The sequence below is a fragment of the Pinus tabuliformis genome, chromosome 4_2, assembly GCF_031772625.1.
Source record: "Pinus tabuliformis cultivar Carrire ecotype Pingquan chromosome 4_2, CPIR1, whole genome shotgun sequence".
NCBI classification, from domain to species: Eukaryota; Viridiplantae; Streptophyta; class Pinopsida; order Pinales; family Pinaceae; genus Pinus; species Pinus tabuliformis.
The window spans coordinates 918,673,752-918,817,930 of NC_142304.1; the positions used below are offsets into that span (position 1 = coordinate 918,673,752).

The following is a 144,179-nucleotide window of genomic DNA, read 5'->3' on the forward strand; positions in this document are numbered from 1 at the left end:
CACACGATTATGGTAGTAAAAGTCTTGTTGATGGATCGAAAGAAGCAGAATCTTCTCAGTCAAATCCATCAACCTCAGCTCCCGGTTCCGATCCACTACAGATTGAGAAACCTAACCCTGACTTGGTAATTAAACCGCCCGCCAAGGGTGTACTTCAAAGGTCTGCTTTAAATCCACATGCGAGAGCGGCCCAGAATTACAACATTGTTGAGGATTTAGCTATTTCACCCTCAGCAATGTCGGCTTTGGAAGTGCTACAATCATGTCCAGCACAACGAAAATTACTTTTGTCGGCTATAGGAGCTGTTGATGTTCAGGACCCGAACCTGATAATCTTTGATCTAGAAAATAGTACACCGTGTTTACCTCATCAGATGGCTTTCCAGATTCCAGTGATAGTCAAAAACAGGCCTATTCATCGGACTGTAATTGATGAGGGAGCTTCCACGTGTATTATGTCGATTCAGTGTTGGAGATCGCTTGGTTCTCGCTCACTTAACCAATCCCCGACAATTCATAAGGCCTTTGATGGCCGTGGGTTCCATCCGTTTGGCATTCTACAGGATTTGCCTATAGGGGTTGAAGGAAAAACCGTTAGTCTGGATGTGGAGGTGGTTGATGCCCCTCTAGACTACAACCTTCTCTTGGGTCGAAGTTGGTCTTACGCTATGACAGCGGTCGTCTCATCGGTCTTCAGAGTAATAAAATTTCCACATAATGGCAAGATTGTGACCATAGACCAGCTGGCTTATTTTTCATCCGACCCAACCTCTTCAGAGACTATCCAGCATGTCGGTAAAACGACTATCCCTTATAAGGATGTTGGTGTAGGATTAGTTAAAGATGCCGGTTTACTGGGAACTTTTCCTTTTCCTCCAATCAACGTCGTGTCTTCGTTCGCATCCATTCATATGATTACTTCAGATACCATTGTTTATGACGATCCTTGGATCATTCCTTCCGAATCTGAAATAGACTCATTTGGTGATGCTATGCCTTTGAGTCCGTATGAAATTGCTTACGAAGCCGTGCAGTCTTTTACCGACTCGCGTTCAACCAAAATCGACCAAATGAATGTGGTCCGTGAGGAATCACTTTTCACTTCAACCTCGGAGTTAATAGCGTTTCCCGAAGTTGTGTCATCTGACGAACAACTTTGTGAAGTTCTGTGTGTAGACAATTTACCATGGGAAGATCTCCATCATAGATCTTCGTTTTTACCTGAGGATGATCGCTTTGAAAATGATTTCTCATCAATTTTTACAGCTGAATATGTCAAAGACGCTCAGAGTCCAATGAAACATCCTGATTCAGAGCTGAATTTAGGAAACATCTCTCGCACTGTTCCCATTGACATTTCAGTCAAGCCCGGAATCATTGAAAACATTCATATAGGTGCCTCGTGTTCAGATGACGAGATTCAAACCTACAAGGCCCTATTTCAAGAATTCCGCGACGTGTTTTCCTGGTCCTATGAGGAAATGCCAGGAATTGATCCCGCAATTGTTGTCCATGAGATTAAGACTTACCCGGACGCTAAACCCGTTCGGCAACGTTTGCATCAGATTCACCCTCGAAAAGCGGCTGCAATTAAAGCAGAAGTCGAGAAGCTGTTGAAAGCAGGTTTCATTTATCCGATCCCCTTAACGGATTGGGTATCGAATATTGTTCTGGTTAACAAAAAACAAGGAACAATAAGAATATGTATCGACTATAGGGATATTAATCGTGCTTGTCCCAAAGACAACTATCCAACACCCTATATTAATCAAATAATTGATGATTGTGCCGGCAGTGAAATATTTTCCTTTATGGACGGTTTTTCCGGTTACAATCAAATCAATATTCTACCTGCTAATCAACCAAAAACGGATTTCATTTGTCCATGGGGGACATTTGCTTATTGCAAATTACCTTTTGGGCTTAAGAATGCCAGAGCCACTTTTCAAAGGGCGATGTCTTATGCATTTCATGACATCAAACACATTGTGCAACCGTACCTCGATGATTTGCCTGCTCATTCATTACATCGAGCTGATCACCTTGTCCATCTACGAGCAATTTTCATGAGGTGTAGGCATTATCGTATACGTTTGAACCCACACAAATGTGTCTTCTGTATAGAAGTGGGACGATTTCTGGGATTCGTAGTTTCAAAAGCCGGCATTCGCGTCGATCCCTCGAAGGTAGAAGCTATCATCAAATTGCCTCCCCCTTCGAGTCTTCGCCAACTCCAAAGTTTGCAAGGGAAAGCAAACTTTCTACGCCGATTCATTCCTAACTATGCCGAGATTACAAAAGGTTTTACACGGTTGTTGAAACAGAACGCTCAATTCTCTTGGGATGAGATAGCTCAGCAATCTTTTGATGCACTTAAACACGCGTTGACCCATGCACCGTTGTTGCATCCTCCCAACTACAACCAAGACTACTTTTTGTACCTCGCTGCCTCTCATTCCACGATTGGGATGGTATTAGTTCAGGAAGACGAATTCGCAACGGAACATGTGATATATTATCTTAGTAGGACGTTAAATCCCACTGAGCTAAAATATTCGCATGTGGAGAAACTGGCCCTGGCAGCCGTTCAGGCTGTCCAACGTTTTCGTCATTACATTCTTCTCCGTAAAACTATAGCTATTTCAGATTGCAACCCTATGATCTACATTTTAACTAAACAATTGCTAGGGGGCAAGTACTCTAAATGGATCGTTATCCTGCAAGAGTTCGACTTAGAGTTTGAAAAGTCTAAGTCTAAGAAATCTTTAGTCTTTGCAGAGTTGATGTGTGACTTCCCGCGTGCTGACACGGAAACTGTGGCAGAAGAGCCCATTGCGGACGAATCTTTGTTTCTCATCAGCACTTTAGATCCGTGGTACGGGGATATAATCATCTATCTCCAAACCCAATCCTTTCGGCCCGAAGCTTCTAAGACAGAACGTCGGAAAATTCGATTCTAGTCCCAACAGTACAAAATTATTGGAGATACTCTTTATCGCCGTGGGGCGGACTTGGTTTTTCGACGTTGCTTAACTCACGAAGAGGCAGAAAGGGTTTTGAATGACTGTCACTCTGGGGCATGTGGCGGTCATATGTCTGGGTATGCCACAGCTCAGAAGGTGTTGCGTGTTGGCTATTTCTGGCCGTCCATGTTTAAATATTGTATCATTGCGGTTCGAAAATGCCACAACTGTCAAGTGTTTGATCGCAAGATGCGCGCACCACCAGCTCCTCTCCACCCTATAATTGCCGTTGGTCCTTTTGCCAAATGGGGTATCGACTCTATTACATGTAACACTCACTCGGCCGGGGGGCATGCGTATATCATCCTTGCGGTTGATTATTTTACTAAGTGGGCCGAGGCGATGCCTACATTCGAGGCAGACGGCAAGACCGCTGCAATTTTCGTATTCAATCACATTATTGCTAGGTTTGGTGTCCCACAAGCGATAATCACTGACCATGGGCGCCATTTTCGAAACATTATGATGACATAACTTACAGGCCAGCTTGGTTTGCGCCACAATAGCTCAACTCCTTATTATCCACAAGCCAACGGTCTGGTTGAGTCCATCAACAAAGTTTTGGTCATCATGATCCGACGAATCATTGGCATTCATCGGTCGAATTGGCACAACATGTTATTTTCCGCGCTTTGGGCATATCGAACTTCGGTGAAAACATCAACAAGGTTCACTCCTTTCCAACTAGTTTATGGTTTGGAAGCCGTGCTACCCATTGAATGCGAAATCCCATCACTTCAAATGGCTGTCGAATTACTTCCAGCTACTTCCGAAGAGGAGAAGCGTTTATTATACTTAGCTCAATTAGATGAAACTCGACGCGATGCTGCATTAGCAATCGAGACTCATGCAAAACGAATGAAAGCTCAGTATGATCGAAATGTGACCCCTCGAAATTTTTCGGAAGGAGACCTAGTGCTATTGTATGATCAAGCTAACGATAAATTAGGTGCTGGAAAATTCGTTCCTATGTGGCATGGACCCTACATTGTTAAGCGAAAGCTAGCAAAAGGGGCCTATGAGCTGGTTGACTTTGATGGGGACTCTTTGGGTAAACCCAGAAATGGACTTTACCTAAAGAGGTACTATGCTTAAATGGTGGGTGTGAAGATTTTCGTTAGGATAGTTAGGTTAATTTTCTCTTTCTAGCTAGTGTGTTTGTTAGAATAGATAGTGTGCTTAGTTTAGAAAGTGTGTTTTTCGTCGTTATTCTGCTTATCTTGGTTTTACCCTTGATGTTTGCAGATGTCGATGCCTCTCCAAACGTACATTGGATTTGCTGATGGTGCTTGTCATAGTACACGGAATATCTCTTCCGCAGCTTGGGTTATCTATTCGCCCTCTGACGAGTTAGTTTCTATGCATGGGGTGAGCCTCAGTCAAACAACAAACAACATTGCAGAATACAGTGCAGTGATTGAATTATTATCTGAATCCATTTCATTTGGGATTCGGAGTTTGATAGTGAGGTTAGATTCTGAACTCGTTGTATTACAGCTTAATAGAGTTTATGCCATTAGAAATCCAGTGTTATTAAGGTTATTTTTGAGAGTGCGTCTTTTGGAACGTGAATTTGATTACATCGAATATCAACATATTCCAAGGTATTTTAATACATTAGCAGATGCAATTGCTTCTCGAATGTTAGACAGACATTTGCGATAATCATACATGTAAATTTAAAAAACATTAACATTTAATCATACATGTTTAACAAGATAAGTCGGTAATAATGATATATATAAATAGGAGTGTGTCAAAAATACATCGTCTTCGATCATAGGTTGCAAAACACCTTATGATCGGCAAAAATGATAAGTACAAAAAGCCAAAATGTCACATGTGTCTACAAAAGTGACCATCCAATCACTGGTGGTGCTCCCTATACGACACCACTGCACGGGCTACCCTACATAAAAACCTCCTAAAAGGTCATGGGACTGCGACTACATAGCGCTGAAGTCTGATAGGAATATCATCTATAGTAGTCTCTGGTATATCCGCCGTCAGACGCTCTAAATCCTGCTCCAACTCAGCTAAGGTCTCTGCAGCCACATCTTGTGGGACCGGTGCCGGTGCAACTGGTTGTCTCCTCTCAAAAGGCTGGAGATTGGCTGGACGCCGTGGACCCACATCTGCATTTTGAAAATTTTTACTGTCAGTTTTAAGACGATATATAAAAACAAAAAACAAAAATAGATAATTTAAAAACTTGTGAAAAATGAAGTACCTCTGTCGTCCCATTGTTCTCCCTGTGGAAGAACCATGTCCGGATCACCGCGAAACTCTACTCCGGCATAAGGAAAATCCTGGATCGCAAAGACCTGGTCCTCCAACCAGTGAAAGTAACCCGCAGGAAATCGGACAACTCCCGCTCCCTCATCAAGATGCCGGGCCATCACCGCAACCCATCGCATCAACTTTGGCTCCCGAGGTGGCCCAACCGCAACAGTGAGATGCTGAGGGATAAGCATCGGAACTCTCTCTAGGGCAAAGCTCACAACTAAAGGCCCATACCCAAAGGTCTTTAATTGCCCGTTCTTTGCCCTAGTCAGTTGGCCCTTCATATTGGCCAACACAGCATCGCACCAGTTGAAAATGGTGCCTCGGAAGCAATCAATCGCCATCCGCATTTGGGACCCGGTGGCAATGTGCAAAGCGGTTGCGCCGCAGAGTCTGGTAACTGTAAAGGCAATTACCATAAGTTCAGGTCGGGATATGTATTTGATTTCTATCCCCTTCTCCTAGTTTTGATTGTTGCACCACTCTAGCCGGAGACTAGCAAGGGATTGGCCACCCGGCCTAGTCCCGAACAGAGACAGTTGCTCGCCCCTATTAGGCAAACCAGTGAGAAAATATATGTCTGAGGGCTCTATCTCGAGCTGGTGCCCTCCGATGTAAAAACATTGTTCCTAGACATTCCACCTTTCAACTAGCCACTCTAAGAATGGCACCTGGGCCCTCATGCCAGGTATGGCCCAGTATTTGTAGAGACCGCATGCCTTCAAAGCATCAATGGAAGGTTGATGATCTATTGCGGCCAAATCGACATCTTCGTGTTCTCTTTCGCGCCAATCAAGCATGGTGGGCAATCTACACACCAGAAAACACCCATTAGAATTCATTAAATCAAAAAATAATGGTTTAGTTTTGAGATTTGGGGTTTTGAAATTGCTTTGCGTGGAGTACGCACCCCGCGTTCAGAAACAGAGCGGCGGTACGCAGCTGTTCTGAAGGTAGGCTGCGTACTCCTGCCATTTTCCCATTAACGAAAATGTCGGGGTACGCAGGTCGCCCATGGGGCACCTGCGTACCCTGAAAGGCGTATCTTAAAACCCCAAAGCCCCCAAAAAATCAAACTAGGGCTTAAAATGAAATTCTAAACGGATGAAAACAAAGAGGAGGATGTTGTGGAATACCTGAAAGAGACGGTGCTCGATTCCGACGGTCGGATTCTCCGCAAAGTCCACGAGAAGTTTCTTGCCAAAAGCCCTTTTCTCTCCCTCAACAGTAAAATGGTAAAAATGACATGGTAAAAAGTCTTTTTATAGGTTTTTTGGATAAATGAATGCTAGGTTTGTTTATTTTTCACCATGGAGAGATATTTTTCAATGTATTTTTGCCTATCTTAAACAGGTATGAGTAATGTGTTGTTTTTGTGCAGGACAAAAGGACTTTCAGAGAAAATTATCATTTTTCACGAACCAAAACATCAGAGTCATCTTTTAAGCCCTTTTCTGACTCCTAAAACATGAAAAGATTGCCGAGCGTTTCTTTTACACTCGTTAAAACGGAATTAAAAGACGGTCCCCTTATAGCCCTTTTCTGACCGTAAAAACAGGAAAAGATTGTCGGGTTTTTGTCGTTTCAAACTCGATACTGGAAATAAAATGACGTGTCCTTGATCGCTTTTTACTTTTCAGGTCAGAGGCACTAATCATGAAAGTACTCCTTGGTCGCAAGATCAAGCGGTTCTCTCAAGTATTATTTTATACTTTTTCGGGCTTGAGAGACACAAATTTACGAAAAAGTTCAACCCTGGAGTCTTCTTTAGTTTTTTCAGACTCTCTAAAATTGAAAAACGCCGAGTTTCTCCTATACTGGACTCATTAAAATTTCACAGTAAAGGACTTGTTCGATTACAAACAGGAACGAACCACTCCTTCTTAGGGTTCGGATCTAAACTAAGTTGGACTCATCTGAAGGATGAGCTTATAATCAAGCATATGTTATCCTCCTCAAGCTTGTAAAAAATAAAGAGGTACTTGCCAGAAATGGTGGGGGAAAAGAGAGAAGAATGAACCTATTTGTTATCCTTTGTCACAGAAGAACCTTACTACCACTCTTGAACACGACACTTTTCATTCACCTGGGTTGGGAAATCCTTTGTCTTAAAGTTGATTAAACCACTTTGAAAGCCTTCAACCGTTTCTGGGTATTAACTTTGGGTCAATCGTCGCCAAGCCATCTGTCGTGTCGTTATGTGTTCAAGAGGTCTCTGCAAATAAACCATTCATATGCAAAATACTTGTCATCCATCTTTGACCATCCCTGAGTCAGTCCTTACAGCAACATTTCTTCAACTTGAACTATGATTTCGTGTTGTGGGCTTGCCTGCAACGGGTCACTTTCTATCGACATCAGCACATTATCTAGAGAGATGACTTAGAAATCGTCAGCACCTTGAAATCTGCATGCATCAATGGCAGGTTTCTCGCCTTTGACGACAGTTTACATCATTGACTTTCGATCGAAGGATTCCATGACGTGTTCGACATCAACTCATTCATTCACATCTCATGGATTGTACTGGGTACTTTGAGAACCATTGACATCACTGGTGGTCTCTCTCACACTTGTTAACAGTTTACATCATTGACTGGTAATCAAGTGGTTTCTACCATGTTCGACATCAACTCATTTATTCGCATGGATAGAATCGTACCAATTCGGGAAGTAGAAATCAAGACCCTGGATCTAGTTTCCACCATCCAGGATGCGAGGAGTTTTGTATTCATTATATAAATAGACTAATCACAAACAGATGGCTGCGTCCATACTGTGTCTACATGTGTCTATGGTTGTGATGTACTGCAAAATCATTCCTGTATCAGAGCAGTAGTTAGATTGTTAGTTAAAGTTTTCAATCTGAGTATGGGAATGCCTACCTCAACGATGATATCATCTTATATATGTATTTTGTGTTGAATATTTGCAGGTTCTGACCAGGCTCTCCACAAGATAATCCTTGAAATGATAAAGTACTTCACCCTTCCTAGATGATTTGAAACCCTAAATCTACTTCAGGCTTCGCACTTTAGGGGGCAATCTGTTACACTAAAAAATGTCACCATGACTATTTGCAGTTAGTATGGCTCCATCAACTGTCATACTATCCTCCTTGGCAAGTCTCATGCCTCTGCTTTCCATGTCAAACTCCAAGAAAGAGAGAAAAGTCATTTAAAGTCAATTATCTCTGGTACGTAGTTTCTCTCAGCCTTACCTGCGTGTACGCAACCCAAGTTCACAATACCTGCGTACTTGTACGCTCTGTCTGTAAAGCAATGGGTGCGTACTCCTGTAAAGGTCAAAAGGCGCAAGTTTCACTCCAAAAAAGTTACTTGTGGTTATTTCTAGAGTATTCTAGAAGCTTGTTTGACGTGTATGGAGCGCCTCCAGATGGTTCATGTATCCCTATGGAAGAGGAACTTATCCCATCAAGAGGGGGGCTAACCCACCCAAAGAGGGGCTTATCCCATTGATGGTGGACCTGATTAACTTCCTCTACAACACTATAAACACATGCATTGGGCCAGAGGGAGAGGAGGTTGAAAGCTAAACATTCCTAAGGGTAGATGCTGCTGAGATTAGGACTTCCTTGTAGAAGCTTGTGAGGAGAGATTGTCATCCTTTCTTGTTTCATTTGGAAGTGGGTGAGCTGGTCAAAGTAAAGGAAAACTCTTGCTGGACCCTGGGAGGAACTTGCACAACACCAAGGCTCAGGTTGTAATGGTTTCTTTTGTTTCCTATTAATACAAATAAGTCCATTCTTCTCAACAATTTGTTATTTATGAGTTGTTTCATATACTCCTTGGTCTGTATGTTAAATATGTTTTATTTTATGAGATATTCAGGTGCTATTTAATCGTTTGATTGTTAGTGAATGCAGGTTTCGAAGAGAAGGAGGAGCTCATCCGGATCGACGAGGCTGGACTACTACAACAGCGTTGGACTACAGGTAGGATCTAAACACTTGATTTCTTATATGGTAAATGCATATTTAGAGAAGGATTGTTCTTAATTGTCTTGTTTGTCACTAGAAAGCCTTAAGCTTCTAGGGAGGTTGGTTTTGTCCGCAAAAATGACTCTTTCCGCATGACAATAGCACCTAAACCAGGTTGGGCTCAGGTAGCTCTGTGGAGAAAATATTTTAGAGGCACGAGGCTCAGATGCCTGGAACAGCCAAAAAACAATCTCAGAACTCCTCTCAGTTTATTCATTAACAGAATAGTCCCACTGATAAGAAACTATGCATATTGGATCCCAGGCAATGGCAAACGAATTCAATTGTGGACGGATAGCATCCTGAGCAGACCTCCGTTGGCTGAGCTGAGAGGCACATCTGAACTGATGCGTTGGACATCTGAGCATAATATTAACACTCTCTGGTACGTGTCAAAATGGAAAGACGATGCCTGGGCGGGCTGGAAGCGACTTCCTGTTCCTCCCGCGCTGACTTCTGAGTTGGGCACGCTCTACTTGAACTTGCATGGGTTGGCTCCCACACACGCGCGTAGGCAGGACGTGAGAGGATGGGGCTCAATGCGTGCAGGATACACAGTAGCTCAGGGGTATATCAAGTGTCTGGAACATCCCCATGTGCCCCCCAATCCTGCCCCCTGGGTTGGTATTTGGAAAATCCCTTCAATTCCAAAAATTGATCACTTCTGTTAGATCCTTTGCCATCAAAAAATCCTCACAGAAGACAGGCTCCAGAAAAGAGGCATCCATGGCCCCTCTAGATGCATGATGTGCAAAGAAAACTCAGAAACCGCCCTCCACCTCATTATCAAGTGCAAGTATGCAACCTCCATCTGGCAGGATCTCCTTGAGGCCTGGAACTACAAGTTCGATTTCCCCACCTCGATTTTGGATCTGTTTGCAGGTTGGATGACCAGATACCCAGGTTCACCCCCAAGAAATAAAACAATCAAAATAGTGTGGAGTGCTCTTCCTAAATTTATCAGTTGGCAAGTTTGGTTGGAAAGAAACAGAAGAATTTTTTAGAGCAAGGAACAGGACTACAGATTAGTTGTCAACTTAGTGAAAAGCCAACTAGCTGAGTGGTTGGTAGACAAAGGGGATGATCTAAATCTAAATCAGCAGGACAGAGATTTAGGATCTGCCCTCAACTTCAAGTTCCAAAAATTGAGCAGCTCCCCTCCATCCATCAAAGAATGGCAAATCAGGAAAAACGAAGAAGACTTCCAGCACTGGCTATCCAACCAACCTCTTCCCTCTCTCTTCTTCGATGGGGCAGCAAAAAGGAACCCATGAATTATTGGCGCGGGAGGGTTCATCATCAATCTAGAAGGTTCTCCACCACACAGATTTGCTTGGGGATTAGGCCATTCCTCAAGTATACAAGCTGAGGGGATGGCCCTCTTTCAAGGTGTCAAACTCCTCAAAGAACTGGTATTTGAGGAGGCAAACGTATTTGGAGACTCCCAGGTTATCATAAGTACAATGGTGAATAATTCCAAGCCAGCTGATCTGCAACTTGCAAGGATTATTGCAAGAATCAAAAGCATGACCAAGTCTCTAAAATTGAATTACTTCCATATATTAAGAATCAACAACAAAGAAGCGAATAGTGAGGCAAACAAGGTTGTTCTCTTAGACGCCGGCACAATTCTCAGAGACCAGGAAATCTGTTGGGACCCAATCCCTTAAAGAGTCATGTTTTATTGCCTTTTATTATAGCAGTTTGTTTGTATCTTTCAGCTCGGGAAAATAGCAGCTAAAGCACACTATTTCAATTGTAATAAAAGGAAGCTAAAAAGAGTAGGAAAACTCTTCCTACTGTTGGACAGTCATGCAGAATTTTGTTCTTCCCCTTGTAACTGAATTCGAGGTTGTTCGCCATCCAGTTAATAAAATCTCATGACCGTTCTTGTAACTAACAAACAAACAACTAAACAAATAAAATTTTAACATTATATCAAATAAAATTTATTAAATGATAACATAAGACTAAATAAATAAAATTTTACCCTTATGTCATATAAAATTATTAAGTTCTCATTATTACACAAATGCAAGTATATTTTTTATACTCACCTTGTGTTATATAAAATTATTAAATTCTCATTATTACACAAATATAAGTATATTTTTTATACTTGAGACTGAAAGAATATTTAAACTTGAATAACTTATAAATCCAATAATAAATCAAGAAAAGGAAACTTCTTGTAAATTGGATGAAGAGTCTTAGTTATTTCTACTTCAAGTTGAGTGGTAAATTTGAGTTGAGTTGAGAAAAATCTTTAGAAATTAAAGTTTATAATGACCCTTTTTTATTTAAATTATATGTTTACATTTTATTTTTTAATCTATAATTTAATTAAATAAAATTATATTATAATAATTTATTTATAAAAGAAAATTATATATATATATAAAGAGAGTAAGAATGTGTTGAAATAAAAAGTAATATTATGTGAAAATATAATAAATTATTTTTAATATAAAATTATAGAGTGTTTGGCGTACAACCACATTAGATTTTAGTTTCAAAATCATTAGTTTTAGTTTCAAAATTTTTGTTGCAATACTAATCTTCTTAGCCTTTTACAATGAGCTTTGGAGACTTGTCTCCAAACTTTTTGAGCATGAGAATAAATCTTAAATCAAACTAAATAATTTGTTTTTTTAAGTCCGATAGACCAAAATTTGGTCTTAATAGACATTAACCATTATCATCATCATCATAATTAAAAAGTAATATTAATATAATAAAAAAATGACTAAATAATATTTTTAATATAATTTATATTAATATATATATATATATATATATATATATATAATTTATTTGAATATAGAAAATATGAATAATTGAAAAATAAATATATTTTTTATAAAAAAATTACATTTCCAATGTTATGTATTATCTTATATTAGGTTAGTTTGAATATGCATGCCTGTAATGTACTGTCAATTCTAAATATAATTATTTTATTTATAATACTATTAAAAATAATTATTTACTATTTATTAATATAACAAATAAGTGTTTTTATTTCAATTAATATGAATTTAAGTATAAAGGACGGTCACTTATTTTAAAATATAATTGTTTTTTTTACATTGATTTCAATAATATAACTCTTCAATTTTTTCTTAATTGTGGTCAGAGTCTATATATTGTATTAGTTATGAAAGTGTTGAGAATCAGTGTATAACTTTAGTGTTGAGAATCATTGTTATTAGATTTCTGTTTCACAATCTTTGTTACAATACTGACCTTCCTAGCCTTTTACAACGTCAAAATTATAGTGAGCTAGGAAGGCTTCTCTCCAAGCTTTTTGAGTATAGAAATAAAATCTTAATAAATTGTTTCTTTAGGTCTGATAGACCAATGTTTGGTCTCAACGGACGTCCACCACCACCACCACCACCACCATCATCATCATCATCATCATATATTTTTAAATGATCGGAAGAGTTCAAAATATTTTTAATGGTTGGAAGAGTTCAAAATTAGTGTGTATTGTATTAGTTATGAAAGTGTGAAGAATCAATGTATTTATTTATGTTTTATGATTATAATAATAATAAGAGGTGTTTTATAGGATGGGGAATTTGTTGTCTAATTTTTTCACCACATTATATTTTAAAATAATATTTATATTAATAAATTAAAAATTATTATTGAAAATATAATAAAAATAGAAATATTTCAGTCTCCATTAATCATAAATAAAATATTTCTATTTTAATTTTAAATCAATATAATATTTATATTAATAAATTAAAAATTATTATTGAAAATATAATAAAATTAGAAATATTTCAATCTCCATTAATCATAAATAAAATATTTCTATTTTAATTTTAAATCAATTTTATATAGTGAAATAAAGTAATTGAACTTAGAAAATTTATAATTTTATTTATATTTGCTTTTACTTTTTTATTATGAGGGAGATGTGTAATTCCTTCATTAGTCAAATATGGAATTGACACTTGACATTTAAAAATAATATTGATATTAAAATTTAGTGAGAAGGAAATGTGTCATTCATTTCAATGTCAATAACAAAAAATTATATTAAAAATAATTATATAGAGATGAAGTAATTGAAATTTACATATATATTGAAGGAGATGTGTGATATTTAAAAATACCAGTAACAAAAATAATTTCATTGTCGATGGAGTAAAAATTCTCTCTCTCTCTCTCTCTCTCTCTCTATATAAGAGAGAAAGAATGAGAGATTTCTTATTCTATTGATGTGCATTGTAATTCAAAGTACTAGGGAGATTTGTAATTCCTTCAATGTTTAATATGGACTTGACATGTAATTTTTTTTTAAATATCAATAACAAAAAAAAGGTCAATGTAAATATTTATCTATTTATAGATATAGAAAGAGAGACTAAGTATACATTATATAAATTAATAATAATTTATTTGTATGTTGCTCAAAATGAAATATATATATATATATATATAACGAGCATAAATTCATATTAACTCTAGATTTATCAAGAATTAAAATATATAATATATTTTGTGATCAAATTAGTTCATTACTATATGGAAAAAAATATTATGAGAAAAAACTTAAAAGTCATAAAAGTGTAAATTTCAACACAAACATTAAAATTCTCACACTTGTCTACTTTAATAAACCACATTAAAAGTGTAAAATTCAACACCACTATTAAAATTCTCCCACTAACCACATTCTTAGGGCATGAACCAAATGGTCACCAATTTAAACTCTAAATATAACAATATACATATACTGACATGTTGTGACTAGATAAAGTGATATAAAATACAAATAATAGCAATAATGGAAAGAATCCATAGTTTATATTGAATAAAGGGTTTTTACATAGGTTCCACATGTAGGTGGTGACAAAAGCTATTCAAATATTTTTATGTTGAGGCTATTTTTGGTTCATTTTTCTTAATTTTTTTTTACATCTTCATGGTATGGATAGCCATCAAAGTTAATGTAAGTTTCTAGTTGAATTCACATTGATCATGAAGGGAAATGCTCATTTGTGTTGTGTAAGTTGTTCTAATATGCCTATGGTTGTTGCTTGATTTATGTCTATTGGGTTGGTATTGTGTTGGAGTAATTGTAGTTTAGTTTCAATTTTTTTAATTATCAGAAGATTTTTATTAGTAAAAAAAGGATCATTAAAACATAAACTTTATCTAGGTGTACCCTATAATTTCATGGAGACATAAGTTCGTTGATATATTTACTGACATGAGTATATTTGACAAACAATGTAAAAGAGTTTGTATTTTAACAACCATGTATCCATTTTACAAAAAAAACTAGAATCAATGTAGTCCACATACAACTAGAAACTATGTCAATTTGAAACAAGAAAACAAAGACCTTGATCAAAAAATTTCCATAACCAGCGATAGTTGTCACCACAAGCAATCACTAGGGATCATCTGACAAGAAGGGAGAGCTACAATAAAGGTATCCGTTTCAGTCAGAGATAATGATAGGAGATGGGGGTGAGGAGTTCCACTAAGGAGAGACAATTGGAGGAGATACGTTGAATGGTATAGCATTGATAACTACAGGAGTTTCATTATGAACCTCTGATTTAGTGTTGGAATCTGAGACAACATATTTATCAACTCTTGAGAACCGAGGGAAAATATCATCCAGACTATAGCAGATGTTCCCTAGGATCCATTTGATGTTCGCTAACCCTGCAAACAACTTGTAGTTGTCTACCTGTTTGTCCCTAAATACCATCTGCGTAAAGTTTTCCATTAGTTGGTGCATTGTGATAGAATGAAGGAAGTGAAGCTTGCGCTTCTGAAACCTTCTCGGATCTGGAACCCACTTTAGAGATTCACATACAATTTATGAACTTGAGAAGTAAGCTTGATCTCCAAACTCCTTCGACTCAAGAAGGAGGATTTCCTTCCTAAACTCAGGAGGGACTGTATCAAATAAATTGGCCATTGATTCCCAACAAAAGAGTCGGTGGCAATGGGAAGAGAAACTAGTTTCACCACCTCAACGACTCAACATTCATTGTCGAGGATCCATAAAGACCAACGAAAACAGAATTGGTTAGCAACAAGAGTGGACCTGGAACGTTTGTGCACTAAACATATGTGTTAATTGTAACCAAAGATGGGAACGAGTGTGTGGAACTACTAATGAAGAACCTGAGCAAGATTGTGTATCGAACCATCTAACCAAAGGCGTTGTGGCTAGAGCACTTTTAGAATGGAAAGTGTTTAACACCACATCATCGTACCAAACCCATGTTGGAATTTGAAAGAAAAGACTAGACAAAAGGGATAGGGCAGAAAATTATAGAACCAAGGGTACTTGAGCACAAAGGGCTCAATTTTGAGTAAGGGCAGAGGGAATTGATAGTTACCCAACTGGATAGACCAAATCCATGCGATCTGATAAAAGCATTTCCAAAGAAAGGATAAAAAAACCAATTGAATGCTTTCAAAACCAAATAGAAAAAGTGCCTGGGAACCACACCCCACATACCAAAACTGGACAACTAAAAGAAATCCCCGACGGGTGAAGCCTTGAAGCGACGCAGTGGAAAGCACTGCCACGAGCTCAAAATCAAGCTCGTTTCCCATGTGGTGAAGGAACAAAACAAAAAACATGGACCCTTGTTTGATGGACCTATTTTGTGGAAACACAACTAGTTTTCTATGGACAAACACAAAGACGAAACATAAAATAGAAAGTATCCCAACACTAAGAAGGAACATAAAAATATCCCTCGACGAAGATGGAATATACCTAGTACAGAGGCCAAGAGTCAGCGTATAGCAAAAAAGGTTGAATTCCACCCAACATAGAGTTGAGAGACCACCACCCTGCTATAACATTCATGTAATTGCAGTGGGGGAATTACCACCCTATATTAGAATTTAAACGATCAATTCCACTGCATGTATGGTTAGGACATAGACCGGTGTAATGTGTGACTCCTCGATTGAAGCCCACATTCCCTCCCTGGTACAAACGACCATAAATGAGCTCACAAAAATTTTCGTCAGACTCTATTCCTTGGATAACCAATCCCTCCATCACCAACCAATGCTTCTGAGCACTTACCGATTGTCGTATGAATCCCATAATACGATCGCGGGTGGGATTTTATCATGAGAGGACTAGGTATGGTATACCCGAGTCATCAGTGATCTAGGTAAGCACCTCGCACGGTCCGAAGATGGACAGTTGTGAGGAGTGGCACACCCCCCAACAGGTGTCACCTCTCCTGCCATTATTTCCTCTGCATGGTAATAATGTGGTAGTCAATCCTTGCACTAACTTTTAATATGGAGACTATATCTACCTCCACCCATCTATATATAATATGGAAAACTTTTTTGCCTCTAAGGCACTCATCCAATCTTCATCCAAGGCATAGTTTGACTCATGACAGCCCCAATTTTCCAGCACATATTGGTGGGCTCCAGTATTGTAGCAATAATGCTACAACTCCTGGAGCTCCCTATCTCTAATTTTATCAACCCGGTAGTTCGTACAAACTTGGAAGTGACGGTGCTGTATGCACAAGTACTAGCTCTTGTCGCAGCTGTCACTTGGTTAGCTGGCACAAGTCCGCTAGGGCTCAAGCCAACTTCTATAGGCTCATAGAAGAAGCTTTATGAATGATGGACGAAAGCTAACTCAAAGGAGACTAGTCTATTTGCAAAAAGAAACTGAAAGCCAACGAAGCATGAAAACCCTAGTAAACCCTAATTTGACTAGCTAGACCCCAACTATGCAAAACTGTGAATGAAACTACTACCACTAATGCCATTACTTGTAGTGAGCTGAAATATATGCATCTAAGCTACTTGCATCTAAAAAGACATGTTTTTGTATTTTTTCATTAAGTGGTTGGATTTATTGTGATGATGCTTTTGCTTAGGGTTTGGTTGTGCAGGAGCAGTTGGAATGGAAGGAAAGCATGGGCAAGGTCAGGATGGCTAGGGGAGGTCCCAGAGGGTCTCTAGCATCGATCCCCAGAAGTCTACCACGTTCGGATGCTCAGCAACCGAGTTTGCAGACTCCTACAGGAAGTCTGCAGGGGATCCTACAGGAAACTCAGAGGTTTCTACAGGAAGGCTGTGAAATTCTACAGGATGTTTGGTTGTGGAAGTTTTGGGAGATGGTGAAGTGATGGAGTGGTGTGGGAGGATAGGTGAGATGGAGATGGACCTGGTGATGGCTCAGGAGCAGAGAAGTCGGATGGAGAAAGAGTGCATGCAGTGGGTTGATGGTTGGAAGGATGGGATCAACGAAAGTTTAAGTAGATGGAGCTAAGTGAATAATGGATGAGTTGGAGGGTAAATGAGCTGGACAGAGGCCGAATGGGTGACTCGAGGAGAGATCAAGAAGAAGAAGAAGAAAGTGGAATGATATGGAGCAGCGTAAATGAAACAAATGACTTATACACCAAAACGAGGATTCATTAACCTATGATAACTGTGCCATGAAACCTATGAACAGCAATGGAAAACCAAGAAATGAAACTCGTGCATGGAAGTGAAATGTAGAAGTATGGTTCTATGTCAAAAGTACATGGATGGATCTTCAACGAAAATGTCTATGTTGCAGCTTGCATGGAAGTGAGAAGAACTGCGTTTCTTTTTGGTGGTTGGTTATGGACTGCACCCCAATCCCTAACAGAGATGGTAGTGAGCCTTTACAACCTTTTTCTGGAGCTCCAATAGATTATATCTATCCTCTTCTAACCTAAGCAACTGGAAACAAATTCACCATAAACTAATCCTATCTAAGCTCATGAAAAAGACTAAATTAACAAACTGTAAATCTGAATTGCATGGTAAAGCAAAAAACTCAAAGTGTTGGAACGAAATGCAACGACATTACAACACCGAGGAGATCTATTGCTCTCAGGTTGGGCCCTAACCTAAGAGCTATAGCTCCCTTAAAAAACTCAGAATGAGATCAAAATCTGCCTTCTTTATTCATAATCTGATGTCATGCCAAAACTAGCTTACAAAAGGAACAAACACTGAGCTGTAGCTCGTACTTCCCAATTACAAGAGCAATACAAAAGTTCAAAAAGCTTCTATCCAAGGCTACGGCCTCAGTATTTATGCAAAATGATCATCCAACAGGTGTCCTTGATTTGAGGAGCTCGGCTGTCCAACTGAAGTTTAAACTGCTGATCCTGTAGGACAGTCATAACTGTTGTTCCTGTAGAACAGTTATAACTGTTGTTCCTGTAGAACAGTTGGCTGCCTCTAAGCTCGGTGGGGAGATGGATTGGAGCTCGGAGCTATGGTGGGAATCACGAGGAAGGTCCCCAAGACTGTGGACATCCTCTCCTAAAAACCAGCAGTGCCACCTCATTGTCTCCTTGTCTCCTTTTTCATGATCTTTGCTCCCTTTTAATGCCAAAAACCTGAAATTATCATGTATTAGTCACGTAGATAGAATGTCTACCCTTTTTCCTACAAACAACACGAATAAACTAAGAAATGAATGCATAAGCAATAAAAAATGAATGGTTTGAGCAAAGCAAGTAGGCCAAATGAGCCCAAACTATACCAAAAATTGGGGCTCATCATCACCCCCCAGCTAAACTATTTGCTCATCCTTGAGCAACTTTGCCCTGGCTCCTCGTCTTTGGCCGAGAACTAGAGCCCAGAGCATGCTTTTCCTTCCCTGTTTTTGGTGGTCCTGCCTTTTCTGCCGAGGGTGGCGCTGCTTCCTTTCCTATTTTTGGCGGCCCTGCCTTTGCTGCCCCTGGTGGTGACGAAGGTGGTGCTTCTTCCCCCTTCCCTATTTCCTTGAGTCGGGCTTCGGAAGGCGATTGGCCTATTTTTCGTGTCCAGGAAGTTATTTTTGGGCTCCCCTTCTCGGGGGTGGCTGATGTTTTAGAGGGGGTTCTTGGACTGGGTGAAGTAGGGACATCCCCTAAAGTGGTTTGGCTGTCGGGTGGAGGCTGTGGCTTGCCCGTGGTTATCCGCTTGCTTCTCCTGGCCTCAGATGGTAGAGGGGTCTCCCTCTCTCTCTTTTCCTTCGGCTTTGGAGGTGTACTGAGGGCGGCCAGTGCCGCTGCTGCCTCCTTTTCTAGAATACCAGCCTTCTCTTTCTTGCGTTTTGCTCTCTCAGAGCTCCTTGTAGAGGGCCCCTCCTTTTCATATTTCGGGCTTCCTGTAGAAGACCCTGCTTTGCCCACTTCCGGGCCTCCTATAGAGGATTCTTTCTTTCCCGCTTTTGGGCTTCCTGTAGAAGATCCGGCTTTAGCCACTCCCGGGCTTCCTGTAGAAGGCCCTCTCTCTGTCTTCAGGCTTCCTGTAGGAGGCTATTTCTCAATGACTTTCGGGCTTCTTGTAGAAGCCCCTTTTTCCAATTTCGGGCTTCCTGTAGAAGCCTTTGTCTCCGTTTTTGGGCTTCCTGTAGAAGCCTGCTTCTCAATGATCTTCGGGCTTCCTATAGAAGCCTTCGTTTTTGTTTTTGGGCTTCCTGTAGAAGCCTGTTTTTGCTTTCCTGTAGACACAGGTGTCTCCACCTCTGCTTGCTTGCCTGCCTGAGTTTTGCTTTTTGTTTTGGTTGCAGGTGTTGTTGAGGTACTTGGGCTGACATGGACTACCTCAGCTTTGTCCATTCTGCTCTTCATCCTCTTTTCCCTTGCTGACAGGATAGGTGTGCCACCTTTTTCTTTGTCCTCCTTTTCCTCATGCTTCTTCCTTTGTTCTTTCGTCTGTGCTGTTGTCGGGGTCTCTTGGTCTTCTTCCCTCTGTTCCTCGGCCACTGCTTCGTGTTCCTCACTGCTGGAGGAACCCGTTTCTTCGATCAACATCTTAATGTCCCCATCTTTGGTCAAATTACGAAAGGATTCCCATGAGAGGGGAACCTTATAAGAATGCAGCGCATCCTCCACAAGAAGCTTGATTAACCCATGGTGGGCTATCTGATCTGGTATTCCCTCTTTCAGCTTTGTAGCACACTCCATTAGAGACTGCAGGAGGTAATAAGGGATGCTCAGTTTTTGTTCTACAGGAAGGTCAATTCGGTGCCTCAATTCAGTGAGCAGCCGAAAGTGATATGCGTACACGATGCTGAAACAGCCTTCACAAGTAATATATTTCATGATTTGCAACCTGACTTCATTCCAAGGTGGCAATAGACTCGTTCTTCTCACCCCGTTTTTGTCCTCCGAGAATTCTTCCTCAGGTGGAAAGAATTCCTTCTTTGCTTGCTGGCTCAGCTTTCTTTCGTCCTTATCCCATGGCAAACCCATAGGAAGTTCTGTGATCCGACTGATATGTTATGGGGTGAGCTTGAGGCTTAGACCTCTGAAGTTCACTGTGGCCAGTGTCTGGGATTTAGGCTTCAGAGCCTGCAAGAATTCTTCGGCCACTTCATCATCGTATCCCTGCAGCTTATCACAAAAAGGCATCCATTGTGCTCTGGTGAAGAGCTCTACCACTGCCGGGTTTTCCCTTAATTTAGTTGAATCAGTGGGTTCTCGTCTTATAAACCCACCCGGCATGATGAACACGGTCGTTTTAATTAAAGGTGGCAAATGCAAAAGAGATTTGGTCTATTAAGACAGAGCATGCACATAATCCACAAAATTCAACACAGTCTACTTATACCGACATCCTGTAGAACGACAGCATAGGCACAACAAACAACAATTCCACCAATATCTTTATGACCCGACTGTGGATGATGGTCTTGCCACTTTTACTAACCAGTTGCATGAAGAGTTCAGGGTTACCTCTTTAATTGGCCACCTTTTTTCGTGAGGCGCCCGCTTCCCTGTAGATGACTGTGTTCCTGTAGACTGCGTTCCTGTAGAACTGTGTTCCTGTAGAAGCAGTGCGCAATTCTCGGGGAGGACTGTAGTTGGCCCGCGCTCGAGGTGTGCTTGACCAGCGTTCTGGTAGCCAACAGCTCGGCGTATCAAAGTGCAGAGGAGATCATAATAGCCACCCGAGTTTGAAGTGTTGGATGATAAATGCATGCGCATGATCTAGCCGATTAGATTTTAAATCGGCGCAATCCGTGGCGCGGGGGATGAGCTGTCCCCGCCGGACCGTTGGGCGACGTCATCCATCATCCGCCTGCGTATTCACTTGCTGCCGCATCCATTTCCACAGATTTGCCGCCGCCTTTTCCTGTTAAACTCATGCTTCTGACGAGAGTGTTCTCACGTGCGTGCCGTTCATTCTCTTTGTCGTGGCCGCCACCCAAACATCCAATTACATTTTAACTAGCCGACGTGGCCAGTCGACTGGCCATACGGCCGCTCAACCATTCAATTTTATGCTTTGCAAACAATTTCAAAGTAAGATTCATGCGATTTGAGGGAAGGAAGGGTTGAGACACTTACCTGCGTGGCTGCACACGATTTTTCCAGTTCTTGGATGATGGTGAGTGGATCTACCTGCTGCATGCGACTTACACAGACCCGGAGGCTCGTGGTTACAGGCTGCCAACGATGGAGTGCATGTTTTGCTTGCATGCGCCCGCGTTTCATTTCAGATGGCGGTGCTGTGAATGGTATCCACTCGAGCAGGTTGAACTGTTACAGGATTCCCGCGAGGTGTCTCGTAATAGTCCTTTCTCCTTGGGTGCATGCTGCACGACGGAGGTTCTGGCCTTTCAATCACGTTCCCGGAGCTCTTGATGCCTGCGGTATGAGATCCCAGCATTTGTTTAACTTTGAAAATGGATTTTCCCGCGAGAACTCATCGATCTTCTTTGTTGGTGCAGGGAACTTGGTCGCATGGCGACAAGGATGGTGGAGCAAGGTGACAGCAATGTGCAAGGGTGCCAACAGAGGCTTGCATGCATCCAACCCAATCCATAGTCGCTAAATCTCCCTTTACAATAAATTCTGGGCCGTCCAAAACCTCTACAGGAAGTTTCCTGTAGAACACAGGGCTTCCTGTAGGAAGTCTGCACTTTCCTGTAGGAAATCCGCGTCTTCCTGTAGAAAGACTGCATCATCCTGTAGAAGATTCAAACCATGATAAAATTGCACATACCTTGGAAAAAACATGGATATCCTTGGAGGAGGTGCTGGTGAGGTCCCTTGACAGCATGATACGGACCTTTGGCTTTGAGTTGGAGGGTTTCCTCTCCTCCATAGAGCATCTTCAACCCTTCTACAGGAAGTTTCCTGTAGAACACAGAGCTTCCCGTAGAAAGTCTGCATGCAATTTTACCATATTTTGCTTATTGTTTTTTTCTTTTCTTTTTTCTCTTTTTTTGAAAGATAACAGGGGCGCCTCAAAGAGGTTTTCACCCATGCCATCTGCCCTGAGCGCCTCAGAAAGGTTTTCACTCAAGGATCTTTTTCAAACCTTTTTTTCTTTTTTCTTTTTTTTTCTTTTTTTTGAAAGACAATAGGGGCGCCTCAATGAGGTTTTCACCCCTACTACCTGCCTTGGGCGCCTCAGAGAGGTTTTCACCCAAGGATCTTTATTATTTTTTTTCTTTTTTCTTTTTTCTTTTTTTTTTTTTCCTTTTTTTTTTATGTCCTTCAGGGTATGCCAAAAGCAGAGGCAGAACCCTTCTCTATGACCAATACAGATTTCTCCATAGTCTTGATGAACTCTTGTCTTGAGAGAGGTCTCCTGTAGATCTTCAACCGATGCCCATTGACAAGCATGGGAATGGATTCCTCATCAATGGTTCGAATAAGGACAGATCCATTGTCATGGCATCTTTCCACTGCATATGGCCCTAGCCATCTGGTTCTCAGCTTCCCCTTGAAATCTTTGTATCTGGAGTCATACAACAAAGCCCAATCTCCCGGCTGAAATTGCTTGTCATGGAGATGTTGGTCATGCCACACCTTTCTCTGAAGTTGCACCACTTCTGAGTGCAGGAGGGCCTGCATTCGGTGCTCATCCAGGCCATTCAACTGTAATAGCCTTTCTTGTTGTGCATGGCTGAGATCTAGGTCCAGCTGAGCTGCCATCCTCAAGGTATTGTATTCAAACTCAATGGACAGCAAAGCTTTCTTCCCATAGACCAGCTCATATGGTGTGAAGCCGGTGGTGGTCTTCCAAGTGGTGTTGTAAATCCATGTAGCTTCAACCAGGCGATCTACCCAGTCCTTTCTGCTGCTGCTCACCACCTTAGTCAAGATCCCTTCTAATGCTCTATTGGTGACTTCCACCTGCCCATTTGCTTGAGGGTGATAAGGGGTGGAAGTCCTATGCTTGATCTTGTGATGAGCTAGTAGATCTTCAACCAGGTTGGAGGTGAACTGGCTCCCTTGATCGGTGACCAGCTCTCTTGGATAGCCAAACTTATAGAAGATGTTCTCTCTTAGGAACTCGGCCACCTTTTCTTCTGTTGCTGCTTTGATTGCTTTGGTCTCTGCCCACTTTGTCAAATAGTCAGTACACACAATGATGTAAGACCTTTGCCTCGAAGAGGGGTTGATTGGGCCCACAAAGTCCATGCCCCACTTCTCAAATGGCTCAAGAGTCACTTGAGGTTGGAGAGGCATCTCATCCCTTTGGGTCGGTTTCCCCATTCTTTGGCATTGGTCACACTGACTGACATATCTTCTGACATCTTGATGGAGTGTGGGCCAATAGTAGCCTGCCTGCAGGATTTTGAAGGCAGTTCTCTTTGCTGCAAAATGTCCTCCACAAGGCCCATCATGACAAGTGAGGAGGATATCAAAGACTTCCTCCTCCCTTACACAACGCCTTAAGATCTGATCGGGGCCAAGCTTGAACAGATTGCCCCCGATCCAAGTGAATGAGGCACTTTTTCTGATGATTCTGCTCTTCTCTCTGGAAGATAGGTGTGGAGGGAACTATGCTGAAATAAGATAGTTTGCTATATCAGCAAACCATGGAGAGAGTACTGAAATAGCAAACAGATGTTCATCAGGCATCTGGTCGTCCACTGTTCCATCCTCATCTGCAGACAAATCCAATCTAGATAAAAAGTCAGCAACTACATTTTCTCTACCTGGTTTGTCAACAATGGTCAAATCAAACTGCTGCAATAAAAGTAACCATCTAATAATGCGAGCATTCACATCTGGTTTATTCATTAAATATCTAAATGCAGCATGGTCAGTATGTACAAAGGTCTGGTAACCAGTAATATAATGTTAGAACTTGTTCAGTGCATGGACCACAGCCAAGAATTCTTTCTCGGTTACAGTGTAATTCAGCTCAGCTTTGGACAAGTTTTTGCTAACAAAGTAAATGGCATATGGAAGTTTTTGCTCAACTTGTCCTAAAGCTGCACCTATGGCTTTTTTCGAGGCATCAGTGTGGATGTGGAAAGGTAGGGCCCAGTTTGGACCTCTCAGGATTGGGGCTGACACCAACTTGTCCTTCAATTCATTTAAAGCCCTCTGACAATCGTCAGTCCACTTAAACTCCACATCTTTTGCCAACAGACCAAACAATGGCGAGGCTAGCTTGCTGAAATCTTTAATGAATCTCCAGTAGTATCCTGCTAATCCCAAGAAACTTCGGACATCCCTGACCTTTTGAGGAGGTGGAACCCTCTTGATGAGAGCAATTTTGTTAGGATCCACCTGCAACCCTTGGCAAGAAATGGTATGGCCTAGCACGGTCCCTTAAGTCATTAGGAATTCACATTTTTCAGGACTAAGGGACAAGTTCATCTCGGTGCATTTGGTTAGGACTTTTCCCAAGTTGGACAATGCTTCCTGGAAGTTGGCCCCATAAGGAGTAAAGTCATCCATATAGATTTCTACTGCATCATGGACCAGCTCCGAGAAGATGCTCAAGACAGCTCTCTGAAAGGTAGCAGGAGCATTGCATAGCCCAAAGGGAAGGACTCGATAGGCAAAGGTACCCCAAGGACAAGTGAAGGTGGTCTTATCTTGGTCTTCCGGGCTGATTTGTATTTGGTTGTACCCGCTAAACCCATGCAAGAAAGAGAAGAACTTCTTTCCTGCCAGTCCATCCAACACTTGATCTATGAAAGGTAGAGGGAAATGGTCCTTCTTGGTAGCTTTGTTCAGTTCTCGGTAGTCCACACAGATTCTCCATTTCCCATTTTTCTTGGGAACCAACACTAGAGGGGACACCCATTCACTATCTGAGATGGGGTAGATGAATCCGGCATCCAACAGTTTTTGCAATTCTTCCTTGACAATGTCCTTAAGGGCTGGATTCATTCTCCTCTGAGGTTGCCTAACCAGTTTACAATCCTCTTTGATGTATATATGATGGGTACAGACCGAAGGATGGACTCCTTTCATTTCCTTATAGCTCCAAGCAAAAGCATCTAGGTGGTTGGCCAACAGACTACACAGCTCCTTTTCCTGGGAAGGAGATAGGGAGGAGCTGATCTTCAATACTTTCTCAGGGCCGAACTCCACAGTCTTGATTCTGGGAGTAACAGGGTTGGTTATACAAAGATCCACTAAGGTGCTAGCTTGGGCGTCCTCCACCAATTTCTCTAAGGGTAGTGCACTGGTAGGTGGATTCTGGATCAAGGTCTCGATCAAGTCATCCTCGGTTGGGGGGTCTCTTCTAGTGGTATCTAAGGTGCACAGAGGTGCTGAGTACACCTCGTCTTCTTCTCCTTCTTCCAACCAGAGTGGTAAATCATGCTCTAAGGAGGGTTGGGCAGGAGGGTATAGGACTAGTTGCTTGGACATGGGACCATTTTTGATGGTCATGTTTCCTACACGACAACTTATGTAAGCATCTGCAGTAGCTAACCAAGGCCTTCCCAAAATGAGAGGATATCCAGTAAGCTTTGCCTTTGGTTGCAGAACCAGGAAGTCTGCAGGGTATTCCCAAGAATCAATAGAGACCATGACATCCTCCACAATCCCTTCGGGAGTCACGGTGGAGCGATCTGCTAATTGCAGTACTGTCGAGGTCTTCCTCAAGGAACCCTGAAGATTGAGTTTAAGCATGGTATCCCTGGTCATCACATTAATGGCAGCCCCCAGATCAATCAAGGTGTGAGGTATAATGGTGCCATTGATGTGGACATCTACTACAGGACTTCCAGGATCTAGGTACTTTGGGCAAATGACTTGTCCTAGCATAAGGTCAGACAGTTGTCCTATGACATTGATAGTTGAAGCATCTTTCTTCCGTCTGCTTGGATGTTTGAAACACTTCTCCTTAACCAGTTTGTTGTATATTGGCACATCCTTGATGGCTTGGAGAAGTGTTATTTTTACACACAACTGCTTGAGCTCACCCAGAAGCTCATCTTCCTCTGGGTTAGGTTGTGTGCTGGCTGTTAGTCTCTCAGGAAAGGGTGGAATAGCCTTTGGTTCACTTTCCTGTTTATCTTCCTCATCCTCTAGGGGAGGAGGTTGGCGATCTGGTAGTCTTTCCAGATCGAAGATTGATCTCCTGGATCTCCACAGCATAGGTAGGGCATGAGGTTTCCCCAGTGTATACCTGCTGGGCCTGTCTATTGTTGGGGTTCGGGTTCGGTTGAGCAGGCATTTGAGGTTGCCTTGGAGGAGCAGGAGGTAATGGTTGAGGTTGAACTGGTGGTGGAGGCAAAATGGCAGGAGGAGTGTTGTATTGGGGCCTCCACCCCGACTGAGGTGCATTCCATTGAGGCTGTGGCTGGGCATGTGAGTGATATGAATGAGAAGTAGGTTGAGTGGGGTACTGAGGTGGGTAAGACCATGGAGGAGGCATGGACCATGAAGGATGAGCAGGGGGACCCCAGGAAGGCATAGGAGTCGACTGGTTGGGGTTGTAATAAGCTTGAGATGCCCCTTGCATCCCCTGCTGATAAGGCCTAGATCCTTGTGGCCTCCTTTGGTTGAGGTAATAGAGAGGTTCGGTGGGAGCTTCTGTCCCTTGGTACATGGCTTTAAACCCAGGTAAGGTTGGACACTGATTTGTGGGATGGTCCTCCTCACAAACAAAACACACTTCAACAGAATGCAATGGACATTCGTTCTTAGGGTGTCTCCTTGTGCACCTAGGGCAGAAGACCGCCAAGGCTCTCTCAGCTTCTTCTTTCTTTTGCTGAATCCTGAATGCGTCAAGTTGCATGGCAATGGTCTGTCTCACCTCACTCTTAAGATCTTCTAATTGATTTGCAAGCTCATGTTTGGAGAAAGGGATACTAGTTGAGAGGAGGTTTCCTCTACCACGTTTCCGAGCTGCCCTGGAGTGGTTTCTAAACACAGTCTTGATGTCCTCATAAGGCAGTTGGTAAATGTCCCCCCCAGCTAACATGTGAAGGGTATCTAAGAGGTCTTCAGGGACTCCTCGGAGTAGGACCAACTTGAGGGATTCAGGGTCAAGTGTGCACCTGGCCCGCTTATAGCTTAGTTGGAACCCCTCCTCATAATCCTCTAAGGACTCATCATTTCCCATGGACATCCGAAAGATTTCCCCCTTTGTTTCCTTGGACCTACAGTAATCCCGGTACTTGGTGTTGAAAGCTTGCTGCATCTGAGCCCAAGTGGTGATACTATTCCTAGGTAAGCCCATGAACCAGCGTAGTGCTGCATCCTTAAGAGTGGAAGGGAAAAGTTTCAACTTTTGCTCATCTTCAGTATAGTCATAGGTTCTACAAAGGACAGCAAACTCAAACAGGAAGGTATCTGGATCTTCAGTGGTCAGCCCATGGAAGTGAGGTAAGGCGGAGGGGCTAATGTTCTTCATTTTCATCTCTCCATTGGTCTCTCGGATGGGGAAGGCACCTTCTATTCTCTCATCTTCTCTTCTATTATCAGCCATAGCTTCAAATGGAGTGGTCTCTAACTCTTCTTCTACTATAGGATCTTTGGATATCTCAGGATGTTCACCTATAGGTTCTTCTGGGTCACTGTCACCAAAGAAGAGAGAAGGGTGACTCAGTGATGTGGTGGGGGTGTTTGGTAGGAATTTGCCTGATCTATCTCGGTTCCTACGAGGCATGAAATGGAAAAGACCTTCTTTTTCTTTTGATTGCTTTTGCTTTTTTCTTTGGTACCTGCAAAACTGAAACAGACTGATATACAACTAACTATGAAAGATGCAGAATTAGACTGAAAGCAGGAAAGAACTAATCTACTTTGCTCAACTGAAATTGCAAGAATGGAAATGCTAGTCTACGCTTGCAGAAAGGAAATGCTATTCTATGAAAGCAGGAAATGCTAATCTATGAAAGCAGGAAATGCTAATCTACTTTTGCATAAATGAAATTGCATAATGGAAATGAAATAAACTACTTAGCAGAAGGTAAGAGTAAGAAAGTAGAAGAAAAGCAACAATTACTAATACTATGACGCTTCCCCGGCAACGGCGCCAAAAAGATGGTGGGCTCCAGTATTGTAGCAATAATGCTACAACTCCTGGAGCTCCCTATCTCTAATTTTATCAACCTGGTAGTTCGTACAAACTTGGAAGCGACGGTGTTGTATGCACAAGTACTAGCTCTTGTCGCAGCTGTCACTTGGTCAGCTGGCACAAGTCCGCTAGGGCTCAAGCCAACTTCTATAGACTCACAGAAGAAGCTTTATGAATGATGGACGAAAGCTAACTCAAAGGAGACTAGTCTATTTGCAAAAAGAAACTGAAAGCCAACGAAGCATGAAAACCCTAGTAAACCCTAATTTGACTAGCTAGACCCCAACTATGCAAAATTGTGAATGAAACTACTACCACTAATGCCATTACTTGTAGTGAGCTGAAATATATGCATCTAAGCTACTTGCATCTGAAAAGACATGTTTTTGTATTTTTTCATTAAGTGGTTGGATTTATTGTGATGATGCTTTTGATTAGGGTTTGGTTGTGCAGGAGCGGTTGGAATGGAAGGAAAGCATGGGCAAGGTCAGGATGGCTAGGGGAGGTCCCAGAGGGTCTCTAGCATCGATCCCCAGAAGTCTACCACGTTCGGATGCTCAGCAACCGAGTTTGCAGACTCCTACAGGAAGTCTGTAGGGGATCCTACAGGAAACTCAGAGGTTTCTACAGGAAGGCTGTGAAATTCTACAGGATGTTTGGTTGTGGAAGTTTTGGGAGATGGTGAAGTGATGGAGTGGTGTGGGAGGATAGGTGAGATGGAGATGGACCTGGTGATGGCTCAGGAGCAGAGAAGTCGGATGGAGAAAGAGTGCATGCGTGGGTTGATGGTTGGAAGGATGGGATCAACGAAAGTTTAAGTAGATGGAGCTAAGTGAATAATGGATGATTTGGAGGGTAAATGAGCTGGACAAAGGCCGAATGGGTGACTCGAGGAGAGATCAAGAAGAAGAAGAAGAAAGTGGAATGATATGGAGCAGCGTAAATGAAACAAATGACTTATACACCAAAACGAGGATTCATTAACCTATGATAACTGTGCCATGAAACCTATGAACAGCAATGGAAAACCAAGAAATGAAACTCGTGCATGGAAGTGAAATGTAGAAGTATGGTTCTATGTCAAAAGTGCATGGATGGATCTTCAACGAAAATGTCTATGTTGCAGCTTGCATGGAAGTGAGAAGAACTGCGTTTCTTTTTGGTGGTTGGTTATGGACTACACCCCAATCCCTAACAGAGATGGCAATGAGCCTTTACAACCTTTTTCTGGAGCTCCAATAGATTATATCTATCCTCTTCTAACCTAAGCAACTGGAAACAAATTCACCATAAACTAATCCTATCTAAACTCATGAAAAAGACTAAATTAACAAACTGTAAATCCGAATTGCATGGTAAAGCAAAAAACTCAAAGTGCTGGAACGAAATGCAACGACATTACAACACCGAGGAGATCTATTGCTCTCAGGTTGGGCCCTAACCTGAGAGCTATAGCTCCCTTAAAAAACTCAGAATGAGATCAAAATCTGCCTTCTTTATTCATAATCTGATGTCATGCCAAAACTGGCTTACAAAAGGAACAAACACCGAGCTGTAGCTCGTACTTCCCAATTACAAGAGCAATACAAAAGTTCAAAAAGCTTCTATCCAAGGCTACGGCCTCAGTATTTATGCAAAATGATCATCCAACAGGTGTCCTTGATTTGAGGAGCTCGGCTGTCCAACTGAAGTTTAAACTGCTGATCCTGTAGGACAGTCATAACTGTTGTTCCTGTAGAACAGTTATAACTGTTGTTCCTGTAGAACAATTGGCTGCCTCTAAGCTCGGTGGGGAGATGGATTGGAGCTCGGAGCTATGGTGGGAATCACGAGGAAGGTCCCCAAGACTGTGGACATCCTCTCCTAAAAACCAGCAGTGCCACCTCATTGTCTCCTTGTCTCCTTTTTCGTGATCTTTGCTCCCTTTTAATGCCAAAAACCTGAAATTATCATGTATTAGTCACGTAGATAGAATGTCTACCCTTCTTCCTACAAACAACACGAATAAACTAAAAAATGAATGCATAAGCAATAAAAAATGAATGGTTTGAGCAAAGCAAGTAGGCCAAATGAGCCCAAATTATACCAAAAATTGGGGCTCATCACATATGCCACCCGATTTCCATCCTGATGTGTGTGATGAACTACAATATAATCAAACTTAGGTAATACGTGATCCGAATAGAAAATGGCATCAACCCATGGTATTGTAAGTGGCACCCACCCATGGTATTGTAAGTGGAATCCACCCATGGTATTTTCTCATGGTATTGTGACATCCACCCATGGTATTCATTCACCCATGGAATTTACATGTGGTATTGTAACCGAAAAAGGCTATAAGTAACGAGTCGCATTTTGTAAAAGGGTAGTTTGTCCACCACAATGTAGATTTTATAGTGATTCTGTGTTTTAATAAAAAAAATCTTTGTTGTTTTGTTTATTGGGTATTCTCCTCTTTTTATTCCTGGCATTTCAATTTTTTAGATCTTTGGGGCCTCTCCCCCAAAATCTATTTCAATCTTTTAGATATTGGGGGCCTCCCCCCAAGATCTGGATCAGTGGTATTAGAGCAAGTTATGATTCCATGAGAATGAGGGTTTGATGCATATTTCAATTTCAAATTTTGCGGCAATATTCAACAAACTTCAGGCATGTGCTATGTCCTCCACAGAGCATTTTCTTGGGCCAAGCGGGAAGAATTTTTCTTTTTTCATTTTTTTGCAGGAATGTTTTTGGGCGGTGAGTGTGCAGATAAGATCTGAAATTTTTCGTGCAAATTTTACAAAAACAAATAACAAATCTGGATTCCTTGCAAAAAAATACCCAAATTATAAAGAATTAGTCAAAACAAAAAAAAATCGGTCGAATCGGAGTCCATATGAGGGAGATATCATCATTGATTTAAAATCAGCTATGTTGTAGAAATTTTTCTTACAACAATTTGTGGACGGCGAATCTCCTATATTTTTTTGCAATTTTGGTGCAGAATTTCAGAAGAGTGATTGTAGATTTGAGCTCCTCTCGAAAAATCACTCAATTTCAAAAAAAATGGGTCGAATCAAAGTTCGAATGTGGGAGATATCGTTGATTTAAAAATTAAAAAAAAAAATAAAAATTCACAACTTCTGTGACGGTAGAAAAGTTCCAGTGCAAATCTGAGATTCTAAAGTCCAGATAAGGATTTCCAACGCATGGGAAGATGCAAAATGTTCCTTTTATTTCCAAAAACATGCTACAATAAATATTCTTAGTTATATTGACCGAGTTATGTCCATTTTAATTCAGGGGCAGCATTCAGAGCATGTTCCCTTTGGAGACGTGCCCTCCCACCCCAAGCTATGTAGGCACCTTCTATTTCATCAACAATCAACATCACGGTCATGGTTCAACTGCACAAAATCCTTGTCATCAAAGTCCATTTTCTAGGTCGCACACTGTTATTATCACAGTTAGTCATGAGCATTATAGGGTATGTCTATCCTCGGATCTTCATTTGTCATGGTTATGGTTCATCCATAGACCCACACTTCATCGAAGTCCATTTTCTAGGTTGCACAATGTCAGCATCACAATTGGTCACAAGCATTACAGGGTATCTCTATTCTTAGATGTACGTTCATCATGGTTATGGATCATCCACAAACCCAAACTTCATCGAAGTCCATTTTCTAGACCGCACACTATCAGTATCACAGTTGGTCACAAACATTACGGGGTATCTCTATCCTCGGATCTTCGTTCATCATGGTTATGGGTTAACCACATAAAACCATTCTCTTCAGTGGCTCTTCATATTCAACAAAGGCTTAGTAAGAGGGAACTTCACGCAATGGGGACCACTGCTTCTTAAGGAGAGAGGAATGATCCGAATAAAAAATGGCATCAACCCATGGTATTCATCTACCTATGGAATTTACCCATGGTATTGTAAGTGGCACCCACCCATGGTATTGTGACATCCACCCATGGTATTCATTCACCCATGGAATTTACCCATGGTATTGTAACCGAGAAAGGCTATAAGTAACGAGTCGCATTTTGTAAAAGGACATTTTCTCCGCCACAATGTAGCTTTTATAGTGATTCTTCGTTTTAATAAAAAAAATCTTTGTGGCTTTGTTTATTGGGCATTCTCCTCTTTTTTTCTGGCATTTCAATTTCTCAGATCTTGGGGGCCTTTCCCCCAAAATCCATTTCAATATTTTAGATCTTGGGGGCATCCCCCCAAGATCTGGATCAATAAGTGTTGAATATTGGAAACCACCTCCAAAGGATGCCAATTGTGTGCCACTTTATGAGCAGGTTTGCCATCTAACGACTTATGAACACAACTTATCACAACCTGTGAATCAGCATGAACTTGAAGGAGTTTGAAATAACTACAATCTGAAGACCTCTTTTGAGCGCTAGAAACATTTCCAAGTTGTTTGTAACCATGCCACATGAACAAGCATAAATTCGCAAGGGTATGGAATTGAAATCACGGAAAATCCATCCACCTCCAGCGACACCAGGGTTCCCTTTAGAGGCATTGTCAAAACTTAATTAGAGAAAGGAAGGAGGCGGCGGAATATACAATTCCTCTAAAGAGTGACTTTATCTAGGAGGCTGGAGTTGATAAGTTATACAAGTTAACAAATTTAAATTGAGGTTCCTCATAATGGAATGCTCATATTCTTCTATTAGCTGATCATCCTTGGACCAGGGTAGAGATAGAATAGTTTCCAGAATATTCAACAAGATCGCATCTTTTAAAATTGGGGCAGATCTACTCTACATACAAAAAAGTCTGAGATTGCACTCCTTCGATAAGTTCCAGAGGAAGAAGCCTAATGTCAGCTTCCATGCCCGAGAAACAATTGTGTTTGTAAACTTACAATAAAGCCATCACTCCAGTAATGTTTTCAATTCCCCTGAAAAGGGAGATGGAGACCAAAGAGATGAGGTAGGAGGTCCCAAGTGTCACTTGCAAAAATGGTGGGAGAGAAGGATATTATTTATCGACTCTTCCTCTTGGTGACATAGATAACATATTGAGGGTCCCACGATTCCCTTTTGCCAGATACGATCCCATGTTAGCAGGCAACCCCATGTTATTAAGCACGGAAATGTAGAGAGCTTTGGACACCATGTTTTGTCCCGAATCTTGCTCCATAACTTTAGCTTTTCAAGTACTAGGGAGCTAGCAATGAGGGAGTAGGCTTCTTGTAGAGAAAATTTATTTGTTTATTGGGGACCCCACCGAAGGATGTCTTCTTTTTGAGAAATTTCGATATGTCTGTCTGCCATTGTTTTATGAAAATATTCCCAAGGGAGTGAGCCTTCTAAAGTAGGCCAATCATCTTTCCCCTTCCATTGCCTCCAAAGGTGGTAATCTTCATATGGTTTCCAAAAGTGAGAAACCTTAACAGCACCCTGTTACCACTCAGAAATTTCCCTAGCTTTGGAAGGAAATAACCAAGGTAACCTCAAACCTCTTTTAGGTTGAAAATGGCCCTTCAACCCGAAGAGGGGTCTCTCTGTAAAACTCAACTACTCTATGGTCACTGTAGTAGAAGGTTTTGTGCAATTGAGTTCAGGTGGCCAGATTTAGATCTATGGATAAATTAGTTGGGTGATCTTCAAAACCGTTGGGGATGGAGCCCATCTATTAAACAAATGAGATCACAACTCCAATGAGCAGGTTGTGCAAAGCATGAAGGTCACAAGTCCTTTGACTATTTGGGAGATTTGGAAGAAAGGAGGACTAGAAGAAAACAGAGTTTATAGATGACCAGAATAACAAATATTAATGACTTATAATTTAAGATAGGAGCATCAATGAAATCCAATCTCATAAACTAACATTCTCATACATGGAAGAAGACAATTATATAACATAGAAACACTAACAAGGAGAAGCAACACATGGATTTGCTACTAACTGCTCTTTAAACACTGTGAATACATTCAAGATTGCTCAAATATATTTGGACTACAAGTGTTTCTCAAATAAAATCCAACCCTGTTTACATATTCATAAATTTTTTATATAGTGCTTTACATAACAATTTTACAAAATAATAGTCCTCACATAATTATAGAAACAAAGATATTTTAAATATCTCTCAAGTTCATGTATGCAAAAGATAAACTTAAAAATATCTTGTATGTCCTAGAATAACTATAGGAAAATATGCTTGCATTCAGGCAAAAGAAATATCTGTCAACTGCCTCCCTTGAAAGTAGAATAGGTCCCAAAACTGTAGTTTTAGCTTTTCTGCTAACATAACAGGTCCCTCTACAAAAATCCATCAAAATTGCTTCTTCGTTCTTCTTCAACTCTAGTAGGAAATCTTTAGCCTTTAATAAAAGGCTAAAGATTTATTTATTAATGTTGGTCTTCTGCCTTTTAAATCTGGAGTGGTTGTAGTTGTTTTCGCACAAGCTTTTTGACTGTCCATTCCAAACTGCCATTCCTCTTTTCATGTGAGTCAATAGATTCCGACTCATGCGCCTTCAATTCTCTATACTATCTTATTGGAGAAGTCTTCGCTTTATTGTTTCACCAATATTCCTCATCCCCTTGTGCTTTTCTCCTTGCATCTGTCGACCCATTCATCTTCTTACCTTCTACGTTCCACAATCAAAGCTTTACTTGTTGGGACTTTTTAATTAAAAGACGTTACAAAACAGCAAGCTCCAATGTTCCCTTGGCCCCCTTTTGTTTATCGCTTTCTCGCATTTTCTTTGTCATAAGACCGAGGGTTGTGACCATATTTCCCAGCGTTGAAGTGCTAAGGCTTTTATTCGCTGTCGGGGGTTGTTTTCCATTGTAAACCGCTTTAGCCCTTGAGTTATTTAAGTCTTAATGACCGTGTGCCAGCCCCTCTATCGGAACTTTTCAATCAAAGCTTTTTTAAAGTGGAAAGTGTTACAAAACGTTGATATCCCTCAACCTCTAATTTGCGACTTCCGACTATGACATCATCGCTGCTACATGGCACCTCATGAGTGATGACATGACTCACCCTGATTTTCCCCCTTATGACCCCTCAAACTACCAAAATTGCCTCCAATATGTCCCTCTGTATCGCCACGTCAAATGCCACATCTCTTTATCGTAACCAATCATATCCCGCCACATGTCCCGCTAAAAGAGAGAGAAAAGGGCCCGTCCTACCTTGGTTTTGCGATGAATTTCTTTGTAAATTTGTTTCAGCGTTCCCCCGTAATTTAACACTATCGGCACTTTTTCCCAGCAGTTTAACACTATCGACGCTTTATATCGCAACTTATTAAATCACAACATTGCATATTGCAATATTTGCATGTTGCAAAAAATTTTGATATGCGATCGTCGATTCGTCGATCGCAAAGCGTCGATATACTATGTGCCATGGATATGCGATCTTCGATCGCAGAGCATCGATATACTATGTGCCATGGATATGTGATCGTCAATGTGCGATGTGCCCTAGTCCTCGTCGATGGATGATTGTCGATTATACAGGACCCGTTGATTCGTCGATTACCAATTTGCTATGGAAGTCCGATATGTGATATGCGATATCCCCTGGACCTACGGTATGCTCTTTTTCCTTCCTTTCAAAGGCTTCAAACCCTTAAACATCAACAGGCCATATCTTTTGATCCAGGAGTCCATTTTTGGACTTCTACTTATTGTTGGAAAGATTGTTCAGAGCACTTTCCAATGGAGAGGGTCCGATGTAGGCTTTGAGTCCTAATGCTTGGAAAATGATTGCAAACTTCTTTGCTTATTTACTCAAATTTCCAAAAAATGTTTATAGCCCTGCTATCAAGAAATTTTCCATGTTTATTACAAATTTAAATACTGACACTACCACTGCTAGCATTTTCCAAAAAAGATTTAAAAATGCGAAAATTTTATTGTGATAACACACCCAAAGATTGTGATTAGGTTTTAATCGGAAGGAGGTTCTCTTTTTCTATTAGACAAGGGAGTTGATGCCATGCATCTTCCCGAAAAGATGTTGTGGCCCCTCTTCATATTTCCTAGAAAGTGTGTTTACGCACCTCTTGTTTAAAATCATGAGCCTAATTCCATATACGGGAGCCTTGGATATCCTCCTTCATCCCCAATCGGTCCTCTTGAGTGCTTGAGGGTGCATATTTTCTCACCCAAATGTCTATCTAGAGCCCTAGTCCTCCCTTAGTCCATTGTCACAATAGTTTCATACCATACATTGTGTTGAGCAGGCGCAGAGCCAACCCGCCTGCAGATTTTGGTCGAATGAGTTTTTCCAACCTATTAAATGCGACCTTCGCTCTTTAGTTGACCCTCTCCAAAGGAATTCAATCCACAAAGAACAAGGACGACTGCGAACCATTTTTGGAATAGGCATCACCATCATTTGTTAATTATGAATTGTATGTAGAATCGGTTTAGTGAGGACTAATCAACCTGCAAAGTTTAGAGCCCAAAAAGACCAACTGATGATCCTTTGTCACACTCTTTCCACAAGATCTTCCCAATTTGAGGAATATTTATAGTTTAAAACAAGAGGAACCCCGACGTATCTAAACGAAATTTGAGCTTGATGAAAACCCAAATCACATATTAGGTGTGCCTAAATTTCTTCCTCGCAATTAAAGAAGAAGATATATGTTTTATTAGTATTTATTATAGTTCCTGAAGCCTCCATAAAACTTTGCAATATGCGTCTGAAACCTTCCACTTCTTTTGTTGTGGGTGGCCCAAAGAGAAGCACATTATCTACAAATTGTTGGTGAGTGACTGGAAGGTCTTGACCAAACAAATGTAACCCTAAAATATGACCCAACAAACAAGAATTCTTGTACATTCTGCGAAGCCCTTCCATAGACAAAATTAATAGGAATGGAGAGAGAGGATCACCTTGTCTAATACCTCTAGAAGGGATGAAGGTGGAAGAAGGTGACACATTGATGAGTATTGAAAAGAATGTCATTGAGATAAGGGATTCTATCAAAGCAATCCACTTTGTAGAAAATATGAATGCCTCTAAGATCTGTAACAAATAAGCCCAGCTAATTCGATCATATGCTTTAGCTAAATCCCAATTGATTAGCATACCTGGTCGTTTCCTTGCTCGTAAAGTGTGAATTATTCCTTGAGCTGCAATTATACCATATGTGGTGTGGCGACCCTCTACAAAACATGCTTGTTCCGGTGAAATCAATCCTGGGAGTAAGGTCTTCAATCGATTCACCATCACCAAGGAAATGATCTTATATATCACATTGCACAAGGCAATAGGACAAAACCCTAAAGGATTCTCCAAGTTTCCACTTTTTGGAATAAGGGTAAGAAATGTGGCATTTAGGCTAGCATAAATTTATTGAGTCTTTCTAAATTCTTCTACCAACTCAAATATCTTGGCCTAAAAAGGTCCAAGATGCCTTAAAGAAGTCGGAGGTGAACCCACCAAGGCCAGGCGATTTGTTTGTAGACATATCAATTACTACCCTCTTTACTCCCTGATATGAAATCAGTGTCATGAGAGCGAAATTTTGTTCTTTGGTAATAAGTCTAGGATATGATGGATGACAGTATTAATAGTTGGTTGTCTGGAAGATGGAGACTCTGACATAATATAATGAAAATACCTTACCAGTTCATGTTCAATGTCTTGATGATGGATTTTCCTTTCCTCGTCCGCTCCCATAATTGAGAAAATCTTCTTGTTATGATGGTGTTGTAAAATAGAATTATGAAAGAATTTGGAATTCCTTTCTCCTTCCTTAAGCCACTAAACCCTAGATTTTTTTCGCCAAAGTATTTCTTCCTGTTTGTGTTGTTGTTCCAATTGGCCGAGCGTGATCCCTTCCTGGACTATCATTTGAGGGGATCTGCCTTCCAAAAGCATACATTGTTGGATCTCTTTCATTTTGTCTTCCATCTTTGCTTTCTCTTGTCAGATATTACCAAAAACTTGTGTGTTCTGAAGTTTCACCCGCTACTTCAATGTTTTAAGCTTAAAATGGAACGCCTGCGTTTAGTGGTACCATATACATCAATCTCTAACCACCATTTGTTTAGGATATCAAGGAATCCAGGATGAAACCAAAATGTTTCAAACCTAAACGGTCAGTTGCGTGGGGCTTCCTTTAGATCCAACTCAAGCCTCGCCGACTAGTGCTCTGATCTGAGGCAAGGCAAAATAGTCGCTTCCACAAAAATATCTTTGTGCATCACCTCCTCAGAGAGAAAGAAGCAGTCTAATCGACTTGCTATTTGATGTTTCCCACCTCGACGATTATTCCAAGTGTACAAACCATTAATAGTTGATATGTCCACCAACTTGAGATGTTCTATATAGGTGTCAAAGGAAGCAACTTTTGTATCCAATCTTCAAACTCCACCTTTCTTCTCCTTAAGTGACATAATTAAGTTAAAGTCCCCACCTACAATCCATAACGAGTTTCCCACCATCTTCTTCATGGCTACGATCTACTCCAGAAAGAGACGCTTCTCCGCCACTGTTGTGGGTTCGTATACCACTGTTAGATAGACTTCCTCTGGCGTTCCTATACACTGAAACTTCCCTGTCAGGGTTCTGGGACTAGTAAACCAGTCTTGGAATACCACCTGAAGAGCGTTCCACAAAATCGCCAGACCACCCACACTGCTCTTTGCATCAAGCGCCATGCTATGATAGCCTTTCCAACAGCGATCAGAAATGGGGGTTAATTTTCCCCCAAAAGTTTGGTTTCTTGTAAAATTACTATTGTATCCTATCTCTAAGATATGTATGTTCCCCCTTGCTATTTAGTCCTCTTATATTCCATGTTAATATCCTCATCTTCAAGGTAGTTGTAGAGACGGAAATACATCTGGTAAGACATTTCCTTGTCCTAAATTGACAAGATTTTCGCTTGTAGTTTGTAACGAATCCTTCTTATTCTTCTTACCTTTCTTTTTTATGTCCTTTGATAAATATGTATCTCTTTCCCTTTCTCCTATAGAGCTTGAAGAGATCGAGCCCCTTTCCCTTCTTTATAGGATAATCTCCACTTTGTTTTCCAATTAAGATAAGCCACTGCATATTGCTCTCATTGTTCTTTTGTTAATTCTCCAATATCTTGATGGGCTCAGTGATTCACCATACCTGCCAAAAGAGTTTCCTCCTCTATGTACACGTTTGAATCTTGTTTCATTAAAAGAGCTACTTCCTCAAACCCTGGTAAACCAAAGAAATCAAAGTCACTCCCCAAGGAGTGTTAGCATCCATCTTCCTTTTCTAGGGTTGATTTTCTTAGAGTTTTGATACATCTTCCTTTTCTGGGGTTGCTTTTCTTAGAGTTTTGATACATCTTCCTTTTTTGGGGTTGCTTTTCTTAGTTTTGATACATTTGTGTCTAACATTAATTGATCAACAGGCGTAAGTTGATCCTTTTCCATCGTTTCCATAAGCCAAAAAATAGTTTCTTTCCTCTGAAAGGTGAATTGTGGGAAGGGGTCGCCCTTGCAAATTTCATTGCTTAGATGTAACGTTGGCGAACCCATCATTTTCCTAATTTCCTCCATTGTTTTACCCCTTCCTTTTCTGTGGGAAATCCCTAAATAAATGGCCATTGTCGTGGCAAAGACGGAATCAAAAAGGTATATGTTTATAATCAATTGTTTGATTCCATATTTCTCCTTGATAGTCCAACTCTATCAATTCCAACAAGGGTTGCAATATACTATTATAAACACATAATCGAGCATAGGACATGTTCTTACCTCATTTCGTAACCTCTAAAATCTTGACAAATCACCCTAGGGCTTGTCCAATGCCCTCCAAAATTTTTGGAACCCAAAAATCAACTAGAAGAGTATAAACAGACCCAAACTAGAGCTGCAAAAAAATCTTCTTTGTTCGAATTGAAACATGTTTTCCAATGCCTAATATAAAGTCTCGCATTATTGCAGAAGTAAGGCCCTCCTTCGGAGATTCTTGCTTTATCTTCCAGATTAGAGAAAATAATAGTAAAAAATCCTTTAAGCCCCAATCTTAAATCAACTTCTTCTCAAGGTTGCCATGTGAGTTGAATCCACCTCTCCAATTCTCTCTATGGGCCACCCTCCAATAAATTTGCAAATAAAAGCATGATCTCTCATATGCTTTCTATGATCATCGAAACATTTGGATGGGATGACAAACCTGGGGTTCTTAACAACTTTTGGGATACACTGGCCTTTCAGACATGCTTGCCATCGATCTCCAAGAATAGGTGACTACTTGTACCCTAAGGTGCCTCCCATAAGTGTTTATCGCCTAATTAAGTAGTTTTGTTAATGAGAATGTTACGGAAGGAGGGGGTTCTCCTCCCCCTCCCTTCGCCCCCCACGTTAACACTAATCCTTGTGTCCCTCTCATGTGTAAGAAAAAGAAACAGAGAACCGAGATGGGCATGGCTAATTCTGTTGCCTACAAACTCGAGCATGCCTAGGTATCCCGTTGTGAGAGTTCCACCACCTCAATGTTCCTTCACCGACTTAGTTGCAAAGCTAAGTTCCTTCGTTGACCGACATGTAAGGTGCATTAAATTTACATTATAATGATAAAACAAGTGAATGTCTGGTTTAGCTTCATTGAGTGACCCCTTTAGTGATCATTATGTCTAACCTATACATAAATAATATGGTGTACTTAATGGTTTCTTATTCATATGGTGGTAAGGGATTGACCTTTTGTTAATATGGTTGTCAAAATGTGTTGTATTAGTCCTAATTTAATGCATTAGTTATACCAAAGCTAATCACTATATTATAAGGTACACATGCAAACATAAAGCAATATTTAAAGTAGATTTTTCAAATACGACGAATGTTTTTTGCAATATAGATCACATGTCATTTTTTTGTGTTATGGTTTGTAATATATGATGGGCCTTTGTCTTCTATGTTTCTAACAAAGTAACCAACTATCTTCCAATTTCGTGATTCCTAATGATTGTCGCTCAAGCTCACTTCGAAGTATCAGAAGAAATGCATCAACAATCTAAGTTTATTCCAGCATTTTTTGAATTTTTCTCGTTTCTAATCTTTGATGTGGCTATTAACCTATGTCCCTAAATTACATTTACATGATTCAATTTTATTTTGATGTGGCTATTAACGTATGTCCCTAATTACATTACATGATTCAATTTTATTGTGCATGATTTGCACATACAAACATGTTTGTCAAATTCAAACTTTATATAGCTAGGTCCTGCTTATGATTTGTCAAATTCAAACTTTATATAGCTAGGTCCTGCTTATGATTCTCAACTTTGTAACTAGAACTGCTAATTTTTAATCTTGGCACAACTCAATAACGATGTTGTTGTGGTAGCCTTTCTTACCCTATTTGATTACTCCAACAACTCAATACTGATATTGTGGTAGCCCTTTTTACCTTATTTGATTACTCCAATAGCTAATGTGGCCTTCTCAACAATCTTTACTGTTTTTCTTCAAACAATATGCCTCCTCGTTTTGGCACCATTCTTTAAGCAAGTTGAAAAAATAACTCTCATCATATTTAGCCCATTTCAACCTAAATCATTTTTAGGTTGATTGTGCACCCTATGATCTACGTAAGAGTCAACGAACTTTTAACATTGAATATAAAGGTAAAATTTTTATTAAGTTTTGTTATAAGTATGATATTTACTTCCTTTCTTAGAGGCAGGACTTTTTTCCCTGATGTTAAAAATTGAAAAAAAATACTTTATTTTCATTAGGTATAGATAATGAACCTTTGATTCAAGGAAACATTCAAAATATAACAAATTTATGATGGTCTATGCAGAAGTGCCAGTGAAAAACTCTATTTCATTTGATATAGATCATGAAACCTTGACTCAAGGAGACTCGGGTATATATTCAAATTATAGCAAATTTATGGCTGACTATGAAGAAGTGTGAAAGTAACAGTACCTTCTAAAAATACTTATTAATGTCTCTACATGCAAAACATCTTCTATGCAAAAGAGTGCAAAAGAAGTCGTATTGTTTGTAGCAAATTTGTGGTTGTCTATATGAGCCATATTGATGCTGCCTTCTACAAACTCGTCACATTTATAACTGATTGTTGCTCTACCACTAGTTTTAATCTTGTTGCCCTACCACACATCAAATGCTATTAATTTTTTAAAATAACATGAGTCCTAATCTAATGATAATATTCAAGAGATTCCAAACTTGTTTACAGATTGTAATAAATGTTAATGTAATTTAATCTTTCATTTTGACCTGCATAACTTTTCTTTAGATTTCTCAATGAATTATTACCTTTTACATTGATCTTAACCTACAATCACAGCAGTTGCCGTTATTCTTAATTACTACACATATAAATATTGATTTAATTATTACCTCCGACAGCGGTTACACTAATCAGAAATTCTGTATAAAGAGATTTCCAGCACAATCAGATTACTATGGCTTATTAAGAAACAGAGATAAACTCAAGGTTGCCACAGCATATACAGAAGGTGAACGTACTTCACCCTAAACCAGACATGTTAACCCCTCTAAAATCAACAGACATACAAAGCAATGGCAGCATCGCATCTTCCTTGGGACAAAATATTATTTAGAGTAATTTCCATGGATGATAAAAAGAGATGCAAAGCATTTCGCTGACATTACAAATTTCTAGCTCTCTTTCAATAAATTACAAAATTGCATTCAGGTTACAAGATAAATGTACGTTTCTCATCGGTGCTAAAAAAAATTATAAAGATTGGTTTTGGTCTGTCCAACAAGGGCATTACGCATTATCTACAAACTGAACAAATTTAGTGATTCTGGTTTAGAATCCAAGCAAAACCTCTGGAAGGTGCATGCAGAAAATATATACACCAAAAATAATAATAAACTTTTCTCTCGTAGCTACTGTGCAAATCCACACAATAGAACATGGACCCATGCCAATCCAGCCCCAATTCGGCGTATTTCAGATGGCCAAGTCATAATAGATATTTATCTTTCTGCGAAATCTGCATTGACTTTAATACAGTTTTATCCTGGTTGTGATATCACTGCGACATATAGGGCATGTAACAATGTTCTGTCCGCAGTCATAACAGGTCTGTCACCAGAAACGAGTTAGTAAAACAGTAAGAAAATAATATAAATTTAAAGGACTCCAACTAAAGGCAAAACCAGATAATATTCATCTAATTTACCTGATGACCGCATCCAAAAGCAAGATCTTTAGCATTCATCAGGCAGATTGGACACAGCTGCAAAAAGGCAGGCAATTTCAGAAATCGAGGAAGTACTTTAAATCGATATTAAAAATTATTACACAACAATTAGCGCTGTGTCCAACATAAAGATAATTGCAGTAAATGTGGTGGGAGAAAGATTGGCCAGTTCCTTCTTCCCCAAATAATAAAAGATTTTGCATTTGTCCTTTTTCTACTTCATTTCAGGGGATTGCAGTAAGTAAAAAGCCTGACTTCGTGGCAACTGAGGTCTGGATTTCTTCTGCTTATTCCATTTTCATGAATTTATGATCATAAAGTCGAATTTAAGGAAGATAAAGAGGGAAGCTTTCAGAGCTTTCCCTTGAATTAGGCATGTAAGAAGACAATATAAGGACCAACTGAAGGCCTACGAAGAGGACCTGGATTGGATTCGGGGAGGCAAAATAAGGATGGTACAAAATGAGGATGGTAAGACACATAGGGCTGTTATAAGGGCCAGTGCAGTGATTAGCAAAATGATGGAATGCTTCACACGACAGCAGTTGGACCTTGAGTAAGAGTTGACCCTCTGAATGAACCTGCAGATTCAAGGTTTGTATCCCTCAGTGTCAGGGAGACCAAAATCTGATTACAGCTGAGTCACCCTCCAAATTCAAGGTTACATCAGAGTCTTAGGGAGACCAAGATCTGATTACAGCTTAAAAGTCCATGAAAAAATAGCTAATTGATGTATGGTACTTGGATTAGGGATTGTTACTTGTGTATAATTGCTGTTTTTGGGTCTGATTTTGTATATATATTACAGTGAGCCTAAGAGAGTACCCTAATATAGACACACACACACACATATATATATATAATTTTTATATGACAAGAAAACTAATTAGCAAGAGAAGCTCAGCCATATCAAATAAATTTGCATTGAACAATTCCTTACTTGAGCATCCTGTGTATCCTTGGCTTCTGGAGGAGCAGATCCTGCAAAGGAATCAACACAACGATTTCGGGAGCTATTTGTTTGGAAACTGTCTGCACGCTGATATTGTTGCCTTGCAGCATAATTATCATTGCCAAGTGCTGGCGGAAGAGGAGACCTATCAGGCATCTTGCCTCTGCGGCGACTGCAGCACATCAACAAATCAAAGATATGTACCTATTATTTATCAACCACAATGAATGAAAATACCACTCTTCGTGTGATCAACAGAATCTATTTTCCTTAGCAAAGCTTTTTAATATATGAAGAGGAATATACATAATTGAGGTATCTTTTCCTATACAAATTACTTCCATCATAATTTGTGAAAAAACTTGCTTAAGGTAATTAAATTTCCCACTGAAATGTAATTAATGGCAAAGCATTTCAAATAAAATTACTTATTACAGTTTTGATATTCAAAAATTTCAAGATAGCCACAACTCATATAAGTAAGCAATCGCCCATAATAGATTCCTCAATGAAAGAGAAAATGGTCAGTGCCAATAACGCAGAATTGTAAAGATTACTGAAGATGCAAAAATAGAATGTTTCCTTGTATATATTTCTAAAGGCTATTGCAAAACAAGAACAACCTGATGTGATATTCAGATAAAAAAGACAACTTATATCACCTGCCCTACTTAAGTTTGCAGGAAAGTAAGCTTTCAAAGTGGATTCCAGCTGACTGGAGGAAAGATCTAGACAAGTGGAATATGTGATCAAGACTGTACAGCATACAATCAGTGACAATTTCACGGATTTAACCAAACACATCTGAGAAACACTGAGTAATGTTGTAAACATTGAAAAGCTAAAAGTCTAGGGTGTTTAGCAGTCATTAATGAGGCCGACCTGAAAGGAATAATTTTTAGGATTAGATCACAGTTGCAAGCATAGAAATTTGAGTCACTTAGTTTGAGGAAGGGACCAGAACCATGAAGGCAGTGATCCTGGAAAACTGTGACAAAGGACTTTGCAAAGATAACCCTGTGGATCATACCCTATAGCTTTTAGGACAATGAATTGAGGTGCCTGTGTTGGAAATATACGTTTGCTGAAGGATGATTGGACTTAAAGAAGAATGGGATCTTTGCAAAGAAGAGATAAGGTAGCAGAGGTATGTAAAATTGTTGTGTGCATTTCATAATGTGGCAAGTTCTTTAGCTCATGATGGTCATTTGAAAGATAAAGGGTTTGCATGGATATAGATCAGAGACTGACATATAATTGTTGAAATGGTAGCACTCCAAGTATTTAGTTGAATGTGAAGATTAGATCTTGAGATCAAGAAATGAAATGCATTAGGGTTTCTGCTGCATACTTGTAGAAGCTTTGCATGGTAGATCTTGATGACTGAAAAGGATATAGGGCTTGTAGATCTTACAGTTCATAACATCTTGAATATTTTTGGTATCTAGGATTCATAAACCCTAGACGAGACTTGGATTGGAAGACCCTAGAAAAAGAAACCCTAACAAATTGCTTCTGCTGCAAAAAGAATCTAGTTTTTGAGTTTGACAGATATGATATCATGACGATATGGAGACAAGATTGGTGAACAAGTCCAAGATCATGAGGAAGCTAAACCTCTTCAAAAAGGATAAGTACTCTACATTTTGGTTATTACTATAGATATTTCATCCTTGTACTTTGCCCTTTTGTTCTTTCTGTTGGAAATACTAAGGGGGGGGGTGAATCAGTATTCCTTTTCAATTGTTACTTATACCAGTTAAATCAATTATATTTAGAACACAAAATAAGCAATAGGAATAAATGCTTTTATTAATATAATCTTTATAATGAATCAAGTACAATATATAGGGCTCCAACCCTTGATGAAGACACTGATCTTCAATTCCCCAGGCTCCAACCTGTTGCCAAGCACCAACTTGGTCTTTTGTGAGGCTCCAACCTCTAGGGCTCCGACCCTATCTTGTCAAGGCACCAACCTTGGATTTAGGAGCATCAACTCCAAGGACACCAATCCTTCCAATTTTGAGGCACCAACCCCAAGGGCTCCAACCCTATCTTGTCAAGGTAGGAGCACCAACTCCAAGGACAATGATCCTTCCAATATTGAGGCACCAACCCCATGGGCTCCAACCCTCTGCTATATATTGTCTATATATGTTTGGTAGTAATTCTCTGCTCCCAAAATCTTCTTCACTGAATTTTGTCTATCTACAACTTCACTGCTACATCAATGACAACCTGTCTTCATATGAAGGAGTCTTTCCAACAAGATATCTACGCTAAGCCTCAATGTATGCACAAAAGCAATTCTCTGTTTTCAAGCCTCTATTCTTATTGTCGCAATAACTGCTTTAGGAGTGATTGTCGCAGTATCTTACTTCCAAGGAACAAACTCACAAATACTTCAACGCTGGTGTTGTCTACTGCTCCCTTCAACTGATGACTAATGAAATCTTACTTGGTTGGTTCGAGGTCAAACAGATCTTCACAAAAAGATTGTTCTTCAGGTTGAGGTCTGTACTTCTTCTAATTCATCATAGGTCCGAGCCTTTCAAAGATTAACCCAATCAACAAAATTTCTCGACCTTTGGCTTCCTTCTTTCCTGCTGGACCTTCGGCTTCCTTCCCGCTCGACCTTCGGCTTTCTCTGTTTCTTCAAGTTCACGAGTTGTGAACTGTTACTTCTTCTCTGTGTTAGATGCACGAAATCCGTTTCCTGAAGTGAAGCATTTCAACTTGTATATATATGAGTTTTGCCAATAACCAAAAGACACATTCATTGGGAGGAGAGGTCGACTTATGAGTTTGCACATTAAAAGATTTTATTGGAGAGGCCCTTTTTTAATATTCATCCAAGGCTATACCCACATGGAGGTCCCACATTAATCGCAACCACAACATTATCACATTAATCGCAATCGCAACATTCATGAAAATCAGAGTTATTCCTTTAATCCCACAATTGCAATTTTCGGAGGTTTGCACATAACATAGCGATTCCCCTACTACCGACGGAGCGGATGCGATATGATCTTAAGCAGTTGTTAATAAATCCGTCGGGTCCACAACCTTATCACAATCGGCGGTTTGACATCCCTTAGAAACTAGCGATACTGCTATGCGATATTGTATAAAGTCATGTTATAGTGGTGCAGTGGGTCCGCAATATTATATTGCAATCAGAGGTTTTACCGTGACCTTTATGACCTGCAATATGAAAGTTCATACGGCGGATGCGATATAGTATTAAGGTGTATTATAATGGAACCATCAAGTCCGCAGTACATATCGCAATCGGCATTTTACTGTGACATTCCGTTAAGACTTGTGATATGAAAGTTCCGATGAGGCGGACACGATATAACATAACAGTGTATTCTAATGGAGCAGTCGGGTCCGCATATAAAATCGCAATCGGGGGCTTTGTGCGGTGGCATACGATAGAACCCGCCGATATGATATGTTAACTCCTCCGGTTTATGCACTGTGAACTTTTAAAAGGTTTCCACGATTTATTCCTTCCTCCAATATTGCTCTTACTCTTGGCATATGCAATAGATTTGCTTTGTCTTGGCTTGTCGCTCTTGTGGCTTCTCTTCACTCCTATGACTTTTGATACACTGCTCCGATAGCTCTTCTATGATGGATTCCAATATCTTTCCTCCTCAGTTCCACTGTTTCTATTACGTCTGTATTCAATCCTTGGATCCTCCATGAGCAGTATCATGATCAATGGGCATCAATGGGCAACCTCACATGTCAGAAGGAAATTTGCCATCACAAACACTACCATATTGACATCAATGACAACCTAGATTAACACTTTCATTAAGATTGCAAGTCAAGTCTGACTAGCAAAAAGAAGTAAAAGAACATGGCAAAGCATGAAGATGAAGAAGAAGAGGATCCATGGAATCAAGCATGATCAGAAGACCGAAAAAATGTTGAGGGAAGTATACTCCAAATATCACTCAAGGATCTACTAAGGGTATTGATTAATGGTCACTATTTGATAAGGGTTTTCATGTTTCTTACTTTGCAGTTTTCTAATTCACCACATATTCGAGCTCTAGATCTGGCCTTGTTAAAGATCTATTGTATGTCTGATGGAGGGTTTCATATCCAAAGAGATCCTCATAGTAAGGCTAAATCAGACACTGATTCGTGAAACCTATTCTTCTCCGAAGTTAACAATCATGGAGATCGAGGCTCAGCTTACAAGATTTTGATACTTACTGACCAAAATCTAAGGTTAGAAAACATTAGTGTTGTAAGATCTATGGACTAACCTAGTGCTTGCGTACTCCAAATTGAAGAAGTAATTCTGACACTGAGCAGTAACTTGAACTTGTTAAAATGGCAAAAAGGCTTTCTTCGTCTTGCATGTGCCTCACAATCTTTCGGCCTCTATCAGTTTGGGTATGTTTCTGAAGTCATCCCTGGAGTTCGTGTTACTTATAGCAGTAAGGATTTTATATATTGCTACTACTTTGAAGTTTGAAGTTTGTTGTAGTCTAAGCAATATAAGCTAGCAACACTTTCAATAAATTCTGAAGATTACTCTAGGTGACTCAAATGTGAAATCTGGAATCAGAAATATGTCTTTGAAGGAAAGTACGCTATGAACATCTATGCAATAAAGAACTGAAACCTGTGCGCATATACCTGAGATACACTATACATTGCAATGCGTAGGAGGAATGGTAGTAGCTTATAAGGTTTCTTCAGACACTCTCATATAGAAGTTCGTCCAAGCTTCTTTGTTGACTAACCAGATTAAATCACTGTGAAAGACTTGTACAAGGATGGTATACAAGAGAAACAATGATTTCTAGAGCTTGATCTCTCCTTGAAAGGAGCATTGAGCCCTTGGCTGCTGACAAAATTATCTAATCATTATTATATCTGAATTGTTGTGTTGTACATTAGGTAAGTGACAAAGTGATTGGTCAATCTATGCGAAGAAAGGACTGATTGAAGATCGGTGCACCTGGGCGTTAATGACCAGTGATTGGGTTTGTTGCATAAGGCTTGAATATGCAGTTGCTATTGAGCTGTCATGATATTATTATGTCTGATAGAGCTTATATATATTGTCAAATTGGTATTCTGGCCAAGCTGGGATTGTATCATTGATATGCTACCATCTAGATGCAGAGAAGTTTATGGTGACAGAATTACAACAGTGAATTTGAATGCAATAACAGGTTCTGGAATTTAAAATTGTGGTCCATCTAGAGTATGACAGAAGATATTCAGAACAGTGACAATAAGGGGTATGAATCAGAATTGCTTAAAACATCTTGGCTCATTCAGATTTGTAGCATTCAGTTCAAAAGCATCAGAGCAGACCTCTCCAAGGCAAGATTCAGAGCAAGTCTCTTGGTGTCTTCACATAGTTGGAAGTACATGTATGATTCTGCTAAATCCATTGATTGTTTTGAATTACTGTTGAATGGTTAGAGCATGTGAGAAAGTCTGATAGGGCAAGTTTTGCTGATATAGTTGCAACAAGATGAGGAGCAGACTGATGAAGGACCAACTGAAGTAAGACTTCAGAGGGAGCTATAGAATCTCTGACAGAATAACTTGATGACTCTTCTTGCCTAATAAAGGCAAGTCATGTTCACTGATTATGGTGACTCTGATGATGCCTTGATGATGTGGCTCATGGACCTAAGGGTCTATAGTAGAAAAAGGACAGGTTACAGGTGGCTCAATGATTATGTTTGGCAAGGTCACTGTCTCTATATTTAGAGGGAATTATGTCTAATTTATGACCCTCTCAGGGAGTTGACTTTTAAAGTCAAGATAGAAATACCTAGCCTTGTTTTCTACACTTAAAGGTCCGATGAGATGGAGAAGCGGTTGGTCTGCATATGTATACCTAGTGGGATCACTGTTGTTCTTACATCCTATCAGTCATATGCCTCACTATGAATTGATCTATGGATGAGCCTCATATATTGGATAACTGCTCATTGAAATATTTCTGTGATTTTATTATTTGCTGGAATCTAAGACTCCGTGAATATTCTGATGCTAGCTCAATTGACAATTTGATATTTCTTGATTCGGTTACACTGGAATCACCGTTGAGGCTGAATGTTCTTGGCAGCAAGTTTAACTTATGAAGACAGAAAACTCATCCATGACCCATTTGGTTATAATACATTGGAAAGCCTCCAAGCTTTATCACTATTGATGAAATGAGCAGATTTTTGACATCCTTTCATAGCCTCTTGGAAAGAATGTTGAGAAATCTAGGGCATGAAGAGTTACAAGATTTCTCTGCTTGATAATTGCTTGTGATACACTTTTACTTCTTAGCTTATAATCTTTTCTTTGTTATGTTATTATTGTGTTCTCTTCATCAAGACAATTACCAACATGCACAATAAAAGACAAGTGACACAGTATGTAGGCTTCTCAGCCAGGGCCAAAACCTCTCACCTCTTGAAAGGAAAACCCACTCAAAATTCTTCCTCTAGATCTTCAATTAATAAGTACCAAGACCATGACACAGACCCTTGACTCTAGTATCCTCCCAAGAACCTTGTCACTAACCTTGATGCTCTGCCTCTTCCCTTCTTCGCCTTTCTTCTTGAATCTAGAACTGCTTTCCTCGGCTCCTTATAGAGAAACTCGGTCTCTATCCTTCACATTGCGTTTTCTTGACTTCCTTTAGAGATACTCGGTCTCTATGATATCACTGACTTCCTCCAAAGAATCTCGGTCTCTATGATATCACTGACTTCCCCCAGAAGAATCTCTTCTTCACTGCCCAAAAGAAACCTCCTTTTTCGTTGGTCCAAAAGAACCCTTCTTCGCTGCCCCAGAAGAATGTCTTTCGCTTGAGAAATCTAGGGCATTAAGAGTTACAAGATTTCTCTGCTTGATACTTGCTTGTGATACACTTTTACTTCTTAGCTTATAATCTTTTCTTTGTTTTGTTTTTATTGTGTTCTCTTCATCAAGACAATTACCAATATGCACAATAAAAGACAAGTGACACAGTATGTAGGCTTCTCAGCCAAGGCCAAAACCTCTCACCTCTTGAAAGGAAAACCCAATCAAAATTCTTCTTCTAGATCTTCAATTAATAAGTACCAAGACCATGACACAAACCCTTGACTCTAGTATCCTCCCAAGAACCTTGTCACTAACCTTGATGCTCTACCTCTTCCCTTCCTCGCCTTTCTTCTTGATCTTGAACTGCTTTCCTCGGCTCCTTCTAGAGAAACTTGGTCTCTATCCTTCACACTACCTTTTCTTGACTTCCTTTAGAGAAACTCGGTCTCTATGATATCACTGACTTCCTCTAGAGAATCTCGGTCTCTAGATCTATATCTCAGTCTCCTAGAAGAATCCTTCCTTCGCTGCCCTAGGAGAAACTTCTCCTTCGCTACCCCAAAAGAATCTCTTCTTCGCTGCCCAAAAGAAACCTCCTTCTTCGTTGGTCCAGAAGAACCCTTCTTCGCTGCCCCAGAAGAATGTCTTTCGCTGCCCCAAAAGAAACTCTTTCACTGCCCTTTCTTCGCACTTCTTTTTCCTCTTCTTCGCATTTATGCTTCCTCTTTTCTTCGCACTTTTTCTTCACTGAATTCAAGTCGAGTTACTTACTTCAAATGGAGGCCGAGTGTGCTTATATATACACCTCATACCATGTCATTTAGGCCGACATGACTGTTGGAGGTTAGGCCAACTTCTTCTAGAGAGTTCCTTCATCGTTGTAGGCCGACTTGAAAAGGATAGATGACAATTTCTTAGAGGATACTTTACATAGACAAGATTGACCTTTTACAAAGTGTAACATGCCTTCATTACATGACAATGACTCTAACATTTTATGACTAGATGACAAATAAATCCTAAAGACTCTCAATGGTAGTCTTGACTCAAAAACAAAATCCCTTGCTCATGAAACCCATGAAGCAAGTCAATAAAATAATTTTATTTTTCTTATTTACATTTCATTATGAAGACCGAACCCAGTTACACTTTTCAACAGCAGACAGTATGGTAGATGGTATAAGCACATCTAAGTGTTGTATCTCTTAAGGTCCACCTTTATATCTACATAGTAGATGGCTCTCATGATGAGCAGGCTACCAGATGGGCACTTTGCACTTCGGAAAGCCAAGCTTAGGCTTGTGATTTCCCTGAGCAAGAGGGAGTAAGATCAATTAAATATTTTCTTTATTTAGAAGCAGAGGATTACTAAGTGCTGCTAAGATCTCTAATCAATATGTTTATTAAAAGATCGTGTATGAATATATATGCTGCTGGATGGAGCTATTGATGATTCGATCAACAATATCATCACCTAGATTTAGTCTTGATTTTCAGAAAGCAGCCTGACTTTATCCCCTATATGAAGGGATCTTTGATTAAGACGGAACATTGAGCTCTAGGAGTTCCTGGAGGCTTGGGGTACTTACTAAGCTATGAGCGACATGAGTGGTTTACCTTCCTCTATAGGTGCGCAGTGTATAGGGTGAGTGGTTCACCTTCCCCTGTGACAGATGACATGTGTGTAGGGTGAGTGGTTCACCTTCCCCTACGATTGATAACACATGTGTGTAGGGTGAGTGGTTCACCTTCCCCTATTGTTGATTAAATATGCATAGGGTGAGTGGCTCACCTTCCCTTACTGTTGATTAAATATGAATAGGATGAGTGGCTCACCTTCTTCTATGGCATATGAGCAGGATGAGTGGCTCACCTTCTCCTATGGCATATGAGCAGGATGAGTGGTTCACCTTCTCCTACGGATACCCCAATGAGAGATGCATTCAGGCATCTACGAATGGACATGTCAATGGCACGTGGTTCACCCTTTTCCCACATGTAGGATGCTCATTCCCTACAATTGATGGTTAACATGTCAATGGGACGTGGTTCATCCTTTCACCACGAGTAGGATCCTTCCTACGAATGATTGGTTGGCATGCATGTAGGACGTGGTTCATCCTTTCCCTACTCTCGATGGTTTGTATGCGTGTAGGATGTCATTCATCCTTTCCCTACATGTGGTTGTGATATGTGTTTGTAGGATGTGGTTCATCATTTCCCTATGTGTGGTTGTGATATGTGTTTGTAGGATGTGGTTCATCCTTTCCCTACGTGTGGTTGCGATATGTGTTAGTAGAATGTGGTTTCTCCTTTCCCTACGTGTGGTTATGAGCAAGATGTGATATATTCCTTCCCTGCTAGTGTTCCTGCATCATCCTACCCATGTTGTCTGGGACACATGGGAAGTACCTCTCATCTGGCCAAGGAGTTGGGAAAAGTGGATAGGGACCATAGCACTATTGATAGACGCATCATGTACTATTGTACTCCATACATCTAGGATGCATGGTGTTCAACAACTTGATCATTTGGGATCAAGTCCAATTGGGGTTCGACTTCTAGCTATGAGCATTGACTTTTGTCAGTGAAGAGTGGCAAGGTCTTGTGACTCACTCTCATTCAATTCTTCTTTGTTATCTATATCAATGTTCAGCAGAGTTGAGACGAGATGCAGAGATGGCGCATAATGACAAGATGGCATGTTAATAAATGGATTGGCAGGTGGAATTCTCCCTAGTTGAAAGGGAGTGTTGAAATTGGCAACTAAGGCCAAATTTCACTCTAGACGGGTCTATTTAAGAAGATAATTATGGCATTGAATTCCTCTTTTCGAGAGGACCAAACTCGGCCTCACCCTTATGTCAGATCATCAAGCCCAATGGTCATGTCCCTTGACCCCCACCGAATTGTATATATTGAGGTGCCTTCTCCCTCATTTTTGAGGCATCAAAATGCTTGGATATATGTCTGAGGTAGCCGAGTTCTTGAAGAAGGTCAAAGGAGGGTTTGTTTCTGGGTTATCTTCTGCATTAGGGCCGAGACTCTCCAAGATGGACAGCCACAGGTCTGGACAATTTAGTATGGGCAAATTCATCCTTGCAAGTCCGAGAGCAGCATGGCAGGCCGAGTTGGTGGAATTATTTCTGGGCTCATCTGTGGTTAATTTAAAGGAAAAATCCTCTCCTCATGAGGCCGCATCTCTGATTCATTATCTCAGGTAGGGCCGCAGTCTGTATAGCCTATAGAAAGGAGGCCGAGATGCTTAATATGAGTGTAGACCAACCCTCAGGATAGTTCCTCACATATCAAGCTCAGTCGCTGTTATAAGGAGGTGTTTTGGTGCAGTTAGAAGGGATAACAGAGATCCATAAGCAACCCTAATCAGTCTAACCCTCTTCAGCAGTATACATCCAGTTCATGCCACAATTGCAGTGAATAATTTATTTGTTTAAGGGCTGTAATGTCAGATCCTCAAATTGGCAAGTCAGTATTGACTTTGAACCATTGTACTCTATCTCTCTCTGCTGAAATTTTTTATATTTGATAATAAGAAGAATTGATAAAGGGTTTTCCCCATCTTGGGGTTTTTCCCTGGCTTGAGCCAATTTCTGCATCCTCTTGTCTTGGCTTGTCTTCTGTGTTCATGTTTAATGTTCTTTCATCAGTTACTGTCATGATCAATGTGATGGATTATTGAAATTGACAAATGGGCTAATGATCTAATGAAGTATCTAACCTAAGCAAAGAACATGTTATCTAAATTTAACACATGTCGTGGCGGAAAAGCAATTACTCACAGCAAACAAGTAAGACTTCCCATCCTCAATTGGGAAAAAATTATTTACGCAAATAATTGCAAAAGTTCTACCCCTGAGGATATGAAAGAGAATGACAGCACCTTGGACAAAAGCATGGCAAAAGGTTAATGATTACAGTGCTGAATTCCACAAGAATACCATATAGTTGCAACTTTCTAGAGAAGAAAAAGACATCATATTAGAATCATCAATAAGTTGCACAATTCAGCTGAAAATGAGTTAGAGACAACAACTTGCGCGATTACACTGAAAAAAGGCATTGAGTCATTTGATATTTACACCTTTAGTGAAGAATGCAAAAGCTATGTACATTGAGGCCAAGGAAAAAAAACCCAAAGGCTGTCAATACCATTCTAAAGATCCATAACTTTTGCAAGCACTTAAAGAGGGGTTGGCAGATTGAAGAAGAGGTTGTGATTTCCCCCACACTGAAACCCAACCAAAGGAAGTTCTTAACCGCTCAAGCTAAACAAGATAGTAAACAAAGTGTTCAAAGCAAAGCAAATTAAAGAGAAAATATGTTCCTTGTCAAGATGAAGATAAAAAGATTTACTGTGGCTGCAATTTTCAATCCAGGAAGTCAGAAGAACTTTATATTAGAGTTGTTGATTGACAGACTTATATTAGATGCTAAAGCCCATCCAGCTCTGAATCCCTTATAGGACGATTCCATACAATGAATAGAGTTGATAGTCACAAAATAGTGTGAGTTCAAGTTCATGAGCTCTTCCCATTTTACTAGTCAACTCGAATGGGATGAACTGCCCATGGGCATTTGTGAGATAAGGTAGATAGTCCCTACATGTGGAGCAGATATATAATGACCTTAAGGTGTGCCAATCAATATAAACTGTAAGAGGATGACAAACCTTATCTGATTAATTCGTACAAGAGGGAGGAGAAGGTTTCTTTGATTATAATCACGTTAGAGAAGCACCTAATCAATGCCAGTCTGAATATTAAATTGATAGTAGTTGAGCAAAATACAAGAGATGCATCCAAGAAAGAGACAAGTTTCAGTGAAAATCCCTGGCACTTGAATGTAAATGGGGAACATCAACCTCAAAGTGGTGAGATTCGATCTAAATCAGATCTGTTGATTTCACAGAAGTGTAAAGCTCATGGACAGTTAAGTTAGTTGCAACCTGCAGGACGTACGAAGTTGCAGTGTGCAGTGTGAAGATTTGCAGAGTGCAAGGAGACTGCAAGAATGATTGTCAATGTCCAGCTGAGGACCAAAAAGCAACATAGCCACAATCTGGTAGAAACCACAAGACCCAGCTGTGCAAATCTAGAATGACTACAACTCTAGGTTGCAAGAAGCATGAACAGGCCTCCAAAACAACGTAAGTTTGTACAACCCACATTTGTGGGGATCCACAAGAATACAAACATAACCCCACAACCCACAGAGCCAAATTGTTGAAGACATGAAAATGGTGAAAGAGAAGAAATGAAGGGTATAGTGGGGATATTGAACCATACACATCAATACAGAGGTGAATAGAAGCAACTGTTAAGTTAACTCAAGAAAAACGGTCCTTAGACACACACGCATTCCACAGGTTTCCCCATTTTGGAATCTTGTAACAATCTGTAAATATAACTATAGTGAAACAGCTGTGGAGATGACTTTTGTTCCTGCGCCTATCACTTCTTTGCAAGCCCATTGGTAGTGGTTAAATTAAAGCAAGTTAGAACTAAGATAGTGAGATCTTAGCCTATAGGGCAAAGTTGCAAGAATTATTTGAGGTAATTACACAATATAATGGATGGATTCTATGGTCAGAGTGCATAGGAACCTTGGGGTTACTCAGGGAAAGCTTTATATATTGAGTTGGGAATAGAGGTTTTAAAGAGGTTTTCGAGAGTAGCATATCGACTGGAAATGAACCTTAAAGATCCCATTATGCACTCTTAGTTGTAGCAGGTTGTTCTGAACCAGGGCTATTACTATGAAAAACCATCCAAATTTTCTAGTCTTAAACATAGAGTATAGTGGGATTTGTCAATTATACTCGAACAATTCTTACAAAGAGCAAACAGCAATAACTATCCATATTTTGGCATCAGCGGATAAGAAAAAGAACTGACACCAATTTTTCTCTAAAGAAGTCTCACTATTATAATCTAGATGGAGAAAATGATGTCAAGAAAGTTCAAGCTACCCCAGTATTTGAAGATCCAGTGTGGCCTTGTACTGAGATGGTATTTCCATAAGTGATGCAAGGGCAAACTCAGTCTCCTTCCTAGATTGAGCAACATTCTTCGACATAATCTCTGTAAAGTTCACAAACTGCAAAACCAAAAGAAAAATTACAAATTAAGCTGGCAAATTAATGCAAGTACAGAAGTACAAATTACACAACGTTTCTCTCCATTTTTTTAAAAAAACATGTCAGATAACCTGGAAGTTGTCAAATGCTCGAGCTGGAATATTATCATCAAACTGCCGCATCATGTCCCAAGGCCCATCTCCCACTCCAACTAAGACAATTGATAGTGGATATTCACTGCAACAAAAGCAATATGTTCAATGTTAAATATTGTGAACTTCAAAATTAAACAATGACACTACACTATTTTATCAATACGATTACCTGGCTTCCACTATTGCATTGACTGTATTCTGTTCTTGTGAACTCAGTTGTCCATTGTCAGTGTCAACACTTCTTGTTACCTACACAAAATTATCAGCCATATTATGATCAAGTGCAGAAAGCTTGTGCCCAAGAGGATTTGAAGATTCTACTTTTTGTCATGATCAAAAAAACAACAAACTGTGCAGCATCAAGGAAGGTTATGATCATGATTCATGATTAAGGAAAACCACACTTAATGCACAAACAACATGAACAACCATGCTCAATATATATATTATAAATAGTGCAGAAATCTTGTACCGAAGAGGAATTGAAGATTGCTAGTTTGTATAGATCCAACCAACGATGAAAATGTAAAACTTTACACAACAACAAAGGCCATAATGACAATTCACAAAAGTTTATGTTTAGAACCAAAACAATACTAATGACCATAAAAAAAAATTGTGCCTAAGAGGACTTGAAGACTCTCATTAAGATTCAAAATAAGGATCAAAACTTTGCTCACTGTACAGATGCAACAACAATGCCTGTAAAACAATAATAACACCCATTGCTCTCAAGGTATGTGGTATAAATAATTCAAGAAATGCTAAAAATTTTGACTAAACAGACAACAGACAAGGCAGTCCCTTCATCAAAACTAACAATTCATTTTAATAACCAATCCATATAGAGAAGATTTGCAACCTGTCCATCTGCAATTATCAAGAGAACATGGTACTGCCCACCACTCTGTTCCACAATACGGATTGCTGCTTCAATAATTGGGGCAAAAGATGTTGGCCCTAAATAAAAAAAGAACATACAAGAAATGTATAAGAAAACACAGGACATATGCAACATATACACATATCAAGTAAACCAGTCAGACACTCTTTCCTAGCTTAAGGCTTATAATGCTAAAGGTTATTTAATCTTCATATCTTCAGGTGGAATGTCAAAGTTTCATTAACCAACCAGCCAGTCGAAGATGTGGGACTATCTCCCTGTAGCGTCTCAACGCTTCTTCAAATCCATTGCATAACCTATCATCTGGATAGAAACTAAACACACTTTGATCATGTGTCAAAGCTGTGAAAGAAACAACACGTTATTAGCAATAACCATATTGCTGCATATGTTATGAATTCATGTTAACCAACATAAGAAAAATAAATTGAGCCAAATTCAAACAAGATTTTCAATCGAAATAGAGATCAAAACTTGCCATCCCCAAAACCAAAACAAGGGATCAAGTTGTCTTCGTCAAATACAGATAAGGTCCTCCCAATTATCGAAATCGCTTGTTCATAAGGGTTTGGAGTGTCTCCAATGTGGTGCAAGCTTCGGCGATTAAAAGACCTTGCACCTAAAATCCATAACAAAATGTTGAAGTGGTGACTTTAATTTGATTTGGATTGAAAAGTAAAAAGCCTGCAGAATTATCAACTTAAACTAAAAAACTGATTGAAGTTGTATTCAATATATATGAGCTGCCTACAGAAACACACTAACAGTTCTTGAGCAAATAAACATAGCGGGCCACATTTAGATAGAGGCAGATTGGCTATTTTAAAATTTTAACTTGAATGAAAATTATGACATTAAAAACTTCAGGATCATGGATAATAGAACTTACCTGTCCACTCATTGCTCTTAGTGAAGTCAATCCCTACAATCAAATTGGAAGATTCGAGGCCAGCTTGTGCAAGAGCTGCAGTCACCTACAAAAAAGATAAAAATAGAAACAAATCAGAGAATTCTCCCCATAGCGCTTATAACCATAACTTATCAAGCCAATTCACACTGAAATACATGCGATAATACAAGCTAATTACTCAAATATCATAATCAGGTACATCGAAACCCATGCAAAGCCAGTTCTTTAGAGCATTACAATCTGACTAAACCTCTGACCAAAATTGTTGCGTTGTTTGTTGACCTAAATAAATTACTTAATTGTCTTGAATTAATACTACTGAATATGATCTCAACAATAAGCATTATTTTTCAATTCAAATTAAGTATTCCACTGGATTTAAATGTTTACTAAGCTTTAAGAAATATGAAAACCGGTGAAACGAATAAGTTATATAATCTAAGGCACATATCTGATTAATAATAAGAAAAAACCATATGACTTCAAATCCATCACAAAGAAATGACAACAACCCATCCTGAAAATGCATAGTAAACCCTTAATTTTTAACATGTATGGCATCCAAAAAACAAAGTGCAAAGTAGTAAACACTTAATTTTTAACAACATATATGGTATGCAAAAACCGAGGAGAGTAAGAATACCTCATCAAGTGAATTGTAATTGTCAGCGATTCGGGAGTATCTCCTTTGCAACTTCTGTTTAGTCGCTGGTTGTGCTGGTTGTGCATAAGTTTCCGATGGAACTGCTGGTGAAGGACCATAGGATGAAGAATCCCATGCTGGTGAAGGGCCATACGAAGAAGAACTGTAACGCCTCGGGCGAATACTTTTTGAATGTCTGCCTCCCATTGCCTAGATTTTGAGTTTTTGCAAGGTTTCGCAGGTATGGCACATAATATTCTCCACAAACTCTAATGAATTGAAGATAAACTTGCCTCAGAAAACATAAACAGAATCCCAGGAAATTGGATCTGAAAAATGGCAACATTATAAAAGGATTACCAACATAATAAATTAGAATATTGACATTAAAATTGCAACATAAAGAAAACGGTTCCTGGAGAAACAGTTTTTAGACATGTTCATTACCCAAATTAAATACAACTTATTTGAAACTTTTTGATCTTGTGACGAAAAAATATCTTTAAGACTTGCCAAGCTAAACATTGTAGCTTTTAAACATATATATATATATATAATATCTATAACTTCAATGGTAATTCCGACAAAGAAGTGGATCAAGCTTCGGAAGTAAAGGACAAAAGTTTGCTGCAAAACCCGGCCTTGCTACTAAAAACAAATTGATAACAGAAAACCCCACCATTTCTCGCCGATCTCATACCAATGAAAAAGAAACAAAATTAGGAAAACAAAATGCGGTGATATATACCAGGTTGTAAGTACAACTCAGCACATTTACAGATAACATGCAAATCCCATTAACACTCGATGCAAGAGGCCTCGTCCGTTCAGGATGATGTTTTATAACAAATCCTCGGATTTCCGATATTTAAAAATACACAGAAGGCAAATCCGCTCAAAACAGAAGCACAGAACCCTGCTCAAGATTGAAAATTCCACCGAGGCAACTTCTGAGAGCCTACCTTATAGAATATTACGCTCTGAAGGCAGCGGAAGAGAACTTTCTCCGTCCAAACCCTTCCACTGATATACAAAGTAAGCGGAGTTGCAGTGAAGCTCCTGTTATGATTCCCGGTTCAATGCCTTAGAAAGTCTCTTTCAAAATCGAGAATCCACGCTATAATGCAATTTACATCAGATATACACTTCACAAAGGGCTAAGACAGCAGGAGCTCGGAAACAACATAAAATAATCCCTTGCCGAAAACGTTTACCATCTTGAAAAATTCAGGAAACTTACAATGAACTTCAAATTTGACGGCATGGAGGGCATGGAAGACCCACAAACAACATTTTTTTTCGCAAACTTTACAATTTTATCATATATATATAATTGCATTCAGACTTTAAAAACAAAAAACAAGAAAGTCCGATCAGCACTATTTTGAATAACACCAGTTCGGAAAAGTTTAAAAGCTCACAAAAGAATGACTCCTCGCTCTAATACAGTAAATTTTTCGCAATTCCTTTAAATATCAACGGTTCCTTTCCTTGCGATGTAAACTGGAACTTTCCTCTACAACTAAAAGAACAAGATAATATAGCGAGTTTTTTGCGTGTAAAACTAAGTTTCCTCAATCTGAAGCCGAAGAGTTGATTTATTCAACCAAATTTACCTAAAGCCGGCACATATGAAGCTTCCTAAAGCCAAGTGCGCTCACGGAACAGATCGAAACAACCCGGAAAGTGGCTGGGACCAAGATAGTCGCAGAAGCGGGAATTCTTCCAAGTTACAGTTAAATATTGCGGTCGTTTACTTAATTTCTCGGGCAGATCCTGGAAATGGAGATGAGGGAAAGTGGGAAGGAAGGAAACTCATTTCGAGCATGAAGTTTTGATTGAAGACGGTGGAAACTAGAGATAAGCTCGAAAGTGCTTCCGAAAATCGCATGAAACCCTGGTTACTGGCAGTTTTGAAGAAAACGATACTCTTTCATTATCACTTTGATGGATTCGATCCGTGCATTGTCAGAAATAGTAGTGCTATTCGGTGTGGAATAGGAAATACATATTGTCCCTTTTAACTGGTAAAAATGGCGAGGAAAGTTACAGTTTCAGGTTCATGTTAGGGGATTTTGCTCATGCGATTAGTGGGTTTTGGATTTTGGTTTATTTTAAAATATTGGTTATTTTAATATGATTTTAATTTTTAATTACAAGATCATTAAAAAATGGAATTTAAAGTCTAAGACACCTTCCTTTTCATAAATGGGGCGATTAGGATACTCGAGGTACAATACCATGATCTTTAATCATGGTAATCTTAACCACATGCCACATGCCAAGAGGATTTAAAGATGGTTATTGATTTATCAAATTCCGATTTGATAATTTAAATATTATATTATATAAATAAATAAAATATTATATTTTTAGCTTGTAGAAATTGTGATGGGTAAATTCTTAAGTCATTTGCTATGTGATTATGTGGGTAAAAATCCAGCGATATATTCTGTGGGTAAAAATCCAGCGATATTAAGGGTTGGTGCGGACTAGGTGATTTTGACGACTTAGATACGTAGTCGCACTTTCTCAAACCAAAGGTTAAACCTCTGATCATCTCAAGACTCAAACAACTTAACAAACAAACATATATATATAATTTACTTTAGTCGGTTAGAAGAAATGGTTATTTTCTTCATTTATATACAATTTTTAATGGCTTTAAGTTTTGTGGTTACACATGGTACAACGAAAGTACATTCGGCATAAAAGTTTGTGGTTAATTGGTTATATGACTTAAGGGTTAACCTTATGCCTTGAATACTCATATCAAGTCTTAGGGAGGGGATTGGTGGGGCAGGGCATGGCCATCATCTCATGAGGTAAGGAGGATTACATTTCATACATAATTCAAGATAATGTGTTATCGAGGTTTAATGCTTGAACGAAAGTGTAGATTTGTAAGTGGAGAGATTCAAACAAGATCGTGGTTGTTATTATCAGCTTAATGCACCAAGTGAATTCATCATTCAGTGAGGCGTAGAGTCTCTGACCTGGACACCAACCAAATTTGATATGGGTCAAGTTCTATATTTCAATTTGGTTTCTTTTACAACAATCAATCACTTTCATGGGTACTGGGTCTAGCATTGGAAATTCATTATAGGGCAGCATAAATTTTTGGTTTAAATCACTAGCCCAACGTGCCTTTTATCCATCATTATGTTGTTTCTCTTTTGAGCTAAGTTCCACTTTGGCTTTCCTGACAATCTCTCATTTTTTCCTCCTAAGCCAAGAGCTTAGCTCCTCATTGGCCTCCTTCTATCACTCGACTTCTACTCTCCCCTTTTTGTTTTGTGTCATATTTTTATGATCAATCTCTAGTCCCCCCGTCTTGTTTTGTGCCTCGATCCTGAGCTTGGCATAAGCTAGGTTGTGAAGGACTAGTTTAAAGCTCACATGTTTGTCTCAGTACCAGTTCTGCATCTCACTATTTCAACCTTATTCACCTCCCCAACTCCACTCTGTTTGCAATCCTTGTCTTTTTAGCTCTTTTTTGTAGGCCACCCAACCTATGCCTCCCACTTAGCTTACCCTCGATTGAGTTTCGACCCTGTCATTATTAAGCAATATAGTAGATGCCTCGATAGCAAGTTAGGTCACACAAAGGTGTGCCCTGCCACTGTAGAGCCCAACAACATGTAGAGGTCTCAACAAGGTGTTATAGAAATCATACCTCTCAAATTCAGGATGAAACTTATCAGGTGGGATAATGAATAACGTGGAACTGGAATGTTTATCCAAAGTGGGAATTGTAGGTGGCTTTGCCAAATGGATTCCAAATGTCGAGCATATAAAGGGAAGACTCAACTAGGACATGCATACCATCGATATTTATTGGCACATTAAAATGCATATCAGGAGAGCCCTTTCTGACATAAATGAAGCTCTGGGGGAATCTTGATGATGCTAGATGAGTTGCAACTTGCAGGCTAAGGACTGGATTGGAATCTGCAAAAGGTTGAAGGCCACTTGGGCCTCCCTCCAGATCCACGCTGCTCACAGGGAGCAATAAAGGACCCATTGTTGTCGAAGAATTAGATTCTCCTCAAGCGGGTTGATGCACTTTGTTCACTATATTGTTGGTTATTTTTATCTTAGCTTTTTTAGTATTTTAGGTGTATTAGTTTTAATAGATCATATGCCTTGTGGTTTTTATGTTGTAATTTTGAACTCTTAAAATAGAGTTAATTTTTGGATGCTCAAAAAGCTTTGGTTTTGTCAATGGTTTGGTTTCCTATTGGTGAACTAAGGCAAACTAGTTTGTATGTTTTATTCTACTTTTAATAAAATGAACCTCTTTACAAAAAAAACGTGTATCCTAAAGATTATAAGATTTACCTTAAAATAAAAGAAATATTCAAGAGTCTTTTTCAAACAATATAACCCAAAGAAGAAAAAATAAAAAAACATGTATCCATAAATAAATAAAACATATGATTAATGCTTCAAAACATGTATTTCCTTAGAGAAAGTCAAATTCAAATGAGTAAGTAGTAGAGTTTATATTTGAATCATTCTCTATCCAAATGATCATTGATAAGATATGTTTCCAATTTAAATAAATAAGTGTTAAAGTTTATATTTGACTCATTACCTATTCAAATGATCATTGATAAGATATGTCTCTTAACCTTCACTGTTTTCAGATCACAAATTCTAGATAACAGTAATTTATAAAATATTAACTTTAACTATTTTTAAATCACAAATTTTAGTTAATATTAATTCATAAAATATTTATATTTACATTGAACATTTTTTTTAATAAATATTTAATTATTTAAAATTTTAAAATTTTAAAATTTAATTCATTTAATAATAAATTATATTAAAATCTATTAAATAATAATAATAATAATATATTACATCATTCTTTATATTCCAAACCTAATTCAAAAACCTATTATTATGATAACAATGGTAAATCAAAACTAAAAAAGATAAATTTTATATATAATTACAAGCTAAATAATCACATAAAACAAACATAACTCAAACCTAATTCAAAAACCTATTATTATGATAACAATGGTAAATCAAAACTAAAAAAGATAAATTTTATATATAATTACAAGCTAAATAATCACATAAAACAAACATAACTCTACATGTTTAAAAGAAATGTTGTTATTGCATTCCAACTTAACTTTTAAAATTATGGTTTTTATTTTATAAATATTTTATAAATCATCTTTCTTTCCTAAATATATATATTAAAATGTTTATAATAATATTTTATATTTTATAATTATTATAATATAAATAATAATAGTAAATATTTTGTTAGAACGTAAATAAATTATTAATAAAATGCATCGTTAACATATTGAGATAAACGCCTTATTATTATACACTTAAACATTATAGAAATCAAATCGAAATCTCACTCTATTATAAATATTATAGTCAACTCATCTTTTAACACATATTTTTTCAATTAAATAGTTACGAAAAGGGGAATTTACTGACATTAATTATTTCATGTGTATTTCTTTTAATTAATTTAAATTATTGACCATCTCATAATCCCACGTGGATGTTAAGTTGCTATGAAGGAGGGAACTTACCTAATCCCCACGTGGATGTTAAGTTGCTATGAAGGAGGGGACTTACCGACTTAGGTTATTTTAAAATTGCCAAGTGTCGTTTCAGAGGGGAAACCAAAAACTAGTCGTGATTTCATTAAAAGTAAATGGTGTGATGTTAGTCGTGATTTCATTAAAAGTAAATGGCGTGATCAAGCTGAAGAGAAGTCAAGCTATTGTTTTCTAGGAATAGAAAGTTCGAGTTAATGTTGTCTAAGAATTAGTGAGCCATATTATTATTATGGTACATTGTTATCGCTTGAAGTAAGATTAATTACATTATAGGTAAAAAAACTTAAATACTTGGAGAGAAATGGAATTGAATTATGTGTATAGTATTTAAATAAGCAAATTATTTATTTATATTTTATTAAGGAGATAATAAATGTAAATTATAGTTTTTTTTAGTAAGTTTGGTAGAATTTTTTATTATTTTTTAAAAATAAGTAGGAGAAACATAATTAGTGTCTAAGGTTAGATGGTCTCAATCTACCCATAGAGAAATTGTTGGAATAAAGAATTACTTAAAGGGGGAGGAGAAACATAATTAGTGTCTAATGTTAGATGCTCTCAACCTACCCATAGAGAAATTGTTGGAATAAAGAATTACTGAGAGGGGGTGAATTAGTAATAGTGAAGTTCTTTCAATTTTAAGTATAAGTCTTTAACTCTTTTCGCTATGGTTAGTTACTTGTAAAAGCTTTTATACACAATACAGATGATCAACAAGATAAGGCATTCACATGTACATAAAATCCATCACATGAGTAACACACACATTTTGACACATGTATTTTTACGTGGAAACCCAAAAGGAAAAAACCACCAATTTGTTTGTTATTATGATGTAAATTAAGCACCTACTTAATTACATCAACTGTTTGTGAGCACCCACTCACAGGAGGCACCAACCCCCTTACTATAGCAAGCACCGACTTGCCAAGAGGCACCAACCTCTTATGTATGCAAGCCACCACCTCCTCTAGTCATCGTTCTACCTTTCATGTAATTTTCAAACTGAAAACAAGGGCAATTACATATACAGAGAAATACCAATCTGGTTCACTACAGTATCATACTTTTGCTCTAGGTCCTCTACTATTCCACAGGCTCTCTCGACCCCACACAGCAACACCTTATCCTCTACTCACAACCACATATACTCTTCTCTCAACCTATAGGCTTTCTACATCACTCTGCTTCATTTCAACCCTTGGGTCAGTTGCTCAACTTTCGCACACTCTGCTCCACTCTCTTCAGCAAATACACATCAATATTGTATTCCCCGATTGCTCAATGGCAATCCTTAGTTTTGTTCCTCTACTACAATGAGCTCAATGTTGTCTATGTCGTTATCCACTCTGCCCGAGGGTGTACTCTTGCATGACACCCCATTTTGTTGTTGCGTCTCATTTCTCGAATACAACCGCTGCATTAAAACATGATAATGGGCTTCATTTACTTCACCAGCTCACTATGTGATTTTCCATGCTAAGAATTTAATCTCAATCCACTTACACACCCCAATGAGACTACCCATGCTTATTCATGGCTCATAGAGCTTGATTATACTTCTGCATGGATTCTTTGTTCTTCATATATTTCTATAAGACGTGCACGAGAGATCAATGATGGTTTTCTTACAACATCGAGAAAAGCTCGATAGTTCTTCTCTAAGAATCGTGGTCCTCGTTGCCTTGACCCAACAATCACTACAGTCACCATTAACTTCATCAACCAACTCCTCTGTACGCATTTATTCAGTTGCTAACCCATCCAACCTTCAATACTCCTTTGTGTTGAACTATCAAAGCCCTTTTATTTCATAACTTTTATTAAAAGAGACATTACAAAATCACAATATTATGATTGGACTTTAGTCCCTTCTACATAGCCTCTCTTGTTCTTCCACCATGGGACCGGGAGTTGTGACTGACGGCTTCATATACCACTATAGTGTTATATCAGAGCCCCTGTAAATTGTAATTTTTATTGAAATGACCTAATGAAATCGCAAATCCCCGATTGGCTTTTAGCTCCTTCTGCTTAGCACTTTATCGCATTTCCTCCATAGGACTGGGTGTCATGACCGATGGCATAACATTCAGGTGATAAGGTCTTTAGGCTCTTACCGGGGGCCTATCTCCCTGTGTTATATCTCTCGCCCTTGGTCCTTTGGATCTCCCTCGACCATGTGCCACTAAACATTGGAAGCTCCCTCCATCGTAACTTTTTCAAACTTATTTTATAATTGAGTTATGATGTCTCCTTCCTCTAAAATACTCCATAACACTTGGGTGCTTGGTCTTCTCTATGCCCTTGGTTCTTTGGGTCCTCATGACCGAGTGCCACTCCACATCGAATCAGAACTTTCCCATAAAATAATTAGACAGGAGTTACGAAAACTCCAACCTTTGAAATTCTGACCTCCGAGATGATGTCATGTTGATGTCATCAACTCCACGTGGTGCCTCCTTAGTGGTGACACATATCACATGGATTTGCCCCATTAGACCACCCAAAATGTTGAATCTAACTTCCATGTGTCCTTCGTACTACCACTTCATGCTGATGTCGTCTTCCTCATCAGCTTCTAAGGGCCAATCACCTACTGCCATGTGTCCTATTGGAGGAGAGAGAAAGGGGTCCCTTGGTCCATAGTTTTTCAACGAATTCCTTTGTAATTCTTATTTCCTTGCAACCTCGGTGCTTTCAAAGAATTCATTTATAAGGACTTACGAAACTCCGAGGTTCCGATGGTCTCGCCCTTCCAAGGTTCCAGCCTGCTCCGACCCTCCGAAATTCTGACCTCGAATATTTGGCCCTGCTTCCTTGTTCTCGAATCATAACTTTCTTAAGAAGGAATTTCATTAAGGTTACAAAGTTTTGAGGTCCTAATATGCCACCTTGCTCCAATATTTCAGCCTACTTAGGACTTCAAGATCCTGACTTTGGCAGTCCATGAATTTTGATCCAAGAGGTCATTTGCAGATTTCCACACACTGTTGGAAAACTCTTTTAGAGCACTTTTTAGTGGAAAGGGTCTAATGTAGGCTTTGAGCCCATTTTCTACCTGAGAAATGGCTGAAAAATATTTGTTGTTCTTTGCACTGTGGCCCTTCTCTTATGTCTAGAATCCTGGACTCCCAACCACCATAGTCATCATTTTATGCCTTCTCCAATAAGCATGCTACTATTGTGATTCTCTACCAGAGATTGGAGCAACCATAGGACTCCTCGTAAGCATCTACTGCCACAAACCTCCATGTTTATCTTGTTGACATCAAAGCCAACACATTTGCAACCACTAGCCATTTGGACAATGTCAACTATCCAACAGAAAACATGTATGTTGACCTTCTATTGCATTATAAGCTAACCAAAATCTAAATAGTTTGAAGTTGTCCAACCATGCAAGGATAACCCGAGAGTGTTTATCACCCCTATTGACTAGAAACCTATACCAAATATGCCAATATATGTCTATATATATATATATATATATAAACATCATATTCAGTAAGAAACAAACTAATCATTTGAAAAATTCTACAGGTGTTGGGTCTTTGGCACTGGAACCTAATAGCTCAGTCTAAGGCAAGAAAGGAATATGCTTCTCTATGAGGGCCAAACAAGTATTTTGTTCTTGGATATGATGGTCGATGAGTTGGAATTCCTCATGAATAGCTTGAATTTATTTTATAGGACCTGAAATGCCCATAGTCCTCATCATTAAAGCCTTCATAAAAATGGTTTTCATAATCCAATATGTAAAAAGATATTATTGGTACTGAAAATGGCAGCCACAGGTATGGCCTGGGTCTAGAGCTATGTCTCCCAATTCTTCTACAAGATCCTAGTCACTAATAGTGTTGTGATTAACAATATCAGCTTCCCACTGCTCAACTATTTGGAGGGTCCATGGGTGGGTTATTGTCCTGTATGCTCTAGCTGTAGCCTAGGTAGACTAAGAAGCAGAGTATCGTGGCGTCGTAGAAGCTAGTAAGGAAGCCTTGTGGCTTCGTCAGATCCTGTCATAGTTTGGCTTTCAACAGCAACATCCGACTACACTTTGGTGTGATAATCAAAGTGCCTTTCAACTATGCAAAGATCCAGTCCAACATCATCGCAACAAACACATTAAACTACACATGCACTTCATCAAAAACACATTCATGACCATGTTCTTGAAGCGCAATATTGTTCAACAAATGATTAAGTTGCAGACATCTTTACAAAGGCTCTCACAGAGACAAAGTTTACTAAACTTCGATTTATGGTTAGAGTTCAGGAAGTTGTCACTAAGGGGGGATAGGCTCTAATGCCTCCTTCCTTCTCCTATTGTGTCATATTTGTACATCCTTCAATCCTATACCAAGTTGTTCTTAAGGGGGGATGTTAGGATATTTCAACACATAGGAAATAGTTAAGTATAACTTGGTCTAGTGTAGAGTTAGGTAAAGTGTGTTTCTTTACTATGTGCTTTTGTAACTTATAATCCGACGGTCACGATATGTTCTAGACATCAAGTGATCTGATGATTCATTCTATCCTCGGTATTACCGACACTTGATCCGTGGCTTAACATTTGATTAGTCCATGATCTATATTTAAAGAGCATGGAGGGTCATTTGTAGGGTGACCGTTCGTGAGAGAAGCTTATGTAAATTTTCTTTCTTTTATTAATAAATTGCTTGAAGTGGTCGCGTTGGCTCCAGCCGTGGACTGTTTCCCTCTTTGAGGGTTTTAACCACATCAAGAATACTGGTGTATTGATCTGTGCTCTGTTTGTGAGCGGTGTCCTTTGGTGTTATATTAGAGGAACTTACCCTATAAATTCCTACACAGTCCCATGAGTTGTTGAAGCACACATTCTCCCACCCCCACGACCGCAAACCTCTCCCCCTTCTTGCAGGAGGAGTGCAGCCCTGATGCATTGTTGAGCGATCCATGCTACACAGTAAGTTAAGATAGGCCCTAGATGTGGAAATCTGAATTGCTATTATCATTTTATCAACTATTGAGAGATGATCTGGAGGTCACCCACAGAAGACATGATCACACCTTAGATAACTTAAGGAACTTGCATGGGCTACAAGAGCATAAACATCCATTAAACCATATCCGAAGGAAAATTTTCCCTTTTTCATCATGGAAATGAGAATGAACCCCATCCCAAGACGCATGAGGATTCTTAAAAAGAAGGTTTTTAAATTCCTCGTGTCAACAATTCAGTGCATTCATTGACTCGATAGGAACCCATTTACCAAAGGATTGCATAAATCTAGAAATATTAGTAGAAGAATATGACTGGCCATCAATTGAAATATGAGGAATGTCCACCTCCCTAGTTAACCAAGTTTCCAGGTTAGCTGAATTACTAACATTCCCCAGGGGTTTGTGGTTATGGAGGTTCCTAACTTTCAATATACAACTGGGAGGGTAAGTTTTGTCCCAACCCTTCCATAAGGGTCCATAAGGAGCATAATTCTACAAAACAGAGACCAGATCGACCAATCCAAGCCATACACAGAACATAGAATTAGCAATGAACATTGGGCTCATGGGGTGACTGATTTTCACATACCAGAATGAACTAAGAAGGAAATATGACGACTCCAAAATTGCTACTAGAGTTGAAGCTTTACTTCCTCTGCCAAGAGCTGCCCTAGAGAGGTACCACCATGAACCTGTCAAACCAACGAATTTTCATGTTGCAACAGGTTCAAGCGGACTGAATTCCCAATACATCAGGTCCTTTATCACAATATATTTTAATTGCCCTATTGTTCCTTGCATGCTTAATCCCATGTGGGTGTGGCCACACCACTGCCCTTGGTGTACACTGATTAATTGCATGGTGGTTATGTGAATCCCACCATGCCTCTCCTCTCTTCACTCACCCCAATTGGGGAGTAAATTATAAATTATTAAAAAAAAGTAGGTTTTTGTTTGTTTGTTTGTTTGTTTGTCTAAGTAATTTTCTATGTTTTAGTTTGAGCCATTTAGGTTGCTCCATTATAGTATTTTAGGAAATTTTCAAGGCTTTTAGGCTTAAAAGACACTCCATTATTGAGGTGTGAAATTGTTATCAAAGATCCTTGGATTGACAAGAAAGTCTTTATTGAACCTATTAAAAATCAACATTTTTTTAAGGTGCACAACAATTAGCATGGCAATGACTGCCTATCCTAGAAGAAAATAAAGTAGAGCCAATGCAAAAATCAATCAAACACCACCCCCCTAATCTCGAGACAAGTCAAGCTACTGCCCGATACAAAAGAGAGACTAAAACACCAAGATTCGACAAAACTAGTGGGTGAAGTACAAACAACTAGACTAGATGTGAAATACATGCCAAGAAGAAACATAAAAAGCCCACCTCTATTGATTAAATCCATCCCATTGTACATTAACTCACTCTACCAACCAAATATAAAGGAAAGAATGGAGAGTATGGTGAAAAGGAATATTATGAAGGCTTGTATCATCCACATTAATTTATAATGTCATTTGTCCTTTTGGTCAACTTGCATGCTAATTTTAAAGCTTGGATTAATAATTTTCATGGGAAGTAGGCTAGGGAAAGAGCCCCCCATTTTGACTTAACATTGTTGGTTACAATAACACATTTGTATTTGCCTTGGTGCTTTCCAAAGTGTTTAAGAATTTAGTTATCTAAGATAAATCAATAGAGTAGGATTTTCATGGGATTCTTTGAATTCAAAGTATCAATTTGAACAGGTTTTTATGCATGATCTGGGGATCAAAAATTAGGCTAAAAATGAAAGTACTTGGAATATCCTTCAACCAGTGTCAAGTCGTAGTGTTCATCATCCTAATTCCAACAACGCTTGAATCGCCTCAATCTGACGTTGTATGAAGAAGTTATGACGTTCTGAAGTTTTTGACCAACAATTTTTTTTTGCACATAGGCTAACTGGGTAGTTCATACTGCTAATGTCATGATGACGTTAGAATGCCAACTGGGCATATGGAGGGCCAATCAGATCTTGCCAAGTGTCGAACCCTACAAGGATTTGTTGGCATCATTTTATTGGTCGAAGTTGTTTTGGTGGCCCAATAGGAGGTCGCCACGTGGTGCCTCCCCATTGGGAAAAATATTTGTGTATAGGCTCGGAGGCCTTGGCGGGGTTTGACCGCTAAACCTACTGTGTACAAACTCCGCACTCTACTGGTGGACCACAAGATGGTTCTTAACATACCAAGTGGTCGATTTATATTTAAATTCTATGTGTTTTTGCATTGGAGGAGAGGGGTATGGCGTTAGCCTTGGCCCTTGGTCATAACACCATGCACAAGACCTAGCAGAAGGCTCAGCGAAGGGGGCGGGGACTAGCCCTAGCCCCTGGCTACGTCACTTACCACACGACCCTAGTGGAGGTTATGTCGAGGGTGCTACTGGAAAGGGGGCGGGGATTCAACCCCAACCTCTATGTTATGGAACTCTACGTAATCGAAGGAGAGAAGGAAGGGAGCTGGCCCGACAGGGGCGGGCAGTTTCCCCCGCTCACCTGGCCATGTCACCACAATGTGACCACAGTCCGACAAAAGAGGAGCTAGTGTCGGCGGGGGCAAACCGTTGGCCCCAACCCTCGACCTTATGGGCGCTCCATGTGGCCCTGTTTTTGCGCATAGGCATTATTGGGAAATTTAATGAGGCAACAAAATGCGCCTTTTGTGAGCGAAATTGTCACTCATTGAACAGTGAAAAGGGTGAAAATGTCACATAGTTTTCAAGTTTGGCCAAATTGTAGGACATATAAGAGAGCTTGGCTTGGAGAAGCATAACTTGCTCAATTTTTAACCTTTTTGAGCTCAAGAAGAGCCTATATGGGGGTTTTTGAGCATCCTAAACTCATTGACAACCTCAATTTTCTGATTGATCACTTTATGAAGTTATTTTTGTAGGATCAAGTCTTTTAGTGCCAGAGACAATCAATGTTTTGAAGCAGTTTGAAGGCATTTTGAGCATGGAGAGAACCTAGTCAGGGGTTTTCCAGCCTTCTAATTTCATCTGCAACAATTGTTACTTCTGTAGTACAACTATTTTTATTCTTTTCTCATTATGTGTTCATGAGAGAAGCTATTTTCAGTACTTCAATGTGGAATTGTTGTATGTTTTTGTGCTTGGATTTCAGGTGGAGTACAAGGACCTGATGTATGAGTCCTTTTTATGTTGACATTTTCATGACTTGTTGTAGGGATTCATATTTTTGGAGTGAGAATTCTTTGTAGGAGAATTTTTATTCGTAGAAGAAATAATCCACTCAATTGTCAACCATTTGTATGTATTCATTTGCCACTGAAATCAATAGAGCGGTCTAGTTGTTAGAGCAGGCTCAGAGATGTAGCCCAGGAAGGGTGAACTCCATCATCAAATGCTAATGTCTTCTCTTCATGTTGGTCATTTTGAGTTGCATTTGAATGTGTTTCTTTTTAAAGTTCATGTGAAAACCAAACTCAACATTTTGAAGAGGTTGTGAAACTTGTTTATCTTTAAAGTTTTATTTACTTGTGAAGCATAAGAGGATGGTAAGTTTTTGGGAGGAGAAGTTCTCCTCCATTTTCATATCAACGCTCTAAGGAGGTGGACCTTCACATGTATTGAATGATAGTTGAAGTATCTTTAATGAATATAAAATTTTGAATTGCCATGGATTTAAGGATAGTTTACCCTTGATAAATAATACTAATAATCTAACTTTAAGATCACAACCAGGCCACACACTAAATTGTGAGACCCCTTGTTTTTGTGACAAAGAACCCTCCTCCACACAACAATTTAGCTACTAAAATATAAAAAAATTCACATAATACATCCTTCTAAATATAAAGCCAACACTTTTACCTTATTGCGCCAAGAGGCACTCTCCAACCTAGTATAGGAGAGACGTTGTAATGTAATGTTTAACATTTTGACTAAGTCAAATTACATTAAAAAAAGATTAATGTAATGTAATGCAAACATTTTCATTGGGTCATTTTTTTTAAATAACCTTATAAAAATAAAATAAAAATGGTCCATGGTATATACCCATAATATTCATGTCGAATATAACCCAATTAAAGGGGAATATTAAACCAGCCTAGATCCATCTTAAAGTTGAGAGGGACCAAATCTAATTTCAGTCTAAAAGAGGTTTGTGTATCAAGAGATTTGATCCCTCTCAACGCTTGGTAGATCTGAAGTTAAGATGGATCTAGGTTGGCTATTAATAAATTCATTGACTCCTTAAACATAAATCAATTCAGATAATAAATCATACACATATATATTAAAAATATATAATAATCGAGTAGTCTTTAAGTGCGACTTTTTGGAAAATTTTCCAGTTTATTTTCCGATCTAATTTGTCTAAAATCCGGTAGAGATTCATTGAAATCACAAGTTTGACAGGTGAACTCTTCACAATCGAAGTGCCTTGGGTTTCTTGGGGGTGTTGAATCCATTTATACAGTAAAAAAAACTGGTTTAAACAACACAAATAATGATTTAGCCACACAAATTTTCATCATATTCAGACCATAAATCCATCGAAAACTCCAAAAAGTCAAACTTAAAGACTACTCCTATAATAATTTCATTATTTAATTAATCGAAACAACCTTAAATTATATAAAATATTAACAATAAATGTGAAATTATTTGAAATATTTTATTTTTACTATTAATGATGATTCTCCAATAACAAGAAGATTATGAAGGTCGTAGGCTGTTTGTTTGACTTTTTGGAAGGTTTTTGGGTACTTTTTTCGTCAAAATTGCCCAAAATTCGTCACAAGTTTGAGTTGAGAACTATCCACAATTCTAGTGTTCCAAGAGTTTTTCAAGGTATTGAATTCATATATGTAGTCAAAAACCTAATTCAAACAATATTTATAAAAATGAAAAACTGATAAAAAATATCTCATCAAAATCTCAAAAAAAATATCACAGTTAAACAACGCCATGATCAAATTATCTCTCAACAAAAATAAGATAAATAAATAATAAAATAGGATAACTATCAAGTAAAAGTGGCTTGTGTAACAAGTCATTGCTCATATTTTCACAATGCATGTGAAATACAAATCTAGTAAAAGTAATGTTCATTTCTATTTTATTTATTTATTTTGTAACAAGTTATTGCTCAATTTTTATTTTTTAATTTTTTTTTCAATGAAACTGTTATGAGAATATCTAGTAGAACTCGTTTATATGGTCCTTTTCACAATTTTCACCAAGTAAAGCACGTCTTTGATGAAGCACGATATGTGCCTCTACCGCTTGACTCAACTCCTTTAATAAGTCATTGCTCATATTTTCACAATACATGTGAAATACAAATCCGATGAAAGTAATGCTTATTTTTATTTTATTTATTTATTTTGTAGGTTAAAGAAATTTTTGTTTTTAAGATTTGTTTCAATAAAAGTTTAGTTTCCTTTAGTTTTTAAAATTTGAAGTAATGCTTATTTCTATTTTATTTATTTATTTTGTAGGTTAAAGAAATTTTTGTTTGTAAGATTTGTTTCAATGAAAGTTTAGTTTCTTTTAGTTTTTAGAATTTGTTTGTGATAAAAGCAAATTTGTTTGTTGTTGTTTTTTTTTAAATGAAAGTAATTTTTGTGTATTATTTTTTTATTAAAATGAGTATGTTGTTGATATTTATATTTTAATATAGTATTTTTAAATAGGAAATGGTTAAATGTATTAAATTTTCAAATTTATCATTATTAAAAAATTGTTTAAGTAATTTTCCTCAAAATTGTAGTGTTGAATTAAAGAAATTGTTGTTTTTAGTGTACATATGGATTTCAAATACTCTTATTTTAATTAGATTGTACAAAATTATGATTTAAAATGTGCAATTTCATCTATATAAGAATGGTCATTTTCTAGTCAATTTTGCTTCCCATTATTTTGAGTGGTTGGAAACAAGCTAATTCATGGCATGTTTAAAATATAGCCCAACAAAAAACTTCTCAAATTTGTCTTTCTTACAAACTTTTTAAATGGATACGGCTTAATAAATTATTGCCAAGTTATTATCTCCCATATGTAAAGGAATGGTAACTACCTCCACTTGCACCTGATTCAGATTCGTCTCTACTCTACACTCAATTTGTAGCATCCTTTGATTGCTTCTGATCTGCATATGTTTCTTTATTAAAGCCACCTTTGACATGGAACAAATTCGATGCTTAAAAAAAAAACAAAAAATGTCACCTTGGTTTGCCAACATATTTAGAAAGCCCAACTTTACAAAGAGTAAATTCAAGTTTGTCATAGTTGAAATGCCCACTTGGATTTATCAACTTAATTTGTGAATCAACCATTTATCTTTACTTGATGACAATTTAATTTGATTAAATCAACCATTGTGTTTTACCTACCTAGGAGTTTGTTAACTGTGACTAATTATTGTCATGAGGATATGCCACTATCTAGAGGGAGATGTAGTCGTGTATGATAAAATATATCAATGGAATTAAGAACGATAATCACAAAATCCAAGAGTTGTTGTAAAGTGAACTGTTAACATGGAACGAAATTCCAACATACGTATATGTCATTATATTATATGTCACTATAGTAATATAGCTTGCAAGATTATATTCATAATATCCACATATCAATGACCCATTGTGCATAACATCAATTTGTCTATGATATTTGTATCAAAGTGAGGAAGGAAGCTATTATATCAACTCCATAATAGGAAATTGAGGAAGTATGTTATCATATAAATTCTGAAATATACAATTTAAAGGAAAAAATCTAGATTGTTGTTGAATATGGTGGTGCCAAAGGGAAATAATTTGAATGGTTGGGAGACATGTTTCACACTCTCCTTGCTCTGGTTAAATCCCCAATGTGATATTTAGCTCATTGTGATAAAGGCTAGAAAGATGGATACCCCTAAAGAGGGGAACCTTCGATAGATATGCCTTTGAACTTCTTTGTCCTTGTTAAGTTATAAGTTATTGATATATCTGACTTGCGAGCTATTGGATATATACTCTTGGGTTTTAGTGGTAGCCAATCAATTTGATCCTTGGCCTAAACCAAATCACTTTGATGAGTACCAATTTCCTATAGTTTGCAAAAACAAATATAGAATTTAATCTTCCATGTGACGCAAATTTTTGACATTATTATTATTAAAATTTACAAATTTTTTAATATAAATAATATCTCCTAAACCATATATTTTACAAAATTATAATACATCTGAAAAATTTTCACTATGTGTTGCCATGTATCAAACCTCACAACCATATGGACCACTACCTTTATAGGTGTCTCCATTTCCATAAATGTCATCATATATTGAACTTTATAAATCGGCATACACTAATCCTCACAATCATTATGGACCAAAATAAACCAATATTTTATATGGATAAAAACACCACATTAACTTTTACATTTAAAAACTATAATAAAATATACAATTATTGTGAATGCCAAATCAAATGGGTCCGCCCATTATAATATTAAAAACAAAATCATTTTAAAATAAAAGCAATCCTTTAAAATGTTTTGAATAAAAATAATGTATTTATAAATAACCATATCTTACTATTATTACATAGATTAAATTATTCATAATATATATATAATTGAAGGAAAAAACAAAACAAAAATAACTATTATATACATATGCCAGGTTAGCTTTTTAAAGTTTACTTACTATATTGAAAGTGAAATTGATTACGTTTATCACATTGTGATCTAGTAATTATCATGTGGTCAGGGAGATTATGAATGTTGAAACTAAAGTTTAACTAATCTTCTACCTAAACAATTAAAAACGAAATCGCAAATGTTTTACTAGGAAATCGCAAATGTTTTACTAGGGAAACATAAAATACTTTGATCTTGAGATTTATTATTATAAACAAACGCATTATTTTTCCAAAATAACAACGTTATTAAAATATTATAACGAGTTTGGAGTATGTTTTTAAAGTGATTTTGTTTGGTTAATAGTTTGTCTTTTTCAGACATAACAGGATAATCATCTAAGATTTAGAGATATGTGGCACGAGTGAAAGCTTGCCTCCTTACAAACCACCAATAAGTTATTCCAAGTGACATGATTTTCCTTGATTAAAAGTGATGAGTCAACCTGCATTCGTGCAGGCAGAAATAAAAATCTTACCATTAAATTTTTTAAAATATGAATCTAAAATAAAATCTTAATTATAAACTAGAATATTATAATAAAACAAAAAACTATTATAAATATTAATAAAAGTGAACCATGGACAAAATAAAATTAGGTTTACGCAGACGTGTTCCTGGTAAGGGAACTTAGGTTTTTTAAATTTAAAACATCAAATAAGGAGACCGGAAATGCAAGGCAGGGATTCGTAGCTGGACAAAGATTCTTCGGTTTTTGGGTAACATCTGCTTTTTCCATCAAAATGATTTGGATTTTGATTAATACAGGAAGTTGTAAAGTAGTTGCGATAGAAATTTGGTTGAAAGTGGGCCCACCTAGGATTAAACATTCGTTATTTCAGTGAAGTTGCTATGAAGGCCAGAACATACTTTCATTATTGACATGTCGAAGTCAATGATCACAAAAACCAAAACTAATAATTGTGACTTTGATATTTTTGAAAGGTGGAGGACGGGAACTCAAATTGACTTACAATGATGATGATGGGGTCAAGTAAAAAGCAAGTAAACTTAATCCTTTAAACATGAGAGGATTGGTGAGTGAAGATAGGGATGATAAAATGATACTCAAAAGAAATAAAATAATAAAATTGGAAATATTTTTATTTTATAATGATTTTTTAATGTGAATGTAAAAATATTTTATTATTTTTTTGTAATTTTGCCCATTTTTTATATAAATTATAAAATTATCTGTAGATATTGAAATAATTTGTTAAATTATAAGTCATATTTTTATATAATTAAATTATCAATAATAATAAAAACCTATTTAATTAACTTTTTATAATAATTACATTATAATTTACCCAATTATTTTATAATAACAAAAACCTACCAAATAACTTCTTATAACAATTATCAATAATGCCACCTAACTAACCTCTTATAACCATCATCTAACTAACCTCTTATAACCATCATCATTAATGCAGGGTAAGGTTTAATCCACCCAAATAACCTATTATAACCATCACCATTGATTCGCATGAAGTTTAACAAAATTTTAATAATTTTAGGGTAACATTAAACTTAAAAATGCTCACTCAACCACAACGTGAAGTACTTAATCTTTCTAAAATTTTGTGAGAAAAAATCATAAAAATAAGTTATGTATCACTTTACATATATTGTAATTGGAGCTTGAGTTTTGATTATATTTATGTTGGAATGTTTGTGAGAAAAAATCATAAAAATAAGTGATGTATCACTTTACATATATTCTAATGGGAGCTCGAGTTTTGCTTATATTTACGTTTGAATGTTTAATTTTTTTTATTATATTTTTATGAATAATAAAATAAAATAAAAGTTATAAATTAATTAGGTAGCTATGAAATATTATTGAGATTATTTTTATTAAAGTTTGAGGTATGAAGTCAATACAATAATAGTAGTAGGCACTAAGTCATTATAATAATATTTATCAAGGTATTATAAATTTTTATGAATTTGGGTGGAGAAGATAAAAGTTATTCCACCTTAACGCTTGAGATAACCCCAAATTGATTTTCAATTTTCGTAATTATAGTTAGAAAGTTTAAATTATTTAGAATGAAATTAAAGTCATAATCTTTTAATATTATCTTTAATAATTCTCATATATTTTCATGAATAAGTTTTCTTTAAAAAAAAAAACATACACACATAGATATACATATATATACACACACACACACACACACATATATATATATATATATATATTTGTTATTATTAAAATATTAAAGTCCTAATGGGTAGCCCAGTTGGTTGAAGCCCCTCTTGCCAAGTCTTTGGCCCTCTGTCATGAGGTGTGGGTTCAATTCTCCTTGGGTCCATCAGGGTTAGGCCTCATAGTTTGGGATGACTAGTGCCTCTTTGAGTGGGTGCACCACGGGTTATAAAGTTAAATTGCAATCGGAATAATAGTTGAATTTATGTATGGTAATAAGGTTGAATGTTATTAAAAAAGACATAACTTTATTGGAGGTAGCCTTAGCACCTCTTTGAGTGGGTGCACCATGGGTTATAAAGTTAAATTGCAATCGGAATAATAGTTGAATTTATGTATGGTATTAAGGTTGAATGTTAAAAAAAGACATAACTTTATTGGAGGTGAGGTAGCCTTAGCGATGACTACAACAAGGTATATTAACTTTCTTGTGAATACTATTTAAGTTGAAATAATCTTTTAGTCCTAAAATAAGACTTAAAATTACTATAAATTAACTAAGAGTTCACATTCTTCAATTATTAAAAAAAAAACCAAATTAATGAAAAAAACCTAAAAATCAATTCCAAGAATAAATATATATCCCTTATAAATCACTAATAAATTGTTTTGGATATAATTTTTTTTACATTTATTTATAAATAATAATAAATGACTCTCCTCGCTGTTAATTAATAAATTAATTATAATAATTCATAATATTAAAAAAAAAAAAAAATACTAAATATTCACTTAATAAAATAATAGTATAATACCCCACCAGAAAGATGAATAAATAAAACCATGACTCACAAGTAAAGATGGCATGCATCACAAGGTCTTCGTAAATTTTTTACAACCCACGTAACATAGATATATAACTTAAATATAGGGAATCCTCATCAGTACAAAAGGAAGATTGGTGGGTAGGCTCAAATGTGAAAAAAATTATTTATTTTCGCGAATTTACTTTTAGGTCTAAAAGTTGTAGATTTTTTTGCCACAATTTTGTGGGGATAGTGTGAGATAAATAAGGATACACCGTTATTAAAAGAAATAAACCCTTTAAAGTAGTGTCTTTACACTACTTTCCAAATGACTTTAAATAAAGCTACAATATTAAAAAAAACATGGACCTTCTAAACTATTTGGATAAATATTAAAAAAATCATAGACCTTTTAAATTAGTTGTTTTCCACTATTTTATATGAGTTATTAATTTATTGATAAGCAGTGTATTTTTTTAGATTATATGAATTTTTAGATGATTGACATGTCTAATTTGTAGTTTGAGTAGCTACAATTTAGGGGCATCTAAGCTATCAAAAGTGCTTAGGGAGTGCACCCGGCCTAGGCCACACCAACCTTTAGCATGGCTGAATTTTTCCTACCAAACTAGTGACCTTCACATCGAGGGGTGTCTTAGCAAAACAACTTGTCATCGACTATTCTACGCAGGGGTAGGTGGCCAATTAATGCTTATTATGTGTAAGGTAATATATATATATATATATATGGTTGAGTCTAGGTCGGGGCCAACTTCAATGTTGGATGGAAGAATGATTTGACGACTAGTGAGATGTTATCACTAGAATTGTACAAAACTTGATTGAGCTTGAATGCTCTTTGTGATAATTTAATTTCTTCAAAAATGTCTCTTATCCTCAACCCATTCCATAAAATTTGAATTTATAACCTGGCGAAAACTAAACCCACATAAACCAATTAATCTATATTTAATACATTTTTTCATATAAAATATCTTCATAAAAAAAAGCACAGCTAATTCTAAATTAAAATTAAAGACAACTATTTGAATAATCGAAGCAGGTTGATTTACATTAAAATTTAAATTAGTGAAAATTGAATGTGATGTTATAAAAAATTAAATAAGAAAAATCTCCTTGTATGAGGATGTATGGCATTTGGACATTTCTCCTAGAAGGTTATTATAAAAGTTATGGGAAATCACGAGGATGTAATGTCGATGGACATTTCTCTTTGAAAGTTAATATAGTGAAGAAGTATGTAGGGGGTGAAGAATTTATATGAATTTAGGAGTTTAAATCGTGATAAAGATACACTTATTTCAATGAATAATGGATTTTTGAAAATTAATTTACAAATAATGGTTGTAGATCCTTTGTTAAGATGACGGTCTAAGATTTAAAAACAAATTAAAGATTATTTTAATAACACAGCAGTGGATTAAGATTTTAAAAACAATGAAATACAAGATTAAGATTAAAAATATAGAATGTTTATAGATAATTTAAGAGTATATTTATATAAATACATTGTATTATGTATACATTTTTATATTGATTTAAATTATATAATTAATTTACAATATTTTTTATTTATTTTTTATATGATTGTATTGGTTATCAAACCATTTTTACTATAAAATGGACTTATTACGATAACAAAGGTAAACTATGTTTTTATTCTACCATTTTATGTAAAGAGTTTGGACTTATTGAGTTGAGAGGCTTATTTTACAGCCTAGTATGAGAGCGATGTGTAATTTTGTCTGTGCTCAATGTGAGTTTGACATGTGTCCCTTTTAAAATAAAAATAAAATATTCTTTAAATTAAAAAAATGTAGGATATAATCAAAATAAAAAAAACAATTATACATTTTTAGACAGTTTTACTTAAAAGTATTATAAAATGTAGTGACTTTATTGGTTATTAATATTATAATTTAATAGATTTTAAGTTAAACCGCGCGCGCGCTGCTGCTCTGCCGTCTGTAGATTGCCGCCGCCAAACCCTTGGACGCTGCCATGAGCGGTCCTGGGGGTGGGGAGTCTGCTCCCACCCCTCCTCTTTCCAGCGCAGATGCCTTCCGCAGGCTGTTAACCCAGAAGGGGAAGAAGCACCAGCACGTTGAAGTGCCTAAATTTATTAAAAAGCTGGACGAAATACCAGAGATCGCCCTCCCAGAGGAACATTCAATAAAAATCGCTCTTGCGTTGTCTGACAGAGGCCTGGTAGGGCAGTTTATGGGCCGATGGCCGTCCACTAAGTCCACGGACGAATGGATACAACGAAACTGGAGGCCACAGTTGGAAAATAATGTGATTTGTTATGCTGTAGGGCGAGGCTATTTCATCTTCGAATTTACCACCAAGGAAGATCGTGACCTAGTCTTCAGAAATGGGCCGTACTTTATGGGAAACCAGGGATTGTATCTCAATAAATGGAGTCCTGATTTTGACCCATCCGTTGATGTCCCCAAGGAGGCGCCGGTCTGGGTGCGGTTACCCAATCTCCCTCTTCACTGTTGGAGCTATCAATCCCTGCAGAAGATCGGGAATGGGCTGGGCCGATTCATTGACAAAGCTGATCACAAGGGCCAATATACTTGTGCCAGAATCTGCGTAGAAGTTGATCTGGAAGCCGGGCTACCAGAAGCAATTAAACTCAAGGTTGGAGAATGGCAGCACTACCAGAAGTTGGACTACGAGCAGCTGCCTTTCAAATGTAGAACTTGTCATGAGAATGGACACTTCCAGAGAAACTGCCCAAAAGCCCCATCAGGGAACACAGTTGAAGAAGATGGATGGAAAGAAATCAGAAAGGGAAAGGCCATCCCAAAGCCTCCCGGACAGAAACCTAACGGCCCATTGGGAAAGCCTCACATCAATCCAAAAGCCGCTGCTACTTCTAAAGACGGATCCCCATCTGAAGAAAAGATGGATGATAAGGAGAACCAAGAAGAAACCGGAAACATGGAGAAACAAGGAAAAACAAACGAAGCAGAATCATCAATTCCCACACCAGAGGAAGGTCAGAGGGGAAATGACGGTAATGAAGAACACATTAGTCTAGCCTCAGACTCTGAAGGCGATTCAGAAGAGAGAGATTCGGAATCTGACAATTCGTTAGCCACTCCAATCAAGATGACCAGAGGGCGGAAATCCAAGAAGAAACAGAGAGAGGAAGAAACTTACAAAGATGTCCTCCAGGGATCTCAAAAAACACTCAAATCAATGATGAATACTAGATCTGGGTGCAAAAGCAACAAGGCTCCAATGGGAGCCTCCTCTCCCCACAAAAGTAAATAATGAAATACGTCTCCTGGAACTGCAGAGGTTTAGGCAGCAGGTCGAAAGAGGAAGCCCTGAAAGATTTAGTGAGAATATACTCGCCTGAAATCCTCCTCATCCAGGAGACAAAGTTGGAGGAACTTTCCCTCCTCCAATCCAGTAAAGTTTTTTGGAACAAAGGCCATGGGAAAGCGGTTAGTGCAAGAGGTGCCTCTGGTGGAATAGCTACCTTTTGGAACAACACCATATATGACTTCATTCAAGAAAAAAGGAGCTCTCACTGGCTCTTCACTCAACTACTCCACAAGGATTCTGGTCAGCAAGTAAGTATGTTTAATGTTTATGCTCCTGTTTTGTCAAGTGAGAAAAAAATCTGCTGGAATTCGCTCCATACTTTTCTTTTAGAGCAAAACCCCGAGAATATCATAATAGCAGGTGACCTCAATGTCACCCTCGATATTGATGAGAAAAAGGGAGGTTCCATTGTTAGGGATCTTGCCAGAGAATGGGTGGAAGACATAATGTTGGGCTGGGACCTGGAGGATATTAAACCATCTTCAGGGAAATTCACTTGGTCCAATAAAAGAACAGGCCCCAATCATATTGCTGCCCGTCTAGACAGATTTCTTGTCCACTCTTCCTTTCTAACCAGCGGTCTCATGGCATCTTCAAAAATTCTCCCAAATCTCACCTCTGACCATAAACCCATCCTTCTCGAGCTTTCCCTTGATGGCAATCTTGGCCCCATCCCTTTCAGGTTCAGCCCATTGTGGATCCAGCAAGAAGGCTTTCAAGATGTGGTCTCTGACTCTTGGAATAGGCCCGTCCATGGATCTCCTTTCTTTGTGTGGGAAGAGAAAATTAGGATTCTAAAAAGAAATCTAAAAGCCTGGGCTAAAAGACTGCAAACCCCCTCATCCAAAAGAAAAGAAAATACAAATAGGCTTGCTGACCATCAACTAGAAATGGAGCAAAATCCGGTTTCCCAAAGTATGCTTCTAAAAGAAGTCGAGCTCCAAAAAGAGGTTCATAGATCCAGCAGGGAGGAGGAAGAATATTGGCGGCAGAAGTCTAGAATTCTCTGGCTGAAATATGGCGATAAGAACACCAGCTTTTTTCATAAGCAAGCGGAAGCCCGAAAGAACTTCAAATCAGTCTCAGAGATTAAACACCAAAATACCGTGGTCAAGGATTTCGAAGGCATCAAAAAATCTGCATACTCCTACTTCCAAGACCTGTATTCGGCTCCTGAAGAACCAGCGATTGATCCCCACTCTTATCCGATCAATTTAATACCCACTTGTGTCAAGGAATCGGACAACGATATGCTGACAACACCGATTAGTATGGAAGAGCTTGAGGAGGCACTGAACAATATGGAGCCTGATAAAGCCCCAGGGCCAGATGGGTTCTCTGTAAGGTTCTTTGTGACTTGCTGGTCAATAATCAAAAAAGATCTTCTGAGGATGGTCAGAAAATCTCAGAATTGTGTCAAGATAGGTGGTGGCATCAACTCAGCCTTCCTAGCTCTGATTCCAAAAGAGAAAGGCGCCTCTGACTTTAGTAGATTTAGGCCAATATCTTTGTGTAATTCCAGCTATAAATTGGTCTCAAAAATAATAGCCAACAGGCTGAAAAATCTCTTGCCAGACATCATCCCTGAAAATCAAGGTGGTTTCATAAAAGGCAGAAAGATTTTGGATAACATTGTGCTGGTTCAAGAAGCAGTCCACTCTAGCTGTCAAAGAAAGGAGAAAGGCATGGTGATTAAGCTCGACTTGGCGAATGCATTCGATAGGGTGAGACATGAATTTCTGTTTGCTGTTATGAAAAAGCTAGGCTTTTCATCAAATTTCATCAACTGGGTGAAAGCCTGTATTGCCTCGCCTTGGATTGCGCCCTTGGTTAATGGCCGTTCTACTGATTTCTTCCAAGCTTCTAGGGGCCTGAGACAGGGATGCCCATTATCTCCGCTCCTATATGCTGTCCAAGCCTCGGTGTTAAGCTTCCAACTAGATCATAATCAGCAAATCCAAACATTGCCAGGACTCAGAACCACTCACAAGGTGAAAGACATTAACCATGCCCAATTTGCTGACGACACTCTGCTGCTTGGAGGAGCCAGCTTGATCTCTGCAAGACATTTCAAGAGGGAACTGGACACTTACAGGCTGATTTCGGGCAGCAAAATCAACTACAGAAAATGCTCTATCTACGGCTGGAATTGCTCGACTAAAGAGCTGGCTGACATAGCAAGACTTTTAGAAATGGAAGGAATCCGAAATTGGGAGTCATTTAAATATCTCGGAATACCAATCTTCAAATCTAAGCCTAAAGTTGCTCATTGGCTGCCGCTGATTGACAAAATAAAAAATAGAATCCAAGCCTGGGGTGCCTCTTGGTTGAACAATGCAGGGAAAGTCATCCTCATGAAATCGGTCCTAATAAGCATGCCTCTATTCCAAAACTCAATCCTCCTTGCCCCAAAAACCTTCCTCAGTAAGCTAGATAGTCTGTTGAGAAGATTTCTGTGGGAAGGTGGGAACAACAATGATAGAAGAATTCATTTAGTGAACTGGGAAATCCTCAGAAATCCCTTTCAGGAAGGAGGCCTCTAGCTGCGCAATTTGGCTGCTCAAAATCTTGCTTTGGGTTCCAAGATTCTTTGGAATTTAGTTTCTGGAAAGACTAGCTGGAGTAAAAGAGTCATTTGGAAGAAATACTTCCATGGGCAGCGTTTGAGATGCCTGGACAAACCTCCAAGAACTCTAAAAGGTTCTCCAATATTCAATCTCTGCAATGCTGCAAGGGAACAATTCAGCCAACATCTGTATTGGATCCCGGGTAATGGAAAGAAAATCAATATATGGGATGATTCGATCTTGGTTGACCAGCCAATGAAGAATGTGAATGGGCTTGCAAACATTAAAAATTGGCTTCATTCTCGCAATCTGCACACTTTGTGGGACATTTCGAACTGGAAAGAAGCTCCTGACAGAACCTGGGATGGGTGGAACCTGGGGGAGGTCCCCATAATGCTGCAGGGGGAAGCCTCATTATTACTAGATATGCTCCAAGGAAAATCGCCTTCAAAAACCACTGCTAAAGACAAAAGAGGCTGGGGATCCAGCTCTGGCCATTATACTGTTTCTGAAGGTTACAAAAGAATTATGGCTGTTCCTCATGTTCCTCCAAACCCGGCCCAATGGAAATTTATATGGGACTTTCCAGCTCTCCCAAAAATAGACTTCTTCTGCTGGACCGTGGCACATCAAAGCATCCTCACCAGAGATAACTTGAGAAGAAGAGGGATGGAAGGACCTTCCAGATGTCCTCTCTGCAAGTCTGATGAAGAAACTACCAATCACCTGTTGCTGCTATGCCCCTACGCTCAAGAAGTATGGAGGGGGGTGCTGATGTTAGAGCCCATCCTTGCTCTCCCAGACAACATCCCTGCCTTGTTCAGAACCTGGGCCAACTTATCTCCTTTCTGCCTCAAAAATAAAAGTCTGCTTAAAACCAGCTAGATGTGGATCCCTAAGTTTATTTGCTGGAAATTATGGTTGGAAAGAAACAACAGAATTTTCCGAGAAGAAAGCTGCAGTACAATAAAAGTTATCTCTAAAATAAAAGCATTGTTAGGAGAGGCACTAGAAGCCAACACCTCATCAAGGAACGAAACGGGAATGCTCAGAGAAGAAGAGAAATGGTTCAAAGAATTAGCTCCAATGCTAAAGGAAAGGCCCCCTCAAGCTGTCCCTGTTCATTCCAACTGGGAAATTAGACTGGAAGAACAAGAGTTTATCAAGTGGAGATCGGCCTTGGAAGATCACTGTTTATTCTTCGATGGGGTTTCTAAAGGAAACCCTGGGGTTGCTGGCAGCGGGGAGTTTTATTGAGCCCTGGAGGCTCTCCGGAATTGAGATTCCATTGGGGTCTTGGAACTGAATCTAACAACAGAGCGGAGGCTTTGGCTCTGTGGCAAGGGCTGACTCAGGCGATCAAAAGAAACATCCTTTCTCTTTCAGTCTTCGGAGATTCAAGAATCATCATTCAGGCCATGATTAGTCCTAAGAACTCTCACCAGGTCCAGTTAGCCCCCATCATCAAGAAAATTAGACTTCTGCTGCCCAAATTTAACAAAATGTCATTCTATCATATCCTAAGGAACCTCAATTCCCTAGCTGATTATGAGGCCAACCTTGGTGTCCTCTGTTCTCGAAGATCACTGGTAATTAACTCAACAAAATCTTCTTGTTCAATACCTTAAATCTCCAGCCCGATCCTTCTTCCCTCTTTGAAATAGGGGGTCTCTGTTCAATCATATTGTAATCCGACTTCCCAAGGCTGATCCAAGACTCCGAATTTCTTCTGTTTCTTGATTGTCCCTGTTTCTCCAACGAAGTTACAGGTTCCTAAAGAGTATATCCCAGTGAAATTTTGCAATTCCTCTGTCTATCTCTTCTGAAGGATAGGATCAGAACTCTCAGAACCAGTCTTCCCCGGGAAGTGGCATTCGTGACTTCTTCCAAGTTCTGCATTGGAGACTCAAGTCGTTGAAGACTTCCTCTCAATCTGCGGCCACTCAGCTTCCTGTGCCAAGAATGCCGGCTGTGAAAGCATTTAAAAGATCCGTAGACAGCCATCCGAAGTGAAGTTCCTGATACACAACCAGCTCAAGCTTGGACCATCTTCTTACTCCAGATTCTTCAAATATCCTGGTTACACAGATCCAAATCATTGCAAATCTTTCCATTAGTTTATTGAAAGGATCCCTCTGCTCATCTTGCTTCTGTTGACCGAAACCTTTCCGGGCGACTTATCCATCTGTTTATTGAAAGAACTCCATACCTCATCTTGCTGCTGTTGAAGAAACCATTCCAGTGAGATCAAATCTGCCAGATCGAATCCGCATACTTCCCTTTGCTGCACGTCTTTATATGAGCTCAAATATGGAGGGAAGTCGCAGATTTCAGTCATAAGGTCACTTCCCGGGGTTTGTAAGTCTCATTGCAAGGATTCTAAAAAGCTCATCTCCTGGAACTCAAGTGCCACGCTCAAGCATCAGGACAAAGCCAAGTTTACAATCCTTCTTCAAAATGGGGGACGACAGCGACAGAGACTCGAGTTTATAAGGATTGACAAGCAAACGGAAAGTGCCATCGGTTTTTTTGCAGAGAAATCCCTCTATTCTCTGAGGAGCAATCTATCATTTGAGGACATTACATGGGGCGCCGTCTCATCTACAGCCATTAATAAGCCGAAGCAGGTTATTCTCCACCCCAGATCCTCGTTTTGAACAGCACTCCTTTCGATTTGGACCAGCATCCTCTTGCACTCCCCTGTTCTCTGTCATGGACTCACCTGAATTGTAAAGCATGCGGTAGCTGATTTACCGCCCATTTCAATATAACCGTTATTGTCCAAAAAAAAAAAATATTATAATTTAATAAAAGTATTATAAAATGTAGTGACTTTATTGGTTATTAATATTATAATTTAATACGAAAGAGATATGATAAAAATATTTCACTCTCACTCTCAATTATAAATAAAATATTTCCATATCTATATATATGATGATTTTATATCAACTTTAAACATTATTCTAAAATAACTAAAATAAAAAACAAATAAATTTGATATTATTTATATTTTCATATTTCAATTAAATAAACGAATAAACAATTTTAATATTTATGTTAATTCATTTATTTTAATTTTAAATTTTAGGAAAAAATTAAAAACACTCATATATAAAATACAATAAAATAAAATATTGCACAATAAAATAAAATATTGCATAATAGAAAAAATTTGCACTTAAAAATTTGTTAATCTTCTCAATTTTACTAAATATGTGATAAGAGTTTTTGCTAAATATATAATAAGATAGATGTATACGAATAAATTAAAAACAACTAAATTTAATTTTATATAATATATTAATAACCCTTAGCTAACTGCAATTTCTTTGATCTCTACCACTTACAATATTGTTGTTTAGAATTAATTATTGTCATGAAATTGTGCCACCATCCAAATGCATAATGCAATAGGGTTGGGAGTGGTAAAGTACATATAAAATTTAAAATAAAAATCATATCGTCAAATTGTTATCTTAAAGGTACTAGGGACCAACATTGAGAAACACTTAGATGTGCTCCACCAACAATGGTAGCAAAAGTGGTCGGCCACCCAAAAATTGAATAGGCATGCATATGAGTTATATTCCTTTTTATAAAATATGGCAAAAAGTGGTGGACAACCAAAAATTGTCTAGGCTATGAATATGAATTATATTCTCTTTTTATGAAATATAAATTTTAATAAATCAATTCTTTTTTATAAAATAGAGTAAAATTTTTAATAAAGTAAAATGGTGGAAAACCAAAAATGGTCTTGTGCATAAATATGAATTATATATTTTTTATAAAATATATTTAATATTTGATTGCTAATAAGATTATTTTGGCTGGTTGGGAAGAATAAAGGGGATTTTTTTTTTAGGTTTAATTCCCGCAAATAATATGATAGACATTAACAACAATAGTAATATATGTACATTCTCATATAAAATATATAATATTACACTTATTATTATTAATAATAATAAAATCGAAATTTTATTTAGATTAAAAAAAATATTCAAAATAACAAAACCAAATTTACTTACTAGATTAGATAGACATGTCTTATATTTATACACCATTCTTAAAAAAAAAAAAAAACAAAAAACAAAAAAACTTAACTTGGCCCTTTTTAGAATGCATTTTGATTTAAAATGCAGGTAGAAGATCAGATCAAGCTGCAGGTAGAAGATCAGATCAAGCTGTGGTAGGTTGAGATTGCTTACAATGATGACTTTTTTCAAAAGAAAAAAACTTGGTTTTTTATATATAATATTAGAAGTCTAGTACATGCATTTGAGAGAAAATAGACATATCAAAAAGACAACAATTTGGAAATGCTGGTAGAAGATGTGCATCAACACACCAGAATCCTAATTTAACATATGTTAGACAATCCCTTAAACACATATTCAAAAATGCAAAACAAAGCAATATTACTGTGGCAACCGCTGGTTCATTTGAATGTTGGATAATAGATAAGAAAACAGGAAAGCATGATCCTTTGTTATGGCAAGATGATCTCGCCTTCCTCTCTAATGTGTTGATCCAATGATATATTGTAATGCATGATTCCATATTGGCCCTGTAGACCTGCTTTAGACAACCTGTCTGCATCCTTGTTGTCATCTCTATATATAGATGTGATGGAGTAGGATGAGAGGGAGTCCAATAAATGTTTAATCCTATTGATCCATCCAGCTAATAGAAGTGGGTCGAATGCAGAGTGTCCCTGTATTCCTTCTATGAGAGAACTGGAGTCTCCATAGATGTTGGTGATATTAAGATGTTTCTCTTTAGCAAACCAGAGCAACCCCCAAAGTGCCATGATTTTAGCTCTGGTGTTGGTGCCAGGGCCACCATTCCAATGAAGGTTGTATTGTGTGTTGTTGTCTGGTTTGATAACCTCTCCACATCCACACAATCCCATTTGTGATGCTCCATCAAACCATCCTGTAGGCAATATAATAGTGGGGGAGGACCTCGTCTTCTCAGTGATCCTATTTGTTTTTGTATCCAATGAAATGGCACTCGACCATGAAATTACTTTGAAGCAAATTTTGTTGTAGTCAATGGGATTCCCTTGAAATATATGATGGTTCCTTGCATTCCAAATCTCCCAGATGATGTAAATGGGCATCGCTTTGTCTTGAGTAGTGCAGTCAAACTAGTGGGACATGATGTGTTCTAAGTTTGTAGCCAAATTAAGTGAAATGTTCATGAAATGTGCAATATTTCTCCAAACCCGAGCAGATGAAGGACAAGAAAAGAAGATGTGTTCTGTCGATTCTATGGAGTTTCTACAGAAGGTGCAAATTCCAGGACCATGAAGCCTCTTTTAAGTAAGTTGTCCCAAGTCAGTACTTTATTTTTCCAAACAAGCTAGGAAAACAATGTTTACAATGATGACTTGATATATGTATGTTGATGCTATTCAAATTATTGTAAAATTTGGATTTCTATATAATTTAATTATGATGTTGTGAAGGATAGTTGGAAATGTAATTAATTGTTTTATTATAATTGTTTATTTTGATTTAGTGATCAAATTTTTTCTTAATTTGTTATTCAATTTTAACTTAAAATCTCAACATGTAGATATCTAACAAAAATAAGATAAGTTGCCCAAGATAATAACCACAAGCCTAAGATGACCATGAGGCTTGATATTGAAACCACTGGTGATGTTCCCTGATGGGGTTGCTCTCACGGTCATTGATTCCAGGTAGGAGGCTTAATTGGAATGAGGATCTCTCATAACGTTAGTTTTTTGGCAGATTTATTTAAAAAAAAATGGTGTGCTAAATAAAAAACACACCGGTGCATATACTAATCGATAGCACTAGAAAAGGGTTAAATTTACAAAAATATGGGTCGTAAAATTCATTTTTCCCAGTACGGTGCCATACTGCGATGATGCCATAGTGCTAAACCAATATGATAACACCATGGTGCATACACTATTTATAGCACCAAAAGAAGGTTAAGTTTAAAAAATGTCGGTCCTAAAATTCTTTTCACTATATTGGTGCTATATCCACTAGAAGCATCAATGTTGTTCTTGTATGGAAATGCTGTGGTGCATAATTAAATAGAGCATTGCTTTTGTGCTTTTAATTTAAAAAAATGTGGTGCTATATTCCCACGAAGCACCGGTATGGTTAATGTATTAAAATGCACGGTGAGTCTTATCAAGAGCACCTCTTTAGGGTTTTTAATTAAAAAAAATGAGTTGCTATATTCCCACGAAGCACTGGTGTCGTTCATGTCTAAAAATGCCCCGATGCATCCTTGAAATAACACCACTAGGGGGGTTTTTAATTTTAAACTAATACAGTGCTATATTTCCACGAAGCACTGGTGCGGCTCACGTATTGAAACGCCCTGGTGCATCATGACAAGAGAACCACTATAGGGTTTTTAATTATATATAAAAAATGGCACTCTTGGAGATAGGACGCACCGGTGTTGTTGTAATAATGCACCGAAAAAATGTTAAATAAATAAACCATTGGCCACAAATTCCATTTTTACCATTTGCAGTGTTGTAGAGCTCTGAAGCACTGGTGCCACTCTTGCCTCACGCAAGCACCCTAATGTCGGTGCTTCTCTTGCTCACCATCCTTCCATACCATGCTTAGTGTGTCACTTTCTAATTTTCTCAAATGGTGGTGAAACTTGTTTTTCTCATTTACGTGTCAATTATGCCTCCTCGATGAGAAAATGTCTAGGCAATGTCTAAGTTTCTCTCTAATTTAATTTTTTAGCGGATTAGAATTGCAAAATAGCTCAAAAAATCCACTATTTTTGAAATGTTTTCTTCCTATGAGGTGCGTTCGATAGGTTCGGTTTATAATGATAGCGGTGCACCCTATAAATTTACAGGTTGCATCAGAGTTCGGTGTGTGAACCTAACACATCGTTGTGTTCTTGGCGTGTATTTAGAATTACAACGCACTGGGGAAAGTTATAAATAGTACGTTGATGTGTACATTTTTAGGTTTCTCATGGTGTGTTTATATTTACTAAATGCACCGCAAACATAATATTAAAAAAAATATAGCTCGATGCGTTCTATAACCTGAAATTTTTGTACCGGTGCAAAAGGGTTATACGTACGCACGGGTGCGTAAGGTTGTCGATGCACCACATTGAAAATGTATGTATGTAGACCAAAAGCAGTGCGTCATATGTATATACACATTGTTTTCGATACTCTTCTATTTGGTTTTGCACCAAAGATGGTGCATTACTAATTTTTTTGTAAGTAAGAAAGATTCTATTAATTCAAAAGATGGTATTTACATTCAGAGTGGGGTGTCTCGAGCATGAGGCTCTTATCCCAGTCACAAAATTTTCTTTTACAATAGTTACAAAAAAAGCCCCTTCTTCTGGGCTGAAAGGAGAGATGGAAGTTCTGCTTGCCAATTCTACAAAATTTACCAAAATTGCTCATTAACCTGAGTGGGCGAGAACTCTGAGTGACTGGGGGAACCAAACTGCCGAGAGTAGCATTACTTCTGAGAGTGCCATAAACACGTGGAAAGTGCCAAATACATGTAGAAAGCATCATGGAGATATTCATTAAACAATTTTGTTCGAGGGATCATCCTCCAATCTGATGGGCTTCTCTAGAGAACTGCCATCTGGAGTGTTCGCCGCGGCCGGGTGACTGGTGGATGCACCTGCTTTCTCTTTCTTGATGCTCAGAGAGCCACCACCACTGGCCTACATGTTGGTGATACAATGCTTGAGCAAATCATACTGAGGTGAGTCCCTCGTAACAAAGTTCAAGTGGTGGACTGATTCCACATAAACAGTGAATTTATCATTCAACATGTCTAACTTTTCTTCCAATGCTTTACTATTTTTAGATTGTTCTTGCAATGCGAATTCGAGTATGGTTTTAAGTTTCCCTTAGAGCTCTATGGTGCGACTGTATAAATTATCCCTAGCTCGGATATCCATTCAAATTGAGCATCTACCTCTTCCGTGGTCACCCGCCTTCTTATGTTTTGCACTTGGAGCTCTAGATTATGAATGCGGTCTTGAGTTTCAGGGTTAACAGAGACAACGTAATTGAGGGCTGCTCTTCTTGCTGATGTTTCAGATCTTGTGCGGGGCTGCACGCTGGGGTTGTCCCACCTTTCATTATTGCTGTTGCGACGACGACGACAGATAAGGGTTGAGCCACGAATAGAAGCCATGATATGGATGGGAGGGGAATCAAGAGGTAAAACTAGGGCAAAGGTGATGAAAGCAAAGGTCCGAGGTAGAAAAGAGTAGTGGGGAAGAGTGAGCGAGTTGGGGTATTCATAGGAGGAGCGAGCGACTGAGGTGGGAGGGAAAGAGGCAGCCATGAATGAGCCATTAATTGTGGCCAGTGTGAGGTACAGAGCAATCATGAGAGAGCAAGAAACAATATTGGTCGAGGGATTAGGTAGGTGATGGTTCTAAAAGATCGTTGTGATCTGGTATTTTCCTACCTCATGCGAAGAATTGGGAAAGTTGTTGTTTGAGGAATTCATTATGAGGGGATGTGAGGATTGTATTGTTCCTTAACTAGAGATTGACATGTGATCTCATTATTGAGAGTTTCCCTTACTCCTTTGTCAGTGTTATTTAAAGCCTCACATTCAAGATGGAGAGGTCCATCCTCTAGGTCCCTCCATGCAAGGGAGAAGATTCTTATGCTGCCAGTTGTACCCTCATTTTCCAACCTATCAGTCAGGATTCCTAAAAAATCCACCAAAACCTGCAACTCCCGGATTACCTTTAACAACTCCATCGTAATTCAATTTGAGGATGTCTTTATCTCGAGGATGCCAATGACAAGGAGCTCCCTAGTTTGCCATCGCCAGAGTCATGTTGTTCTAAGGGGGAGGTGCAGCTTGAGGAGTTGCAAGATCCTCTGATTAGAAGGACAAGGGGGGTCATTGAAGTTAAACAATTTAGAGAAGACGACAGATTCTTGAATTATCTGTTTAATTAAGGTAAGGATATTCTCTTATGGCCTTTTTTATTCTCTGGAGATTCATGTGTTTTGCTCTTTCCATAATTCCCAACATATGGTACTTGGGATAATGTTCCAGGCCTTGTCAACCATTGGGTGTGAGCAAAATGAAGTTCTGCAATTGTCTAGAGTGTTGAGGATGGAAGCCCTGTCCCTATTAGAAGATCTGAATACAACCTCAGCCCACTCCTAAAGTCTATTGGTGTAATCACAGTTGTTTAGGAGATGGTTTATTGTTTCCTCATGCTCTTCACAGAGAGGGCATCTTGAAGGTCCCTTGAATCCTCTTCTGCATAAATTGTCCCATGTTAGAATCTTCCTCTACATGGTTAGCCAAAGAAAAAGGGTGATTTTGGGCCATAATTGTCTGCTCCATAGAGTTTTCCATTTTTGTTGAGGCTGTAGTTGATCATGGTTTTCCATATAGCCATAGGCTTCTTTGAGATTGAAATGCCCTGCTGAGCTTTTACCCCATCTGATCTTATCTTCTCCTCTGTCGAATTGGATTTGTCTTTCTTGAATGGTAGTGGAAAAAGTGTTCCAATCAAAGCCTATGGGCAGTTCCCAATCTTTGGCTTCCAACCATTCTCGCCATCTTTCCATTCTGTTGTTGGGCTTCCAGTAATGAGCCACCCTGTGCTTTCCTTTTTCTTTCATAGCAATACGAAGCGACGCAAATTGGCCCCTGTTTAGGTCAGGTAGTCGCTACCATGCATCTTCCCAAAAGAGGGTTTTTCCTCCATTTCCAATCTCCCAGAATTTGTGCTTTTGAATGATAACCTTATTCTCCCAAGCTTGATTCCAAATCGTCGAACCTTTGAAGTCACCTGTAAGCCTGATGAGATCGTCATTTGAGTGAGTAGGCACATATTTTTCCCTCCAGATGAGGCCCCAAGGTGTTTGTGGGTTGTCTAGCCAACGCCACTAGGTCTTGGCCTCTAGGGCTTTTCCAAGAATATTCAGATCCCTCAAACCTAGTCCTCCAACTTTTTTTTGGTTTTCAGACATTCTCTGAGGCTACAAGAGCCAATTTTTTCTGTGTCTGAGTCCCTCCATAAAAAGTTCCTTTGGATGCATCTGATGGCATTGATGATTGACTTAGGGGCGGCTAGAGAAAAAAACATATACAAAGGCATGGCTTGCAACAATGATTTAACCAAGATCAACCGTCTTACCAAATTAAGGGAGTGAAATGTCTAATTGGCAAGTATTTTGCTAAGTTTGTTGAGAAGGTCCTCCCAGTTGGATTTTTGAAAGATTTTTCAGTTAGAGGGACACCCAGATAACTGGAGAGAACATCTTTGAAAGCCCAGTGTTATAGTGATATTTCTTTTGGTGCATTACTATTTTTTGGTTGCACTAGGGATGGCCTTTTTCTTTTCAATTGAAAGTTATGTGTCATATAATTTCCATTTAATAAAAAAATTATGTTTTATGTATGAGGCTGATGTATTTTATATTTCAATCATATAGTAGAGACATGAGCAGAGGGAGTAACAACAGGAGTAGAAGGAAATGGAATATCTATACAATGTGATCCGACCATGGGAGGCTCGAGAGACTGAGAGGGATTTATACCCTCACCCTATTAGCGCAGTGAATCGAGTGCTCTTGAGGAATGTAGGCCTCCTCAATTACTATGAGGAGGCTACATCCTTAAAGGCACACTTTGACTTGCTTTCATAACTGATCTTTCGGTGGGATGCCCACCAACAATCTTTCCATGTCGGTCTTGACACATGGTATAGGCCCTATGAGAAGGATGTATTTTTATCACTTTCATATCTAGGAGAGGGGAAGAATTTCCTGAGTTCCCTAATGTCCCCCATGGGGTTGTAATAGAGAGTCAACTTGTTTACTCTTAGAGATATGTTGGGGGTCATGTAATTCGACCAACAAATTTTCAAGTGTGTGGCAGACAATTACAAATTGCTTCTTTTGCTACACAAGAGGTTAGGTGCCTCTCATTTTTAGTGACTACCATTGAACACTATACTAGTTATGGGTAGTGCATTAGTTTCCCTCTTTTATTTTATGTTGATTCTTAGATGCATGCACCATGATGTATCAGGTGGTATTCCATTCTTTTGAGGTAATTTTGTATGGATTTAGATAGATGTCGTGCCCAGATACATACGAGGACGAACTTCCCTTTTGCTTCAAAGATTTTTGTTTATTTTTTGAGAGGTTTCCATAGATGAGGCCTACATTTGATCGTCGCCCTCCTAGGATGATGACTAAGGTGCAGATGCGCATGTGGGGCCAGATGATGCCCAAAAGGGGCTTGTCGGAGTATCTGGCTAGTATTTTATCCCAAGCACTTGTGCTACTGGCCAGTGAGGATGACCACGCATTTATCTTGTTGTCGTTTTTGTACACGGGTATGGATTGGAGAGAGTATACCAACATCATATTCACACTGGATGAGCCTACAGATGAAAGATGTAATATTAGTGTTTTCTTTAAATTAATATAGTTTCATTTTATTATCTTAATTAATTAGAATAAAATTTATTCTAGCACGTTCTTTAACTTGTTTTATTAAATTGTTTAATGAAATTGTCTAATTATTGTTGTGTACTATATATTTTGTAGACATCAACACATTCCTTGTGAACATGTATCCTCTCCCACCGGAAGGAGCATATGAGGAGATGGGCTAGGCCCAAGAGGGTGATCAGGAACATCTTGAGATGCAGAGGGTTGTGGGCATATAGGCCTGTAGGGCAGGTCTCAGATTTAAGATGGACTACTGTGACCGATTGTCTCAGGTTTTGATTGACAAGGGAGTCCACCCTACAAGGGATCAAGAGATCAACGCAAATCCTAGGTTCGTGGACCTCTTGAGGGACTGTCCATACGATATGATGAGACTTATGCGTAATATTGCCGGAGCTAGCATGTTATTGGCAACGAGGAGGGATGCAGGGCATCCAACGCCAGAGACGTCACATGAGTCTTCACGCAGTGCTACTCCATTATATCATGATGATGAAGGTGGTTATCACGCTTTTGGTAATACTACCCCATCAGATCATGGTCAGGGTGTTGGTGATCATTCTGGTAGTACTGCCCCATTGAATCATGGTTAGGGTGTCAGTGATCCATCTAGTAGTACATTTCCTCAACATTTGCCTGATGATAAGATGCCAAAGCTAGAGGATGTGCCTCATGTTTCTCTTGGGAGAGCAGACCAACCACCTTCTCCTTCACCTCATAGTTCGACATTTGGGGGCAGTACTTGACCATCCATCCTCTCCTGCTACAGACTAGGCTGCCACTACTACGTCTGTTGTATCAGATATTTGATAACAGTTATTTGACATGTTTTTATGTGTATATATATATGGTGCATTTTTCTTCTTCATGTTTATGAACTTAATTATACGTTGGTGTTGATGTGTATATTGTTAGGTCATGTTAGATATGTTCATTTGATGTGCTTGCAGATAGATGTGTATGTGATAGCCGTTATTTGACATGATATGTATATTAATTTGAGAATGTGTGTGGTGATGATGTTAGATTACAAGGCTTATGTTTTGTTAGACATGATCACGATGATGATGCTTTGTTAGATTATTAGATTTGTGTGCTAGCTAATGATGTTTATATGTGTTAGAGGTGTATATAATTAGATGATGGTAGTGAATTTGAATGTGTATCTTAGATGATGTTTATGTTTGCTAGATGGTTATCATCATGATGTTTATTTTTATGAAATAATATTTATTATAGATTATGTATTAATGAACTTATATGAAAATGTTATATATGAATTTGCATGCAAAACAACTTTAAAACAAAATGCAAATATATTTTTATAAATTACAAAGTCTAGCATGGTTGAAAATATGATTGTAAAATTACGATAAATATTTTTCTATTGCTTAGATAGTTTATTCATATTCATTCTAACCTAATTAGTAAATTAAATACTCACAAGGAAAAAATAATTAAAGGTAAAATAATCTAGTTAGTTCTTAATAACACAAAAATATGTAACTCATTCTATTTTTAATATAAAATATTAATAATAATTAATTATTTAAAAATACAATTTAACCAATGAAAAATTACACTATGGTCGATCTATATAGAGAGATAGAAAGCCAATACTATAGATTGATCTTATAGCAGTATATGAGATTTGATCCCTTTCGGCTCTTGGTAGATCCGTTGTTAAGATGCATCTATATTGGTTTATAAAATTCAATCTATTATTAAATTTAAAAAACTTAAGTCATATTTTTTTATAATTAATTTAGATTTAATACAACTTAAAAAATTATATTTTAATAAAATTTAATTTATCACTAAAGTTATGAGATTTTCAAGCAATTTAAATATAATATTTATAACAACTCTTACCAATTTAAAATAGAAATTGCTCTCTCTAAAGATGATGATCAAGAAATGTAAAATAAGGCTTCTAAAGTTACTTATAGTTGGGGATTTTCTCTATTGGAAGTTCTCCCTTAAAGATGCAAGTGAACTTTTTTCTAGTAATAAAGATATAACATTTTGGTGCTATTTTGGTTCTTTATTTTCTATTGTATTGGTTTAAATTTATCTCTTTTTAATAATAAATATGAGTTAAATAATACAAAAATCATACTATATTAGATTTAACTTTTTGACAAATAATATATTTCATTATTTCTTAATGAACAACTCAAGAAAGGATTTGAATCAAGGTTGTCCGCACTGCAACTCCATCAAAAATGAATTTGAATAGATTTAAAGTCCTACATAATCAGTGGAAGAAGCGTTGCCCCTCAGAGACTTTTTATTCCATCAATACACCAACCTCAGGAACTCCCTTAACAAGATCAATCAACGTTGTTCACATATTGAACAAGCCCTGCATTCTCTGTAAATCATGGTTGAAAAGAAACTTGCTGAGAGTTCTATCTCCATCGATCGAAGCAACACTCATCCTAGAAGGAGGAGAAATCTATCAACAAAGAGTAAAAGGAGGAGACAGAGTCAACTTCGCTCAAAAAATCAATAGAATCTGCCTTCAGCCAGAAGGAATGTTCCTCTCTATAGTGTTTCGAATCTCATCATAGCGACTAATGAATAGTAAATGTAGTATGTTGTTACAACAATTTGTAAGAATCTACAAGCTAAATGTAGTAGGTAAAATAGGGATCTTTCAACTTCATGTAAAAGTAGGGAAACACAAATCTCAAACTTTTGCTTATGTTCTCATCCAGATCTGTTCAAAATAATTGTACCAAGGCTCTAGCCTCCTTTTTTTTCGAATGAATATACCATAATCGAGTCAGTTAAAAAAAAAAAAAAAAAACTTAGGAAATATTATTTTTTCCACATACTTATCACAATATAGTCACTAAAATTCAAGATAGTCAAGATACCGAGGGGTGAAAAGGAACGCCAATAGGAGGAGGAGGCGAAATGTGGAAGATAATAATTAAATGAAATATATGGACAGTAAAATACAATCAAAATTTATGTTTCTATATATCTTCTAAAGAATGTAGCAAGAGCTTAAATTTAAGAATAAAGTTACACTAACATAAATGTCCCAGATCAATGGAAATCCTTACGGACACAAGGTACATAATGAAGGAGTTCAATTTGTTTGGGGTTTTTTAAAATGGCATGAAATAAATTCCGAACATAAATCATAATGCATAAGGGTTGGATGGAGCCATTCAATGATGTTGAAAGTGTCTGTTTTAATAAAAAGGGTGAAAAGGAAATGACAACATTTGATCTTGGTGGAGATGTCTTCGATGGATTCTAGCTCGCTTTAAAGGAGGCAAAGTTCCTTTGCTACTACTCCCAAAATTTCAGTTGCAACATCATCAAAAGCAACGACATTTTCGAGATGGCCAGTGTGGTCATTTAATTCAAGATAGAGAACATAATGTTAGTCACATCCAAGGAAGGCATTGATGCAATCTGTGCAATGCCACATGTTGTCGAATTGTTCAACAAAATTTATCATGCATTGCATCCCATAAATGCTAAGGGGGCATGAAACAAAGTAAAAATATTCCATGTTAATTGTTATAGTAGTAGAATGGGCGACAATCCACGGAGCTTTCTCGAAGTGGTACATTACAGCAAGTTCAAAGATTGTTTTTGTTTTGAGGGGGATTTTAGAGATTCTTATGTATTTTCAAATCAGTGAAGGTGAGGATGCATTGAAACCTATTTCCTAAAACCATTTTTGGAGCTTGTGCGTTTTAACAATATATGGGTTTATAAGAAGAAAATTGGTGGGGATAGTTCCAATAGTCCTCCCATTGAAATCAACAACATGATCCCCTTTGATTGAATGGATTGGAGTGGTTCTTGAGGTGTCAAGGTCAGAAAGTTTGTCTCCTTCAACATGGCATTGCATGACCCCATAAGGTGACATTAATCCAATATCCTGGAACCGAAGAGGAGATTTGGGATTACTTTTATTTCATCAGGAATGCACATTCCAATGGTGTTAATGTTTTCATGGCCACGTATTTTGGCTTTGACAATATGTAAGTCTCAAGGGGGAGTTCAGAGTAGATATGGCCATTGCATTTACTCATAGGTTTGGGGTTTTGATGGCATTTGGAGGGCCTCATGCTGCTTTTCTAGATACTTCACAAGAGTATAAGAGAATCGTGCCTGGGAGAATTGTAGTAGTGAGTGTGGATTCAAACAATAAGCCAACTCTTTGGATATCGTGTGTGAGATTGCTTCCCGATTGCCTTTTTTGGGTGTTCTTGGAAAACTTTGCGTTGACCACGTCATAGTTGTTGGCAGTGAGGTTGACGAATTACACTATTCAAGCGAGGGCTTACTCAACCAGAGGCGAGAGACTAAGAGGTGCTATGTACATTACAATACATGTGATTTATAGCATGCAAACTTAAGACAAGGGATAGACAACGGAGTTCTGTAATGGAATCCAAGTCTAAGTTAGAGTCATGTCATAGTCATGTGTATAGCTTGGATCTAGTATACAAAGGTCAACCCAACTGCGCCCTACAATTTCGTTTAATTGCAAAGCACATTTACCAACAGAGATGTAATGATGGTGCTACAATGCTCTAATCCCAAGAAAAGCATTGAACACATGCATTTTTCCTATAGGTTTTGGAGAGACGACGAAGGTCGGAGGGGAAACTCTCCCTTGTAAAACACCTTTGGTGTTAAAATATAATAAACTCTAACATTTAAAAAACCTTTAAATATTTATTATTTTATATAATAAGATAAAATATAATAAAATAAAATAAACTAATTATAAAGCATAGAATGATTGTAGATGAAAATTGTGACCCACTTCACCCAGAGAGATATTATGTGATTTTAAATGAGCTCTAACATAAAAGACAGGAATCTGTAATTGTTTTATCATTTAAAAAAAAAATGAATAGTATTTTAATTAATTCTAAAAATTATTATAGCAATAATTTTTATAATTAATTAAAATACTATTCATTTTTTTTAAATAATAAAACAAATACAGATTCTTGTCCTTTATGTTAGAGATATTATGTGATTTTAAATGAGCTCTAACATAAAGGACATGAATTTGTAATTGTTTTATTATTTAAAAAAAATGAATAGTATTTTAATTAATTATAAAAATTATTGTTATTTTAGATTATATATATATATATTGTGGGGTAAACACCCCCGAAGTATTTGAACTTTGAATCTTACAATTTACATAATATTTCATAATACAATAATTACCAATTGAGCTGCCGAATAGTTTTATATTAATAATAATGTTAAAAAAACAAAATTAGTTATTATTATTATTAATTATAACAATTATTATTAATTTAAATTTGTATTTTTTTATATATTAATTACAATCACTATTATTACGTTAAATTTAATTTATTCTTTATCTTAATAATAATAAATAAATAAATAAAATTGACCATATAAAATTATAAAATTTTAATGTAAAAAAATATTATTATAAATTAGAGTGTATTTAAATTCTATTTAAAATTATTTTTATTAATTATAAAAATTATGTTTTATTAATTATAAAAATTATGTTTTATTAAATTTTGGCATAATATTTTATATTATTAAATAAACAAGTTTTTTTTTTTTTTTTTTTTTAAATATTATTATAAATTAGAGTGTATTTAAATTCTATTTAAAATTATTTTTATTAATTATAAAAATTATGTTTTATTAAATTTTGGCATAATATTTTATATTATTAAATAAAAAAGATTTTTTTTTTTTTTTTTTTTTAACTAAAACGAGTATTTTTATTTATGAATGGCCAAAACCATAGCAAGAATTACAATTCACTGTTTCTCTCATTGCTTTTCTCTGCTTTTTCTAGACCGCCTAGCTCTTTTAGGGAATGATTGCCATTTTCAGTGCCCCTGCATTTATGCTGATCATACTTTTTTCAAGAGTGCATCCTGCATTTGCTAACCTGTCTGCTTCTGTGTTTAAATCTCTGAGGATATGGAAGAGCTGTGCTGATGAGAATTCCTTCATAAATCTGTTTACTCTTGTTAGCTGCTTGTTTAGGGCTGGATCTTTGAGGCCTTTCTTATTTATTAGAGACCTTATCAGCAGTTCTGAATCTCCAAAAACTATAATTTCATTTGCGTTTCCTTTTCTGGCCAGTTGACAAGCTTTTAATAGACTGAGTGCTTCTGCTTGATTGTTGGTTTTTAGTCCAAGTCCCCAACTGAATTCCTCTTTTCTCCCATTCTGAAAATAGATGACTCCCCCTGCTCCTGACCTGCCTGGATTTCCTTTCGAAGCACCATCGAAGAATATTATGCATTTACCTTGTGACTTCCACCACTTCTGAAAGTTGTCTGAGTTGTCTCTAAACTGCCAGTTTTCCTTGTGGATTGGGCGGATGATGGCTGGTGTAATTAGCATGGATGAAAAGCCTTCCAGCCAAGCCTTTTCTTCATTTCTGAGGGTGCTATCTTTGATGCTGGTTTGTCTCAGAGTTTCTAAAAGAAGATCCTTGGCTTGCTTTGCTACAGCTTCTGCATTGATGTCTTTTTGATTGAAGACAGATTCATTCCTGGAGAGCCATAATTTCCAACATACATATTTCGGTGCAGCAATCCACAGCTTGTGCCAAAGAGATTTTTCGTTGATGCTGTGGGGGTACCGAGTTTTCCAAGACAGAAACATTTCTGTGATCTGGCAGTGTGATGGGGGTCTCACATTCAACCCTGTCAAGAAGCTGTTCCAAATTTTCTGTGCGTACTCACAGTCAATAAACAAATGGACTGAGGTTTCTGGAGCGTTCTTGCAGAGGGCACAACGATGTGGGCCTGCAATGTTTCTTTTACACAGATTGTCTCCGGTCAAGATTTTATTGTGGAATAAGGTCCAGCTGAAGAAGTTGATCTTGGGGATGCTGAAATTTTCCCAAATCTGTTTCCAAACTGATTCCGGGTGCTGTGACTCCTTTTTTCCTTGCATTTGAAGGTAGCCTTGTTTGACCGTGTACTCTCCTGTTTTTCCCCATCCCCATAAATCTTCCTCTTCCTTATGCACTGGTGTAAAATCTGTTATTGCCTCTAAAATAATTTTTGACTGTTCTTTTAAGTGAGTTGGGATGATTGGCAATGATCAACGCTGCCAGTTGCCATTGATGTCCCATTCTACTATATCCTCAATTTTCCTTACTCCTTTAGAAATTAACCAGGCTCTTAACTCTGCGATTTCATTGATGGTTGAGAGAGGGGAATGATTCATAATTCGATCTTTCCATAGAAGCGAATTTTTGCCGTTTCCTGGGATTTTGTATAAATGATTTCTGAAGAAATTGACCCCTCTACAACAAAGCCTCCAAGCTTGCGTTCCTCTTGGGGAATGCGCTGGAATGAATGTTGAGATTGATTGCTTTTGCAAATATTTAAGGTTCAGCAACTGACTGGTTGGGTGCAATGGCTCTGTGATTAATTGCCACATGAGTTTGCAGCCCAAAGCCAGATTTGCATGCTGGGGGTCGCGGATTTGAAGTCCGCCTTCTGCTATTGGACGCTTCACTGTTTCCCATTTGATGAGGTGGAAACGATCTCTGTTTCCTTTCCCTCCGTTCCAAAGAAAGTTTCGAATAATGCTGGTTATTTGATCGGTGATTTGTTTTGGAGCCAACAACAACGAGGCTTGGTATGTAGGCAGGGCGGAGAGCACGGATCGGATGAGGGTGAGTTTGCGACCAGTAGTGAGCCATACTCCGCCCCACGCTGTTATCTTTTTTTTTTATATTTGGAAATCACCTCTTCCCATAATTGATTTCGATTGGAGCCCCTCGTCAATGGTAGGCCGAGATATTTAATTTTTTCCCACAGAGCATATCCTTTGAACCCCAGTATGTTGGCAATTCTGTCTGTAGCGTGCTGATCGATGTTCCAACTGTATACTGCGCTTTTCCTTTCGCTGACTAACGCACCGGTGATGTTACAGTACTGTTGAAGGATGGTTTTGAAAGCATTTGCAATTCTAATGGATGCGCCCCCCAGCAGAATTGAATCATCAGCGAATAGCGCATGATTCACCGGGGCTATTCCTTGAACAATCCTTATCCCAGGAATGGTTCCAATTTGTTTCTCTTGAGTTAGCTTACGGCTTAGAACATCAGCCATCAAAATGTATAGGAAGGGCGAAAGAGGGCAGCCCTGCCTCAATCCCCTGGTTGCTAAAAAAAATTCAGTTGGTCTGCCATTCACCATTGGGGCGATCCAAACGTTTTCTATACATGCCTTGATGAGGTTTATGAAATCCTGTTTAAATCCAAAAGCTGCTAGAACCCTGAACAAAAAGGAGTGACTAACACGGTCAAAGGCATTGCACATATCCAATTTAATAATCATACCTTGTTCTTTCCGAGTTAGACTGGAATGGAGAGCTTCTTGAATCTGGATGACATTGTCCAGAATTTGTCTGCCTTTTACGAATCCTCCTTGTGCCTGAGAGATGAGCTTTGGGAGAAGAGGCTTGATTCTGTTGGCCAGCAGCTTGGCCACAATCTTATAAGATGAATTGCAGAGAGAAATCGACCTATATCTGTCAAAGGATCTTGGGTTTGTTTCCTTGGGAATTAAGGCGAGAAAGGTAGAGTTTATTCCTCCGCCCACTTTTGCCTTCCTCAGGATTCATCTTATCATTCTGAATAGGTCGTTTTTGATAATTTCCTAACAAATTCTGTAGAAGTGAACTGAGAACCCGTCGGGTGCTGGAGCTTTATCCGGTTCCATGGACCAAACTACATTAGTTATCTCTTCTTCCGTGACTGGGCTCAACAGAGAGTCGTTATCCTCCTCATTGACTAGGTTTGGGATGGTTGTGAGGAACTCCTCTGCATCCTCCTCATTTCCATTTCTTTCCGCGCTTAAAAGATTCTGAAAGTGAGTGACCGCTGCTTCTTTGATTTGTGAAAATCCTTTATACACTTGTCCGGTTGTGCTAGTAATCTCTGCTATATGATTGCGGGAAACTCGTGCCCTGCACTGTCTATGAAAGTATTTAGTGTTCCTATCTCCAGATTTGAGCCACAAACTTCTGGACTTTAGGCGCCAATATTCTTCTTCAGTTATGAAACAACAGTATGCATTCCTTTGGGCAAATTTTTCGATGTCTAAATCTGTGGGAGAGGGATCTTTCTCCTCCAATTCGAATTGGACTCTTTCCAACTGAAGAACTGCTTCCTTCCTTTGGTTGGTTGGGGTTTGCATAGATTTTTTTATCCAGTCTTTAAGAGCTTTTTTCGTATTTTTTATTTTTTGTCCCCACACATAACTTGGGGATCCATGAACAACTATCCTCCATGTTGTTTGAACTGTTTCGTAGAATCCGTCTTTACCTGCCCAGAGAGGGCTGAAGCAGAATGGAAGAGGGCCGAGGTCTTCTTCTTCTTTTATACATAGTAGAATTGGCTTGTGGTCCGATGTAAGCTTGGGGAGGATCTTGGAAAAAACCATTCTGTTATCCAGCATTAATGTACTATTGATTAGAAACCTATCCAGCCTAGCTGAGATTTGATTTTCTCCTGTTCTATTATTGGACCAGGTGTATTTGCCTTTTATAGGTTTGAAATCAACTAAGTCCCAATGTATGATCAGATTGCCCACAGTGTTGATGAAGGGGTCCCTAGAATAAATCCCTCCTCTTTTTTCTTTGGGATCTAGGATGATGTTCAGATCACCTCCAATGACTATATTTGTTGGGTTGATCTGTTCTATATAATCCATGAGTGTCCTCCAACACTCTCTCTTTTCTTCGTAATGGATAGGAACATACAAGTTAAAAAGAGCTAAGGAGAGATTGCTTACAGTGTGGCACAGATCTGTGTGGATCCAATGTTGGGTCTCTGTGGATCGTTCCAAAGTGAATGAGTTTTTTGACCAAAACGTGCCTATTCCACCGGCCGAACCCCTTGCACTGACAGTCTTTCCTGAGTCATATTTCCATTTCAACGTGCTAGTGTTTAGAAGGGCTTCCCCTTCTATCTTAGTCTCCTGGAGCATTAGGATGTCTGCGGTTTCCATCTTCAGTAAGTCTTTGATAGCCTCTGCCTTATTGGGATTACCCAGCCGCCTACAGTTCCAGGAGATCAACTACATCATTTACCGCTTGATGAAGGGAGGCCTCCTGGTTTGGACGCCCTTGATCTTGTGTTTCTCCCGATGGTAATTTCTATGGTGGCTTGACTGCCTAGGGTTTTCTGCCTTTCTGATTCTTCTTCCCTGGTTTCCCTGTTTGTTCTTCTACCCACTTTTTTTAGTGGCCTTTCATGTATTTCTTCATCAGATGAACCCGCGTATTCTTGGTTCTTCTTCTTTTGTTTTATGATGTCTGCATAAGAAGGAGAAGGAGTGTTGCTGGGATTCGGATTTGGAGTATTACCTGGCTCTTGGATATCCTCGTTGTTCTTCTGAGGTGGATCTTCCGGTTCAGCCTCTGGCGGATCTTCCGGTGGAGTGAGAGATTCGAAGGGATTTTTGTCTCCGGCACTGCTTTCAGCTTCTCTGCTTCCACTGTTTTGATTATTTGTGTCTTCATGCCCTGATTTGTTCCCTGTCTCTTTTGCTTTGTTTTTATTGTTCTGCCTGCTGCTCGCTGTTCTCTTTGCTTGCTTCCATTGATCGCCTTTTTCTTTTTCTGCTGTTTCCTCTATTTTTTTTTGCAATACCTTACAAAATGCCCGTATTCGTGGCAATGTCGACATTTAAAAGGCAACTGTTCATAGTCTAGTTCTTGAATGTGCGACCAGTCTGCCACTGTTAGTTTGATGGATTCAGGGAGCCCGATCTCTATATCAACTTCCACGCAGATGTGGGCGCAAGAAAACTGGTCCTTCCTCGGAGCCTGATCTATATATCTGCCTAGGGCATTGCCAATGGATTTCAGCGAACTCTGACTCCAGCAATGAAGAGGGAGATGTGGGAGGCGCACCCAAACTGGAACCGCTGTGGGAACATCTTGAGCAGGATCAAAATCCGGGTGCCATTTGTTCAAGTATAACCCTCGTGGGCCCATAAAATAAGGTCCGTTTCTGAAGATCAAGCTTCGATCTTCTTCGCTGTCAAACACGAATATGAAGAACCCTTTGCCTACGAAATGACTTTTTATACCTTCCTTGACCAGCGGGATCCAGTTTCGGTTGACCCATTCATCTACTGCCTTCGGGGATGGCCATAGCCCTGTGAACTGGCCAATAAGACCCCTTTCAGCTAGATTTAACGTTGTTCTGCATGATTCTTCTGCCGGGAGAGACACCGAGGGGATGCTGTCCAGCTTTTTCACAAACTTTTGTTGCGAGAGTGAGATCGGTCGCTTTTTAGATGCAGCAACCAGGGCTCAGAAGGCATCTAGGTCTGAAGGAAGGGGCTCACCTTCTTTTGCCATTCGGAAAGAGCTGGGATCAGGGCAGAAGCCCCATTCACCTAATCTGATCAATCCCCAAAAGTCCGATTCTGAACGGATCCTGATCCACTGTCCCGATCGATCCAGCAATCGCACTGGCCGCGCCCAGTTCAGCAGGGGCCGAATCCGACGGGAGCAAGGCAGTCACGGAGCGCGCGCGAGAGAGCTTATGTTTTGCTAAAAAAATACTAAATTTTAATGGTAAAGAGAATTTTCAAAACATAATAAAAAAGATTTTAAAGACAAAAGACAATTTACAAAATAAAGAAATCAGAAGACCATTTATTAGAATCTAGATTTACGAGAATGTTAAAGCGTAATTATTATTGTAAAGAGTGACCAGATGATGAATTCACATGCTCCTTCATAAAGATGCGCATCTACTAGCGTGATTAATGCTACAATCAGAGGGGCTCCTGCCCATGTATTTACCTCTCATTGGTCAGATAAAATTGAATGCATAATTGCTTATATAAGAGAGATGGTTCGGTGTCGTTCCACAACAAACAATTGCCATAGCCAAAAAGACAAGCTACGCTGGAATTTCATTAGCAAAAAGGGTCGCCATTTGAATGAGAAAAATGAATCATAATAGATTAAGTACTAAATGTGGATAATTGGTGAATTCACTGTGACTTGTTTCAATAAATAAATTGTTCCTGAGAATTGAAGCAAATAAATCTTGAACAAAAAAACAATTTACAATTATAGAAACGCTCAGAGAACGAGCTCAACAAACGAAGGTCATCTCATGGAAGGTATCCTGACAAGGTTCCACAACCTGCTCTTGGAGATCAAGTGCTCCTTAAATGCCATCTTCAACTCTGGATTATCACAGCGTCGCAAAAACTTCTCATCCATCGAACTACACCCCTCGCTGAGGAGATAACAAGTCGAATCCATGCTTCCCTACCGCCGTGCAGCCCTAAACACCTCCTTTCTAGAGCCGATGCCCAACTTCGCCGCCAAGGCCACTAAATTATTGTTCGACATGTCAAAGTCGAGGACTGAGAGTGATAGTAAATAGTAGAGCTCACCCAGTTGGAGATCCTCATTGGGTTGCAGTGGGTGGCAATTGACGATGAAGAGATCACACGAAGAGCATATGAAATGGAAGTTACAGTAGTTTTGCAGCACCCGCTTGATGCTAACAAGTGTTGGAAACTTGTCCCACTGGTCGTTTAGGTGGAAGGCCCTAATGGCCTTGGGATTCACCACGTTCGTCCGCTGAGAGCATGAGGTCATGGATCCCATAATTATTGTATGCAAAAACTAGTTGCAAATAGATCAATGACACGATTCTAATAATCGAACTCTAGACAAACGTAGGGTAGACCAACTACCTGATAATGAATAAAGGGCCTTAGATTATGTGTGAAATTTGAGATTATTTCCCGTCTATGGTTGTTCCGCCACGAGGAATCCATCTAGCCACCATAACTAGGAATGTGGCAAACAATTCAACCTTAGTAGTATCTTGGAAACTTCAAGCCATCATCGCCAGTGGATTCATCATCAGGTCACAAACTCCCGCGCGCTGTGATTCTTTAATTTTTCGTTCAATTCATGAAATCGCTAATGATGTCTAGATTATTGCAGAAGGAATACAAACAGAGTTGAGCGCAGGTGAAGCAGTAGCGTCAGTGGAGCGTCGGCGCTACAGAGGTGTTAGGAAGAGGATATGGAGCAAGTGGCACGAACTTGACGGTGGTAGGCAAAGGCCATGGTGTAAATGGTACAATTCGATGATGGCATGAAGTACACAAAGCGACCTCCACTCAAATTTTTCCACATGTTAGATTTATATTTGACCGAGGACAATGAAAATCAAGGTTTTGGATTGACTGGGATGAACAGTGTTTGCTCACCCCAAGCCCACAAAGAAAATGCCTATTGACGTAATTACATCATGTTCACAATGATAAAGATATGTCTACTTGAAATAATTTACTTATAAATACATAAAAATAGACATTTATTTTACACAATTTAAATGGGAAAGAAAAATGCATCACCAAGTCTATTACAAAGTCCAACAAATGCCTCTTAATCACCATCACATTAAAAATCATTTAATTATTAGCCATAAAATATTTATTAATTCAACTTTTACTGATAATTACCATTAAAAAGTAAAGTCAAAACTCTTCCATTATCCATGAAGAAAAAAATTAAAACCTCTCATGCATCCATGTAAGCCCATTTGTTTCTCTTATGGTCCATAAAAAAATGTAATCAACATTTTATACATGCATAAGACTGCCTTCATTTTATATAATGTTGCAAGAACTGGAATTTAAATACAGTGAACATGACTTTAACTCTCATGTCAATAATTTAATCTTACATATTAATACACATTTGTTTCATTAATGTTAAATTCCTCATAGATTTATCACTACATGAATTATATTGATTTTGAAATAAACCTGAAGATAAAACATGTGAATTATTTTCTACCACTTTATGAGCTATTTGATCACTTTTTGAGTTATTTTCTATCACTTGGTGAGCTATTTAATTAGATTGATACTCACAATGTCATTTGAGAAAGGATATACTATGAATATATTTAGATTGATATTTAATAAAATATAAGTTATAAGTTGATAACACATGCTTATAATTACAATCTTCTAAACCATCCTCATGTTTATCCGAAGGCTATAAAAGAAGTCTATTGTAAATTACATTTAGGCACACAAGAAAATATGTTAAAATTTTATTTTTTATATTATAAATTACACAATTGGAAATACTTACTTTTAAGTGTAAAAATGTTTCTACTGCAAAAAAAAACGTGCAAAAAAGTTTATGAATCTTACCAATTATATAAAATGCCAACAAGATGAATAAAAAACAATATAATTAGCGAAATAAACAAAACAAAAACATACAACAATCATATAAATGATTAAATAACACAAGTGCATATCACTCTTCGTTGTAATCACCCTAACTATCTTTCTTGCTTAGCATGATAACACTGTTGTTCTCAAAAATATGTTTTGATCTAGGGTCGTGTTTGAATATGAACCACCAATCCCTATCCAACACATTTCGGTAAAAAAACACCTGGTTGCAGTGTTTGGGGAAAACATAAGGCTCCTAGATTCATGCCACATCTTTCTAGAGTTGATAGATATCAACCCACTATCATGATCTTCCTTTACATTATCTCGATCAAAGGTGTCCCACCACTTGCACCTAAAAATAACACATTGGAATGGAGAGAAGTCCACTTAAGTGATCTCTTATATCTTTCCGACGTAACCTAATTTCCCATGTATTAGGTTTTGATTTTGGTGGCTAGCACGACTATATTGGTTGAAATCGACTTCCACTCCATAGTCTTGTGTTATGCATCCATCATCGACATCCTCCGTGCGAAAATGATGTCCATATTCCCACATAGATGGGAATAAATGCACCTATGAAAAAGTGAAAAAATCACAGTGTCATTTGTCTAATAACCCGAACATAACTAAAATATAAAATATAGGTGTTACAATTCAAAGGTGCATTATGAAGTTAAAATTGTAAAGAATGAGATTATCACTGAGTTGTTGCACCCAATCCCTATGTTTAGTGCATCCTTTTTTAGCACGCGGGTAATGACTAGATGCACTGAATTTCTCTCTGACGTGATCAACAACCCAACTATTAGGGCATGCCATTGGCATATTTTCTTTTAGATTATTAGGATAAGGCCCACTTCTACCTTTCAATCATTTGAATTATTTCCTGTCGCTGTCCCATTTCCTCCTCTTCTGCTCGTATAATGTGACCCACGATTGTGTCGTTTCCATATTATAAAGAATGAATTTGTTGATGGCTTCAATTTCTGAATTTGTTGATGAAATCGAACCAACATATATAGTGTGTATGAGATAAAAATATGCGTTAATACGAAGTTTAGTGTGAATAGTTATTGTGTATAAATTTGACAAATTATAAGTCACTTACTTTTTATCATGCACTTATTTCCATCTGTTTGGAGAAGCTCCCATTCTCTTTTTTCTTCATCCATTTTGTCATACCAAATCGCCGCACTTGGTGTGTTGTTGATCTGCTTGATGTACTCACTAGCATAATAGAAAGACTCATATGATATATACCCCTTTGCGATAGACCCCTTGGGTTTTGCCCTTTGTTGTACAAAAGCTTTCAATTTCTTCATGTACCTCTCTAAGAAGAACATCCAATGATAGGAAACCAACCCAACTAATTCAAACTCATCTACTAGGTGAATTAGAATATGAACTTGCAAGTCCATGAAACTCGTCAGCAGTTCCTTCTCAAACATACAAACAATCTCAACTATCTCTTGACACCACCGCAGAATGTTAGCCATATGAATTTCCTTTGATTTGCTCCAATGTACAAATGCAAATAATTTAGATATGGCACGTCATAGGTCTTGGGGGAAGTCATGATTCACACACCCATGCATGAGAAAAGGATAATGACACTGCAAAGTAAATAGTATATTATACAAAATTAATTATAAAATATCCCATTGCATAAAAATAATAAAAAATAATACAATCATGTTTTTGTGATACGTACTCTTAGAAGGTTCAAATGGTCATGCAACTTCAAACTCGACAAATGGTCTTCCACAGTGAAGCAACGCCGTAGTGAAGACCCATATAAAGAATACACCCTCACACCCATTATAACTTCCTTTTCCAAAGAAATATCATATTTCTTTAACATCCATGGGACATCACCTTCTTTAAAAGACCAAGAGGGACCAACCTCTCCTCTAGTTTCTTGTCTTGGCCAATGTCTTTTTTTAGTTTTTGAAGGACTAAGATCCCTCCTAACAACCAATGTGTCACTTTCTTTTGATGATATGTGCCTCCATAAATAATATGAAACATTTTTAAATATATGTATGGGATATAGTAAGTGGGAAATATTAAGATATTCCCAATACGGGAGTTCATAAAAGACACATTTCGTTTTCATCCCAATTGGAAATTTTTCAACATAGATGTCGAAGAATTTTATATCATGGAACATAGGCTCCCAATTTAAATTGAAAATTTTTGCAAACTCCTTCTCCTTCTCTCTCTCATATGCTCTAATCCATTCAACTAGTGTCATTATTGCAGGCCTTTGGGTTCTCTGTGGTTTACCATTGAAAGCAATTGTTGCTCTTATGTAAGGGTGTTCTTCTAGAAGGAATACCTTGGAGAAGTCATACACTTCCTTTCATAGGTGGTCGGACCACCTAGCCTTCAGAGAAGTTCCACAACATTTACATCCATGATACACTTTTCTTACAAGACCTGTGGAATTATTCATGTATATAGGGAACGCTAGCGATTATGAAGATCATAATAATTGCAATGAATCAAATTAACATGTGAAACAATATTGTTACATATATAAACAAATCAATAAAAGTGTAATTTACGAGAGCAAAAACCTAAGCCTGGATAATCATGTATGGTGTAAGTACATATGGCATACAATGCAAAACTCCTCTTTGTTTTGATGGATCTTGATACATTGTACACATGTATTCCTTCAATTAATCTACCAATGGTTGTAAGTAGGCATCCATATTCTTCACTTGTCTTCTACCAAGGACTATGAGAGCCAACATAATATGTTCATTCTTCACTGAAAAACATGGGGGGATATTATTATTGATCACTACTACAAGCACAACATAATACTTGGTGTTTTGGAGAGAATATGGGTTGACACCATGTAGTGGTTCCAGCTAGGGTACTAGACTAGACTCTATATTTAATATCGACCGAGGTGCGTAAGCTTAGAGGCGTGGTCTAAAATATATAGACATAAAGAATCTCTGGCCAAGTGATTATGATGTAGGTTACAAGGCTTCTTTACGGAAGACCGGAATATGTAGCCTATCATTCACACACCTAGATTACCCTATTGATATGCTTGATTATAGTGCTTGTTATGAGATGCATCTATCAAATAAAACCGTGAACCTAAGTACTGTGTATGACTGTAACAATGATTTTAACCTCCTTACAGAGATATCACCCAGAAAACCCTTGTTTGGTAAACACACACAACATGCAAAGATATTTACACTATCAAACTATATAAAGAGAACATAAATGAACTGTGAAACAAAACAAAGTTTATGATAATGTCTCTATAAGTCACACAGGGATCGAATCCCTTACAAGACTCCCTTCCAGATCCTAGTGCTGACCATTCAACATAACCATAAACCATTCATAAGCGCACACCATATATGTGCAATGAAAATCAAAGGCTATAGAAATCAAAAGCTATGTAACTGCTATGCAAACCATAAGCTGTGTAAATCGAAAGCTATGTAATCGTAACTGTGATGCAAACCATATGCTATATAAATCAAATCCAATATAAATACTGTGCGAACATGTGATAACCGAAATGTAACAAAACAAATGAACAGTATACCAATCGAAGAACGCAGGGCCCGTCCGCGTCCTAAGGGTACACTGGCTATAACCGATCAGCTATCAAATCAATGCAAGAGGTATACACACACCGTGACTGTGAATAAGTCTTTTGTATTAACTTAAAAACTCTGTTATGAGAAAACGATTCAACCACTAAACTCTCAAACATTAACCTGACTGTATTTACATATGCGTACGCACAGCCATGTCATCGATACAATGAATGTACATTCGGCTGTTGCCGCTTTTATCACATAAGCCTTTTCAAAATGTTTCCATGCTAAGTGTTTCAAAAAGAACAAAAAAACTAAAATGAAAATGGAACGATGATGTTGCTGCTTTTGTCTGTCAGAGTGCCCTGCTTTGACTTGAGTTGACCACATACATAGGAGGTTCGATTTGGCTGGGAGATAGGTGTTTGTCCATGCTTGGACATTCTGCTTTTCGCCCATGCCTTTCGTTCTAGCTCATCTGCTGCGCCACATGTCAAACGATAAGCTCATTACAGGATGTAGGTACTTCCTATAACCATGTCATCAAAAACTTCCAATTCTTGAACATAAAACCCCTAAATTAATTTCTATGCAATTTAATAACTATAAAACGATTAATAATCAATATTCAAGGATTTTGAGGGATATATGATGAAAATGTATGGATAAATGATATGTTTTTGGGAAGGAAAAAGGGTCTTGGGATGATACCAACATCTCTCCCCGACTTAAGGACTTAGCATGTCCTCATGCTACCCCAGAAGTACTCCCCTTGAACTCTGTCCTTGCATGGATCTCTGCTGCCTTGAGCAAGGTATCTACATTCTTCTTCACCTGGTGATCTTTCTGTCCCTTGAGCTCCTGCTTTAACTTTTTATATTTTTCTTTAAGAGCCTTCTTCTGATTGTACCACTTAGTGGCCCAGTTGGAAATCTCAGTTTGCGCGGTCTCCAACTCACTGATTCTTTCCTTTAGCTTTTCATTTGTTTTCTGTGTTTCTTTGCTTTGCGCCCTGAGCATTTCATTTTCCCTTTTAATAACTTTTTCCAACATGTTAGCTTCCATGAGCTCTTCCTTCAATTCTTCAATTTGTTTTTCTAATTTCTTCTGTCTTTTGGTGGGAGGTGGTGAACATTTTTCCTGTTTGTTATGGCTCTCTACCTCCATGTCAACTTCTGGTGCTGGTAGTGAATGATCACCACTCTCAACATCCATTTGTGCAGGTGCATGAGATTCAAACTGGTCTTCTTGCAACTGAGTTTTTGGTGTCCTCCTTGTTCTTCGTGAGTAGGTGGTAAAATTTTTGTCTTTCTCAGCCCTCTTGGCATCCTCTTTTTGCATGTTCCTGGTCCTTATGCTGCCCACAGGTAGAGGTGCTCTGCTGGCTTTGGACACTGGAATTTCCTCATCAATGTCCTTCATAAACCCTGAATCTTCTTACACTTCCTCTTTTTCCTCCTCATCTCTGATTTGATTGACAGCTAAGAATTCTTTCCATGGCTTCCCTCGCTTCTGCAACTCATGTTCAATGAGGATTTTAATTAGGCCAAAATGGTACATGCTTTTGTCTTCATTCCCCTTTTGCTTCTGGATAGTTTTGGCCATCTTTGTTAAACTTTGCAGCAGAAAATATGGCACACTGATTACACATTGTTTCTTTAAATGGAGGAGTAGCTTGATGTGGTATAGATAAACAATACTATACCTACCTTCACAGGTTATGAACTTTTGAAGAATGTAAACCATTTCATCCCAAGGATGAACTAACCAGCTTCTTGGAACACCCTTCTTCCAGTTTACTGAGGAAACTCTAGATCTGGACATGAACTGTGTCCATGATTTCTCCTTGAATTGTTTGGTTTTAAAGTACTTCTCTCCTTTAGGACTAATTCCAATTGCCTGAGCTATAGTATCCTCTGAGATTCTGAAGGAGAAGGTGCCTATTAGGGCCTTTTCTCCATTAAAGGTGAAGGCAAATTGCTTGGTGATTTCCTCATTACTCCCATGGAATTTTTCCAGAAAAGGTAACCACTGTGTTTCTCTAAGAATCTCAATGCAATCCTCATGGTATTGTGAGCTGTCGAATATACTGGGTTCGACCCTATTAGTCATGGTGATGGCAGAGGGTTGTGCCTCTAACCCTTCTCTGTCTATACTCTTTAAAATTTAAACACAGAAATGTCAAGTTGGTTACCTGGTATATATCGCTTCCTTCAGTCTTCAATATGGTGCTTGGCCGGTCGATATGACTGTGATGGGAGTTAGAAGTAGAATGGTGATGCTTTCCCTTTTCGGCGTTCACTGGTTTCACTGTGTAAACCGATCCCCAACAGTGATACTCTCCTCGGCGCTCCTTGCTTCAGATTTTCACTTTGTAACTCCACCCAAATGATAATAATCTCCTCGCGCTCCTTGCTTTTGATTCTCACCTTGGAAGTTATGGGAATCGAGGGTGGAAAGGATGGTGAAATAACCCTGTACTCACTTCACAATGTAATCATTCATTTAAAAACAGAGTGCTGTACGCTTGCATGCATGTTATCACAAGAACGCTAAGAGCGTACCCATAGTGCTGGGCTATAATGCTGGGTGGCGAAGTTATGATTCGGCTGTGTGTGGAGTAAAATATATATAGGCCGCTTATTATGATTTGACTGTATGGAGTGAATATATATATATATATATATATATATAGGCCGCTTCCACATCTATCTCATCATTTGTATTTAAAAATACACAGCTCACCACGTGCCCTTTTCAATGAGTATTCGGTCATCTAGAGAATGTTGGTATGCCTGTAGGGTATATGACAAGGTGGATGTGTTGGTAATGGGTTTTTGGGGTATGGATAGGTTAATGTAGGGGAATGATGAGAATTGGTGGGATAAGGGTGATAGATTGATGCATATAGGTATCCTTGAAATCAATTACAACAGCTTATAGTCACCAAAGTTACATTAAAAACCAATCTAGGAAATTAAATGTTTAAGAACAGAAATACATTACTCCTTTGTTGATCATTTGACATGCTGAGTTGCTAATTCTTTTTGACTGTTCTTTTTGACAGGTCCTCTGAGGGAGGTTGAATGCACAGGTCTTTTGAGAAATTTTTTTGAAGATATAACAGGTCCCTTTGAAAAATTTGAATGTACAGGTCCCTTGAGAAAACTAAATGTAACAGGTCCTTTGAGAAAACTGAAGGTGTTCATGCAGCTCTTTGTATTGTTACAGGTTCACTGAGCTTGCCATTTGCTGAAGTGTTGGTGCCCAAATCCTTGTAAAAGCTTGGTGGAAGTCTGTTGAAGTAGCCTTTGGTGTCAAAAACTTTGTTTTAACAGGTCCCAACTGAATGTTTTAAACAGGTCCCATTACTGCTGGTTGGAATGTCTTAACAGGTATCAATTGCTTTAACAGGTCCCTTCTGAAAATCTTAAACAGGTCCCATGACTGCTGGTGTTGGTAGCATAGATGTCTGAACAGAACAGGTCCCCCTGCAAAATATTTATAACCAGGTCCCTCTGAAATAAAATCATGACAGAACAGCTTATTTGTTAAAGTCTGGAATTACTGCTGGTAACAAGCTGCTGTTGGAAATTTACAGTGAAATATAGAATAAGAAATCTGAAGTATTTACAAGGGAGAGATAAAAGTAACAGAACAGATGCCTCTCTCCCCGACTTAAAGGTTGACTTGTCCTCAAGTCATGATTCAACTGAGAAATGAAACAATGAACAAAAGAAAGAGAATTCATACCCGCCAATAAATTGGTTTTCAGGTAGGAATTCGGGGTTAGATTGTGCCAGATACTGGTTTTCACATCTAACCCATTATTATATTTTTTAGTTTTTGTTTTATTTTTTATTTTATTATTTTTTTTCTCTTTTATTTTATTTTATTTTATTTTTCTTTTTGATTTTGAAATTGAAAGGAATTGAAACTAAGGCAGTGATACTGCAGCTGAGGGCTGCAGTATCTCAACCTCTTCTTGCTGAGATAGTGTATGGAGAAAATCTTGCTTGCTGATGGGCTTGTTGTACAGCTTCAGGCGATGACCGTTGACTGTGAAGGAATGACCTTCGCCATCAATAGTTTGGAGCTTTACTGAACCATTGTCATAAGCCTGAACAATTTCATAGGGGCCCATCCAATGGGTGGTGAACTTAGCTTTATGATCCTTGAATTTTGAATCAAAAAGCAGAGCCCAGTCACCTTCCTTGAAGTGCTTCTTCTTAATGTGTGAATCATGCCATTGCTTCCTGTGCTGTTGCATGAGGATGGTGGTTTGTTCTGCTTGCTGCCTCATCTCATCCAGCTGGTTCAACTGCTGGATTCTCTCCTTTTGTGCTTGATCCAAATCAATTAGTAAATCTGCAGCTAATTTAAAAGTGTGAATTTGGAATTCAATAGGAAGCATGACATCCTTACCGTACACCAATTGGTATGGTGTAAATCCGGTGGTATCTTTCCAAGTAATCAGGTAAGCCCAGAGTGCCTCTTTGAGCTTTTCTTCCCAGTTTTTCCGGTTCATTGCAACAGTTTTGGTAATGATCCCCTCCAAGGTCTTGTTGGTTGATTCCACCTGCCCATTGGCCTGTGGATGGTAGGGGGTACTTTTCCTATGCTTTATTTGGTACTTGTCTGTGATGTCCTTCATGAGCTTTGAGGTGAATTGAGTACCTTGATCAGTGACAATTTCTCTTGGCACTCCATACCTCACAAAGATCTCCTCAAAAAGGAAATTGAATACTGTGTGTTCGGTTGCTCTTACCAGTGCTTTTGCTTCTGCCCACTTTGTGACGTAATCAGTACATACTAGGATGTACTTCTTACCATTAGAGGCTGGGTTGATAGGTCCTATGAAGTCCAGAGCCCACTTATCAAATGGTTCTAAGTGAACTTGGGGCTGAAGGGGCATCTGATCGGTAGATGTTGGTCTGCCCATTCTTTGGCAGCTGTCACAACTCTTTACATACTTCTTGGCATCCTTGAAAATGGATGGCCAGTAGTATCCAAGAGTAAGAACTTTGAAGGCTGTCCGCTTCGCTGCAAAATGCCCACCACATGGTTCATCATGGCAAGATTTTAAAATGTCAATTACCTCATCATTTCGTACACATCTCCTAATGATCATATCAAAACCAGTGTAAAAGAGATCGCCATTAAGCCATGAATATCTAGCACTTTGTTTGATCAGTCTTTTCCTTTCCTTTGCAGTGAAATGTGGAGGTGTTCTACCTGTAGACAAGTAATTAGCTAAATCAGCAAACCAAGGAGTTACTATGGAAATTGCAAATAAGTGCTCATCCGGAAAAGAATCCTCAACAGGAACAATCTCACCTGGATTTTGCAGTCTAGACAGAAAATCTGCCACCTGGTTTTCTTTGCCTGGTCTATCTAACACTGTGATGTTAAATTCCTGTAACAATAGTAACCATCTGGTAACTCTGCCACTAGTTATTGGTTTATTCATGAGATGTCGAATGGCAGAATGATCAGTATGTACAAAGACTTCATAACCAGTTATGTAATGGCGGAATTTATTCACAACATAAATGATGGCAAGTGTTTCCTTTTCTGTAACTGTATAGTTTAGCTCGGCAGGGGTGAGATTTTTACTAATGAAATAAATTGCATATGTACAAGATTCTTCTTTTTGGCCTAAGGATGCACCTATTGTAGTGTCAGATGCATCGGTAAAAATATGAAATGGTAAACTCCAATTAGGCCCCCTCAGGACTGGTGCGGTAGATAGTTTCTTTTTGAGTTGTTCAAATGCATGTTGGCAGTTCGCAGTCCAATTGAAAAGTACATCTTTGGCTAGAAGTTTAAACAAAGGTAAGGCTATCTTGCTAAAATGTTCAATGAATCTGTGATAATAACTAGCATACCCAAGAAAACTTCTTACCTCTCTCTGATTCTGTGGAATAGGCAAATCGGCAATAATCTGGATCTTGGCTGGGTCAACCTCGATGCCTTGAAAAGAGATATAATGGCCCAACACTATCCCTTCATTTAACATCATGAAGCACTTTTCGTTGCTGAGGGACAGGTTAGCGTCAATACACCTTTTCAAAAATCTCTCTAGATTTTCTAATGCATGTTCAAAAGAATTGCCATATACTGAAAAATCATCCATATACACTTCAACACAATCATGAATCAAATCAGCAAAAATAGCTAACACAGCTCGCTGAAATGTAGCTGGAGCGTTACAAAGTCCAAATGGCAAAACATTGTAGGCATAGGTGCCCCAAGGACAGGTGAAGGTGGTTTTGTCCTGGTCTTCAGAGGCAATCCGGATCTGGTTGTAGCCACTGAAACCGTCAAGAAAGGAAAATGATGATTTGCCGGCTAGGGTGTCTAACACTTGATCAATGAATGGCAGTGGGAAGTAGTCTTTGAGCATTGCTTTGTTCAGCTGTCTGTAATCAACACAGATGCGCCACTTGCCATTTTTCTTGGGCACAATAACCAATGGGGATACCCACTGACTGTCAGAAATAGGATATATAAAGTTGACTCTCAAAAGTTTTTGCAACTCCTCTGACAATGTCTTGGAGCATGGGGTTCATTCTTCTTTGCGGTTGCCTCACCGGTTTAATGGTGCTATCTGTGTAGATGTGGTGAGTGCATGTGTCGGGGTGAATCCCATGCATGTCAGTGTAATCCCAAGCGAAGGCTTTTTGGTACTTCGTCAAGAGTCTAATCAATTTCTCTTGTTGAGATGAGTCTAGGTGGTTGCCTATGTTCAAAGTTTTCCCTGGACTGATCTCTATGACTTGACTCTGTGTATTGGTGATGGATTGAACTGGAAAGATGTCATGAAATGTAGATTACAAGGAGTGGATAGTGCATGTTTCTTGAAAGTTTTGAGCTAGAAGTACATCTGCAACATTATATTGTTCATTTCTCAAATTTTCAGATACATCAGGTTGAGAAAGAAATAGTTCTACCAAATCATTATTGTCTTCGTGGAAATCATAGATCTGGTCAATGCTAAAAACAGATTGTACTTCCTCTTTGTCATTAAATTTATCATCAAGCCACAAGTTATGTGTTACTGCAGGTGATTGTGCCGATGGATAGAGGGTGAGTTGTTTCCTTTCGGTCCCTCTAGAGATAATCATGTTACCTGATCGGCATCCAATAAATGCATCAGCAGTCGCTAACCATGGTCTACCTAGAATGATAGGATGTCCTCCTAGATTGGATTTGGGTTGAAGGACTAGGAAATCCACTGGATACTCCCAAGAGTCCAGTGAGACAATGATATCTTCCAAAATCCCCTCAGGAATGACTTTGGACCTATCAGCTAGTTCAAGAACAATCGTGGTATGTTGCAAATTCATAAGCTGGAGTGTTCTCATGGTTTCAAGGGTCATGACATTGATTGCGGCTCCTAGATCTATCAAAGTGTTTGGAATCCGTATGTTGTTAATGATGGTGGTCACTTTTGGAATGCCCGGATCAACATACTTCTCCATGGAGATGGTATTGGTCATAAGGCCTGCTAAATTTCCTAAAACATGAATGGTCTGAGGATCAATCCTCTTTCTAGCAGGTTTCTTGAGACACATGTCTTTGATGGCTTTGGTGTAGATAGGAATGTCCTTTATAGCTTGCAGCAAAGGGATTTTTATGTAGACATTTTTAAGTTCATCCAAGACATCAAATTGTGGTGGAGGCAGTGGTGGTTTTACTTGGACCAAACGGTCTGGAAAAGGTGGGTGCAGTGATTGCATCTGTTTGTCCTTGGTTTCACTGCTTGGTTTTGTTTGAGTTGTCATTTCATTTTCTTTTTCTAAGTTTTCTTCTTGCTGATCTGTTATTGGAGAATCCTTTTGAAGCACCCTACCAGACCTCAGATTAATGTTTTGCAAAGGCAGTGTGGAGTAGGAGGTTCCTTCCTCTACATTATAAGCTGGCCTCTCTGCTCTATTGTTCGGATTTGGGACAGTTTGAGCAGGTATTTGTGTGGGTCTGGGAGGTTGTGGGTTAGTTGGAAATTGAAGTTGTGGTACATTTATTTGTGGAGGAGCAGGCAAGGTCTGTTGAGAGGGTTGGGGCTGATAAACAACTTGCTGAGGGTGCTGCTGATATGGCTGTGAGTGTGATGGATATGGCTGTTGGTACTGCTGATATGACTGTGAGTAAGGTGGGTATGATTGAGGATATGGATGGTAGGATTGGGAATACTGTTGAGACGGTCTCCATTGATTTTGTTGTTGGTTTCCATGCTGCCATGGCATAGGTATATTCCATGAGTTTTGTGCATACATCTGATCATTCATAGGAAATTGCATATTTTGATTAGGAAACATACCTTGGGGTGCTTGCCTTGGCTGCCATGGTCGCTTTGCACCCATGTAGTACACGTTCTCCATCTCTGTGCTGGCTGCCATGTTACATTTCTGCAAAATTTTAACTTTAGGACAATTAAACATATCATGATGCTCAGTACAGAAAGCACATACTTGGATATTCTCTAGAGGGCAGTCTTTTAATGCATGTTTCTTGCGACACTTGGGGCAGAAAGTAGCCATGATATTGTCTTCTTCCTCTTGTTTCTTTTTGGATTTTAAGGTATCAATTTGGTTTCCTAGAGTGCTCAACAAATCTGTTTTGAACTCTTCTAAAAGATTACCAATTTCAGCCCGGGTGACACTAGCAGAGGCAGTTTTTGTGACCCTAGATGACAAAGTTCTCTTTCCCATTTTGGCTTTACTTCTTGAATATTTCTCACACAGTTCAGCTATTTCTTCAAAGGGTAAGGCAGAGATGTCACCTTTGCCCATTAAGTTGAGATCATCCATGTATTCTTCCCGGATACCTTTCAAGAATATTGTGCGGACTAGGTCAGGAGGCATTGTTCGGTGTTTAGATTTTTGCAAGTTATAGACAAACCGTTCTAGATATTCTTCTAAGCTTTCATCCTCCTGCTGACTCATTCTAAAGATGTCATCTTTAGAGTCTTTGGATCTGCAATAAGGCTGATATTTCCTCAGAAATATTCTCCTCATGCCATCCCAATCTACTATGGCATGCTCACCTAGCCCCATAAACCATTTCAAGGCTGCTGCCTTTAATGTGGCTGGAAACAATCTGATTCTATGAGCATCATCCGTATAGCCATAAGTTCGACATACAATGTCAAACTCGAATAAGAATGAGTCCGGATCCTCTGAAGCCATACCATAGAAATTGGGTAGCACGGATGGGGGTATATTTTTCATTTTGATCTCCTCATCCTCCTGTGGTTCTTGTATAGGGAATTTAAAAGTTGATTCCTCCTCCTCTTGATGGGGAACTGATCCAGATCCCTCCTCAGCCATTCTAATTGGTCTCTTGGTGTCTCTTGGTGGAAAAGAGAGAAAGGAAGATTGCTTGGTAATGGTACTACTTTTCCCTTGTGTAGAAGATTTAGGAAAGGGTTGCTGCTGTAATTTATGTGCAAATAGAGTTTCCCTCTCAGCAAGAGTAATGTGCTGTCCTGAATAAAATCTTTCTGCCAATGTTTGGATATCCTCCTCAGATGGTGTGGTATTCCCTGGAGAGTCTGCTCCTGATGATGATGGGTTAGTTTTGAGATGGTGGGGGGTTCTTACAAATCTCCCTTGATTGTCTCTAAGTCTAGGCATAAATGAACATGATTTCTAACTGTGTTTTTGTTTGTTTTTGTATATTGAATTTTTTTTTCTTTTTGTTAGAATCCTTTACGTACGCCTCCCCGGCAACGGCGCCAAAATGTAGTGGTTCCAGCTAGGGTACTAGACTAGACTCTATATTTAATATCGACCGAGGTGCGTAAGCTTAGAGGCGTGGTCTAAAATATATAGACATAAAGAATCTCTGGCCAAGTGATTATGATGTAGGTTACAAGGCTTCTTTACGGAAGACCGGAATATGTAGCCTATCATTCACACACCTAGATTACCCTATTGATATGCTTGATTACAGTGCTTGTTATGAGATTCATCTATCAAACCAAACCATGAACCTAAGTACTGTGTATGACTGTAACAATGATTTTAACCTCCTTACAGAGATATCACCCAGAAAACCCTTGTTTGGTAAACACACACAACATGCAAAGATATTTACACTATCAAACTATATAAAGAGAACATAAATGAACTGTGAAACAAAACAGAGTTTATGATAATGTCTCTATAAGTCACACAAGGATCGAATCCCTTACAAGACTCCCTTCCAGATCCTAGTGCTGACCATTCAACATAACCATAAACCATTCATAAGCGCACACCATATATGTGCAATGAAAATCAAAGGCTATAGAAATCAAAAGCTATGTAACTGCTATGCAAACCATAAGCTGTGTAAATCGAAAGCTATGTAATCGTAACTGTGATGCAAACCATATGCTATATAAATCAAATCCAATATAAATACTGTGCGAACATGTGATAACCGAAATGTAACAAAACAAATGAACAGTATACCAATCGAAGAACGCAGGGCCCGTCCGCGTCCTAAGGGTACACTGGCTATAACCGATCAGCTATCAAATCAATGCAAGAGGTATACACACGTCGTGACTGTGAATAAGTCTTTTGTATTAACTTAAAAACTCTGTTCTGAGAAAACGATTCAACCACTAAACTCTCAAACATTAACCTGACTGTATTTACATATGCGTACGCACAGCCATGTCATCGATACAATGAATGTACATTCGGCTGTTGCCGCTTTTATCACATAAGCCTTTTCAAAATGTTTCCATGCTAAGTGTTTCAAAAAGAACAAAAAAACTAAAATGAAAATGGAACGATGCTGTTGCTGCTTTTGTCTGTCAGAGTGCCCTGCTTTGACTTGAGTTGACCGCATACATAGGAGGTTCGATTTGGCTGGGAGATAGGTGTTTGTCCATGCTTGGACATTCTGCTTTTCGCCCATGCCTTTCGTTCTAGCTCATCTGCTGCGCCACATGTCAAACGATAAGCTCATTACAGGATGTAGGTACTTCCTGTAACCATGTCATCAAAAACTTCCAATTCTTGAACATAAAACCCCTAAATTAATTTCTATGCAATTTAATAACTATAAAACGATTAATAATCAATATTCAAGGATTTTGAGGGATATATGATGAAAATGTATGGATAAATGATATGTTTTTGGGAAGGAAAAAGGGTCTTGGGATGATACCAACACACCATCCATGGCTATCTTGAGTCATAGACTTCGTACTTCATCTTTGAAAACTTTACGCCATGTATCCTCTATATGCTTCATGGCTATTGAATCTTTGGGATTCACATAACTCCTGACTCACTTCTATGTGAGGCATGTCATCCCTGCAACATAGCTAATTCTTTGCAACGACACAGCCTTTGAATCCTTGAGATTATGGGCATGTGCCTCAATATATTCTGAGGAGGACCATGTGATTTACACATTTTATTTATTTATTTATGGTACTTTTCATGCCCATATTTCATACATATCTCTTTGTTTGCATATTTTCCTCTATATAGAATACAATCATTCAGACATGCATGATATGATATGTACTCAACACCCAACATTTTCAACAACTACTTTGCCTCTTCATAGCTACTCGACAAGACATTATCATTTGGAAGAACCTTATCTTTGAATAACTTGTAGTTGGTGGGCAATATAAATGTATAAATGATCCAGGTGGATGTTGGTGGCCACCCACCTATCCCATTTGGACCCCCACAACTGTCTCTTTCAGTTTTTCAGTTTCCTTAATTATAGCACAGTTTACTATTTTTAGCAGTTTTTCGGGTCCTAAACTTCCGGAGCCGTTTTGAGGCCCTAAACGACGTTTTTTGGGAAATCCACCGCCAACGATTTTTTTGATAAAAATCGACTTTTTCGTCATAGTCCTCGGAGAGATCTTTCCAACGGGCTATCATGCGCGTCAAACGGAGATAATACGACCAATTCGCGACCCCGGGAAGTTGGCTGTCCAACTCACCCCAAAACGGGGCCCACAATTTGGCGTTTCATCTTCTAGGGTTAGGTTTTGGAATGTGAAGGGTTTTCCATTGTTTCTCAACAATAAATAGGCCCTCGAGCCTCATTGTAACACAGTTCGAAACAGTTCAGAGGCATGTAGCCGACACATCTCTTCTCAGAGATAAGCTACCATCGCCCTAGCTGGGTTATTTTTATTTGTAAGCATATTCCAGTATTTTACAGTAATGAAATGAAGTATTATTTCCGCTGCATCTCTGTTTGTATGGTTATCGCATCTCTGTATTTATGTTATCTCTGTAATCTATTGCGTTCCTGCTTAAATCCGGATCAATAAAGTCAACAATTAACATTCATAAAATCAACCATTTTTAATCTTGATTGTGTGATAAAATATAAGAAACTTGATCGACCATGTAGGTCAAATACCTCAATATTGCTGAGAAACATGCATTCAACATGCCAAACTTTGCTTTCAAGTTGTAAAGTAACATTTTTGTCCCTAACTGAGTAGACTTTTACTTGCCTCCAGGTCGGAAAAAAAGGGTGGTGGAAGCAGATTTCAGGGTTTCGAATAAGGTATCAGTGGTATGAGCATAATCCCCTAGCTCATCGTTCTAGAATTCATCTAACAACATTTCCTCCATTGCTAAATTGTTATGAAGAACTACTATTGTTGTAGCCATTCATAATTGGTGAATCTGGACGCGGTGGGAATTGAATAGGTGGTTGATTCAACCATTCTTTTATGCTTCCTCTCCAAGTCTTGCTCTTAATGCAACCTTCTCTTTATTTGAAGTTGTAGTAGGGTGTTCTTATAGAGGGAGACTCTCAAATCCTCATCCAAATGGTCTCAAAAATTCTATAGGGATCCCCTTCATCCAAGATCAGTAACAGTTGGAGAATGGCTCAACGGCTACTGCATATTGAGCGCTGGTTTACTTCCCACAGAGCGATATCCTTAAAACACATACGAAGAGAAGGGAACAAAGTTGCAGACCTCTTGGCTAATATGGGAGTTGATTGTGGGCAGCATCTACACGTCGGATCACCAGCAAACTTCATCTCTAATTCTCAGCTCCTCGACTTCAATAATCTGGTGCAGAAGGAAATGTCTGAGATAGGGAAACTTCTCCCGGATCCGGGTGTCATTACGGATCCCACAGTTCTCCATGCATGAGTTTAATGCCCAGTACTGCCAGCTGCAGAGCAGCGTGGCCTCCCGGGACGTAACCTCATGCGAGCAAGGAATGGATATTAATGCGAGCTCGGGTGGTGGTTTTGCAATTAAGATCTGCGTTGATCGATGCATTATGCCTCCGGTTATAATCATGCCGATCCAAGACTTATTCATCAAGCTTTGGGCTCTGTCGCGCGGTGATAGAACTGGGTTTGCGGGAGTTGTGGGTGCTGGTTTAAATCTGGTGCATCGCTGCGGGCTCAAAGCCATCCTTCTCAAAGGTAATCTCGCCCCTGTTCTTGATTCTCGCTCTCTGTTATTGTCTGCAATTCTCATAGCGGTCCATACGCTCTGTTATACTGTGCTATCGGTCGCTAGCTCTGGCGAGCAACCCTCCTGCCTTACCCGACCCCGTCCTGGTAGTCATCCCACTCATAACCCTTTTGAGTCCCACCTTCATACTGTCATCATGGTGCATTCAGGCAAGCGGCAACGCTCTGAGGGTCGTCGTGACACCCGTCTGCAACCTCCAGTTGGTTTTGCCATGGAAACAGTGCCAGATTCGTTCAATCCCTCCCCTGTCCATGATGCTGGACCTTCTGGTGGCTCTGGCAGGAAACCCATTCCGAACAGTGCTTTTCAAACAACGCACTTCAAATTTCAGAGCAATCTGCATAGACCCCTGGTCACCACCCACATTACCCTTATACTCTCGGAAGAGGAAAACCTTGTCTCCCCCTTGGCCTGCATCGCCCCTGTCCCCTCTCCAGGCACTGAGAAATCCTCGGGCAAAGATGGCATGAAGAATTTGGAAAAAGAGATAAATGAGCAGGAGGTTTTTCTTAAAAATCCTCCTCCAATCGAAGACACAGGACTTGCAGCCGAGGACCGAACTCAGGGCAAGGCGGAGCACGCCATAGCTATCACTGACAGTGATTTAAGCGGAAGTGAAGGTCTGAAGACTGGAGACACTGATCGGGCTGAGAAGAAGAACAATGCACCAGCAGAGAAGAAGTAACGCCACTTGGGACTGTTCCTTTTTGTATCGGCTTCGGTTTCAGGTTTATGGTCAGGCTTCTATGCAAATGTCCTATCGTTTTTTGGCTCCCAGGTGGAATTTGATGACTCTTTATATACTGGGTTGCAAAATCTTTTGTATCTCTGTGTTGGCTCAGTTCTCCTTCACGACAAAGCATGTCTCTCTCTTTGTCTGATTTCTGGTCTCCTGCACTTTGTAACTGGTTTCCCCAGCTCATGTCTATAATGGGGCTGTTCTGTTCTGACGAGTGCTGTTACGCCTCGATCATAAGTAAAAATATTTTGCCTTTCAGTTAATAGAAGTTAGTATTTACAGAGAAAGAAAAAAGTTGTAGTAGGGTGCACCAAAAGATGGTAGGTGGGTCGCTCATCATCACTAGAATCCTAATTTCAAAAATATCAAACATTAGTACATCAATGATATTCGTAAGCATGTCAATGAAATTGGTTTGTTGAAATTACATTATACCAAACAATTATTACCATCGTTGGTCCAAGATTGCGGCTTGAAGATGCCATGTTCCAATTGGTAGAATGAAGTGGTTGTCCATTTTCATCTACCAACTGCTTGCGATATGTTGCTCCTCATAAGAGCTTTTGACGTTTTTGAAATGGAGGAATATTTTTTGCATCTGAACTCGATTAATTAGGATCCTTGTGTGGTCTAAAATGCGGATGCAAATTAGAGTTTAATTTAATGTCAACCCGGGAAGGTAAACTTAGAAGTGCTTATCTAAAGTATATAGATCTAGAAAGATTCCTAATTTGTCCAAGATCTTAAAGTCCCCTTACAGGAACATATTCATTAAGATCTCTTTTAATAACTAATCAAGCCTAGATCTAACAATTGTTTGAGATCTATGATTCTCTTACAAGAACATATTCTACAAGATCTCTTCCAAAATTAGATCATCTTATTAGAACTTAAAAGCGGAAATGAAGTAAACCTAGATCTAATCATTGTATGAGATATTACGGTTCTCTTACAAGAACACCTTCAAATAAGACTCTTCCAATATTAGAACATTTAATAAAACTTGAAAGCTGAAATCAAACAAAAACATAAAATAAATTATAAACAAATAAGCATGCAAGTAAGGCCATGGGGGCCCTCCATAACTCCACAAGCACACCACTTCAATGGAGACTCAGATGTAGAAGCAAAATTGAAGTATGATCCTTTATTTCAAAATCTCCATTGCAAACCAACTCTAAGATTACAACTCTAAGCTTCTAAGATTACATACTCCAAAATTCTAAGATTACAAAAGAACTTCCAGATTACAAATGGAGGAGATTGTACTCCTATTTATACAATGGGATGAGTAACAAACTCATAATGATCATCCACTAATCTCTCTTTAGTTCCATAAATCTCGCAACCATTTTTAACTACTTTCCCATTATTACAAAATATGATCCCACAAATCTCTCAAGCATTTTTAACTACTTTCCCATTATTACAAAATATGATCCCTTTGAATCCTCCATAAATCTCTCACATATCTTGGATAAGATATGCCAACCAAATCCTCCATGATCTTCTTCTTAGGAATTGGATAAGATATGCCAACCAAATTCTCCATGTTTTTCTCCTTAGGAATAGGATAAAATATGCCAACCAAATCCTCCATGATTTGCTCCTTAGGAATAGGATAAGATATGCCAACCAAATTCTCCATGATTTTCTCCTTAGGAATAGGCTTGCATAATTATCTCCTTAATATGGTGGAGGAGATATTAATTCTTCACATATTTCCTGCACATCACAAAACTCACATATTCTTGAGATATATATAAAAATATGTATATTTTCTAATATTTAATCATAAATTCATTTGTAATACAAAAATGAATAAAATGGAAAATAAGAAGGTGAAACCCAAATGTATTTATGAAAATGATATGATAAAAGGTTAATGGGATGATGAAATGTAAGGAATAGTGAAGAAAAAGGTGGATGAAAATATGACATTTCTGAGTCCCAACATCCTCCCCAACTGAACTTGTTGCATGTCCTCATGCAACCATGCATGGGTCTCTTTAAGAAAATTTTGGCATCTTGAACAACTTTGACTTTACATGATGATGTCTTTAATAATGAATGTTTCTAGGATATGTGAAAGACATGAGTAACAACTAACATTTTCTTATGGTTTGTTCTTGTGTTAACAACATTCATTTCGTTTTTTGTTCTCTTTTCTTCAATAATAATGTAAACACTCACTAGAAATCATAAGCTATCAATGTGCATAAGAAAGCCCTTTTGTAATATTAATGAAGCATGCCAATATTACGTATGAAGCAAAGTGCAACAAAGTATCATTGGAAAATAAATGTTGGTGAATGGTAAATGAGAAAAAATGGAGTGATAGTGGTGAAGAAATGGAATCATGGAAGTGAATATGTAGTGTGGTGAAGAAATGGAATCATGGAAGTGAATATAGTTCTCCCCCCCTCAACTGAATTGGTTGCATGTCCTCATGCAACTTGACATGGCTCATGAAAGGAAATGTAGTATGGTGAGGGAATTTTCCAAAATATTCAAGTTAGCATATAAGGAATTGCATGATTAAAGATTAGAAAACAACATACCTCTACTTACCCAAGAATGATGAACTATGCAAGAGGAATGTAGCTGCTGCTAGATCAGGAAAATGTGACTGATGTTGTTGTTACTGGATCCTGGGAAATGAAGGAATCTAAACTGCTGATGTTGAATCATGGAAAAGATAAATGCTGAAAGTGGAACTGTGGTACTCTCATAGATCAGAATTCATGCTGCTGTAACTGCTGAGGAAGTCGTGAAAAAGTGTATAGTCTTCACCTGCTACTAAACTTCTTGGTACAATTCTAATCATGCGAAAGAATGTGTCGAGGTCGAGCATGAATAGAAATCATTGGATTACCGACCATTGATGTATGCCGTTAAACAATGCGAGGCAACTCACCATTGATGTCAATGAGTGCCAAGGTACCCGAGTACATCTTGCGAAGTGCGAATGGATGTGTTGAGGTCGAGCCACTTGCAAGATCTGAAGATCAAGGGACATTGATGTATTCCCATGATCGTCCGCGAGAGAACTTGCCATTAAGGCATGCAAGCCTCTAGGTACTCAAAAGGAACTCTAGTCTATTTCCCAGATAAGGTGCTGATGTCAATGGGGCAAGACTTGTTGAAAGGTGGGCCATAAGGAATCCCACATCAGTCAACGCGAGTTTGTACAAAAAGATTTGGTAGGACTATAAATGGAAAGAACTCACGGACAAGCAGTGTGGATCATCATGGCGAGGAAAACAAGGCAATGTAATCATGGAAAGGGAATGAGTTTTATTCAAAAGGAAGTAATCATGACGCAAAAGGATCGTTGTGTAGTGGAAAATGTCATGATATGTGCAGTGAAGAATTAGCTCCTTAAAGCATCCAAAAATGGATGTAAGGAAATGCATGGTGTATGAAGATGAACTCTTGTTGTGAAAAATGGATATGGAAATGTCATGCTTTATGGATTTACAATTGGTGGAATTCAAAATCTGCTTCAAAAAGGGAGGTGCAAGGTAGTGGTTGTGGAGTTGGATTTGTCTTTAGAATTTTTCATGAATTGTAGTCTTTGGAAGACCAATTGTCGTCACAATGTAATCTCCTTATGATCACTTGATTATCCTGTAACCTGTAAAAAAACTTGGCAGAAAGAAAACATAAGTGTGTTCAAGAAGAAATGGCCATTTCCTTCATGATTCTTACGCAAAAATTTCATACCAAATAAAACATATTAAGGACAATCAAAGTGTTGAAATTGACTTAATCATGATATTAAAATCAATCCATTCTTAAAAATAACCATGAAAAGTAATACTCCCTGTTTGTGTCAGATGAAATATGCCTGGCAAAAAGATTGGCATTAGAAAGATCTGTTGTGTTCTGCATATTAGTATGTGATATAAAAGCATTCATCATGAATATTTAATGCCAACTTGAAGCTATTGAAACAAGATAATCATCATTTATAGAATCCTCCAAATGTTTGATAAATCGATCCTCAAAATTTGTTTCCAAGTGTTCCATTTTTTTTATTTTCAGACCTGCATGAATTTTGTGATTTTTTTTTTTTAAACAAAAGAATGAAATTCAAAATTAAAAAAAATTTTTTTTTTTTTTTTTTTTTTATTTCTTTTAATAAAGAAATCAACAAGAAAATTTCTAAAAATAAACTAACATTAAAATGGTTTTTTTTTCTTTTTCAATATCCTAAAAAAAACACACACAAAATCCTCTAGAATCAATGAAAAATCTGGCTTTTATGTAACTTTGAATTCCTCTGCATTGTCTGTAGTAAAATTCAAAAAAGAAAAACAAGGCCTTGGCATCTGGGCTGTTGAAGAATTGGATAACATGAGAATGACTTTCAGGGTCCTTAGTCAGAACTGCTCATTTCAATTGCGCCTTCACAATGCTTCCACCTGGTAATCAAACTTTTTAAAGGTCAAAAGCCTTACAATTCTGAAGAGGCTGTGCCCATTACCCATTGCCAAAGTTCCGCTGCTTCTTATACACAAATTTCCACCGGATCAATTGTATTTCCACCATACATTTGTTTCAAAACTTCTGGACTTAACTACAGGCTTTCACACGGTTTCAATCAATCAAACAACACATAGTAAGTGAATTCAAAACTGTATTTCATTGATGTTTTCGCTGCGCTGTTATAACCAGTAGCTGTGGATTGATTTAATCGATCTCAAACTATCCCAATTGACCAAGTTCAACGCAGATTTAACGTATTCATTTAATTTAGAAAACAACGCTGCTCATACCTGAAGTTTTCAACGTATTAAATTTCCAGCGCTGCTCAGATCTTCAAACTGCTGTTTCAAAACTGGAATTGGATTGCTTTGAAGCTAAATTATACAGGCTTTTAAATTGATTTAACCCAGAAATTTAATGCTTTTTTCTCACACGGGCATTCTGCACCAAAGTTTGAAAACGCTTCTCTACATCGATTTATCAATACTGTATACAAACAAAGATTGGTTTCCAGCAAAACAAATGGATTGCTTCCTTCCAAACATACCTTTCTCTGCTGAAATTGACTTCAAACACATCTTCCTCTGTACTGAAATCGACTTCAATTGTTTTAAATTCATCAACAACATTTTTAATCGAACATAATTTCTCAATCGATGCCACTAAAGGAATTGATTCCAGCAACATATAATTCAATACATCTTCAAAGTTCAGAGATTAGTTTACTGCGTCCCTCAGACATCAGTAATTCTTGTAAAACCCAGACTCATTATTGATTTCTTCAAATCGAATTTCAATAACCCTTTATGCAACGATATATATAATTCCAGAGTTAAAAACAAGAATTGCGCCTCTTTCAACTAGTGATCCACCCATCGTTTATGGTAAGAGAAGCCACACAAATGAACAGAGGAGTCGGTTTTGCACAAAATTTGGTGACTTATGGTGTTGCAGTGTGTTTCGCATTATTATGTGTTTTGTTTGTTGTTGATTGTTTTATAATAATAATAAGAATATTTTTTTTTTAAACAAAAATCTAAAAAAAATTAAGATGATTTTTCGCTCATGCAGATCAATTTTCTGGCAAAGGTATTTTTTTATTTGAAATAAATCAATAGGTTTTCTGATCTTCCTGATCGCACGAAGCGCAGGAAGAGAGCATACTAATCTCTTGATTTATTTTTATTTATGCAGGTTAGCGTGGATGGATAAAACACAATTAAGATCTGCGACAAAACCTTGCATTATCTACACTCTTTTTGCAATGTCGCGGGGGCATTTAGACTCTCGGAAGACAAATCTTTTCAATAATCAGGCTCCTGGCTCACCTGTGATACAGAAACAAGACACAGAAATGCAAAGATGAAGCAGTTCTTTTTATTCATGATGATTTATTTTTGGAAAACAAAACTAAAAACTGCTAATGATAACGACTTCTAATGACTTCTGATGAGATCTCATTTTTATTTTTCTAATCTATTCTATATTAACTTAAAAGATGTTTTATTTTCTAAATAAAAGGATGCTTCCAATGAAGCCATCTACGGACTAAAAATTCGAACATGCTCACATCAAGATTTAAAAATTTTCCATTATGTTTTGCAAGTATTTGAGAATCTTGTCTTAGAGTTGGCTCAAGGTTATTGTCCTTGCTCTCCAAGAAGTACCTGTTCAACATTGTCAAATTCATCATCCGTAGATGGATTAGTGAGAAATGGGGGGTTTAAAATAAAAACTAAATTTAAAATAACTATGTACAAAAAAAAAATGCTCCAAACTTTGAACTCCTTTATGAACCTGCTGTCACCAAGTTCCACAAATTAGTCCTTAAAAACAAATGCATAAAAACAATTACTAAATCCTTCTAGTTGCACTTCCCCGGCAACGGCCAAATGTGTGGTCTAAAATGCGGATGCAAATTAGAGTTTAATTTAATGTCAACTCGGGAAAGTAAACTTAGAAGTGCTTATCTAAAATATATATATCTAGAAAGATTCCTAATTTGTCCAAGATCTTAAAGTCCCCTTACAGGAACATATTCATTAAGATCTCTTTCAATAACTAATCAAGCCTAGATCTAACAATTGTTTGAGATCTATGATTCTCTTACAAGAACATATTCTACAAGATCTCTTCCAAAATTAGATCATCTAATTAGAACTTAAAAGCGGAAATGAAGTAAACCTAGACCTAATCATTGTATGAGATCTTACGGTTCTCTTACAAGAACACCTTCAAATAAGACTCTTCCAATATTAGAACATTTAACAAAACTTGAAAGCTGAAATCAAACAAAAACATAAAATAAATTATAAACAAATAAGCATGCAAGTAAGGCCATGGGGGCCCTCCATAACTCCACAAGCACACCACTTCAATGGAGACTCAGATGTAGAAGCAAAATTGAAGTATGATCCTTTATTTCAAAATCTCCATTACAAACCAACTCTAAGATTACAACTCTAAGCTTCTAAGATTACATACTCCAAAATTCTAAGATTACAAAAGAACTTCCAGATTACAATTGGAGGAGATTGTACTCCTATTTATATAATGGGATGAGTAACAAACTCATAATGATCATCCACTAATCTCTCTTTAGTTCCATAAATCTCGCAATCATTTTTAACTACTTTCCCATTATTACAAAATATGATCCCACAAATCTCTCAAGCATTTTTAACTACTTTCCCATTATAACAAAATATGATCCCTTTGAATCCTCCATAAATCTCTCACATATCTTGGATAAGATATGCCAACCAAATCCTCCATGATCTTCTCCTTAGGAATTGGATAAGATATGCCAACCAAATTCTCCATGATTTTCTCCTTAGGAATAGGATAAGATATGCCAACCAAATCCTCCATGATTTGCTCCTTAGGAATAGGATAAGATATGTTAACCAAATTCTCCATGATTTTCTCCTTAGGAATAGGCTTGCATAATTATCTCCTTAATATGGTGGAGGAGATATTAATTCTTCACATATTTCCTACACATCACAAAACTCACATATACTTGAGATATGTATAAAAATATGTATATTTTCTAATATTTAATCATAAATTCATTTGTAATACAAAAATGAATAAAATGGAAAATAAGAAGGTGAAACCCAAATGTATTTATGAAAATGATATGATAAAAGGTTAATGGGATGATGAAATGTAAGGAATAGTGAAGAAAAAGGTGGATGAAAATATGACATTTCTGAGTCCCAACAATCCTGCAAATTTGGATACATTTTTATTCAAAATTACATGGGAAACAAAAAAAATCAATTAGATAATTGAAATATAAATAAAATATGAACTTACTGGAGATGAAAAGGGAAAACTCCACGAATGACTTTGATTAAAAATATGGACCAAGTTGGAATTTGAAGAATCAACCATTTGATGTTATGATATTTGCTCCCTACATTTGAGAAAAATAAAAAATAAAATTTGTATACATATTTAAAATTAATTTTAAGAACCATATAACCACAAATTTGAATTTTAATATAGTTTTCAAACCATTTTTCAAAAATAAGGTGACTTTAAACGAAAAATGTATACTATGAACTACTATAACTCATGTCGATGCATCTTAAACAATAATTTGAGGTGAATATGTCATTTTATGTAAAAAGAAAATTTCAAATACTTTTTAAACCCTACTGGTGCTCTTATAAGTACAAAATGCACTAACGCGTTTAAATAATAGCGACATCGGGGTGTTCAAATAATAACCGCACGAGTTCTCAACATTTTGAAAAATAAAAAATGTTCTATCATATCGATGCTCTTGTAAAAAACAACACCTATGCGTTTAAATAAACATTATAGAAATTTTGAGGTCTAAAATGGGCCTCCTAAGGAATATTATAAAATAATAGTGGAAATAATAAAATAATAAGATTAAATTACATCATCAAATTTTAGAGGGAAAAAAAGAAAAGACAAAATTTTCAACTCATATGTTTAGCGTATCTCCCTACGATTTTACTCAAATTTTGAGTGGGAGCACTCGTTGGATGCAAAATTTAATTCCTCATCTAACAAGTACCCATATTGCATACTTTTGATGGACCTTATTACATGAAAAATGTTATTGCAATCAATTTTTTTTATATGTATTTCTCATTTTTCGTGTAGCAGGGTTCGTCGAAAGTATGCAACCTGGGTACTCCTTGGATAAGGATTTAAATTATGCATCCAATGAGTCCCCACACTCAAAATTTGAATAAAAAATTAGGTAGATAAGTTGAAAATACGAGTTGAAAAATAGTTTTTTTTTTTTTATATTTTATATATATATTTTTTACGTTTTTACTCCAAAAATGGTGGATCATCCCCCATGGTTGACATCGACATCTTGAATCTTTTGGTTCTTATAAAATTGATTTTTGTTGTAAATTTTTGTTTTGAGGTCCATTTTTAACCTCAAAATTTCTCTAATGAACAACACCGATCCGCACTCGTTTCCAAGATTTTGAAAAAAAACAAAATGAATTCTACCATGTCAGTACTCTTATAACAATTACAACACTGATATATTTAAATACAAATTGCACCGTTGTGTTAAAACATTAACTGCACATTTCGGGATTTCGAAATTTAAAAAGAAAAATTCTATCATATGAGTGCGTTTAGAAATTTTGGGGTCTCGACAATGTTGGTGCACTTTATTTGTAAATGCACCAATGCTCTTAACTATCGAACACACCGATGTTCGAATTAAGTGAAAAAAAAGTGTGAGTTTTATTTTTATTTATTTTTTAATTGAAAAATGAGCGGCAATTGATTTTTCAAAAAATAATTTCATAAAGTCTTTTAAATAGTGAAAAATTATTCACTATTTCATTATTTTTCTCAAAATTTCAAGGGAATGATTTGCAAGAGAGACATATCGAGTGCATTGTGCAACAACAAAATACTTTGGAGCAAGAAAACTATTCAAAAGATTAGAAGCTGAAAGGTATGGTGATTCACTCAAAACCTTGCATAGTAAAGATTTTAAATTTTATTGTTTATTTTACTAATAACATTATTTACAATTTCTGTTAGGGTTTAAGTAAAAGAGATATCATTTGCAAGAGACACATATTGAGAGCACTATGGAGTAACAAAATATTTTAGAACTACATAAAAATCACTCAAAACCATGCATGGCAAAATTTTTAAGTTTTACTATTATTTTTTTTTTACAATTTGTGTTAGATTTATTCAAAATTCAGAAAATAAAATAAAATTAAAAAATCTGCATAATAAAAAAATTACTATTGATTTTACTAGTAATTTTTTTTACGATCTTTGTTCCTATTTAGATTTAATTAAAATTTAGAAAAAAAATAAAAAAATCAATACTTACCTTAAACCCTTGCTTATTCTTGCTTACGTGATTACAAAATTTCACCTCAAGGTTTAACTCCCTCTACCACTTAACAATTAGGGTTTTTCATTTTAGACATTTTAGATATAATGAGTTTGTGTACTTACTATATATAGTGTGTTTGACATGTAAAGTAGGATGATCATTTATTGAATTAAATCTAAACCTTGTCGGCCATGTTAGTTTAAAAAAAAAAATGGCGTTTGTTTTGTGGTGCGCTGTGTGTGATATAAAGCACTAGTTCTAGTGGTGCTTATATCGTTACATGTTGCACCAAATACTGTCAACCTTGTGCATTATGTTTATCAGTGAGCCAATGTAATATAATGCACCGACACACCTCTACCAAATAGCACCATCATAATTTAAAATTATTTTAAAAAATTAATTTTGCTATCAGTGCTAAACAATTAAACACCTGTGCATTTAGTATATTAAACTCACTCAGACGTTGATTCAAATAATCGCACCAGTTACCATAACTCTTTTTGGCTGAAAAATATTTGATTTATGTATAAAATATATTTACTGGCTTCCATATTGAATGGTACAAGTTGTATATTGATAAAAAACTGTCTGAGAAGTTAGCAAGTAACAAAAATACTGATCGATACAATGATAACACATCCAAAAAAGTAGAGAAGACAAGTTTTTTTATAAATTCTTTACAAAATTAATATGTTTGAACTATATGTAAGTTTAACTAATATGTATTGGTTAGCATGCGTCATGTAGAGCCATAAAATGAAGAAGGTCGATAAGATTATTTCTAATCTAAGTGCAGAAGAGTGTAAAATCATGATAGAGAAATTGAAGAAGGATGAATTAGGTGAATGAAAAAATACCATTCAATATGTGTTTTTTTTTTTGAATTTTCATTAATAATATACTTAAGAATATTAGATAACATGTTTCAAACAACCTATTAATTCATATATGTTTAATGTTCTACAGGGAGCAACAACGAAGGAAAAGACCAATGTCGTTCTAAGAAAATAAAAAATATAGAACATGTAAATGACTATGAATTGGTCCTCAGCTCATCTGGAGTGGTGTTGGAGGTTAATGAAAGGGACATTTTTTTTCACAAAACTATTAGGAATATAGTCGAACGAACATATAGACATAATTTCCACTTATAATACAAAACTCATTCCAATGATTCCAAGAACCAAATTATATCTAAACTACAGGAAGCGTTTCCAAAGCAATGGTCAATAAGACATGTCAGACTTGCAATATAAAAAACATACAATAACAAAAAAGAATCATTCAAAAGGTAATATTCTTAATTAAACTGTTTTTCTAGAATTATATGTATATATTACTACAAGCCATTCATTTATTAATATCAATTTTATTATATTTAGTTTTCATATATCAATATAAATATAGTTGATAACTTTTTTCAGGAAGATTATGAAAATTCCAAAGAATCGACAAGCTGATATGTGAAACATGCTAGTAGAAATGTTCAACATAGTTTACAAGGAGATGGTCAAAGAAATAAACATAATTGCATCACATGAGGAGCCATCTCAACAACAAAATGCTTCAAATGTATGTAATCATGGTTGACTTTGTACACATAAACAAATAATTTAGCATTAAATATTAGTTTTCAAGTATTTTCTTGCAAAAAAGAAAACAAAATGGAACTCATTCAACACATAAAATAGGACGTCAAGGAAGAAAAAGGTTGATATCAAAGTTTGTGAGTAATTGCTGATATTTCCTTATAATAACCCAAGGTTTCATTTTTGTATATTTAAAGTTGTTTTACAACAACTATCCTTGAATGTCTTCAAATAGGTGCTAAAATACAAAGAAGAGCCATCAAATGAATTGATTGACATTGGGTTAAATATGGGTTGTGAGTACATGTTGGCACATAAAAAAGTTAATTGTGGAATTTGTAAGTATCTATGTTGATAGAACAAAAAAAATCCTTTATATTAAATCTATGATTTATAATAGGGTATAAAAATTGCATGAAACAAAGTATGGAACTGTACCAACAGAAGAGTTGTTGTAACAAGGCATGAGACTTGGTTTTGAAACCATGTGTACAATTCATGAGTCACCTCTTGCTATGGTACATTGCTATTCGATTTGCATTGATGTATATTATCTATTTCACTTTTCATTATTCTCAAAAATGTAGATACACCCATTACACTTTATTTTTATGTTTGTAGATGGATCAAGGTCGAGAAGACAAAAAATTCAATGCAATCAACAAAACATTTGTCCAAATAACCCAAGTCATGGAAGTAGCTCGAGCACTGACAATAGTTCCAACAAAGAATGATGATCTATTTGGATATCATTGCAAGTTGTTGTATTTTTTGAAATAACTGTCTATGAAAATTAGACATTTTATTTAATGTAATGGACATAGCGTCCCAATTGAAAGAAAAGGGGTTACTAATAACTGTTAAAAATGCGGAAAGAAAAGCTCAATTTGACTTTTCCTTGGTCAAACTAGAGAAAATTCAAATTCCCATTTCAACATAAATCTTGGAGGTAGTTAACTAAGGTGACATGACACTTGTCACTCAGTTAACTCATTTAATTCGAGTTGGGGAATCTTGAGTTCAGTTCAGTATGATTGATTTCTAATTTGTAGCAATCTACTTCATTTAAATTGAGTTATGATCAGTTAAACTAGTTTTGATTGTTGAAGGAACTAGTGGAAGGTCAATTTGTGGAAGTGTAACTTCATCCCCATTCAGTGATCAACCAGTTAATAAATCATCCCAAAATAACTGATTAATGCATAGAATTCAAGATACTCAGTTGAGATGGAGATTCCAAGGCAATGCACTATCAGTGGTAGACTATTCTGAATTGTACAGGTGGTGCGTGCATTTAGAGGATGAGCCTAGAGGAATTGTGCAATCCAGTTGAGGGAATTTCATAAATAATAGGGGCTAATTTCCTCAAGGAACAACGCAAGGAAATAGCAACTTGGAGGGGTTGAAAATTGGCTAAGTGTTGGCCAGAGTCAGTTAGTCAGGCAGAGAGATAGACTATACACTTGTAGTTTGTGCTCAGGCTTGAGAAATCATATGTATTAATCTCTATTCTTTGATTAACGCAATACATATAGGAGGGCGTTTTGAGTAGTTGCTTTCCCCTAGATAAATCTTGTATGTTTATGATTTATGTTCTCGATCGTGAATTTAATTCATCAAAATAGTAGAGTATATTTGAGTCTTGTGTTTTAGTAAGTTTCATGAGCAGTTTCAAATCTACAGTCTAATTTATACATGGTATCAA

The 144,179-nt window shown here is 37.8% G+C and overlaps 2 protein-coding genes across 6 annotated transcripts; one reads left to right on the forward strand and one right to left on the reverse strand.

Moving 5' to 3' along the window:
• Positions 1 to 43,219: 43,219 nt before the first annotated feature.
• On the reverse strand, positions 43,220 to 62,352 carry LOC149172668 (E3 ubiquitin-protein ligase RGLG2-like). 5 transcript variants are annotated; one of them, XM_089424398.1, is made up of 13 exons: positions 61,921 to 62,352; positions 61,267 to 61,363; positions 60,305 to 60,633; positions 59,641 to 59,725; positions 59,230 to 59,370; positions 58,980 to 59,093; positions 58,710 to 58,807; positions 58,017 to 58,096; positions 57,824 to 57,929; positions 57,585 to 57,712; positions 44,729 to 44,912; positions 43,768 to 43,824; positions 43,220 to 43,670 (listed from the first exon to the last, which is right to left on the reverse strand). In XM_089424398.1, exons 3-13 carry the CDS (start codon positions 60,509 to 60,511, stop codon positions 43,590 to 43,592), a joined length of 1,281 nt encoding a protein of 426 aa, XP_089280524.1. In that variant the 5' UTR covers positions 60,512 to 60,633; positions 61,267 to 61,363; positions 61,921 to 62,352; the 3' UTR covers positions 43,220 to 43,589. The 5 variants fall into 5 exon arrangements, with proteins under 5 accessions (XP_089280524.1, XP_089280526.1, XP_089280523.1 ...); XM_089424400.1 differs by lacking the exon at positions 61,921 to 62,352 and adding an exon at positions 61,726 to 61,867; XM_089424397.1 differs by lacking the exon at positions 61,267 to 61,363.
• A 21,220-nt stretch (positions 62,353 to 83,572) lies between these two features.
• Positions 83,573 to 99,573, forward strand: LOC149172669 (uncharacterized). Its single transcript, XM_089426420.1, has 3 exons — positions 83,573 to 84,672; positions 84,882 to 86,253; positions 99,253 to 99,573. Exons 1-3 carry the CDS (start codon positions 83,573 to 83,575, stop codon positions 99,571 to 99,573), a joined length of 2,793 nt encoding a protein of 930 aa, XP_089282546.1.
• The last annotated feature ends 44,606 nt before the right edge of the window (positions 99,574 to 144,179 follow it).

Coding starts and splice junctions, on each gene's coding strand:
- LOC149172668 (XM_089424397.1), bottom strand. CDS start 60,511: ATGGGAGGCAGACATTCAAAAAGTATTCGCCCGAGGCGTTACAGTTCT. Junction 58,808..58,979: donor CCCACATCTTCGACTGGCTG/GTTGGTTAATGA, acceptor TTTTTTATTTAG/GGCCAACATCTTTTGCCCCA. Junction 44,913..57,584: donor CTGGATCTTCAAATACTGGG/GTAGCTTGAACT, acceptor GATGTGCTGCAG/TCGCCGCAGAGGCAAGATGC.
- LOC149172669 (XM_089426420.1), top strand. CDS start 83,573: ATGAGCGGTCCTGGGGGTGGGGAGTCTGCTCCCACCCCTCCTCTTTCC. Junction 84,673..84,881: donor GATTCGGAATCTGACAATTC/GTTAGCCACTCC, acceptor CTGGAACTGCAG/AGGTTTAGGCAGCAGGTCGA. Junction 86,254..99,252: donor CAGGGCCAGATGGGTTCTCT/GTAAGGTTCTTT, acceptor CGATTGTCTCAG/GTTTTGATTGACAAGGGAGT.